Source organism: Bactrocera dorsalis, chromosome 4 (assembly GCF_023373825.1).
Source record: "Bactrocera dorsalis isolate Fly_Bdor chromosome 4, ASM2337382v1, whole genome shotgun sequence".
Taxonomy (NCBI): domain Eukaryota; kingdom Metazoa; phylum Arthropoda; class Insecta; order Diptera; family Tephritidae; genus Bactrocera; species Bactrocera dorsalis.
Window position 1 is genome coordinate 47,640,571 of NC_064306.1, and position 144,179 is coordinate 47,784,749.

The following is a 144,179-nucleotide window of genomic DNA, read 5'->3' on the forward strand; positions in this document are numbered from 1 at the left end:
ATATTTACGCACTCGCCACACAGTGTGCCCAGCAAAGCCTTTCGCGCTCATAGCAAAACCACTGGCAGTTTGCACTATAAAAGTCGCCACGACAGTCTACTGAGGCTGCCACAACGCATAAGGCGCGATCACACTGTCGGCATTTCAAACACCAGCTACTGTTTGCCACACTGGCACTGGCAGGCAGGCAGCAGTTGTGCTGTTTGGTGTCTGCCACATACCAACGACGCGTCAGTTGGCCACCGCAGCTGACCCTAATCTGCATGCCAAAATCGCTCGATGCCGCGTGTGTGGTGCTGTCATTTATTTGCTCCAATGATAATTATACCCTGAACAGAGTATAAAAAGTTTTCTATGAAGCTTGTAAGACTCAGCAGGAAATGTTGGAGGGCCGAGCATCTCCTCGCCCAAAAAAGGGAAGAATGGGCAAATCTAAAGTGAAAACGATGCTCATTGTCTTTTTTGACATCAAAGGCATCGTCCACCATGAATTTGTTCCTCCTAGACAAACCGTCAACGCCAAGTTTTACGTGGAAGTCCTCAAGAGACTCAAATGAAGACTCAATCGGGTCAGACGAAGACCGCAGCCGATTGGAAGTTGCACCACGACAATGCCCCGGCTCACACCGCCTTTCTTCTGAACAACATTTAACCAAGGCCGACATCCCAACGCCGTCCTACAGCCCAGATGTGGCCTCTCGGACTTTTTTGATTTAGCTATGTCTGTTTGTCTGTCTTTATACTTATATGCAAATTAATTCCGTAGTTTTTGAGATATTGATCTGAAAATGTAGAGATCTTCTTTTGTCTCCAAGAAGCTGCTTATCTGTCGGAACAGTCGATTAAAATCAAATTCTTGTATGGAAAACTTTTTTTTATTTAAAAAAATATTTTTTTTTAGAAATTTGGCATAGGTTATTGTGCAAAGGAGAGGTATATTCGCCGAGTAAATTGATAACATCGGACCACTCCGATAAAAACTGGCCGATCAATTTAAAATAAAAAGCTATTTTTCCCATGCGGAGGGAATAATAGCTTCGGTGCCGCCGAAGTTAATATGTTTTCTCGTTGTTATTTTTGTTGCCGGCATTTTCTCTCGCTTCTTTTCCCATTCAGCCATAGCTTGCTTTATTGTGTCGAAATTCGTTGCGGTTTTCATTTGTTATCATATTTTCATTTATTTTTCCTTCTCCACAAGCTTCTTGCTGAAAAATGCTCTGCTTTCAAAGCAGCAACAATATTAGAAAGCAAAACAAAGCGATCACTAACAGCATTCTGTTGGTGGCATGTGTAAGCTTCTGTATACTTTTTGCGGCAACTGTGCGTGTCGCTATTTTAGAACAACTCCCTGTCTTTCTGCTCCACTATAGACGACTTGTTGTTATGCATTTTGTAATTTGTACGCTTGAATAAGTGTGCTGTTTAGTGATTTATTGTTGTGTTGAAATGTAAAGCACACACTCCCTCCTAACTTTGTACTCTTAAAGCAACACTTGCTGCTAGTTAAATCACTTTGCGTAATCCGCGGCATTAAAGCGCCGAAGACACAGCGGCTACCCATGGCATAAGAGACATTTTTTTGTTCTTTAAGTGGCGCAAAACAAGGAGGAATCAAAAAAAAAGCAAAACAATACAAAAAAACAACAAAAACACCACGCTGGCGGCATCCAGCTTTGCTTCCGCAAAGGCCCCCTCACACTTAATAAATATTTATAGTGTGCCTCCCGTTGCGTAACTTTTTAGTCAACTCCCTAGTTGAAAGCCGCGCACAAAAACAATATAAAACACTTATGCCAAGAGCATATTTCAACGCAGCGCTGCATTTCTATTATTTTAAAACATTCTTCCGCCCCACTTTTAGGCACTTTATTGTCTATAAGTCGTTTGTTGGACAAATGATTATTAACACACTCATTTGTAGTGCCGATTTAGGGCATGTGTATGTGTGTGTATGCCTGATCTGAGTGTTCTAATTAAGACACGACACGAGTCAAGCGTTGGAGACAATTATATACATATTGTATTAAGCGAAATAGTTCATTACATGTCTCTAAATCAATGTCAATATTCCGCTTGTAAACTCATAGGGATCAATGAAATTTTCATTCATTTGATACTGTGTTAATTAAGATCATGGAATTAAGTGTCGAAGTCTGTACATAAGTGACGCTAAGAACTATAACAATTATATTAATTTTTTTTTTAATCTCTTGCAACATGTTGTTACAGAGTATAATAGTTTTGTTCACCTAACGGCTGTTTGTATCACCTAAAACTAATGGAGTTAGATATAGGGGTACATATGTATATATTGGGTAGTCGAAAAAGTGTTTTCGTATTTTGTCAATAGATGCAGTTGCAGTCTTATTTCTCCAGTGCTACCAATCACATTGTGTCATACCATATATGTAATTGTTGGTTTCATAAAAGAACTCTCATAGAAATAATATTTTTTAAAGCAAAGGAATTTCAAAGTTTTACTGTAGCCAAATTTCGTGCCACATTTATGCATGTAGAAACTTTTATGAACTTAATATTTTTCTAAGACATTCACAACTAGAACCGTAGAAATAGAAAAGGCATAAATAAATTTAAAACTTGAGTTTTAGAGAGTCTTAAAGCCTTAATTCTAATAATTGTGTAACCTTGAATTTTTTCTTTCAAAGAAGTATGTATGAATGTTTATCCAGTTTACGTAAAGGATTAGTAAAAAAATGGCAGGATACCTGCTTTTCTTTGTACCTTCATACAATAGAAGGGATTTACCCAGTACAGGTAAAAGTCGGAAAAAAAATTGCGCGATACCTGCTTTCCGTACCTTTCTCCCCTAGGCAAGGGTATAAAAGGTTAGAATTTGACTCATGTTCAACAGTTCAACACAGAAAGTCGTTTGAATAACATCTATCTTCACCTTTAACTGCAATCTATAATTTACTAAAAACTTAACTAAAATGAGTGGTTTACAACTTGAAGAAGTTAGCAACGATGCGTCGACCCCTGGACATAACGACACAATGGATAGCCAAATGAATAGATTATTGTTACGCCACAATAAATCCATAATGAAAATGGCTCGCAATCGTGCTTGGCGTATGGCCATAATGCACCAAACACCGTTTGAAAAAGAGCTACCCAAGGCTTTGAAGGAAGTAATATCAAAACTGACCCTCGAGTTTCGGAAACGAAAACAGAATAGAGAAAATAGCACTCAAATAAAATTGCAAGAATCAGAAAATATCGACACAAGTTGCAATATTGGAGAAGTTGAGAAAAATGCGGACCACCAAGCTGAATTTTCTCCAGAAATCAAACTCATATTGCGTTTGCGACCAGATATAGCTATAGAGCAAGCACTCATAAAACAACGTCTTTTGAATGAGCTTAAAGAAAGCAGTACGAAAGGAGATACAGGAAATAAGTAGAGTAACGAATGTCCAAACACACAGACTGTAAATATTAAGTCCGAACCCTGATTACCTTTGGAACAAGCACGCATCAAAGAGAAACTCATACCTAAAATTATGGAGCGTTATACGAAAATGAAATTTAGACCAGAGATCCCATGAAAAAGGATTGTTGGTATATGCAATATTACCATTTTTATATCATAAGCATTGTAGTTCCTATAAACCTATAAATCCTGTTAAAATAAAATAAATGCCGGTTTGATAATTAATCTAGAATAATTTTTAGTTTTTATTTTGTCGATAAGAAAAATGTTAGGGAAGTGCTTGAAAAGAGTTAAATGCGGTACAGAACCAATTTCGGCCAAATTTGGTATGTGAACCCTCTCATTTCTAAAATCCGTGGTGAAAATCTGAAGATTCTTAATAAGTGAAAGTGATAAAACTGCAATAACTCCATGTTTTGGCGTACATAGAGATCAATCTGATATGAATGGATGATTTCATACAATTCTATTATTATTTTCCAAATTCTCAAAATAGCTCAAAAGCTGTTGAAACATTTATCGAAAAGTACAAAGATTATTCCAAAATTATCAGTTCTATAATAAATTAGTGAGACAAATGTATCTAATTTGCAGATATGCATATAATACAATACATATTTATGTACAATGTAATGTGTAACTTTAAATCACCTTCCAAGTGCATCTGCTGTGGCATGTGCAAATATTTTCGAATATTTTGTTTCAAAGTAAAATATTTGCACATTTAGCCACTCAGCTGTGCTACTTCCAGTCGAGAGTTGACCGCACAGCTGATGGCTATACCTTCGACCACTAACAGCGTTTCGAGTTGCTGAGTGTGTGTTTGACCGGCAAACAGCTGCCATCTCCAGCAAGGCACTAAGTCAATATGTACCAAAAGATAAAATCACTTCATTTACAGAGTAGTGAATTCAAATTGTACGTCATACAGATCCACACAAACTTATAGTGAGTTGAGTGTGTTTACTAACGAAGAAGCTGCGAGCGTTCACAATGCGTGAATTAGGCATAGCAAATGCCACAAACGTTTTTGAAGTGAGCGAACAGCTGTGATCAGCCGCAAAATAAAATAAAAATACTAATTTGGTATTCGCTCGAAATGTTTGCCTAATGCTTGCAACAAATATGAGCTCAGGATGATGGATATACAGGTGCGAAGCGCAGATTTTCGGTGTCAAGTATTTCAACTTTGTGAATGTCTGTATGTATACAGCAATAATATTTGCGAGCTGTCGGTGAAGCGCGAAAAGTTTAGCACTTTTTTGCTGACATTTTGTTAATTTGCTTCATTAAATGTTGCGTAACATTTAATGGAGTTTGGTGCCACGTGCCAACTTCAATATCAATATTTTGAAAATTTTTAGTAAAATGATACAACATTTTGAAAGCTTCTACGGTAGTTGCAATTTCTGAAGAAGCTTTTAAACACTAAGTATTTGCCGCTTGGAATGTGACGATGATTAGAGTCAGAGGAGGACGACTATATGGTTTTCTGTCTCTACGACTAAATAGCTTAGCACAGCACGGACTTACTTATGGAGCACTTTCCAGTTTATTATAGTACAGCCTGTGAATTAGCTTTAGATAAATGTTTACCCAAGGTAATCTCGTCAAACTTCACCACATATCTTCGTTGTTTCACACCATCAGGTATAATGGAGATTTTCAAGTAACTTCCCCATGAATTTGAAGTACGTGTCGAGTTCCAGACCTGCTCATTCCTTAAAACAGCAAAGTTTGTATACCACACTCCCCATAATACCACAGTTAATACACATCTTGTGTGAAGAAAACGAAAAAAATTAAGCGAGAATGTGTAAAGCGCACCGCAGTCCTGAAACTAACGACTCATTAGACGTCTTTGTTTGCTTCACTGTAGACTCACACTTTATGAAGTATTTTATTAAAAAAAACTCCAATTCCTTAGATTAAATTCTTCTGTTTTGCGGATATTGCCAAAATTTTAAGAACTTTAACTTTGTGCTTATGTGCTTCTGCCCATATGGTCACGAATACACATTTTGGGATCAAAGACACTCAAAAGAGAGTATGATCAAAGAAAGAAAGGATCTTACAACAATCTTGAAAAGGGGCGCAAAATCTGTTGCTGTTTCGAATCAAAAACAAAGAAAAGTCTGTAGTTGTCACAGACCAGTTCTATACCTGTGGCAATAGACGAAGGTTTAGGTTATCAACTGAGCTCAAAATATAATTAGATGAGAATGGATAAGACTTCATAAAGAGTTAGACTGAAATAGAAAGAGACTGTTAGTTGCTGAAAACCTAAAGGAAAGGCTGCGTGTGAAGGACTTAAGATGTTAACAGGAAGAGTTTATGGAGTTTATTTTCGATTGGCTATGAAAACTTTCAAAAGCTATGAAGGCTAAGTAAACTCAGAATGAGAAGAGAAAACCAAGAAACCGACGTTCAGATTTTAATTGATTAGGAGGTCTTCTTCAATCTGTCAATTTAATATCCAACCTATAAGGGAAAAAGTAAAAATAAGGTTCTATCAATTATATTGTTACTAAGCCGAAGTGTGGACCGTGTCAATCAGATCATAGTACTTTGGGTTCATAAAAAAAAGTTACAAAGTTGATATGAAAAACCAAAACTAATGATCAAGAAAAAAAAGGTAAATGCCGCAAGATTAGAGATATATTCATCAAATAATTAACTGAGTTTTACCAGAAAGATGAACTGAATTGGTACGTTAAGTCGTCTGTACAGTATATGTTTTGTCTTCGTAAGGACCTGATGTTTTTATTGGTTTCTGTATAAAATGAATCTAAAGTGGGGTGGTTATAGACCTATTCTTCTTCTTCTTTATTGGCGTAGACACCACTTACGCGGTCTTAGCCGAGTTTAAAAGACCTTATAATGGCAGTTATTTACATATACGTAACTGTAGTAATGAGAATTCTTTTTTATTTGCGTCCACATTTTTTATTCACAATGTTATTTGTTATTGTTGCTGGTGAAGTCAATCAACCCAGAAATTGCAACCTACACGCGAAAAAATTAATTTCAGCAAATTTTTATGAAACACATACACACAAATACAAATTGTATTACAGTTTGAAATAAAAACCTGCATAAACAAGAACACGCACATACATAAACAAATGTAAATATGTATGGTGGTCAATTTCGTGTAATTACTGCACTGTTGCTTGTGGCGCGAAACTAGTTAGTCGACTTGTCGAGTGAACTACTTTGGAACTGTAAAATGATGAGCGTGGGTTGAGACAGAAATATTTCCATCTACAGCAACAAAACATTTAACTACAGTTATAAAATATTTCACTGAGATCAGTGGCTTATTGTGGATACAGCTGTGTTCGGAGAGTTAAGTAGGAATATTGCAAGGCTTGATAATAATTTAAGAGAATTATTTATTTTTTTAAGCAAGCTTACATAATTCTAGAAATATTTTAATAGAAATTGGTATAAATATAGTTTAGTGTAGAGAAAATTGTGAAATGAAATAATTTTGCATTTTCGTATATGTATAATACATGGTGACAGCCAAGTGAAATAATTTATTGAAAAAAAAAAAAATAATGAAAGAAAAAAAATTTTTTTAGTAAATTAATTAAAAAAAAAATAAAATGGAATTTTAAGTAATAAATTTAATTTAAAAAATCGAATTTTAAGTGAACTATTTAATTATTATAATTTTATTAATTAATTAATTATTTTATAATTAAGTTGCCAAAAAATATTCCAAAAACAATTTTTAAAATATTCAAACATAAATTACCCACATTTTTAAATGTAGAACACAAAATAACAAAAACATAAAAATTTGTTTCACCTGCGTGCGTGCTGGTAAGCAAAGATCGCGTGAATTGAAACCGAAAATAAAAATTGACAGCAAAAAAGTTACAAATTTATCGGACCTCGTTCCTAACAAAAAGCTATAAATCGCCATAAAATCAGGCGAGCCGCGACTTTTGGCACATAACAAAGTGCAATTTGGCATTATTCATAACCAAAACCCACAAAAAAAAGTAACAAAAAATACGAAAAAAACAAAAAAGTTGAAACCAAATATTCCGCCGACTGCGATAATTTGTTGCAACCGCTAATTACAACCAATACAAACTAGCACTTACGACAAGTTTTAAGTCGAAAAAATTTGCGTAGCGCATAAAATCCACATATTCGAAAAATAAATTAAAAAAAAATATGAAAAAATTAAAAAATAATAATAAAAATAAAATAAAATCACAGTTACAAAAATCCACAAAAAGTCGATAGAGGCGTTGGCCTAGGCAACCAGTCGCTGACCAATTACTAATCACCTTTTTTGCTACGCTTACAACCGTTATATGTTGAGACACTTTAAGGCGGCAAAAGCCAAAGGCTTTGGCTGCGAGAAAAAAGCGAAATTATGCGCTTAATTGGTCTCAAGCGCAAAGTGGCAAAAATACGAAAAAATTGTCTTAAATACAAATATACTTATGTATGTACATACATATACATATCTATATGAATTACCAGATTTCATTTACAATTATCTAAAGCTTGTTTTTGGTTTACTTCCACAATTGCTACAAAAGCAACAAGTGTCAAACTTGTTCTTTTTTATTATTGTATATTAACATATACTTATGTGGATGTGGGTTTTAGTACATATTTTGACAGTTACACATTTTTACACGCATTTACGGTGTTTAGTGTACGCATAAGAGTTCACCAGAGACAAACAAATATGGTTGGGCAGCCGTAGTTTCCAGAGCGTAGCCTCCTTCAGAGGATTAACTATTCATTCTGATAACAGGTCGGCGACTAAAGCCTTAAATCCCATATCTCGGGCCCCGACCGAACGATGTCGATAAAATTTTGTACGTGGAATTCTTTTCATACTCCTATGATTAATCGGAATAATATCGTTCTATTCCACTTGGTTCCTTCACTTTCCAGTACACAAATCAAGAATCAACTAATATAACGGGTAAAACTTTGCACGAATAATACCTTCAGTGCATGCCACCTTATGACCAAATATTGTTCAAATCAGACAAAAAGCGCTCAGTCCCCTGGATATCGAATATTTGGACCTCACTATCTATGGTGTACTTTTGATCGGAAATATTGGTCAATGTGGCAAATGTATAATTGAAATTCAGAGAGAATCCTTCTCTGACAATGGTATGTCTATATGTCAAAAACGGGTTCAATCGGGTGGGAGGTATTGACCCGATTGAACCCATTTTTGACCTACAGACATACCATAGTCAGAGAAGGATAGCTCCCATATACCTAATATAAAATGTTCCGTTGCGCCCGAATTTAGCCCTGCCTTACTTGTTCATTATCGATTTTCACGGCATATTATTCTGTATTCAAATACTTTTTAGAAAACTGCACTATTCTTCCTATGGATGGAGTTAATTTAGCAACTAAGAGACTATCAGTACAAAAAGGCATTCCCATTTATGAATATTGTTCTTATATATTGTTTCACTTGAAAACTTACCTAAATTTCCTTTGTACTACTTTTTACAAATTATTTTTCACATTAACGTTTTATTTACACTCATTTTCACGTATCGCACACAAATTATTTATCTACTTTTAAACCATTATCACTTTAGTTTCACAAATGTTTATATTTCTGACAACGCTCTTTTTCTATTATTTTATTCTCTCATATTATTTGAACATATTTATTTAACAAGCTTTAAAACTACCTTCTATTGAACTTGAAACTTATGTTTTCGCGTTTAACTATTTTATTTTTCACTTTAATCCACTCTTCGGTAGTTTGCTAATTTCATAACCATTTTCTCATAATTCACCGAATGCACTGATTTTTCACTGCGCTCCAGTAGTTGTTTGCTTTCCATTGACACGAATACCGTCAGCAATTACTGTTTATCAATCATGTTGTTGCATGCGAAACAAGACACAAGGAAATTTCGCATGCTGAGGTGAGCAAGCGAGAATGTTAACAAAAACAAAGGTGAGTGCTTGTGTAGAAAATGCGAGTGTGTATTTTTATTAACAATGCTCTTCTCTTATTTTTCTTATTTAATAGAAAACTTCTCACTCTGCTTGCAGTGATCTCCCACTTGGCTCCAACAGTTTTGTACGCCCAATTGATACGATTAACAACAATTTCAAGCTATGGTACGTAAGGTGCAATTGTTGGTCTTGCATATTAAGGTGACCAAGTAAGAATATTAACTCGAGTATTAATATCAACACATGCTCCCGCAGAATTAATTTTTTTTATTAAGTAAAATTAAATTTCTAACAAGATTTTATGTTGAAAAATGTATTATTAGTAATGTAGAGGCTATCGATTTTTTACCCGATTTTATCATTGGCCGATTTGCAAATGCGGTATACGGTCGCCTAGAAGTGGAAAATGTATTTGATATACTTATGTACATACATACATAAGTATGTATGGGACCTTTTGCCCGCTTAAAACCCAGTTTTGACATTGAGACGTACTATTATCAGGAAAAGATTTTTTCCAAATATCAATTATGTATATAGTATATCTCACACCCTTATCGATAATTTCGTTAAAAAGTCACGTAGTGCCTGATTCACAACACAAATTCGGTACCCAGAGACTTAAACACTTGAACAGTTTCGGTTCGATAGAATATTTTTGGTAATAAGACTTCAAAGACACTATTCGTTAAAATGGAATTTGAAATTATTTTATATATTGTTATTTTATATATTAAACTTGTTGTTATATAATTTTTGTTATATATAGTACATACATTCCAGTGCAACAAAATCCAGGCTAGCCTATATAGATAAGATATGTCTATTTAATGATATCACAAGCTAGATAAGATATTCCACTAACATAGTTTTGCTATGCAGCTATTATCTCGAGCCCACAACAATGTAGGCATCTGAAGTGACTCCTAATGCATAAATAGATATTTACGTGCCTATAACTAGAAGAGTGTGCTTGTCGAGCGTGAGTGTTGAGCTTATAATATAGTATGTACTGAGTCCGGTCACTCAAGTACCATAGCTTCATATTTGCACATTTCAATACAGCAGCGGTCTCAATCGCTCGCTAATCCAGAAAACATGCAACAATAAAAGGAGCAAATCGAATTTGGTATGCTGCTCGATTGGGCGGCTAACTTGTTTTATGTTCTCTGGCTGATCCGAGCAATAACCCAACAAAAATGTTCGAAAGCAAACATGTTCGAGGCACCATCAGATAGGGGGTGCTAAAATATTATTTATTGACTTTATCATTATATTTTAGCCGCTAAATTTTTACGTAATATCTTATCAAGAGAAATATATAGATAGCATTCATACAAATGTATATATTATAAATGATTAAATTTTGCTTTCCCACAAGCAAACGTGACATAACCGTCGACAATATATAACGGGTGATCCAAGTAGACGTACTTTTTTCAATATTATTTTTCTGACAGATCACGCGTGAGAATGGACCACCGAATAGACTTCGTCCAGCCGCAGTAAAGAAAATATAGCAGTCCTAACTGAGAGTGCACACGAAGACCGTGGAGAGTCATTTCGGCGCGGTAATTAATACTGCCGTATGGAACAACTTGGCGCATTTAACGTCGAGATCTTAAATTACATATAAATTACAGCTTTTGCAAGAATTGAAATCGCTCGACCTTCTCAAGCGTCAACGCTTCGCTCTATGGCCTCTTGAAAAGTTCCAAGAAGATCCCACGATATTTCGAGCCGAATCTTGTTCAGTGGCGAGACCCATTTTTGGCTCCATGGGTATGTATGTAAACAAGCAAAATTGCCGCATTTGGGTCGAAGAGCAACATTAAGAGATACAAGAGCTGCCATTTCATTCAGAAAAACAACGTTTTGTCTGGGTTGCGCCCCGGTGGAGTCATCGGTCTATACTTCTTCAAAAATGAGTGAGATCTTAACTGTCAATAGCGACCATTATCGCGCCATGATAACCGACTATTTCATGCCTTAAATTCAAGCTAGTGATCTTGGCGGCATTTGGTTTCAACAAGACGGCGCCACTTCCCACACATCGCATCAATCAAGGGATTTATTGAGAGAACACTGAAGTGAGCAGATAATTTCACGTTTTGGGTCGGTCGATTGGCCACCAATATCATGTGATATCATATCGTTAGACTTTTTTCTATGGGCATATGTAAAGTCTAGAATCTATCGAAAATTTAACTGAAGAGATGGACCATCTGAGACGTAGCCGCGGCCAACATTTGAAAGAGATAATCTTCAAAAGATAACTGCCAAAGAATGTTCTTTCGAATAATATTAAAATTCACCATCAAATTTGAAGTTTCTGCGTTTTTTCTTTAAAAAGTCAAAGAACCTCGACATGGATCACCCTGTATAATTGCAACTGAAAACAGTCCGCCTGCACGTATTTTGAGTTTAAAACTCATTAAATATACACTTAAACGCTTATCAGCGCCGTAAATGCATAGAAAGTTAAATGGACACATTGTTGCTGTAAATGAAATATCGCTTTAATTGTTTGCTTTAAAGTTTCCCAGCCCTGCAAACCCCTACAACTTTGGCACACTACTACAAATATTTGAAAAAATACTCGTGTGTTCGTTTGTATGTGTATAAGTTTATTTGTGCGCACATAAATTTTATTTATGACCTTTCCAAACATTGAAAGCCACACCACCGAAAATAGAATTATTCTTTATTGAAACGGGTAATCTGCTAATGAGTTCGCCTTGCGCCGTTTGCCAGACTGGTTGGGGACTATTTAATTGATATTTGGTTTACTCTATGGTAGCGAGTCTCGTCGCCCGAGCAGTTCGCCTCGGTTTTGATATTGCGATTCAGTTCGGCTTGTCTCATACATATTTCATTTTATTAGCAAATTTACATAATTAACTTGGGACGGTTTGAAGCAAAAAATACAAACAACGCGCGAAATTAATAATTTTGTAGGAAATAGATAACTATTATAGTTATGTGTGTATGTACATATGTACATATCTACTTATACCTAAGCATATATATACGAGTAAAGTCTTCTTCAAAGCTTTGCCGCTGTTTACGTTGTTCGACTTCAAATCAAATAAGGAAGATAGCATAATTATCTTTTGTGCCAAATTATGTGTGATATTTCAAATAATACTAAAAAACACTTCATTAAGTATTGTAAAATATTATAAGTATATAATAAATAATGTCGAATTTTTGCGGCGTCGCGACTAAATATAATCCTAGCTTATACTTATGTATATGCCTTAATATGTACTAATATGTTTTATTTCTTTTATACCAAAGGTTTCCTAAACATTTCTGAAGTAATCCGAGGCCTTAATAGCCATTTCAATATCAAAATTATGCTAGTCAAAATAAGAAGCCTTGCAAAAAATACTTAGATGTATCTGTCAACCAATTTGTTCGGTTGACACTCTTGCGGTAGTGCGTTGGGATTTTTACAATGGATAAAAATATCAAACAAAGAATATCAAAATTTGAATTTCTAACATTTCGTGTGCAGAACAGTTGCGCATGTTGGAAAAGTCTTACGGTGGATTCTGTTTTATTAAAAACACGAGTGGTACAAAGCCTTCAACGACGATCAAGACGTTGAAAACATGCCTAGCTTTGGACAACCTTCGACCTCTTCAACCGATGAAAATATTAAAAAAGTGAAGAATATGGTGTTTGAAAATCATCAGGCAAGTGTTAGAGGGATGGCAACAGAGCTCAACATCCCTCGGGAGTCCGTTTGAATAATCAGCCATCGTATTCCCCACAATTCGGCTCCTTGTTCCCCAAACAGAAATTGTCGCCCCGTGGAATCCGTTTCCAGTCGATCAAAGAAATAAAAAAATTAAAAAAAAAATCACTGAAGGAGCTAAAGACAATCCCAGATAGTTCTTATGAAAAGTGTTTGAAGGGCTGGAAAAATCGTTGGTATCTTGTAGGGATTACTTTGAAGGCTACTCGTAAAAATAAATATTGATGAATAATTAAATATATTGCGTTGCGTTGCGTACAACTTCTGGGTAAACAATGTAAGTCGAAATTTGTGGATTTTTGCGGGGATTTATTTTTCATTACTTTAATCTGAAGAAAACTTTAGACGACTGTCGCCTATATTGTATATTGGTGGTAGTTTATAGTGAACTTGACGTAGCTGAGCAAACGTGCCGAAAGTAGTTCGCATGGTCTAAGCGGTACCTTTGACTTAGAAGACGAAGAGCATCCTAGGCGGCCAAAAAAGCTTTAAGAAGAAGAACTGGAAGCATTACTCAATAGTTGTCAAACACATGAAGAGGTCTTTTAATCTTTAGAAGTCACTTAAACAGCCATTTCAAAACGTTAAAAAGCGGCCCGATATAAACCAATACCACATAAAATGGTTTGGGATGACAGAAATACTACAGAAGGAAGTCGTCTTTTAGTCGGATTACGACTGGCGATAAAAATTGGCCCAATCAGTCCAAACCTATAACGTCAAGCTAATGCTCTTTATTTGTTAGGATTAGAAGAGCATGCTGTACCATATTATGAACTTTTCAAGTCGAATAAAACTATTAATGCTACAACAAAAGCTCATAAAATAGAAGCATTGCCAAAAGACGCTCAGAATTTTCGACAGTTCTTCTTGTTGACTTGAGTTTTCTGGAAAACATTAGGACAATACTTTGAATAATAAAAAAAATGGGAAAACGGCCCCACGTAAATAGAACCAATAAATAATAAGTATATAAAGAACTTACAATTACTTCCAAAGCGGGACTTGCAATGATATAAGATTTAATTGCTTACCTAAAAAGAGAAGAAAAATATTATTAGTCAGTGTTCAGTTGGAAAGCATAAATGACGATTTTATAAATGAATAATTCATATAAATAGTACAGTTACCTAGAACTTTAATTCAAGACCAAAAATTAAATAATAAAAGAGACCAAAGATGTCCTTTGTTAAGAGCAAGTAGTTCAGAGCATCTCTTTTGGTCCAATCGGCAAAAAGGATCCCGCACTGCACCTAACGAGAGGCGCCTGAGCGTAAGAAGAAAACGGAGTACCGATTTGTTTTCAATCTGAAGAAATTGACGTAAGGTAAATTGAACAGGCTTGTAGATTCAATGCGACCAAACGTGCTCACCTTGACTAGCTTTGAGCACAAAGTCAGCGGGCTTAAAGTTAGTACAGCCGCCTTGCTGTCGGAGTGAATACACAACTCTCTGATGGCAACCACCTTCGTTTGACGGGAGCCACCTCTGCTTGAAAAATATCATGGTGATCTAAGCTACCAGACTTGCTAGAGGTGATGGAAAGCTCCCGACAAAAGACTCCAGCTTCTACTCTTCCTTTAAGCGGCTACCTATCCGCAAAAACATTCATTGTTCTTCTTTTCCAGCGGCTTCGTCCAGTTACAAATCAATTAGAGATGTGTTAATAGAGAAGGAAGCACCAGAAGAAGTAGTGGAGAATTTAAGAAGAAAAGTAACATTATTTGATTGATTGATTAAGGGCCACGTCCTGGTGGAGAGCCAGTTGTCTCTACTTAACACGTGCATTTTCTCTAAAGTAGTCTTGGGCGAATTCTTGCAGTAATACAGGAAATTGAAGGACTAAAGATAAATAGAAGCGAATTGGGGTACAGGCAGAGATTGAACAGTTTTTCTGGTTCAGAATTTAGACACATAGTTTTGAAGGACTGATCACAAATTCCTAGTACTAACTATATCGAACCAAAGCCATGAGCTGTCTGCAACTATAAATATGCTTCAGCGTCATCACAAAATTACCTCAAACACGCGGCATACTAAAATTAAAATATGAAATAAAGTATGTTAAATATATAAAGCAAAATTCTAAAAAAATAACACGGCAATATTAGGCTTACGAGGCACGAGTCATTGGCAGACGGAAGTATAATGTTGCGCCGCACGTTGAAAGTCACACAAGTCAAGTTACAGCGCCAAAGACGAGTTAAGTCAAGCGCAATGCAATGTGTCGATTGCTAGCACCAAGCCCAGAAGTGCTACAACAAATCAACAGCAGTCAAAGCAAAGCAAAGCAACAACAGTAGCAACATTAGCTACCACAATGCGAGGTTAAAAGCGGCCAGCAGTATGTGCTTGTTGCTACACCTTTCCACATTTTTTCGTAAATATTATATTTTGTTGTTGTTTTTATTTATTTTTACGTTGAAAGTCAGTAAGCGTGAACAACATAATCGGCTTATGGATCACTTAATAATTTTTAACAGACTTTCTTTGCCAAACTCCGCTGCATGGAAGGTTAATGGGCGCCCCTATGAAACCACACACAAACACAGGCACACATTTGTTAGTATGTTGTACTTTGTTTTAGACATAAATAGTACATTTTCGTTGAAATTTCGCTCTCACGACAGATAAGCTTGGGAAATGAGCTGTAGTCACACAAAAACAAAAACTAAAACAAAGTTGAACAACTATTTCGGGAAGCGCTAAAAACAAAACTCGAGCAACCAAAACATGCTACCGCTGCTACCAGCACGCTGCAGATAAGCGCTGGCATTGCATGCCGGCGCGATCTATTGGCGCGATTAATTGGTGGGTCAAATCGCGTTTAAACTCGAGCAGAACCGCAGCGGCACACCAACGGCCACCGCTGGCACGATCAAACACAAGTGATTAACGGCGAGCGCTCAGCATATTATAAAATTATTGTTGCACACACCAATGCATACATACATACATATGTGTGGATGTGTGTAACAGCTTGGCCACTGCTATGTGGTTTTGGTTTTGGTTATTAGCCGCTTCACTGCGCCTGCGCCGCCCATTTAGTGCGCATTCACTCAAGCGCAACACAGCAGCAGCGGTGCACTAACGCTTCTTAACTAGCTATCAGCTGTGTTGGCGGCGACTAAGTGTTATTCGAGTAAAGTTGTTGAACACGCTTTTTAACTTATCACAAAATTATAAACCATACGGTCCAACACGCCAACGCGCTTGCAGCGTATGACCAGTGGGTATCAAGCAAAAACGCTCGCTGTGCTGTTGTTGTTGGATGCGCGCTGAAGATCTTTAGGAGAGAAAAAGCCTCCAACCGAGCATCGCATCTTTTAAGTATCTTTTTTTGTTTGTATGTATGTATGTTTGTATGTCTATAAGTGGGTAGCGATCGTTATAGTTTGCTTGTGGTTAATATACACATACACACAAATTACTGGCTATAAATGTATGTTTGTATATTAAAAACTTTTTTTGAACATTTTTCATTAAAATTTTTGTGCTTTCTGGAAGCTGACCTTTATTTAAGTTTGCCTTTTAAAAGGTTGTTAACGCTAGTTCTCGCTGTTCTCATGAATATACTATATATCAGCATACACACATACATACATGTGTAAATTAAGCGTTGCGCGTTGTTAAGACTTTCGAAAACAAATGATTACAAGGCCAATCGTAGGATTTAAGTGCTATAACTAGAGTTTCTTAAGAAGCTACAGTTACTTTGCTTTAAGTGGTTCTTTATAGTGAGAGAGTTGCCATGTGGAATGAAAAATGCATAAAAATAAGAAAACAAGTTAACTTCGGTTGGACCGAAGCTATATTATTCTACAACACTTAATTATGAACGAACAATTTGTATGACAGCTATGTATACATATGTTATAATGAATCGATCTGAAGGATTTTCTTCGGAGAACACGCCGTTGCCTTAGATAATAATCCGTGAAAGAAGTTTCGTTAAGATATCTTATTAAATAAGAGTGCTTTCCATATAAGCACTTGATGCCGTTTGTTCAATGTATAAGACAAATATACGCTATAGTGATCCGAAATGATCCGCTTCTTGGTTAGAAAAGGACATGTTCAAACTTTCAGATCGATATTTTAAAAACTGAGGGACTAGTTTACATATATGTATATAGACAGGCGGGCGTAGCCAAATCGACTCAGCTCGTCACATTTTATATTGTCACAGGCATTTCCTTAAAAAAAAATTGGATTCCGTTGCTCCGTAGCCTCCGAAGAAGATGTCTGCCGGTAAGAAAGATATTTCTCTATAAAATTTCTCAACTCGTAAATCCGAAAAACCTACTATTTCAATAGATGATCATAATAATGATGGAAAAACTAATCAAAATCTTAATTTTTGAAAAATATTGCGGCCTCCCCAAAAACGTTTTTTTTTCGAAATCGAAATTATCATAAAACATTCGATTTCGAATATATTGAAGAAGATCAAGTGAAAATTCAGACAAGCCATTTTGAAAAAATTTTCGATACCCACTCTAAAAAACGACGTTTCGATAAAAACGCGTTTAAGGTTTTGGCAGCCGAATGCATGTAAGTTGTATGTAAGTTACAAATTCTTAGAAATTTCATTCAAACTTTCGGAGAATATTTTGAAATATATTACTTTGGACATACCATATAAGAAATAAATAGATTTTTTGATAATGAAGTCTACCCCTTAACTGATAGAACTATGGCTAATTGTTAACCACGTTTTAAAATATTGTATAGTCGAAAAAGTCTTTTCGTATAAATAAATAAATAAGTTGAAGTCTGATTAGAAATGTGAAAAGACTTTTTCGACTAGCCAATATATACGATGATCTTTTAATAAATGTCCACTAAGTGCGATCCAATTAAGTCTGAGCTACTGTCTTGCAACAACGGAACAACCTTTAGCCAAACTGAGATAGAAAATAAATAATTTATCGGATTCAGAGATATTTTCATTAACGAGACATGACAGAACTACTTGAACCAGAACAAAACATGTTTTTTTTTTTGCACCCAGTTTCATCATAAGATACCTCACTAGGCAACATGACATGTTCGAACAAAAAAAACGATTGGATAACAATGCAGTTTGTAAATTACCAATTTCTTGATTTCCAAGCGCTTCATAAAGAAACCCAAAAAAAAACCTTAGAACTTCTAACATTTCGAAAGAAAATCAATTGACTTTGCCCATATCGATCGGAATGTTACACGAAGCAAGAAAGTACACCTTATAATTGCTAACATGAATAAAATGCTGCGCTATGACCAAACTGAACCTCTTCTTTTAACTTGTGACTTAGAAAGTGTGGTATATTGCTACAAATTAGACTAAATTACAAATTTAACAGACGACTGCAGCTAAGCGAAATCAGGCATTCACAAATAATATATGTACAACTACTGTGGGCAAAAAATAGTAAGGATTTATTCATAATTTTAAAATTCTTAATTTATTCTTCAAAATCTATGTCATCATCCTCAAAGTAATTTCCCTTGGCTCAAATATACTTGTGCCAACGTTTTTTCCAATCCTCGAAACAGTTGTTAAAGTCAATTTCCGGAATAGGCTACAATACTCGAAATAGCCTTCAATGTGCGTAGTGATTCAAGTTCAGTATCTACAATTGACTTAAAACGGTTTCCCCGAAGCGGTCATTAGAGTTTGCTGAAAGGTCGGAAGTCATACGAATCTAAATCAGGCGAATACGGTGGTTGCGGCACGATATTGGTTGAAAATTTAGGGAATAGCTCACAAAGAATCAAAGCCGTATGCGACGGTGCATTATCGAGGTGCAAAAACCAAGCGTTGTCGGCCCGTTATTCCGGCCTCTTTTTACAAAAAGCTTCGCGCAAACGACGCTTACTACTCAAATAGTATTCCTTGTTGACAGTTTGGCGGGTCAGAAGGAATTCGTAGTGCACCACACCTCTATAATCGAACAAAACTGTCAACATAACCTTGATTTTTGAGCTGCTTGGACACGTTTTTTCGGCTTAGGCTCACTTTAGCCACAATACTTGGCCGATTGATCGTCGGTTACCGGGTCGCAAACATAGATCCTAGACTCATCATCAGTAATAATATGTTTCATGACATCCTAGTAGTCGAAAAGCATTAACGTTGACATGACGCTGTTTTTCTAAAAAATTTAGTAATTTTGGAAGCAATCGGGCTTTCACTTTTATTAAGCACAAATTATCTTTCTAAATGGTTTTCACTGATCCTTCTGATATTCCATCGATACCATTAAGTTCTCTTAGTGTCATTTGTCGATTCTCAGACACCAATTCCTTTATTTTATTCATGTTTTGATCATCATAGGATGTTGATAGCCATGCGACCCTTTTTGAATATCTTCAGAAAGACAAATAGATACTAAATACTAAAGATTACTTTGATGTGACAGTTAGCACAGATGTCACTGACAGTGTTATCAACCTAAAAAAAAGTTTCGGCGAATGGGTTTTCGCACGAAATTTAAAAGTCTTACTATTTTTTGTCCACAAGTCGGTGAGAATTTTAATGTGGTATCTTCGAAGTTATGTTTTGTGTGTTAGCGCTATAAATCTTATAAAAGTATTTCATTGAAAAAAGGTACGAGCCGAACGAATTCTTTGGAAATTAATAAAATATTGAACAAAATTTAAAGGTATTCTTTATTTTTGTTAGAGACAAGAAAACTAATCCGGCGATTTACGAGCTATTTAATAATGGCTTATCGGTTTAGACGCTTTGTAGCGGGAAGTCCTTGTGTTAAAATATGCACGCTTGAGACCCTTTTCGACGCTCCCTACCTCTTACCAGCTCTATTTGTACGCTTTATCTTTGCGTATTTATTGCTTATTTAAATGAAATACCAAAACAAACAAACTCACATATTTAAATAAGAGTATGAGTATAATTTTTATTATCCTTTATGCCGTTTGTGCGCGCGCAAAGTAATTTATCATCTCGATGAGACAAAGGCGAGTTGCGCGACAAACCAGTTGCGTTGGGAATAGCTTTTGTTTTCAGAAGGATGACAGAGGCGCGGCGTCGGCCACACAGGTAAAACGATAAAATTTGTGATACTGCGCGTACAATCCTGCAGTTTACGGGAATTTCAAGTGGGGTTGCAGGGAATAAAGAATATTAAATAATGCCACACAAGTGGCTCCTTCAGTTTTGGCTTGAGATAGCATTGCTTTTGGGCTCCTCTTTTGTTGTGGCATAAATTCATTCATTTACCTTGCGATATCAAAGACTATTGGTTTACCGTGGTGGAACGGTTGGAAGCGCAGGTAACAGCGCTGTGCGGGTACACACACAAATAGGCGAGCAAGCAATGATGGCATTATCATTGAGTATGCAAGAAATCGAGCATGTAAATGATATAGCCACACACAAAGGTACGATCCCCACAGCTATAATACAGCAAAAAGGGTAGGAGAAAGGAAATGGTGCAATCTTCAGTTGCTGACGCAGTAAAGGTACCGTAGGTAAATAAGACGCGTGCGTTATGGGTCTTCCAGCAATGTGGTTGCTTAAAATGCATATCAATTAGTTTGAAAACAAAGCGAGGAAGTACATTAATCCAATCTGGGTACATACCGACATACATACATGTCTGTGATCACCGATCAGTATTTATGCCAAGGTCTCTAACAAACAGCGCAGGCGCAGCGCTACCCATTTCCATTTGTGCAATATCGTGGTAATCATCGACAATTTTTTTTCCTTCGTTATTTATTCACGACCTAAACAAATAGCGCAAATGTGTGTAGAGAACTTTTCACGCTCTTCCAACGCGCGCAGTTATAATAAGAAATCTTTATTTAATTTTCTATTTCGGTTTGAAGTGTGAAGCGGTTTGTGCTCATATTTTATTCATCACCTCCAAGCGGTTATTTAGTTGTTTTTCTATCTATTTTTGATTTGTGGCAAATAAATATTAATTTTCACACCTTTTCAGGTAAAGGATGTGGCGTTCAAATATATTTAATTTGAAACTACCCTTTGTCAGCGCAGATCGAAAATACTGATAATGTATTATTTATGAATTAATAAATTAGTAAAGAGGAAGTGTGCTTGCATATAAGAAATCTATGTTTTTTTAATTTCATTTTCAATTTTAATACATAGATAGATAACTTGTTATGCTAATTATTACTGAAAGAGTAAACATGTTGTATATCATATTCTCAGAGATTTAATTGGTCTTAATCAGCACCCAGAGTAAATTTCTGGCACCTCACATGCAGATGATTGTACGATATTGACGTCAGGCATTGGAATTGATGGCCAACAGCATCCACTCCAATCTTTCTCTTCAAGGAGCTTAACACTCCCCCAGCAAATCCACCGTGATAAAGGAGTACGCACTGGATCTTGATTGAATTAAAATTATATCTTTTAACAACTCTAAGATTTTATGTGCTACACTCGACTCGACTCTGTACTATTACACTGAAGAAAACACAATAAATGGCCACTTTTAAATCGGCCGAATAGTCATTAATGCTGACCGAGGTGTAATGGAACGTAAACAAAACCTTTATACCTGCCAGAAAACTATACACTATACGATAACAGAAAAAAATAGCGAATCCTGTATCTTCTCCGATTAAGGAACACAAGGCACTCCTTTCCAAGCATTTGATTCTAGGCTGCTTTCGTCGAAATCACTCTTGCAGTCACTTACTTTAAAATTCCCGACTATCTCTGAGCTGTGGTGCGGAGCTACCTTGGCAACACAACAGATAGCGGTCACGTCAGGATCAGCACAAGAATCCCCTTTAACCACAGACTTGTGGAAAATCAGCTAAGACGCCATAATAAAACTCGAAATGCCAGACGTACATTACAGCAAGAGGCACAGAAGGAGCCCGAAGAAAGCTTAATTAGCTCATCATACGGACCCAAGCAATGCTCAACTCATACAATTTCCAACTCGCTACGGAAAAACAGAGCCACTACCACTAACAAATAAGCACACACCCCTCGTATGCAAACTACTACGGATATTCTGAGGTTACAAAAAGCTGTAAACTACCTAGGCGTAAGACTGGACCCCAGACTAACTTTCTGGACACAAATCCAGCAAGCCAGGAAAGGCAGCGTAGATCACTTCCAACTGAGCAGACAAAAGGACAGCATAAGAGGCCCCAGTCAAGAAAAGAGAAAGCTCTTAACATCGACGATAATCAGCGTCCTATTATAGGGAGCTGAGATCATGCTTAAAAAGGAAAATCGGCGTAAGGTATCATTCTAGCATACGCAGCAGATGGACAGCCAGACTAATAAAAGATCTAAACTTATAGACAAGCTGTAAATTTGGAAAAGTCGATTTTATCGTTGTTAACCGATCACGGACACTTACCTCCACATAATGGGAAAAGTCGAAGAACCGTCATGTCTTTACAACGACGTAACAGAAGACGACGTTGAAACACATTATTTGAATGACAATGACAATGAGATCGAACCGACGTTGAAGATCTGGTTGGCCCAATAAGCGTGGACAATTTAATCAGCATCATGCTGGAGAGCGAAGCAAACTTGGTGATATGTGCATATTTTACTTAGTTGTCAAATAGAAGATCTAAAGTAAGGGAATCAATGGTACTATTCTTATGCAGATTACAATAAACCAATTGAAAACTGATTTTTAGACGAAGAAAAAATATTTCCCGTAACACTCAGATATGGGCGATACTGCCAGATCGTGGGAAAGGGTAGTCGTGTCATCGCCACTTTTCAGCATTTAATTTCTCAAACTTATTTGACCGTTCGTTTGAAGGCTCATTTTTATGTCTGATTTATTTTTTTCAATGAAATCTGAGCACATTCAACCCATTTGTTAATCGAATAATAATAGAATTTATTACGTAAATATTTGAACTTCTCTTTTTGTGCAGCCGAAAGGCGATCACAAAAGTCAACTGTCGTTAATTGCGCGCTGTGCACCCCATTGCAACGGATTCGCTTTGTGAACAACCCCACATCGATCTACGATAGTGCTCGAAAGCCAAACAAAAGCGCATTTCCAACTCAGACACATGCAAGAAATTATGGAAAATTCATCAAGCGACGTCATAATAATTTGTTAAATGTCTAAATGAATGACAGCACATGTCACTATTAAGCTAAAGACTCGGCAAGCGCACAACGAACATTCAGGGGGCATACACACTTTTATCTAACTGTAAATGGCCGCATATGAAAACTATATGTATAGTATGTTATGCAAGTACATCGACAAATACAGCGAACGAATAGTGAAAATGCTTTTGCTTCAGATATCAATAACTGTTGGAAAAACGCGAGAGGTGATGACACGATGGCGTTCCAGTCATTTGCCTGCGAGCTAAAATATTTCGTGTGCAAACAGAAGACCGAGAAAACGGTGAACTAGAAGCTGTCGGCGTCACATAAACGCAGCTAGGGCTAGCAGCTGACGCGGGCAGTAACTACAAACAAACACATTTGCGAGTGTATTTGTATGCATTGAAGAGTGACGGCGGCACTGCAGTCGGAAAAGTGCATTCAACTGCTTCTAATGGCATTGCCAGCGCCACGGAAAGCATTGGGCAAAACAAAAGCCAAAAAAATGGAAAAACTAAATGAAAAGTCAATGCCAACTTTAGCCGGCCACACGCCGACAACGGCTGGTTGGCGTTGTTGTTTGTTCCTGTTGTTGCAGTAGCCGGCAAATAGTCAGGCGTGCATTGTCTGGAGAAGGCGCGCCAAAGCTATGGCGGTGTGAAAATGTATGATTGAAAGAGGTCGGTGAGATAAAACTTTAACTGAAAACAAAAACTTTGTGTGTGTTTGCTTAGGAGCTTAGGTGGAGATACGACGAAAGGAATGAGTGCTTACACAAAAGTATTGGTAAATATATATTTCTATATACATAACTATCCATAAATGTATAAGAATTCTAATAGTATTATTTAGCCACCAAACCTTTTCATTTTTTTTTTAAAGCTATCGAATGCCTAGCACAGACAAGGCTAGAGTCTCTTATGTAAGCTTCTGGATTTGTAAACACATCCAAAGATTTCCAAGATATACCTTATTTTTAAACGAGTTTCGAATATTTTATGATTATCTGCTTCGTACCAGGAATGAAGTACTGTCAAACAAGTTATTGTGGGGAATAAGGGGGGAATTTCTACCCCTTTTTGAATATCCTCTGAACATCAAAATCATTTCTCACGCACTATTCGAAAACTTAACTGATATCTTTATGTAAAATCATACTGCATACATAACCGGAGATTCAAGCAGAGATACTTTTTTCAATAGCAATTTTTGGACAGATCACGTGTGAGTCGTGTCATGCTGTCATATTATTTTTGTACAGTATTGTTTGGTCTTTCACCATGGAAAGGCTTACGCCTAAACAACGTTTACAAATCGTTCAACTATATTACGAAAGTTCATGTTCTGTAAAGAATGTGTTTCGCACGCTTCGATTCATTATTAGATAATATTCGTTCACGTACAGCACGCAGTGAAGAAAATATAGCGGACGTAGCTGAAGTGTACACGAAGACTGTAGAGAGTCGATGATGTGCCATGCGCAGCAACTCGGACTGACGCGTACAAAAATACAGCTTGTGCAAGAACTGAAAGCGCTCGACCTTCCCAAGCAATAATTTTCGAAAACGCCTGAAAGATTACTCTTGAAAATGTTAACTTGGAAATGTTACAACTATAAGTTGTAGAAAATAAGCCCAATTTGTATAATTTAACGTCCTCTCTTAACAATTTCATTCCAATTTCCATCAAAATTTCGCAGAGGCTTCAATACATCCAATAAATACTGATTTATGGAAGGACCTCAAAGGAAGTTTCAGTTATTTTTAGGTAAAAGATTGGTATAAAAAACTCCTAAATAGAGAAAGTGGAATTAAATAAAATGTAAAGATATTTTTCTACAGTCTAGAAATGGGTCATATAAATTAAATAAGAGTAATAGTAATCTCGTCTTTCTCTTCGGAAGTATTCGAACTACATATTCATTCCTTATTAACCAAACCTTACCTACCTCTTCCTAAACACCCTATTTCCCTCATTAATGCTACAAAAAATCTCGGACAAGTGTATTAAAATTGTTTCCATTTCGTTTTTTAGTCCAATGCCATTCCGCCTTTCGGTATTTTAATTTGATTGACAACTGCAACAACAAATGCAACAGGTTCGGGAAATATGTGTATGTGTGTATTCCCGTACTAAAACCAGAGGAATGTTGCGCTCAATACAGTTTAAGATAATGACGAAAAGTAGGCGAGAGAACCGATAAGCGCCGATGACACTTTTATAAGCCAATCAAACGTGCTGCTGCTTGTGCAAGCCGGAGATTTAACCAAACAAAATTCAAAGGCGACACTAAGCTGGGATAAGCGTCTTTGGTGCAAACGCACATCAACCAATACGCTTATAAAAAAAAAATATAAAAAAAAATATAAAAAAATAAAAAACAAATAAATAAATAAGAAAATGCGTAAAATAAATTCATTAGAAAAGGTTGAATTGACAAGATTAGTGTGATATGGTTGGTAGAATCAGAAGAATTTAGAACATGAGAACTGACGAATTCCAAGGAAATAAAATTACTGTTTTGTAGATTACGTAGAGGTCTGATTGGCAATAAAAATAATCAAATTACAATATAAAAATATAAAAGCTTTTTCATTGCTTTAAAAAAAACATTGATAAACTCAAGCTGAACTAAGGTCAGTGGGGTAAATTGATTGCGTTTTATGACTCAGAGGAGATTCAAGTATTTTCTTTAAATACCATTTATAATTAAGGCATTAAACGAAAGCAATATAATTGAAGTTTGAAGAAAAAAAATAAAAAAATTTAGCTGCCTATAAGCTAATGAAGTAATTAAATGGTGACGTTGATTTAAATTGTAACACGCACACACCCCACTCCTCCAACACATTTATACAAACCATTTGCTTGTAAAAACATTTAAATCGCGTGAATATTTATTTTATTAGTCAGCAGCAATTGCTACCCTTGATGTTTCAAAATATTTTTGCTTTTGCAAAATTGAATTGGCATGAGATCTGCTGGTGACATTGCAAGAGCAACCCTTAAGGATACTCTACAGGCAAAAGGCTGCAAATGGCTGTAAGCACTTGACAAAGGAAATTATTATTGTTATATTTACGCGGGTAATAAAAATGGATTTGTCGCATATAAAATCGTATATGGATGTATTTATGTATGTCGGTAGGTCTACAACCTCTTTCTCCTCTTTTTCACATTCGAGGAGTCGTATGTAGTTCTCGGCATATCAAATAAATATTTATGACCGCATATGAGTTTGTTCAAGCGCTTATCCGGCTCCAAATACAATATCAACTAACAGCATTATGTAGCAGCTCTGTGCTTTTTGTTTTTGTTACTTTTTGGGGCGACTGTGTGTGCCAATTGGCACGCATGGTAGGAGAGGCGCCCGTCTAGACGCGAAGCACAGCAACAAAATAGCAAATTGTTCGGAAATATTGCTGAGGAATGAACTAAATTTTTTTTTGTACCCAATGGAAATATTTTATTAAGGGTTTATAGAAAATGTTACAAGGGAATTAAAAAAAAAATTAATTATGGAAAAACTTCAAATATTTTTTTAATTCATCTGTTAATTAAGAATTAATTTTAAATATTTTTTTCTTTTGATTTCTTTTCTTACCACTAATTCTCCAGTGCACCGAGAACTGAGAACAACGGATTTTTTTCTCAAAACATAGCATACATTGAGGAGACAACGCAATTTAAACCTAGGATTTATTGAAATTTTCCGAAAACATAGCATACATTTGGGAGACAATGCTATTTGAAGCTAGAATTTATTAAAAGTCGATAAATATGTTGTGAGTAAGTCTTTTCCACCTAAAACTACTTGATATGAAATTGTCTTATGTTTTTTATTTTCAAAAAGATATTCCCAAATTTTGTGCCATATCCGGTACGTTCCATAAAATCATGTTACGAATAGCTTCGTATTAGATACTTATATTTTTCCTGAAAGACTTTTCTCACCACGAAACCAAATTTTATACGAATACGTAGCGCTAAAAGCCTTCTAAGTGGGAGTACTTCATATTCATTATCTGTATTGTTCCGAAAATGTGAAAGTAAATGGACAAAAATAGGTTGTATTATCCAAATATCGAAAAGACCTGCCAAAATCGCTTACATCTTTTGGCAATAACACTGCGGTCTTCCTGTTTGGATTAAATAAAGGGTGATTTTTTAAGAGCTTGATAACTTTTTTAAAAAAAAAAAACGCATAAAATTTGCAAAATCTCATCGGTTCTTTATTTGAAACGTTAGATTGGTTCATGACATTTACTTTTTGAAGATAATTTCATTTAAATGTTGACCGCGGCTGCGTCTTAGGTGGTCCATTCGGAAAGTCCAATTTTGGGCAACTTTTTCGAGCATTTCGGCCGGAATAGCCCGAATTTCTTCGGAAATGTTGTCTTCCAAAGCTGGAATAGTTGCTGGCTTATTTCTGTAGACTTTAGACTTGACGTAGCCCCACAAAAAATAGTCTAAAGGCGTTAAATCGCATGATCTTGGTGGCCAACTTACGGGTCCATTTCTTGAGATGAATTGTTGTCCGAAGTTTTCCCTCAAAATGGCCATAGAATCGCGAGCTGTGTGGCATGTAGCGCCATCTTGTTGAAACCACATGTCAACCAAGTTCAGTTCTTCCATTTTTGGCAACAAAAAGTTTGTTAGCATCGAACGATAGCGATCGCCATTCACCGTAACGTTGCGTCCAACAGCATCTTTGAAAAAATACGGTCCAATGATTCCACCAGCGTACAAACCACACCAAACAGTGCATTTTTCGGGATGCATGGGCAGTTCTTGAACGGCTTCTGGTTGCTCTTCACCCCAAATGCGGCAATTTTGCTTATTTACGTAGCCATTCAACCAGAAATGAGCCTCATCGCTGAACAAAATTTGTCGATAAACACATTTCGAACCGAACACTGATTTTGGTAATAAAATTCAATGATTTGCAAGCGTTGCTCGTTAGTAAGTCTATTCATGATGAAATGTCAAAGCATACTGAGCATCTTTCTCTTTGACACCATGTCTGAAATCCCACGTGATCTGTCAAATACTAATGCATGAAAATCCTAACCTCAAAAAAATCATCCTTTACTTTCTAGGAACCAAAATTGATATTAAAAGATTTCATTCAAAGTTTCAGAATATCGTATCACATCATTTTTGGTTACAACCATACAAAACAGGACACCGAACGGAAATATATTAGTCAAAAAGTGTTTATACTCCCCAGAAATAGCATCTTGCCACTTCATTTTCGGATACGTTGGGTATCTGGTCATAGCGGAATCGCTGAAACCTGCAGAGCCAATGAGCAAGCAAGAAGAGGCAATGAGCTACCCCACTCACAACGGAATGGAAACGAGACGACCCTTTTCTGTGCCACAGCGAATTTCTTCTGGCACGTATAAGATCTACTGAACTACTTGTTCTCTGCAAAGTTATCTTGACGCAATCATAGGAGTTCTTACTGGACATTGTCCAATAGGCTTTCATGTTGTTAATCTAAAAATTCAATCGCATGAAAATTGTCAAAAGGTATGGAAAAGATGACTTGAAAAAATCCAAGTATTTTCACCGCCTTTTTCCAGCTTTTGAAAGATTGAGGCTAAAAAATCTCGACAATCATACCTTCGGCGAACCAGAAGACAGAGTCGTAACTGACATTAGCCGCCTCAGCAAATTTGTGATCGGCTCAAAGTGACGCCAAAACGCACACAAATTTTAATAAATATTAACAAACTCAAAGCAAAATTTTCAGAATATAATATCTACCGATAAGTCCTTAATGAATGAAACACGGTTACCAAGTTATGCGTTGGGTATAAAAACGAGAAACACGCACAGAAATGAAATGGTAAATGTTACAGTGGCAGGACATTTGGCGCGACATGTGCTTAATACTCACAGCAATAACAACAAATGAGTAATGCAATATTATTGCTGGTGTAAACAGTGCCAAAAATTTAAAAATTTTTTGAATGAACCGGAACAATGAGTAAGACACAATCACTTATTTATGTGAGTCATGGACAAATTTTAAAGTTGAAAGTTCTAAGAACTTGCGAATTGCAATTCATAAACAAATTAGATTTCCATAGAAAAAGTGCGAACTTTCGGAGAATTTCATGGCAAAACAAACGAAAAAAGTTGGTCAAAACAATGAGTACGTGTACCAACACACTCTTCACTTTATAGTTATATAATGTAGTAGTGTAATAAATATATATTACTATATACATACATATGTGTATATGTTCAACTCAGATTTCCGTTTGTCCATGTGTTGAGTATAAGTTTGCGCAATGAATCAGTTTGTATTTCTTTGGAGCAGTCAACATTTTCTGTTTACAAGTAACAAAGCTATAAACAAGTGGAGAGTAAAAGAATAAAGCAACAGTAAAATGAACACACTCAGCTGACTGCTGTTAAGCAAACATTGATCTTCAACGCGTAAAATGTTAAATTACACCTTTGTAGAACAGGTTGCTCGGCAGATAGCGGAATGACGAAGATTTTCTGTGGAATGGGCAGAGAGACTACAAATGTTTATTTGCATAACGTTTGCTTGCTGTAAGACTGACATAACTTACAATTTGCGATTTCGAGAAAAACTTTTACATATAAGTTTTAACTACGAAATAATAACGGCATATTAGACATTTCTTAATCAGAAACTATTAGGAATAGTAACATGAAACTTTAGTACAATAAAAAGCTTCAGTTAATGATCTTTCCTGCAAGAATTAACTGAAAAATTGATTTTTTTGAGTTATGATGTTCTTACCATTAGCAAACGGTATATATATATGTATGCACAAATCTTACTTCCATAAAACCAGTTGCTCCTTCACTTTTATTATAAAATCTTAAAAATTATTTTGACCGGTTTTATTGAAAAATAATTTTAAAAAATTAAAAAACAAAACAAATGTGAAACCGCCCACATTTTGCAACAAGTACGCCTGCAAAATGCAAATTATGGAATTATCATGTTTATTTCAGCATTAAAGAAAGTTGATGTTAATCAGAACAAATGAGCAATCGATCGCAATAAATTAACGCTTGAGATTTTTAAAATACTTTTTTCAATATTTTTATTGTTACTTTTTATAAATATCAACCGGTTTTGCAAATTTTTTACCGCAGCGTGTGTTAAGTGAATTTAATTATCTGAAATTAAGTCAGTAATTCTGTCGGTCTCAAATTTGATGATGTCTGCCTGCAATGTTGCTGTTAAAGCACTTCTTCATCTGTTTTCGCTTGAGTGCGATGAGTCAGTAAAAGCGATTTCAAGCGTTGTTAGGTGTTCGTTGAGGCATATTTGGTATTGGTGGCAGGATACTTGAGGGTAATCTAGAATTTAATTTTTGATCTATTTCACGTGACCACTTGAATTAAATGGTTCAGTAATTTCAGCGTATGCAATAGAATATGGTTTTATATAAAAAGTATTGATTCATTAAGAATTTATATTTTCAAGTATTTTTGTTGCGAAATCAATAATGAGTATTTTTGAATTAAAAGAACAAACGGAAATGATTTCAGATTTGAATACGCTGGTACATTTTTTTAATAAAGGGACTAATTATTAAATATTTTATTGTAATATTTAAATTGTAGTGAAAAGTTTATTCATTCCAGGTACTTACTACAGCTAACATCGAATTTTGAGAAGGTTGTGACCCACCATATTGGGTAGTCGAAAGTATGTCTATTCGTATTTTGTCAATAGATCTCGTTGTAGTCGAATATCTCCACTTCTACCAATCACATTGTGATTTTAAGCTTCATTTAACAAAAAAAATAAATAAATTCGGGGAAGTTGAAAAAAGTGAGTGAAAATAATGAAAAAATTTGCTATATTTAGAAATTTTTTTATGAAAAAGGGAAGAATGCCACGCAATGCACCAATGAACGATGGTGATGCTGTCTCAGATCGTGTAGCACAACAATGGTTCGCTCGTTCCGTTATGGAAATTTCGATATGAAAGATGCACCTCGCTCTGGTTGACCTGTCGTTGAAAATTTCGATGAAATTATAGAAAAACTTTACCAAGACTGTCACATAAGCAGCCGTGACATCCCTAAGGAACTTAACATTCATCATCAAATGGTTTTGAATCTTTTAAAAAAGGGTGGTTACACAAAGAAATCGATCTTTGAGTACCACATGAATTGTCTGTGAAAATTTAATGAACCGAATTAACATCTGCGATTCTTTGCTGAACCGACATGAAAAGTAGACCAAAGACGACAATAATGTGTGAAAAAGATCAAGGTCCAAGCATGGTGAAGCTCAGCAAATGGTCGCAAAACCAGGATTGACGCCTCGAAAAGTTGTGCTGAGTGTTTCGTAGGATTCGAAAGGAATCATCCACTATGAGCTGCTCCAGCCTGGTCGAACGATTGATTCTACATTTTACTGTCAACAACTGATGAGATTGAAGCAAGCAATCGAAAAAAACGGCCAGAACTGATCAACAGAAAGGGCTTCGTCTTCCATCAGGACAACGCTAGACCACACACATCTTTGATGATTCGGCAAAAACTGGGAGAGCTCGGCTGGGAAGTTTTGAGGCATCCACCATTGATATTGCGTCAGTAGACTACCATTTGTTTCGGCCAACGAAGAACTCCCTTAATGGAGTAAAGTTGGCTTCAAGAGAAGCCTGTAAAAATCACCTGTCGCAGTTTTTCGTCCAGAAAACAGAAAAGTTGTATACCCATGGAGTAATGTCTCTAGCGAAAAAATGGCAAAAAGTGGTCGACAAAAATAGTATATATTGTATTTGATTCATTAAAGTTTATTATAAATATAAAAAAATGATATGAAGTATGATTAGAAATACGAAAATACTTTTTCGACTACCCAAGTAAAATAATTATTGTAAATTCCACTATTAACACTATAATCAGTGATAGATCAGTGGCTTCTCTAAGGGTACACTGAGACAATCCCTTAACTGTATCATTCCACTCTGAATAGTTTCATTAATATATTTTAAATGGGTAGCCAAACCACTGAAATAGGCTGTAAAAAAAACTGGCAAAATTTTTCGTGCTCACAACAACACATTCTTCGAAATATGTCTACAAAGACGATTACATAAATTAGTCACTTTCAATTTTCTTTAATTTCTTCAGGAACGTGAAGCATAAAGAGATATGAAAAAAGTTTCATATCAAACCGGAAATAAATAGGAATAAACAAATATGTTATATATAGTATATATGAATGCATGTGCTTGTGCTCGCACATGGGCGCCAGCTGTCTGCCAAAAGTTGGGGCGCGTGTCATATCGGATATGAATGTGTGGCCAACGAGAGTGTTTATAAATTTACTTATCGCTTAAAACCGCTCCCCACCACTCACCACGAAAAAGATTACACCACAAGGCAGATGAGTAATGACATTTGACATTTGGTAGGCAGTGGGCACAGAGTAAACGCCGCGTCAGAATTAATTTCATGTGAAACTTTCAATGTTTTCATAAGACACATGGACACATACATGCATTCGTATATTTACATGTACCTATATACATATTTACAAGCATACACTTGTGGTTATATAAATGCTTATGGTAGCCCAATTTGTAGGCGTTGACATGCCGTCCAAGTACTTGATGAGCAATTTTTCATTCACTTTTTCGCCCAAACAGTAGTCGTCTTCTTCGTCGTGCTGAGTTGCTTTGTTAAATAGTTGTAGCACTTACTTTCACTTATCAGTTTATGCACGTTCTCCGGAAGACTGCTACTTTTTCAAATTTTCCTAATTTATTTTCTTGCACGCCTTGCCTTACAATTTTCTTCCGTACAAATGGCCGCCTATTTTTACCACTTAATTGGTATGCTCCGAAATTGCGCCTCATAAAATCATAAAATTACTATCTAGGCACATGCGCGTCTATGTGCATAGCTTATCAGTGGCTTACGGCCGCCCTTTGATCATTCATCTCATCAATTTATGCTTTCAATAAAAATTAAACCCTTTTCGACTCTCCCTTGCCTTTATTGTTGTTTTAATATAACATTAAATGTCTGCTGGTGCTTTTAATGAGCATGCGCCAGAGTTGCCACGAAAGAGTTTCTCAGTAACATATCTAACAATAGATAGTCGGATGTGCGTTCGACTTTGTCTGTCTGTTATTGAATTATTACTTATGTGCTTAATTCTGCGCTTATCAACACTTCTGTTTCCCTTCGATTTATTTACACGATTTCATGTATTCGAGTTTCGAAGAAGTTGTTAGCAACAAGAAATTTTGGTAGCATCTCCGTTTGGATACTTTACAATTTCCATTCCTATATAGCGAATTGGATATAGAATTGGTTACGGTACCGAAATTTCAGCTTTGCAGCACATCGAAGAAACAATTTCAATCATAGAAAGGTTCCCTTAGCTTTCGTTCACGGAGAGCAAAATTAAGTATTCAAGTTTGTTCTGGCATGAGGTTTTTAGTCAAGAAACCTACCAGCCATTGAGTGGAATATTATAGGACTCTAATTAATAGGACATCCGTACAAAACTAATACGGCTGTGTAAACTGAGGTTGACCACTATCAAAAGCTTCGTCAGGATTGGAAAGGACCTCTCCGAACTATTCGAAACCATTCGAGGTTTCAGGCAAGGCAACTCCCTTTCATGGGACTTCTTCAATCTACTCTTGGAGAAAATAATTCGAGCTGCAGAACTAAACAGAAAAGATACCATCTTCTATTAAAGTGACAGCTGTTGGCGTATGCCGATGATATTGATACCATTTACCTCAACAACCTCGCCGTTAGTTCTGCTTTTCCCAGAATGGATAAGGAAGCGAAACAAAATGGTCTGGTAGTGAACGAGAGGAAGACGAAATACCTCCTGTCGTCAAACAAACAGTCGTCGCTTTCACGGCTTGGCTCTCACGGCACTGTTGACAGTCATAACTTCGAAGTCGTAGATAATTTCGTCTATCTTCGAACCAGTATTAACACCAACAAGAATGTCAGCCTCGAAATCCAACGCAGAATAACTCTTGCCAACAGCTGCAACTTCCAACTGAGTAGGCAATTCAGAAGTAAAGTCTTCTCTCGACGAACAAAATCCAAACTCTATTAGTCACTTATTATTCCCGTCCTGCTATATGGTGCAGAGGCATGAACGATGACGAAATCTGATGAGTCGACGTTACGAATTTGCGAGAGTAAGGTTCTGCGGAAGATATATGGTCCATTGCGTCTAATGTTCGATGGAATGATGAGTTATATGACGACATTGCCATAGTTCAGCAAATTAAGAGATAGCGGTTACATTGTCTAGGTCATGTCATTCGAATGGACAAAAAAACGTCAGCTCTGAAAGTATTCGACACAGTACCCGCCAGAGGAAACAAAGGAAGACCTCCATTCCGTTGGAAAGACCAGATGGAGAAGAACCTGGCTTTGCTTAGAATCTCCAATTGGCGCCGAACAGTGAAACGGAAGAGCTACTTTCGAGCTGTCGGCTATAACCGCGTAAGAGATGGCTAAGCCAATAAAAAAGTAAAAGAAGTATAATATTTTGCTACAACATAGTCAAGTAGAGGTCGCAAATGATCCTTGACAACACAGCTGAGGACCCTACATTCATCAAAGCAAACATTACTGGCGACGAGACCTGGTTTTATGAATCTCACGTTCGAACTGTTTAACAATCTAGCGAATGGCACTCCAAAAATTAGCCGAAAACAATGAAAAAAACCAAAAATCACTGAAGGCAGTACGAATCACTTTTGATCCCTGATATTTCACAGTAGACAGCGTGTTATCCGATACCAAGTGTAGGGCACACACTCATAAAACACATCAATTGTTTTTTCTAAATTGCTTGCCACATGCTCGATAGCAATAAATTGCAACCGGGCGCCCTTACTGCGCCACAAAGAAATTCATAATAAATGAAAACTTAATTGAACTCAGCAAAACGGGAAAATCTATCAATTTTTCAAGTTAATTAAAATTATTTGAAAAAGATTTCACTTAAAGGCATAGCTTATCGATTTCATGGTATTAAGTTGATTTTCTACCAAAAAAATAGGAAAACGTGAAAAGCCGAATATTTATAAATTTGGAAAGCCACATTTGTGTATGGATACACTTGCTTCCGCGTTCACTGGTCAGCGCTTACACTCATATGGTACATACACATGTATGTATGTATGTATGTATGTATGTGAGCGCCGCTGATCATGTTAGAAGAACCACATCTCGTCTCGATCGCGTGCGGACTGAAATAGTTTTGTTGTTGTTTTTGTTTATTTTTTGTTGTCGTGTAACCCAAATGTGAAGTAGGCGTTAATTGACAACATAAGTGCCAAGTGCTAGTCAACGAACCCCGCTCGTCACACGACAGCAGCAGCAGCTATGGCAATTGGACGTAGTAGCAGGAACCTTATAGCACTTGTATACATATGTAATTGTAAAGAAAATCATTTACATACTCTTGCTAGTCAATCAAAGAGATTTACTGCTATTACTTAAATAAAAATATAACTTTAAGCCCTCTAACTACATGCTAATGCTTGCTTTTACGACTTTCAAATGGGAATTTCAGTTAATCTGCCTGAGGCTTAACTTAACATAACCCCCTTCGGCGAAACTGACAAACTGACCCACCTCGACAACATTTTCTGTTAAGCCGTTATGAATGAAGAAGTGAATGGGAAAAAGTAAACGAGAATTATGATTTAGGCTCTTTTATACCCCTTAGACCTATAATTATTAACGCACACTCACAACTTATACAAACAAGAGTAGAAAAATAGTATTTATATTTAGATATACATACATATGTTGTGTATAGTATAGTACAGTATACATGTACATTTAAGTGTATTTTTGTATCTCTTCTCCCCAGCAGCGTATTTGCATTTAAATATCTGCTTTCTTAATAGTTTAGAATTATTACAACTTGCCATGTTCTTCAAATTTATGTTCTACGTACAGTGGTTCAATAAAGTATTGGAACTATGAAATAATTTATGAAAATCTTGTTGCCAGTCATTTCTTTCAAAGTTCTTTGATTTAAATAATCTTTTAGTTAAACTAAGGTTACTAAATAAGTAAAAAATATATTTTATGAAATCTTTATCTTAATTTTGATCGTTCAGTTTTTTATGACAATTATATGCTATAATAACCCGATCTGAAAAATCTGTTCGGAGACCATAGCTACGATTATAGATTGTCAAATAAAAATGCTTAGTCTACAAGAACTTAATTTTGAGCGTTCAGTTTGTATGACAGGTATATGTACGATAAGCGACTTCTTAGGGAGAAGAGGATACGTGCAAAGTTTCAGATCTATATCTCAAAAAATGAGCAACTAGTTCTCGTATATACAGACGAACGGATAGATAGAGAGAAGTCGAATATGACTAAATCGACCCAGCTTATGATTTTTATATATACGAATATTTAAAAGGTCTCCGAAGATTTCTTCTAGATGTTACAAACTTAAGCTGACCCTTTTCTGCTTTCATTTGCATTACAGGTATGTGAGTAGGACTATAATACTTTTAAATTTGATTTGAGCTCGCAAAACACTAAACATTTATACGGATAGCTCCAAAATGTAGGACTGAGTTGATGTGGAAATATATATTATTGTCTAGAATAGGCAAAAGGCAGCCTTTTAAGTTACACCACTGCGGTATATTTCAAGCAGATATTAAGAAAACCGCGGATCCAACCCCGAATGCATCAGCAGGCTACTGCAGAGTCGACATCCATGTAGACAGCCAAGAAGCAATCAAGGCAGTAACCTTGCATATTGGCCAGAAGTAAGTTAGGAAGCAGCACAGCAGTGGAGAGTGTCACCAGGAACAAGCGATTTCACTTCTATTAGGTACCAGGTCACAAAGACTTCGATGGCAATGAGATAGTGGACGAGATTGCTAAGGGTGATGTACGGCTGTCATCCAATAAGTGATCGACATAGTCGTTAAATTTCAATTAAATGATTCGATGAAATGATCTATCACGATGCAACGCCGTAAAGATCAAGTACAAAGCAACAGGTCAAAAATCACAAAGTTCCTGATCACTCTTGATAGAGGAGAAACAACGCTCGGTGTGCTCGGTTACCTGATAACGACAGCCTTACCACTCGGCGCTCAAGAGCACAGCGGATCAAATCAACGCGTTGATCAGCGCCCTGAAAATTCCAGGTAATTTCAGTATCAACGTGTGGAATTAACACACAAACTTCCTTGGTCTAAAACCTCTGACGTACTATGGGTCCGGCAACCGGTTTTATTGATAGAGGAGAGACAAGCAGATCCTGATAACTGCGGGAAATTTCAAGAGCAATATACCAAGGAAACAAGGAAGCATCTCTTGTACATTTTTTCTATATAATTTTATAATTACTATATTGACTTTCCCTAACTTTTGTTTACAACAATTACTTTTGACAAAAATATAAAAGTTAAATGACCGTCTACTTTAGAGACCCACTGTCTGCACATAAGTACCCCAGCAGCTAGGTTTTCTTTGACCTTTGAGAGAAGTGCGAAGTGTTTTATGCCTATTTCGTATATACTTCTAGAATGTAGCATAAATACTTCTTTGCATACATATTTATATATATGTACATCTACACATACTTTTATATACCATGTTCTCTCATCTTTATAGTACAGCACAGGTAAGTGCTTGCTTCACACCAACCTGTTGTATAGACTACGTGTAGCTGAGGCAATAATATTCTTGCACTTCCTCTTTCGTTTTCTTTTGTTTTATATTTTACTTTTGTCAAGTTTCACTTGAAACGCATATTATGCACGCACATACACATACATATATACTATATGTATATATATAAGTATTTACAAGTGATTTATGGTTAGGTGTGTGGAAACAAGTGAAGTTCAAGCACAGCATTAGAAAAGGTCAGGTCCTGAGTTCCGTGCAATTTTATACAGGGTGCGTATGATAGCGTTTCGCATTTGTAAAATATTATTTATTAATGAATAATATATATATATATGTATATGAAAATCATTTTTTATATGAAATTCCACTTACCCCCACATTATGTAATTTTGGTCGCTTTAGCAACAATTAGTTCCGCAAATAAATCGTTCATTAAATGGTGTGACAAAATTGTGATTAAGCACCAGCGTGTTATCAATTTTTGATAAATCGGTTATCGAAACTACTAATTTTAACACCTCATATCACACTCAGCCAAATACAAGTACTTTACCAGCAGTTTGGCTACTAAATATTCTGATTATTAGAAAGAATATAATTTTTTTTTATAGATGTCTGTATGTACGGAAAAAACAGAGCTACTACTGCTAAGACAGAAGCGCATACCCCTCGAAATAAGTATGCAAAAAACAGTAAACTAACTAGACGTAAGAGTGGACCCCAGACTAACCTTCTGGATACAAATCCTGCACGCCGCAGGAAAGGCAGCAGGCTTAGCAGAGTAATGGCCAGCAGGCAAAAAGGAGAAAACTCCTAATGTCGATGATTATCAGCGTCCTATTATACGGAACTGAGGTCTGGGGTTCCATAGCGGAGGAGTTTTTAGTGACTTGCAATTGCACAAAGACTAAGAAACGATAACTGCTGTGGACGATAAAGTTTGTCTCTATATTATTTAGCAACTAATTTACGGCTAGTTTTGAAATAAAATAGATTTCAACTAGCTCAAAAGAAAATGTATCTCCCGCTGCAACGAAAAATAAGATCTGGTACCTTATAGCTGACGGAATATAAAAAGGTCGTGATATGTTAGTAAACCGAAAGATCCACAAATCCTGTTAAAGAATAAAAATTTAAACACTGTGGCGAAATCTTTTAAGAGTGCTAAGGGAATCTGTAGACGTCCAGAGCAACTTTATGTATAAAAATTACCATAAAAAATAAGTGATATGACAAATCCGAAAAAAGACTCAAAGAGGATGTAAATTGCAGTCTATTATTTAATACTTCGTATACATGACAAATCAAAATACGTATGCGGGTTGATGAGTAACTCGTTGCAGTCTTAAAAACAATGACTCATTTCCAAAAGATTTTATTCCGAAAACCCCCATAAATCGAAATATTTTAGTCATAAGTATTTTGTCAGCTCCATTCTTTGTCTTTATATATAAAAATTACGTGTCACGTTTTTTGTCCGCGATGGACTCCTTAACTACTGAACCGATTTTAGAAAAATTTAGCACACTATGTTCAGTTTGAAGCAACTTAGAAGATAGGATTGTTAAAAAAAGTTCATAAATAATAACTACAGTGAAAGCTGTATTAAATGGACGCTGTATTATTTGTCAGTTAAGTTCTGATAGACTTAACCAAGGTTTCTTCTTTCGGTAAATAACCTTTTTTTAACTAGAACTGACAGATGTTGTCAACCTAACTGAGAAAACGGCCTTAAATTCGTTATTTTTGCATTGACATTTATTTGTATGAACATATTCAAAATTAAACCTCAAGTACAATCCCCTGGATTCTTAAATCAACAAAACTGTGATGTCGGTTACGAGCTGAGTAAATAGAGGCATGACCGCCTGTCTGTCTTCTGGCAACAAAAATGTCTAATTATTTTGTATTAAGCTTATATTCTTTATTAAATACATTAATAAAACGTTAACAGTACGTATAAACTCCAGCTGTTCCAAACAGTAATTTCAAACAATACTAATTATGGCTAAACCCCACCCATAAACTACTTGCACATTTTATTTCCTGACTACACCCGTTTATCATTAATAATGTCTATTATTGTTTTAGAAATTTTTGTTTTCGTTAATGGAAAACTGTTAACTGTTAAATATTTACATTAGCTTCATTATACGACTTTATTTAAAGAGTCCGTGTCAGATGTCAGCATGAACAAATCGTTTCTGGTTTCAAATGAATAACTCATAATCCACTGTAAGACAGAGTAATTTTTCACAACTATAAAGAATTTCCGCTCCTTACACGCACAATGGAGGCCTGGAATTCGAATGTAGGACAAAATTGAGAAAGTCTCATTAGTGCACGAGTGCCATACTGCAAATGTTAAATGAGTTGTGACACTGAAAAATGTCAAATGAAATGGAAAAGTTAAGGAATGACAAATGTTGCAACACTTTCGAATTGACAGCAAATGACGACGCGACCGGGGCCTGCATGCAGAATGCACAAACAAGAAAAAACGGAGGTATGTATGTGCATGAAAGTGAAATAAAATAAAAAAATGGGGAAAAGAAAAATATGAAAAAAGGCAGCAGCAACGCTCTAATCGACACTTTGGGACTTTTTCGGATTTTAAAATGTGGTATTCGTCGATGTGCCGGCAATATTTGAGCAGACAAAACAAATGAGCGTGGCGCGACGGCAAGAGATGTTAAGTGCTGGCGCATTATTTATGCTACAATACTTTTGGTTCTTTCTTCGATTTTCCTTTCTTATGCACTGTCTCGTAAATTAGAGTTACGTCGAAGCGCCGACGCTCGTGCTGCCGATGACCACTGTGGTCAGTTGCGATAGCGCAGGACGAAGGTAGTACTACAAGTTAACAAAATAAATATTTTGTTACACAGTGTGCTGTACCTGCTGTACCATGTAAGCCTAAGAATGCTCTGGAATGCAGGTACATAATTTGGCAAACACATCACGCCACTTTACCGCTACCCACTAAAAGAACGCCAAACTAAAAATAGGGATTTTAATGAAGCTACTAGCACGCCACTTTACCGCTACCCACTAAAAGAACGCCAAACTAAAAATAGGGATTTTAATGAAGCTACTAGCACGCCACTAACAATATGCGTCGCTGCCGACGTCTCGCTCTGCCGGCGCTTAGAATATTAAGTTGGTGATAGCTTAAGCTTAGATTTAAGTTTCACTTTTAATTCGGCTGTTCACTGCGCTAGTTGGATGTTACTCCAAAAATATAAAAAGTAAAATTAAATACTTAACTTGTACAGTGCGTGACAAAATGTTTACACAAATAAATGAAATTTTAAATAAAAAGAAAAATTAAACTCAAAATAAGTTAACTGGCGCCCAACGGATTGGAGAACCACACAACAGCCTGAAGGAGTTTGCAGAGGAATTTTAATCAATTATCCTCCTAGCCGGATTAATCGTCAACCTCGATCTCTTACCCATGCTTGAGGAAGAGAAGCGTGCGAGGAAGTGGCCATCGGGGGAACCCAAGTAACGACGCAAAGGACTAAAAGGGACTCTTCTTCCAGCCATGCACGTGTAAGATGCTAATTTTAAGTATTTTTAATTCCCATTTTTAATTATATAATTCAATCAATTAAATACATATGTAAGTGAAAAGTGTTAAAAATCATATTATCTTCTATCTAAAATGTAAAATTTGAATAAGTGGTTCAAAAAAGTGTATGGTATTCCTAGTTGAACACAAAAAATTAATATAAATTAGTAAAAATTCAAAGAAAAAAAAAAAAAAAATCGAGAAAAAACCGTTTTCCAAACAAAAAATATTATCTTTTACCAAAAAAAGAAGAATTTGAATCAGATATTCATTTCACAAAAGTGTATTTTTAGTTGAACACAAAAAATTAATATAATGAATTGAAAAATGAGGTAAAATAGTTATTACTAAACAAAAAAAAAAAAACAAAAAAAAAAAGTAAAAAAAAAAAAAGTTAAAAAAAAATCTCTTTTTTTGAGACAGCAAAATATATATTATATATGTATGTATATACGAATACTTATTAGTAAAATTAAAATAAATTGTTTTCCTACTACTTATTTAAATTTATTAAGAAATATTAATTTCAATTCAATATAACATAAAAGCAAATTTAGCTAACGAGCTATAATAAAATTATATAAAATAATCCTTATAATAAAATAAAATACAATCATAAATTAAAATTATAATATTTTGTTGAAAATCAATATAAAATAACACCACATTAAAAAGGAACTTTTAATCCTTATAATAATTTTCTATCTTAAAACGTCTCTGCGATTCACCACCTTCGGGGGGACCCTCCAGAGAACAATCATAATATTAACCATTTTCTAACTTAAAACGTCTCTGCGATTCACCACCTTCGGGGGGACCCTCCAGAGAATAATCATAATATTAACAATTTACTAAATTAAAACGTCTCATAGATTCACCACCTTCGGGGGGACCCACCAGAGAACAATCATAATATTAACAATTTTCTAACTTAAAACGTCTCTGCGATTCACCACCTTCGGGGGGACCCTCCAGAGAACAATCATAATATCAACCATTTTCTATCTTAAAACGTCTCTGCGATTCACCACCTTCGGGGGGACCCTCCAGAGAACAATCATAATATCAACCATTTTCTAACTTAAAACGCCTCTGCGATTCACCACCTTCGGGGGGACCCTCCAGAGATCGGATATAATTCGATATTAAAACAATAATAACTATTTTAGAGGCTTATACAGCTATAACTAAAAATACCTAAAAAGACCGCGATTCACCACCTTCGGGGGGACCCTCCGGTTCTTATAATAAATACGAATATAACCTAAAAAAAACTACAAAAAATTAATAGAATAAAAATATATAATCAAACAAATAATCAAAATGACTAACCCAAACAACCTTATTCGTCCACCAATAATAAATATACCATCCGTACCCTCTCCTGCCAATACACCAATTATAGAGCAAGTAAACGCAACACCAGAATTAGAAGCTCTGATTAGAAGAATAGTGAGAAATGTATGCCTCACCGAAGACAGCAGACAAACTAATCATAACGAACTTAACTGTACAGATGAAGTAATTAACAGCGAATATAGGCATAATATTGATGAACTAGATAAGGTTCCTGACGTAGTTCGCTGCCTCAGAGAATTTTCGGGAAATCCAATCGAATACAGCTCTTGGAAGAAGAGCGTTGATAGAATTTTAAAGTTGTACGAACCTATCAGAGGAACAGCTAAATATTTTGGTATTATAAATTCTATAAGAAATAAAATAACTGGAACTGCTGATAATGTTTTGGAGTCGTATAATACTCCACTAAACTGGAACAGCATTTCACGATGTTTAACTCTGCATTATGCAGATAAGCGGGATCTCGGCACACTTGAGTACCAAATGATTACTCTAGTTCAAGGCAACAAAACGGTGGAACAATTCTATCAAGCCGTGTATGAACATTTGTCTCTTATTTTAAATAAAATTTCGTGTATGGAAATCGGAAGTGAATCCATGAACGTCTTAATAGGCACATACCGCGATAAGGCTTTAGATACTTTTATTAGAGGTCTTAAAGGTGACCTACCGCGATTATTGGGAATGAAAGAACCAGTAGACCTACCACAAGCTTTATATCTATGTACAAAATTACAAAACCAAAACTTTAGAGCTCAGTATGCCAGACATACTAATAACATTGGAAAAGGGCTAAGCACAAGCTCACCACCACTTTTTTCCTATAGTTCACACCCTAACACATTTGACCAACATCGCGATTATCCTCAACCATTTCGCTCGCCACAAACACCTCAAAGGGTATTCCAACCAAATAGACCTTACAACCAATACCGTTACGGACATAACGATTATAAATTTCCTCCACCTAGGCCAACTGCCCCAAAACCACCGCAACCTATGGACATAGATCCAAGTCTAAAAACAGCTAATGTTAACTATGTGAACAGATCTTTTGCTCCTAAATACACAGGGAAAAGACCAACAAGTGGATTTTCCAATAATCAAAATCCACCAAAACTACAAAGAAATTTTCATATCAATAATTCAGAAATCGTAAACGAACAAGATAATTATGAACAAAACTTAATTGAATACACGAACAAAACAAAATTTATAAACGAGACATTTCCTAATGAAACTGAAGACTTTACAGACATACATTTTTTTAGATTAAGCAATTCATCACTACCATATTTCGAGTGCAAAACAACTAGCGGTGAATTGCTCAAATTCCTTATCGATACTGGCTCGAACAGAAATTACATACAACCAAAACATGTTCAAAACCCCATTCCTAATAAAAATATATTCTACGTAAATTCAATAGCAGGTAATGTTAAGATAACTCACCATACAATGGTAAATTTATTTAAACAAAATCATTTCAATGTAAAATTCTTTTTATTGCCACCTTTAAAATCCTTCGACGGAATATTAGGGAATGATAGCCTAAAAGAACTATCCGCCATCATTCATACGAAAGAAAATTATATGACTATTTGCAATAACTATAAAATCAAAATAAAACAACAATCTGCAAATTCCTTAAATAACATTGGCATCAGAACAGAACACATGACTGAACAAGAAAAACTTCATATCGAAAATTTAATAAGACAATACTCAAATTTATTTGCTGAACCAAACGAAAAGCTTACATTCACAACCATCGTAAAAGGTGAAATAAAAACTACAACCGAAAGGCCAATATATTCGGCATATTACCCATATCCTATTTCCCTAAAAGATGAAGTTGAAAAACAAATACAGGAACTTCTTGACAATAACATAATTCGACCTTCACGGTCTCCTTATAATTCTCCGGTATGGATAGTACCAAAGAAAAAAGACGCTTCAGGAAAGAAAAAATATCGACTCGTTATTGATTATAGGAAACTCAATACCGTCACCATTCCTGATCGTTATCCCATACCCGACATCAGTAACGTACTCTCAGAACTAGGAAAAAGCAAATTATTTTCAGTCATAGACCTTAAAAGTGGATTTCACCAAATACCTCTAAAAGAGAACGATATAGAAAAAACGGCTTTCTCCGTAAGACACGGAAAATACGAGTTCACAAGACTACCATTCGGTCTCAAAAATGCACCATCAATTTTTCAACGTGCACTCGACGATATTTTACGTGAACACATAGGGAAAATATGCTACGTATACATTGACGACATAATCGTATTTAGTGAAGATACCGAATCACATTTCCAAAATATCGAAACCATATTTCGAACTTTACAAAACGCTAATATGAAGGTGCAAATCGACAAATGTGAATTCTTGAAAACAGAAGTCGAATTCCTTGGTTTTATTGTATCCCAAAATGGTATACGAACCAACCCAAAAAAAGTAGAGGCAATTAAAAACTTTCCCTGTCCAAGAACTATAAAAGACCTCAGGTCATTTCTAGGACTGTCCGGTTTCTATCGTCGTTTTATAAAAGATTACGCCAAATTGACGAAACCCTTGACATCCCTTTTAAGGGGGGAGGAAGGACATATATCCAAAAGACTTTCTAGTAGGAAATACATTAACCTTTCCAAAGAAGCCATCGATGCATTCCAAAAGGTAAAAAATTCTCTATTGTCGGAAGACGTTATGCTATCTTATCCCGACTATAATAAGGAATTTCACCTAACGACGGACGCATCAAAATACGCTATTGGCGCAGTATTAACACAGGAAAATAGACCCATTATATTCATTTCGAGAACCCTAAGTAAAACGGAGGAAGCATATGCCACTAACGAGAGAGAAATGCTAGCTATTATTTGGGCTTTGAAATGCCTTCGAAACTACTTGTACGGGACAGCCAAAGTAAAGATCTTTACAGACCATCAGCCATTAACGTACGCCTTATCTAACAAAAATTCCAATTCTAAAATGAAGCGATGGAAATCAATTTTAGAAGAATACCATTACGAACTACAGTACAAACCCGGATCAAGGAATAAAGTTGCAGATGCTTTATCTCGTCCCCCCTGCAATTCACATATTAACTCTATGACGTTGACCCAGAACAGCGACGAAAGCTCCTCACAGAATTTGATACCATTTGCCAATGTACCCCTTAACGTATTCAAAAACCAAATCATCCTCAATGTAGGAAATAACACTGACTACAAGTTTGAAATTCCATTCCCAACATATCATCGTCACACAGTAACTGATGTAACTTTCAACGAAGAAAAATTAGCCAATATCCTTAAATCATATCTGAACCCATCGGTTACTAATGGCCTCATGACAGACGAACGAACACTAGGTATGATACAAAAAATTTTTGCCGATCTGTTTCAACACATACAAAATACAGTTCACTAGGAAGTTAGTAAGAGATCTAACAAATTCAGCCGATCAAAATGAGGAAATTATTAATGAACACAATCGTGCCCACCGAAATAGCGAAGAAAACAAGTTGCAAATTCTAGAAAAGTTTTATTTTCCACAAATGAGAGCCAAGATTAAAAAAATCGTGAAACAGTGCAGAACATGTAAATTTAATAAATACGACCGTCACCCTCATAAACACGCTATTCAAAGCACACCAATACCCGAGTACCCCGGACATATTGTCCATATCGATATATACCACACAAACAAACAACTCATTCTTACCGCCATAGATAAATTTTCGAAATATGCTCTTATTAAACAAATTAAATCACGAGCGGCAGAGGATCTGAAACAACCTCTTAGAGACATCATAATTTCATTAGGAATACCAAAAGTTATTATATTCGACAATGAAAAATCATTTAATTCCAGCCCAATCACATTCATGCTGACTAATCAATTCAATATAGAAATTCACAAAGCTCCACCCTATAAAAGCTGTTCGAACGGTCAAGTTGAGAGATTTCACCTTACTCTTACCGAAATAATACGTTGCCTCAAATCAGAAAATAAGCATGAATCTTTTGAGGAACTACTTGACTGATCAATTTTTGAATACATCAACTCAATCCATTCAACAACCGGTAAAAAACCTCTCGAGCTCTTCTTTGGCCACAGAACACTAATCGACTCCAAACAAATAGAAATAAATAGGCAAGCAAACGTTAAGAGGCTACGAGAAAAACAAGAGACCGATTTAAATTATCATAATAAAAACAAAACGCCCATGAAGAATTACGACATAGGTGACACAATTTATGTAAATATAAATAAAAGGTTAGGAAATAAATTAACTCCACGATATAAAGAGGAAATAGTCGCTAAAAACTTTAACAGTACTGTCCTCACCAAATCAGGTAAAACCGTTCATAAAAATTTAATTAAAAACTGCTTTAAGTAAAAAGTTAAAATTATAACTTATTGAAAAATTACAAAAATAATATGCATCAGAATTAGAAAAAATACGTTAAAGTAAATAGAATATAACTTTACTATCAAAAATAAAACTAAAAAGTAAAAATAAAAATATTTAAAATTGAAATTGAAATTGTAAAAAGAAAAAATTACTACATATCGTCACCTGAAATGCAAAATAACGTATCATCAAAAAAATTGAAATTGAGTGTCTTATTGATTACGCTTCACTACTTCAAATTATATACATAATATTAAATATGTTCAACATTTTCTGGTTCTGCGGTCATATATAAACCAGTTTTAACCAATATTAATATTTTGTTTCACTCATGTTCCATTTTATTCCGTGTTTCATTCATGCCACTGTAAATTTCTGAAAATGTTGTTACGTTAATTTGCATTTCAGGTAACGATATACTCATGTTATTAACTGAGCCAAGGCCAATGTTATAACTTCATATAAATTAAAAAATTAAGAAACATTTAGAGTAAGAATCACTTGTAGGAATGAAAATGATTTGTAAACTTTTTTCCAACATTTAAATATGAATGTAAAATATGAAAAATGAAAATGATTTGTAAACCTTTTTCCAACATTTAAATATGAATGTAAAATATGAAAAATGAAAATGATTTGTAAACTTTTTTCCAATATTTAAATATGAATGTAAAATATGAAAAATGAAAATGATTTGTAAACTTTTTTCCAATATTTAAATATGAATGTAAAATATGAAAAATGAAAATGATTTGTAAACTTTTTTCCAACATTTAAATATGAATGTAAAATATGAAAAATGAAAATGATTTGTAAACTTTTTTCCAACGTTTAAATATGAATGTGAAATATGAAAAATGAAAATGAATTGTAACCCTTTTTCTAATATTTAAATACTTTAAGCAGTAAATCATGTAAAATATGTATGTACATAGTTAAGAAATACACCACTTAATTGCGCAAAGGCGAATAAACAGCACCTATCACCAGCCTAAGGAATCAAGCTAACCGTCATTGAATACGATACCAGTGCCAAATACACTACATATGTATGTACATACATATGTCGCTCATTGAAACATTTTATAAATAAAAGCTTACAGTACGAAACACGATTCTGCAGCTCAGCCATAGTACTCTTTACATCGAAGTCACTCAGTTGTCCAAATAAAACTTTACACTTGGCTGTCAAACGCGGACGTTCGAAATTAAGAAGGGAGGAGTTAACAAAATAAATATTTTATTACACAGTGTGCTGTACCTGCTGTACCATGTAAGCCTAAGAATGCTCTGGAATGCAGGTACATAATTTGGCAAACACATCACGCCACTTTACCGCTACCCACTAAAAGAACGCCAAACTAAAAATAGGGATTTTAATGAAGCTACTAGCACGCCACTTTACCGCTACCCACTAAAAGAACGCCAAACTAAAAAAAGGGATTTTAATGACGCTACTAGCACGCCACTAACAATATGCGTCGCTGCCGACGTCTCGCTCTGCCGGCGCTTAGAATATTAAGTTGGTGATAGCTTAAGCTTAGATTTAAGTTTCACTTTTAATTCGGCTGTTCACTGCGCTAGTTGGATGTTACTCCAAAAATATAAAAAGTAAAATTAAATACTTAACTTGTACAGTGCGTGACAAAATGTTTACACAGATAAATGAAATTTTAAATAAAAAGAAAAATTAAACTCAAAATAAGTTAACTTACATTCACGTCATTGTCTTGCTGCTGTCTCGTTGGCTTATCGTTAAGGGACAATCTGACAGGTATAATCTTGACATCCTGTCGATAACTTCATCATCGTCAATAGTGCGCTCGAAAAGTGCGATTCGTTTCGAGTAATTTATTACCTGTTGATGGCGCAATTCGTGTGTTACGGCTGAGTTTATGAGTTTAGAAAATTCTTTTCACCGAAAGACGCAGGCAAAGTGGATATTGGAATATGAAAGTAACTATATATGAATGTATAGTATATAGCCACTTGTAAAAAATTCTACAATCACTTGCGGCAATCAGCCAGTCAATCAGTCATTCATTTGAGTCAGCCTGCAGCTGATTCATAGAACACAAACGGTAAAACAATGCGTCCAGTGGAAAAAAGTTGTAAAGGCACGTTTTCAGTGCACGTGTCGGTAGCCGACTTCGTTTTCTTTTATACGAAACGCTTTTCATTCAAAACTGTTTTCGGTATTTTTCTATTTCTTCGTCTTTTTAACAAAAGCTGCCTAAGGAAATGAAATGCACGTGATTTTTGTGCACGTTTTCTATATAATTTTTAATTAAAGACTCTTTTCGGTATTTCAGAAACCGAGCGCCAACATTAAGGTTTAATTTGCTCTACATAAAAGCATGCTCCGCATACTTCACTACGTGTTCTTTCCGATTTAGTTCAATGTGCCTATTGCTGCAATTCAAAGTTGCATGCAACAAACATGTAGATTTGTTGTTGTATTTTCAGTGTGCCCTGTTTCTTTTGTTCTCGCTTGGCGCGATGCAGGTGCCCTCATTTTTATGTCTCGTTAATGTTGTGTATTAACTTTAAGACGCCTGCATTTCGGTAGATATTTATTTTATGTGATTTTTTATTGTTTGTTTGTCTACCTCTTTCTGTGTATTTTTAGTTTATCGTCAATTTTTTTCAAATAAAATTCCCTGCTGACACTTCTCTGGCAGACAGTTCTCATAGTAGCACACAAATTTTCTCACTTTTCCTAGAATAAGTGGTCATAACTTTAGTGTTATTCTCTATGTTGAAAATTTTTTCGATTTTTTTTAAGGGGATTTTGTTAATTTAGTGTAATTTCTGTAACCCTTGATACATATAACACTTTCTTTCTCTCCCAAGAATTAATTCATTAAATTAAGAGACAATAAATACTTTTAAGGCTTCATTTTTGTGTTGATACTTAATTTCCAAATACAAAAACTATTGTAGGATATGTAAAAAAATAGTACACTATATATAAATATATAAAATCTGTCTCTTAATTTCTAATTAGTCCTAAACAGGATTATATAGCTAAAATTCCAATTTTGGGTTTATTTAAAGACCGAAAGAATCAAAATCGCCCTCAAGCTATTATAAATCTATGGCATCGTATTGCAAGGTTTGTCAATCTTGCCATTTGAAATTTTGCGAGACGACACTGAATATTCTTCAACTAAACAGGTATTAAAATATTATACCAACATTTTTTGGACAACAAAAAAAGCCGTTTGGATGCCAAAATCGCTCGTCAGCCAAACTTAAGACAACTCTGAACATTTTACAATACAACCGAGACAATGTTCTGAAGATCAGTTCATCAACGAGCCTTTCTCGGCAGTTTCTTATTAACAAAGTAATATTGTATAGTGTTTTTAAAGTAGACCAATAGAGACAGCAAACGGCACCATATTTTTTCCAGTTCTTTTGACATTTCTCTTCAGCAATATTTGCCATTTCAACATGGAAGAATTGCGATCCAACAACGAGTTGAAATTATTAAAATTTACTACCGAAATTTGGAGTCAATAACCTCAACTTTAAGAACGCCACATACAATTTATAGTCGTCCGAAACGTACTGTCAGATCCACAATTGAGTGTATAGTCGAAAAACTTGAATCCACAGGCACAGTATAAAATGTTCTAGTGCCAGGGAGACAAAGAAGTGCCCGTAGTGTTGAGAATATTGCTGACGCTAGCGCATCATCTGACCAAAGCCAGAAGAAAGACCCAAATCAGTCTCTCACACGTCGTTCTTAACCGTTGGGCATCTCTTTGACTTCGATGTGACGAATTTTGCGAAAAGATCTAGGCCTACATCCTTACAAGGTCAAACTGACGCAAAAACTGATGCCGCTTGACCACCAGAATCGTGAATTAGGCTGAGCAAGAACTTGAAAATTATCCGGATTTTCATTGGAAAAACATCTTCAGCGTTGAGGCTCATTTCTGGCTGTATCACTTCGTCAATAAGCAAAATATGCTATATTGGTCAGACAGCAATTAACACGAACTCCATGAGGCACCATTGCATCCCGAAAAAATTGTGGTTTGGTGCGGTTAATGGACCAGCGGCGTCATTGGCCTGCACTTTTTTCGTAATGATCAAGACCGACACGTTACTGTGAATGGGTATCGCTACCGCTCAATGATTAGCGATTATTTTTGGCCAGAATTGGATGATATGGACTTAGACGATATGTAGTTCCAACAGGACCGCGCGATAAGCCACACAGCCAATGCCACAATCGATTTATTGAAAACCAAGTTTGGTGAACGTGTCATCTCACAAAATAGCCTAGTCAATTGGCCGTCTTGGTGGTGCGACCGTTCGACTATTTCCTGTGGGACTACGTCAAGTCTATGGTCTATGCCAACAAGCCAGCGACGATTGAATTAGCAAAATCCGAGAATAATCGAAAAATTCGATTAAGCAATTTGTGATCCATCATATTCTCATGGAGCGTAATATAGCAATGGATTAAGTTCAATAGCTGATTCTCGACTTAGACATCTAAGCCAATAATACTGTCATTTCTGATGTAATGTGTTGGCAACCTTACAAAAAAAATACAAATTGATAGCTGACCGCTTAGGCTTTGAAAAAATGAAGCGCTCCACGATAGAACTACGAGTCTTCATTATTGAACAATATTTCAAAAATAATGAAAGTTTCATACAAATTTCTTCATTATTGAACAAAATAAGTTTCCAAAAATTTTTATACAAAATATGGTTTAAATTTTCTGTTTTTTTGGGATAATTCGTATATTTAGACTAGAATACCCTCTTAAGACAAAAGTCTTAACTTGTTAAATGATTCAATTGATATTAGCCGAAAGAGTAGAGGAAACTTTACCCAAGAAAACTTGCTAAGAGTTGCTAGATAGGTAAGAAGACCTAGGCATGTTCAAATTAATCATTCATTCCGTAGTTAGTCAGCTAGCAAAGTGAAGAAACAAATAAATGATAACCTAAGTAAATGAAAACCACGTAGAGCACTAAAGTAAAATACGATAAAGAAACCTAATCATCAATAATTCTGAATAACTTCTAAATATTAGAAATATTAAACAAAAAAGCTGGGCAACAATCAATAAATGTAAATGAAGCATGGAAGGTAAGAACGTGTATAATTCTCATAAATATATACAAATAAATTACTAAACAAAAATACAAAAAATTAATAAAATAAAAATTCCGTAGCTAAAAAGCTGACCTTCTGCCTTTTGTTAAAAATAAAAACGAAAAACAAAAATATCAAATAACAACGAAATGCAAAGAGCACAATCCGCGACGAGTCATTTATGAGTCGATCTACTCATAGCTTTATCGAAATGTAGAAACGATTGTGTTCGAACAACCTTTCGGCTGGCACGATCAATTTGAGATGAGATTAATTGCTTAGGGGAACAAATGACAAATACCGCTACAACAATAAAGCTAATAACATTAAGTAAAAACAACAAATCAGCGTGTAATTTATAAAAAAATTGTATTTTTATTGCGTCATTTTTTAGCGATGATTATTTAATTTAATTTTTTATTTTTATGAGTAATGACCGACAGACGCTACGCTCATTGCTAATTTTTCTATTGTTTATTTTTCAAATATTTTGTTTTTTCCAACCCATTTTGCCCATCTATTACTATTATTTTTATATGCGCCAACAACAATGCCAGCGACAACAACTTGTTTGCAACTGACATTATTTACTTATTATGTGGTGTGCAATATTTTATATTGAAAGCAAGCACCAATCACTGCCAATAATAATATTTTATTTGCATACACATGTATGTATATATTTGTATATGTCAATTTTTATCGAATTGTGTAGATGAAATTATAGGAAAATAATAAAATGAACCGGCGCGCAATGAAACAAGCAACGTTTATGGCATTTTGATGAGCCTGCATGAAGTGTGCAATTAATTGACGTTTCGTTGAAGGTGAATTGTTCGTGTTGCTGAGTAACAGCAAAAACAGTACGAACAGTAAAAATTAACAGCAAATCAAATGACCGATACACAACGGTAATAACAGCTGATGAATCAGTTAATGAGGCGTAATTAGCGGCAAAAGATTTAAAAAATTGTGGTGAAGCTAAGGATTTAATTAGTTTTTAAAAAGAAGTACCTGAAAAAATATTTTTTTACTTAATAGAGAGAATACGAAATCCCTCAGTTCTTTTCTCATCAAGAAGCTGCTCATACAATATATCGAAACCATCGATATCCGACCACTATAAGATATATAGTATGTAGCTACCATACAAACGGACCAATAAAAATCAAGCAATGTATGTTTTAATTGATAAATTCTATTCTCAAAATTCGGCATAAATTATTCCCCAAGGTAGCACTACAATATCTGAACTAATTGTTCAAATCGGACCACTGTAGCGCTTGGCTGTTCAATTCTAGTGGAGATAGCAATCTTTTTATATCAATAGCTAAGCCTCAGTTGTGGTGATCACCTCTTCATTTGAAGAAAATTTGTTCCCAGCGAGAGCTCTTTTGTGATCCGAGAGCAGGAAATAGTCTCAAAGTCCAGATCGGGAGTTGCTTCACTCAAAGTGATATAAATTACAAACTAAAGATCCGACAACTGTCAAATTTATACACGTGCATTCTGAAGCTAATGGCTTACCAAAAATCATATGGGCATAATCTTAGTAACGCCTTCTGCGTGTCAGGCCGGGAACTTTTCAATTGACCTGTTATTTGTATTTATGTATTTATATTATATAACTAATCTTATAAAACAATCGTCAGTCATTGATAAAAATAAAGGGCTTTCCCAGAATTTATTTCCCCGTTATCTTTATTATAGCGTTTCGAAGAACCTTCATCGAGCGCTATCAACTAATCAAAATTTTCTCGTAATAAAAATATTCTCGTAATAATACATATGAACATACATAACGTAGATACGAGTGCTGTAGCTACTCGTGTATGATTATTGACTTCATCGATTAGGTGAGCGATAAGTGCCGCAACGTTCTTGATATCTGTCGTTATATAAGCCTTCGTGGAACAAGGTTAACCAAATAACTTAGAGATAATCCTAAATTTTCAGAACCCTCATAAATTTATATTTTGGGCCAAAGTGTTCCAAAATACATACATATATAATTATATAGTTTATAACTAGGAACAAGAACTACAACAATAATTGTAGTCATAAATTTTACAATCCACCAAGTTCATATTGTGCATAAATGAAAATGAAACAACAAGCAATAATCATAAAATACAAACATCCATATAATATACCAGTGTACACTAGGGTGTGTCAAAACTCCAACTTTATGAATTTACAGGTTAAAATTAACCTATATTTAGAGAAATAAAGATACCTGTAAGGCAAGATTTTGAGCTTAATTTTAATTTTTGTTGTTGAGCAAATATCGGCCTGCTGAGCGTACTATTCGCAACACCATCACCCATTTTAGACCCAGCAATCATTATTGGATAATATTCGATCGAATAGACCAAATCCAACACGAAGAAAATATAGCAACCGTTGCTGAGAGTATACACGAATACCGTGGAGAGTCGATTCGGCGCCGTTCGCAGCAATTCGGACTGACGTATGGAACGACTTGGCGCATTTTACTTCGGGATTATACATTGAAAGTATACAAAATATTGCTTGCGCAAGATCTGAAGCCGCTCGACCTTCCTAAGCGATATCGTTTCACTCTATGTGCTCTTGAAAAGATCCAAGAAGATCCGATTTTTTTAAGCCAAATTTTGTTCACCAATGAGGCCCATTTCTGACACAATTGGTATGTAAACACCCAAAATTGCTACATTTGGAACAAAGGACAGCCTGAAGAGATTCAAGTGCTGCCATTTCATCCATAAATTAATATCCATAACAACTGTTTAGTGTGGTGCGGTCCATATTTCTTCAAAAATGATGCCGGTGAGAACGTAACCGAGAGAACACTTCGGTGAGTAGATAATTTCATGTTTTGGGCCGGTTGATTGGCCACGAAGATCGTGTGATATCATACCGTTAGACTTTTTCTGTGGTAATGTGTAAAGACTAAAGTCAATGCGGATAATCCCGCTTCGATTCAGGCCTTGGAGCAAAACCTCAAGCGTCTCAATTGCCAGTTATCAGTCGAAATGCTCGAAGTATTCACCGAAAATTGGACTCAACGGATGGACCATCTGAGACGTAGCCGCAAACAATATTTGAAAGAGATAATATTCAAAAAATAAATACCAAAGAATGTTCTTTCAAATGATAATATATATACCCATTAAATTTGAAGCTTTTTTGCTTTTATATTAAAAAAAGAACCCTCCAATAAATTGGTAGTTGAAAATAAAATTTCATTAACGCAAACACAAATTTCCCTGAAGTAAATTTTTTTTAGAAAATTCTATGCTTTACAAGAATCTGTAAATTAAAAAAGTGTAAAACGGGTCGACAGTTATAGCATTTTTCATTAAAACGGATTTTTTACGAGGGACTTTGAATGCTCAACGACAGCTTTCAAAATAAAGCCAAAAATCCTGCCTTAAAGCGATATTTTTTCCCTGCACATTGACTCACCCTAATATACACATATTAAACAATTAAAAATAACAACCTTTGGTAGTAACGCTGGTTGAATGGCTACGTAAATAAGCAAAATTGCCGCATTTGGGGTGAAGAGCAACCAGAAGCCGTTCAAGAACTGCCCATGCATCCCGAAAAAATGCACTGTTTGGTGTGGTTTGTACGCTGGTGGAATCATTGGACCGTATTTTTTCAAAGATGCTGTTGGACGCAACGTTACGGTGAATGGCGATCGCTATCGTTCGATGCTAACAAACTTTTTGTTGCCAAAAATGGAAGAACTGAACTTGGTTGACATGTGGATTCAACAAGATGGCGCTACATGCCACACAGCTCGCGATTCTATGGCCATTTTGAGGGAAAACTTCGGACAACAATTCATCTCAAGAAATGGACCCGTAAGTTGGCCACCAAGATCATGCGATTTAACGCCTTTAGACTATTTTTTGTGGGGCTACGTCAAGTCTAAAGTCTACAGAAATAAGCCAGCAACTATTCCAGCTTTGGAAGACAACATTTCCGAAGAAATTCGGGCTATTCCGGCCGAAATGCTCGAAAAAGTTGCCCAAAATTGGACTTTCCGAATGGACCACCTAAGACGCAGCCGCGGTCAACATTTAAATGAAATTATCTTCCGATATTTTTTTGCAAATTTTACCCTAATATACACATATTAAACAATTAAAAATAACAACCTTTGGTAGTAGATCTCCATCAGCAGCATAATATAGTAATTAATAAATTAGGAACAAAAGTTTACAATCGTGCAGCGAAATCTGTAAAATACGCACAACAACAACAAGAACAACGAAAACAGCTACATTGTATTAATATATACATAACATATGTATGTCTAATGTATGTTTAAAGTATAAACACTGAAATCCATGCCGCAAATGGCCAAACTAATGACATCATTGCACTGAGCTTCATAGATTACCACGCTACATATTTGCTATAATTGTTTTCAACATTTTCAAGCATTATGGCATATGTTCGAGTAAGTCCGCATGCATACCAAAGCTACATAGCAACAACATATAGACATAAGATAAGAACAAAATTGGCAGACGATTCTGCTACGCCCTAAAAATTACGTACCACGCGGCTCACTCAACAATAATGCGGCGCCTACAACGCCCTACACCAACAACAGCAGCACCCGTACATGTGCCCCATTGGAGCATGGCAAACACGTTTGTACGCTTAGTAGATATACAACTTACATACATACTGACATATGTATAAATATATATTTATATAATTCTTTTTGTTGGTGTTATGTAAATTGTATGGCATAAATTTTAATAAAATTTTCCTTTTTACACATACATAATTTATGCGAGCAACGAAAACACGCAATAAACTGGCTTAAGTTTACGTTGCGCCTAAATTATTAAATTTCACATAAATTATGCTGTTTATTCAAAATATTTGTGTTCGATTCGGCACTTGTCTGCCAACTACTAATCAGTCTACTGAGCGTACTATTCGCAACACCATCACTCATCTTGAGACCTAGCATTCATTATTAGATAATATTTGACCGCACGACCTTTCCCTGCGATATCGCTTTGCTCTATGGGATCTTGAAAAAGTCCAAGAAGATGCGACGTTTTCAACCCAAATTTTGTTTAGCAAGCATTTCAAGCAAAATTGTCGCATTTGGGACAAAGAGCAACCTGAAGAGATTCCAGAACTGCGATTTCATTCAAAAAAATAAATCTTTGGTGCGATTTTTGAGCCGATGGAAGACGATGTTTCCACCACATTTCTTCAAAAATTATGTCATTGAGAACTTAACCATGAAACTGAAATTGAAGCTCATCATCTCTTCACATCAGTCAATGGATTAATTGAGAGAACACTTCGGTGAGCAGATAATTTTCACGTTTTGGCCGGTTCGCCACCAAGATCGTGTAATATCACACCATTATACTTTTTTCTGTGGAGATATGTAAGGTCTAGAGTTTATGCGGACAAACCCGATTCGATTTAGGCCTTGGAGTAAAACATGACGCATGTCGTTCGCCAGTTACCAGTCGAAATGCTCGAACGAGTCATCGAAAATTGGACTCAACAGATGGATCATTTGAGACGTAGCCGCGGCCAACATTTGAAAGAGATAATCTTCAAAAAATAAATGTCAAAGAATGTTCTCTAGAATGATGATAAACATTCCCCACTAAATTTTAAGTTTCTGTGTTTTTTCTTTCAAAAAGGAGGTAACCTCGAAATGGATCAAAAGGTATTAGTCATATATCTTAATACTTAGTATGTGCGACCTACAAACGCACATTTGTATCTATTTTAACGGACAGCTGAAAATCAATCGTAACATTTCAAAATACAATATGTAGACGACATTCTGATACAAAGGAAACTGGCAAATCGAACAAACAATCGAATCGAGGAAGTCAATTTTGAAATCATATAATGCATATTGTGCAAATCTTCTGACCAAAAAGATAAATGTAGATATGTATGTATGTATATCTATTTAAACCAAATTCAACAGGCCTACATAAGTCTATCCCAAATGGTTTCGCCAGAGACGCAACGGTTGTATACTGACGTCAGTTTATACAATATTATTGTGCAAATGTAAAATAGCTAAAAATAGCAGCAAATTGTTATTGCGGAAATTCATTTTGTGGTGTTTTCAGAGTAATTCTGCTCAAATTGCTTGTCAGATATTGCATAAAACCATATGGAAATACATAGCTACAAGTGTAAATATTTAGATTCATATGCATTAGCTGTATTTCGGTGGCCAATGATCGCTGAACGGTTCAATGATGTGATTCTTTTCGGATATGAATCAATGTGTGATATGCTCTTTTGGTTTTGTTTGTATCATATAAGCGACTTTTTTACGAAATGAGCGGAAAACCGAAATTGTTGCATTTTTAATAATGTTGAAATATCGACATTCTGGAAGTGTTGTATATAATTACAAGTACTAAACATAATCGCTATCAAAAACATCTTCGAAGAAGCAAATTTTTGAAGTAATATCTCAGAAAAATTATATGTAAAATATGCATATTTCCTATTTTCTGGTAGCCGCACTTTAAGAAATGGTGAATCGAACAAACAACTGGTATTGCAAGCGGTTATTTCTTCATGTTGTATCCAGTAGAGTATACAATGTGTTCAACAAACAGTTGTTGCAAATTTTCAAGAAAACAAATATTTTGATCTTTGTTACCAAAATAAACTCCACTTTAAGATAAAGATAAAATATTTTTTTGCCGTGTTAATGTAAATATTGTATACTCAGCCGACAAGGTATTTGATAAATTTATTGCTTACCAAGAAGGGTACAAAGTACAGTTTGCTGTTGGCTTGACAAAATATTAATTGTTTACAGGTTAGTCACCAAGATTTTTCATGCGTGATCTTATCTGTCATATATTTGAACAGTTAAAAGAGGGAAACAATGTGATTTCTAAACAAAGTTACTCCAAAATATATGACCTGGAAACTAAAGGGTTGCATGGGTTTTCGGGTTTCAAAGAATCGATTTTTATTGCATTATTGAATTCTACAACACCTCTTGAATATTGTCCTAAATTTTCAAATTTCAGCGATACAACCTTAAGAACTTGTGCACTCGAGGTTAGCTAGGCTAAGTGTGCCGTCTTTAAACGCGTTTTTCTCGAAACTGTCTTTTTGAAGTCATTTGGCAAGATTTCTGGAGAACTACTTAACCGAACTTCATGAAATTTCACACAGGTCTTTGAAATACAAATCTTAAAGACTTGGAAAAGGATTTTTTTCGATTACAATTATTTGAAAAAAAACGTCGCAAATTTGCATTATTTTGTAAAAATTTCTGCCAAAAATCCAATTTTCAGTTTTTTACTAAAAATTCGTAAATAAGAAGGTTCCTAAAAAGACACAGGAAATGGTTTTGAACATGTCAAAATAATTGTTTGCCTTTGAATTTAATTCAATTCGGTTTTATCGTTTATATAATATTTTATGCTTGCTTTTCGAATTTCTGCAGATCACGTTACAGTTTGCTCAGCACTTAAAGTATTGCTAAAATTGAACGCAAATTTGTTTTTTGATTTTATGCCAACAAATTGGTGAGCATGATTTTTAAGCAACTCACTGGTATATATGTAAGTACATATACCTACATATGTATATATATGTATGTATATATGTGGATATTAGTTTACATAATTTATTATCTATATTCTGTTTTCCATTTGCTGTAAATATTGATTTAAATTTTTAGTTTTTTTCGCATGCAACTCGGTGCTTTTCATTCTGAATATACTTTTTAACAAGAAGAGGTGTGCAGTTGCAATTCAATTTATGGAAATGTGTGCGAGTTCCCGGAATTTTTGCGGATAATTGCATTTTTCTTTTATATCGCTTGTTTATTTTGTGATGGCTGCCGGTGTTTCCACGTACAACATTTTATTAATATATATGAATATGTAAATTACACACATCCACCTACATACATATATACATAATTGTTTGAATACCAGTTTTGTAAATGTTAAGCCTTTGGTTTATAGGCGAGATCACTTTATTTATTATAATTATCTTTCGGATATTTTTTCATTGCGCTCATCTTCATTATTTTACTGAAGTGCAACGCGTTGTTGAATCATACAAAATAGTTTCCAATGAAATTGGCGTTTTGCTTAACACATTTGCATAAAAGTATTGAGTTTTAGGATGTGATTTGTGTTGATTTAAGTGGTTCCTTCATTGGGGAAACTGGTTATTACAATTTATTTCTGATATAATTAGTATTTATTAAAGAATATTATTATTTTTTTGCCGCTCTGACAAACAACAGCTCTCTTCAAATATTTTTTGTCAGAAAAAAAATTTAAATAAAACAAGTCAAAATACTCGAACGAGTCATCGAAAATTGGACTCAACGAATGGACTATCTGAGAAGTAGTCTCGGCCAACTTTTGAAAGAGATAATCTTCCAAAGAATGTCTATCGAGTGATAATAAACATTCCCCATTAAATTTGAAGTTTATGAGTTTTTTCTTAAAAAAAAAAAGTAAGAAACCTTGAATGTATTAAATAGACTAGCATTTCGTCACTAAAGACTATGGTAAAGATTTTTGCCTAAGTATAGTATACATTCAGGTATAAATAGGTTCGGGTATAAGTAAATTCTAAGTATATGTATATTCAGGATAATTCGATTAAATTTCAGACGATTATCTGGATTTGCAGAAAATCACTGACATAATACTTATTTATATTTTAAGGTAATTTTAAGCAACTGATTTTGACATATTTAAAAAAAAACACTTTGAGTCTCGAATAAGTTGATCAGAGTTTATTCCCCTGCTTAATACTTAAAGCCAGGTTAAGCGTCTGAATAAAAATCCTACAAGCCCAGTTCTATTAAACTTCCTATTATGAAGCAACCACTCCATGAGAGTACAAAACTCACAAATTATATATACTACATAGTATATATCTAACATTCTCTACAAATTTAATTTTTTAATTCTCACTCACCATTTTGTGTTATTCGGCCAATTGTATTCGCCCACCGTATGTGTTGCTATGGAATAGCCAAAATATGAGTTCGCATGTGGTCCATACTTGACTATTGGCAAACGATTCTCCAGATTGAAGGCGTCGCTGTGTGGAATGTGTGAAAAGATGCAGCAAAGGAGCAGCACTAAACTTGTTAATGAAAAGCGATGAAGTATTGCGGATTTAAATTTTGTTGCTGTTTGTAGATTATTGGCACTTTTATAATGTGGATGTGGCAGCATCAAGCGGCTGGAAGCGAGTGGCGGTTGCTTGATATAATAACCGCTCATATTGAATTATTGTTGTTAAAAATCACAAAGTGACAAACAAACAAATTTCACTATTCACTTTTCGAAGACACTTTCGGCACTTTATTTAATATTTTCTTGTGGTTTCATGCACGTTTTGACACTTTTTCATGCATTTATATTTTGAGGAAAAATATTTCACCGATGCTGTATTGAAATTAGGCACATATTTATACTATATATTTATAATTAGTAATATTTTTATTTTTAAAATTTATTTATTTTAATTTGCTGTAATTATATTGTATTCGAGTTTCTTTGTATGTGTGATGATTTCTAATTCGATTTTTTATTCGTTATGATACCTAAATAAAAAAAGGAAAGGAATGAGAATTTGTGTGCAAATTTTTAATATTTTCGTAAAGTAAATAAAATATAAAATTTAGTTATATAAAATACAGTTATCTATTTTTGTAGTTACAAAACATAACATCAATAACACAAAAAATCAATTTAACACTAAGTCTAACACTCATAATGTCAAAATCAGCTGTTCTGTTCTGTTCAGTTTTCTTTTGAAGATTCAGGAATATCCCAAAAAATATGTTTACTTTGAGTGATAACTGAATACGAATAGTGCAAAAGTAAAAATAAAATAATCAAAATATAAACAAGAAAGTAAAAAAAAAAACAAAATCCATACATGAACTTCATCTCGATCGACCAGTTTGTATGGAAGAATTAAGCTATAGTTATCCGATATGAACAATATATTCAAAGACTGTATTTATGTCGAATTTCGGTAAGATATTTTGTCAAATAAAAAATCTTTTCATAGAAGAACTTGACTTTGAGCCGTTTCGACAAACTAGAAGCCTTTTGAAATGAAAGGATATGTGCAAAATTTCACACCAATATCTCAAAAACTGAGGAACTTGCTCGGATATATACAGACAGACATGACTAAAACGGTTCCAGTTCTCAAGCTGAACATTTATATATAGTATGTATATTATGTAGGATCTCTGACTGTTGTTTTAGAGTGTTACACTCTTCTATGAGAAAAAAATTGTTGAAAAAATGCTGTTTTTAGCCAAGGAAACCCATGTAATCCCTTAATATCCTCTGTTCAAGGCGTAATAATAATTTGAAAGTAACGATTAAAAACTATTTTCGTGAAGTGAAGCACGTTTTCTAGCAAGACAACCTTAACTAATCGAAACGGCTAGGCTTGAAAAAATTTATTTGAAAGTTGCTACCAAAAATGACAGTACACAAAACGAAATATGAACACGTATATCTTAAAAAAAAACACTCCGAATGTATGAGCACACAATTCGCATATTTTTTTTTTTTTTGAATATTAATCTCAAAAGTCATAAGTTCAGAATAACTTTAATTTATTTATAATTATTTTTATTATTTCATACTATATTTCAAATATATTTAGTTAGTTTAGTTATTGTTTTTTTTATTTTTAATTAAAATTTTATATTTTTTCAAATGTTTTTATTCATTAATATTTTATTTCCTTTCTATTTAATTTTTTTTTTTGCAAAATATCAGAAAATGAAATATTACTTCTCTTCTTTACTATGTGTATGGCACATAAAAATGCGGAAAAGACACAAAGCGCGCAATGTCAGAAGAACGCCAAAGCGCAACAGCAAAATAAACAATAAACACCAACACTAGGCCATCAAATTAGTATTAGCCGCGGTTGTGGCAAAAATAAAACATCAACAACATGCTTCTACCAAACAAAAAAAAGCCAACTAGACGCTTTAAAAACCGGTCAGCAGTCACGTTGTGAGCGTTTTTTCGACATCTTTTCCGCTTTTTCGTAGTTTGAAACGAAATGCTTTATTTTTTATTATTTTTAGCTTAGTTTATCTTTCCGCTACTTTCGCGGCTTCAGTACGCTTTGCCGCTTAAAATATTTTTACGCTTTTATTCTTTAATTTTTTTTTTACTTTTTACTTTTTTTATATTTTTACTTATTTTTATTTCGTTATTTTCACATCCTCTTTCGTTACATGTTTCATACAAGTTTCGAGTTGCCTTCTCATGTACGCGGGTTTTTCTGCTGAGCGCGTTCTTATGGCATACCACAAGTGTGAAATTGATTTTACTTGAAGTTGAAATTGGAATTGTGGATAATATGCTGGATCTGATGTGCAAAATGCGCGCATTTAATTTTTTGCACAGATTTGCTAATCGAAGCGTTCAGAAGTGTGAGGTAGAAATCCCGACAGATAAGTGCGCTAATCACAATCGGAACAATTCGCGCCACTTTATAATGCTCGCGTATTTGCATTTATAATCTCTGCTTTATATACTTATGTACATACGTACATATATGTATAGACCAATTGTTGTTGCACCCCACCTGTACGTAAATGTGTGCAAACGTAACGCTGAGTAGCGCATTGGCATCGCTGGCACACTCGTGTGCTGCATAGCTTTGCATGCTTGAAGAGCAAAACACGTTGTAGTGGTGCCACATTGTTGGCTACGCATTGCATTCTAAGCGGTGCTGTGCTAGAGCTGTATTCAAGACGTGCCCAAATACACTGGCAAGCAGGTCTCTCTAGTCAATTCGTTGCACTAGCATGTTGGTGTGACTTTGGATGTGCAGCAATGCTGAACAGTTAACCTTGGCAAGCATGTACATATGTATGTATGGGTGTAGGTACATTTGTTCGACACTATGCATGCGCGTAAGAAACGTATGGCTAAGCAACAGGTAGTGTCGCTGTTTTGCACTTTTCGCTGTATTTTTTGTTGTTATTTATTCAGATTACCTATACTATGCACAATTATTGTTTGTTTAGCTTTGCATTGTTGCTGTCGCTGCTCTGTTTGTGCACATGTTTTGCAAATTAACTTGAGAAAATTTGTTTGTTTGATTTGTTATTAGTAAATTAATTTAAATATGTTGATGATAATATAATAATTATTTATGATATTTTTCAAATTAATAATTGTATGTGATATTTTTTTCAAATTCCCCTAACTTGAAGCGATTTAATAATACTTTATTTATTTTCATCTGATTTCGTGATTTTGGATTCTTACTTTTCCAAATATTTTTTGAAACATTTTATTATTTAATACAATTTGCAATGATATATTATTTGCAATTATATTAAAATGTGTTAATTTATATTTAGTAAATTTTAAGATATTTTTTAATTCATTTAATTTGTAGCAATTTTTTTTCGATTTTTACTATTTTATTAATTTTTTTTATTTTTTTTTTTTTAATTTTAATTATTTAAACATTTTTAAATATTTACTTTTCTATATATGTATGTATTTTTTTTTATATTTATATAATTTGCAATAATTCGTTATTAGCAACATAACCTAAATATATGTAAAAATTATATGAATTTTTTTAATTAAATTTAATTTGAAGCACTTTTATATATTTTTTTGTTTTATTAATTATTTCAGTTTAATATTCTTGTTTTTATTTGTTTAGAATTAGTTTTTGTAATAATTTATTTCATTTTTTATAATTAAAAAATTATAATTTTATATTCGTTTACTAATTTAAATAAAAATTAAATTAAATAAAAATAGTTCTATAAATTAATTTATAACACTTTACATCAATTTTTATGTTAATTTTATTTTTTTTGTTAATAATATAATTTGTATATAATTAATCTGTAATTTATTTTTAGTTTTATTTCATTTCAGTCAAACTTATTTATGTAGTTATTATTTTTAATTTTATTTTAATTAAATTTACTTTAATTATTTTTTTAATTAACATTTATTTATAATAATAATAAATCACATTTTATACTAATTGAAATAAAAAACTAGTTTTGTATATTAATTTATAATAATTGTATATATTAATTTTATTTTTTTATTATAAATTTGCAGTTGTTTTTAGTTTTATTTCTTTTCAGTTAGATTTATTTAATTAATTATTTTTTTATTTTATTTTAATTAAATTTAATTTAATTTTTTGTTTAAATTACTATTATTTTTTTCGTAATATAGTTATAGTTCACTAGTTCACTAGAATTCGCTTGAATTTTTATTTTTTTTAAATAATGCCATTATTATTTTTTAATAAGTTATTTTATGAAAATTAAATTTCTTATATTAATTTTCATAAATTTGTTGAATTTTTTTCATTTCATTTCAGTTTTAATTCATTTCAATTATCTTTTATTAATTAATTATTTCTGAATTTTTAATTAATTTCATTATTTACTTTTTATTTTTTTATTAATTATTTTCATTATACTATTAATTCATTAAAAAAATAATATAATGATATTTATTTTATTTAGTTTCATAATTTATTAACACTCATACTCGTACATTTTCACAATTTACTTTCCATTTAGCCAAATTAATATTTACTGATTGTTTTTTTTCACTTCTGCACATTTATGGCAGTAAGCACAAAAATTCAATTTCATTTACTGTTATTTATTTAAGATATTTACTCCTCGAACATAAACTTAATTGGCGAGCAAAAGTTTCAATCGCGATTCTTATCAGTCTATTAGATTTCACCGGTAAGTCAGCGCTTATCACTTATAAATATAATCATACAGACATGCCTATACATACATATGGTATAAAAAGCAGATAAACTTCGTCACCGCAAAACAAAAAACAAAATTCAGTAGATAGTACTTCATAAATTAACAAACTACACACATATCGTGCACGTAAGTATAATTTTTTTCTAGTACCAATATTTCCACGATTCCATACACAAACGAGCAGTTTACTAATTGTCACACTATTGAATTCTTATCGACGTCGGCATTGATTGTCCACACGTATTTTAACTTCGTGCACATACATACGAAATAAATGAACGAACTTGTAAACAAACAATAACACTTATACAAGAGCATGTATGAACCTGCATACCAATGAAAACAATATACCGCTAAAGCAAACACACTTTTTTACTACTCGCTGTATAATAATAAAAACACATACATTACACACCAACACAATTTTTGCGATTACATACACCTGTGTATTTTTAATTCTTACTTAATTTATAATAATCTATGCCACGCTAGTGCTTTATTTCAAACACTTCGTTGTATACAATGCGTATAAATATTTTCAATAAATGTGTAAATTTATTCGCTTATAGTTTACCGTTGCTCTTATTCGTTTCAATACGCATAATTAAAAGGCACAATTTTCAGCATTGAAAACAGCAAATTATGTATGCATTTAAAACAATTTGAATATCATTCCGTTTCTTATTCGAATTTCGTTATATTTTTAACTCGTTACGTTTAGACGCGTTTGGAAACACTCAATTTTTGTATTATTTTTAATAATTCTAATAAAAACATACTTCGTTTAAATACACAGAAACGACGCGTATGCGCGCACCCATCCAATACCGGCGTTTCACAAAATACAACTGAAGAAAATTTACAATTTTTGTTCGTCCATACCGAATTGTGCGCTGGCCGAGGTTGCATGTTGTATGTGACACGTTTGAAGGAAAAAGTGTAAATGTAACAGAAAATGTTAAGATATGTTTTCTTAACAGAGAATGGTATCATTGTCTGTTACGACTAACTGTGCTTTTTAACAGCATAACGGTATATGTACGTATGTAGAGTATATTAGGGCTCTTAAAATTATTCGAATAGCCCGAACCCTTGAGTAACAATTGAGATACTCGTATATTGATGAAACTTGATATGCGCATTCCGGACTACCGCAACGCCCACAAAACGAAATTAACCAAAAACCAAAAAATATGATGAAATCACATTTCTCGGGACCTCACCAAATCGCTTTAGACTAAATTTAGTACGTGGCATTATTCTCATATTCCTGTATCACATTGTAAAAATGGACGAAATCGGACACGCGTACACCACCTACACGCCTACTTCCCATATAGAACAATTTTAAATTGAATTTGATTCTTTAAATCAAGAAGTAATTGATGTAATTGGATAATCGGTTCAATATCATATTCCTAATATTAAGAACTTTTCAATTGTTAATTTTGCCGACAATAAACTGTAATTTCCAGAACTCCTCTAATATCTTAAATAACGGTTCATAGTTGCTTCTCACGCAGTGTTGGATGTCTTAAATATAGATTCCAAGGAATTATGGACGAGCTCAATAATATACTGAAACAAAATTATCCGAAAAGTAAGCTTTACAAGAAGAAGAATAACAAGAAGCATACCGGGAGCTGTGTATAGAGTTTCCAAGAGACAACAATTTGACGAAAGCGAACAGCCTTAATTCCTTGACGCTATCTGACTTAAAATTAGTTGTGAAAGTTGAGTTAAAACTAAAATTCACTTATATATCATATACACTTCTATTATTTTGAACATAAATGTATGTATATGTATAAGTAGATTAATATACATATTAACATAGTTAAATAATTTACATATTTTATTTTTATGCAGTTATCAGTTTACTTTCTACGAAAATTTTAATTATTTTTGAATAACATTTATTATATTTTACCCCACCGAGACAATATTCAAATTTAAACTATTTACTTTAATTTTACAAATATTTTTTATACAAATGAAAAAAAGTATTCCTAATTGAAGTCAAGCACACAATTTTTTTCTCAGAGTACTCACTTGTTGTTAAGTGTCAAAAAATCCGATTGACATTTTGATAAATTCGAGTCAATTTGAAAATTTCCAAAAACCCTGCAACGAATAATAATTTGCAATTTTCAAACGACTGTAAAAAGTATTTCATAAATAAAAGCATCTAATTTATTGAAACAAATTAACCACTTACCAATGGGTGCAGGAAATTCTACGCCGCAAACGGCGCACATCATCAATCCAGTGCGTGCCAGCGCCATACACGTCACACCGAGCGTTATAAATCGCCTGGAAAGTGCCAAGCAACAAATCGCCGAAGTTGCAGTGCCGGCACCAACAAAAGACGAACCCATACATTGTGCACGCTGTTGCACCTGCGGCTTCTTCAAGGGCAAAGACAAAGAGGCCAGCTTGTTGGCGATGAAATCACATGAATTGCAGGAGGCGCAATATGTGAAAACTTTGGAGAAATTAGAAGCCATGCTGGGCAAACCCGTACGCTTTGCTGAAGTGCACAGCGAGAACCTGAAGAAATTGGAGCACAAACTGTTGAAATGCTATGCCGACAACCCACGCCAGCCGCTGGTGTGCGCCGATGCAGCGAAGGAATATCAGAATTTCGTTTTTAAGCAGCAATTCGATTCTATACTTAATGCCAAACGTATAACAACACAGAAACACTAATAAACTTGCATTTTCACTTAATTATACACCACTTAATAACCGATTTACCGAATTTAATTGTTTCGCGACGGAATAAACGCACTTATACGCGGAAATCACAGTTTTAGGCGCGAGCAACTGACTTTTCTAGCTTATGCGATGACGGATGTGAAAGGTGCAGTGGCAATCAAACTGTGCTGTGCTTTATTTACCAAAGCTGTCAATATGTAAAGTTTGGTCAATTCAATTGTGGTTTATGACATCAATTTTATTGCACAATATTTTTGAAATTAAATATTTGATTTAATTTTTTTTTGTAACGCATACATATATTGTAAAGGAAATGGATGAAGTTAGCGCATAAATTTTAATAATAATAAATCACTAATAGCATAGCAAGCTCGAAGGGATCTAAGTTCTTGGATATAAATTAATTATTTATTTTTTTCCGGTATTAAATACAAAAATGCTTTTTGGAACGAGCTTTCTCAGCATTTGTGAGTATTTCTCTCATCAACGAACGAACTACACACATACTTGTATGCTCGTAGTAATCTCACACGTTTATCAATGAAAATTGCGAACAAATGTTGCTAAAATACATTCACTTTCGAGAATTATTCTCTCAGTAATAATCCAACGCGGGCGTTGAGCACTTGTGAAATCTGCTGTGCGGGGAAAATAGAACTTATTCTAATTGTAAAAATAAGTAGCGTTAAGAAAGTGAAGTCTGATTAAATATTGAGCAAGTGAAAAACCCTCGACGGTAACAAAGCTGGACAGTTTCTTAAAATAGAATGTAAGCATTGATTTCTGAAAAGTCTATAGTTCGCAACAATTGCACATACAATCTATGTATAAATGTTTGAGAGGGTAGTTGAAATGCTTGTGGTGTGATTTCCGATGCTTCGTCGGTGTGCGATGACGCGGAGCTGACAAATGAATATGTGCGTCAGCTGGTGCGTGGCGGCGTCGCTCGTCATCAACTGCGGGGATCAAGTGTTGTTGGCTGTGTGTGTGTGCGTTTGTCACGCGAATATTATGTAAATCAGCTGGTTTAACTGCTGCTCTTGCGTTCCATATAATACTGCCTTATGAAATACTGACTTATTGCATGAAATTGCAGGCGTGTGAATGAACAATTTGTTATTTAGAAATTATATTTGTTTCTCGTTTATATTTTTCCGTTAATGTCATTTCTAAACAAACAGTTTAAATTGCATGGCGAATTGTCATATAATAAAGGTTTTAAAATTGCTTGTGACAGATCAAATTACAATTAAATGTTCTGAAGTCATGATTTACATTGCATATTAAATACAGATACATGTATGTATGTATGTTCATATTCATGTAAATTTTTGCGTATGTACATACTATGTATATGTATATATATATACAGAAACATGCTTGGCTTTAGAGTGTGGAGATAAAGTCTTGTGACAAAACCTTAATCAGCGTTATCATAACACGTAGAGATTATAGTGCAGAGCATTATTGGCACCGCGAAATTGCCAGCTGATGAAATTTGTTTCGGATTGTGTACTTAAATTGCGCGCGCAAAGCGTATTGATACATTTTTTTCTAACGGGTGATCCAAGTAGAGGTATTTTTTGCTTAAAGCATTTTTTGACAAATCATGCCTGAGTTGGGTCAAGCTGTCGTAATATTTTTGTTCAGTATTTTTTGACATTTCATCATGGAAGATCACTTTTTTTCTCTTTAAAAAATGTAGGGAACCTCGGATCTGCTGCTAGAATGACTCAAATTTATTTATGTTCGTGTGAATTTTGTTCTTCATTTGCCAATTAGTGTGTGTTTGGTAGCTATTTGTTTACGTTGCCAAGCGTTTGTATAGCGATTTTTACCATGGATAAAAATTGAACAACCAGTTTGCTTGAAAATGTGTGTGGAATGAAATCATGGTTACAGAATTTTTGAAAATGTTGAAGAAATGTTTTGGGAATTTTGTTTTAACATGAACACAATTATTTAAGTGGCACAGTGCATGCAGTGAAAGTCGTAAAGTCATCGAAAACTGACCTTATCCATCCACCTCTGTTAATGACCATAACCTCGAAAAAGTTAAAGAAACAAAAGAACTGAAACGATATCGAGAACAGGTCACAAAAAAATCCTTGACAAAGTAGCTGAGAACCTTACATTGACGCATGGCACTCCAAAAACTATCAGAAAGCGAAAGAAAAAACAAAAATTCCGCGAAGCCACTGAAAGCCAGCCTAGCCGGAGCTTATAATAAGTTTGTGAAAAATTGCATTAAGCGTTGGCATGCTTGTAAGGTTTTAAAAAGAGCCTATTTTAAATCGGATAAATACTAAAGAACTTGAAAGCTAAACAAATATCCTATAATTGACGGTATTAAGAATAATGGTCTGAAAAGTCTTCGCAAAATAGGAGTACATTATCTTGTAAATATAAATAATGCTTGTTTACGGCAGATAAGGCTATTACATCGAAACTCTTAATTAGAAATTAAATTTATTTTTCTTTTTCATTCCTTTCATTTACGTAATATCTATGTGACACAAGTCATTGTTTATATTGCTTTTATATATATATATATCATGATTTGGTTTAGTTTGAAGATAGAGTTTTGTGACAAAATTTTTATCACAGATATCTTATATATCGATCATATAGCGAATGATTATGCGCAAATCAGTAATAAAACCGCGAAAATATTATCTGGTCAAATTAGACACGAATTGGTCCAGAGGCTCACAAAACGAATCGATAAAATTTTTTTCCTAGATTATTACAACACACGATTATTTTAAAGTTGGAGTGAAGTTTGATCTCCATACGTCAATTAGTTTCGTTTGTGAGCTGTTTTTTTATGACGCCAAATCAAGACGACTAAATCGTTAAAAGTGTTATGGTTGCTACTTTATTATAAAGACTTGTTTTAGAAACATAAAACATTGAGTGAATTGTTATTTGTTATTGTTATTGAAAAATACCGTGCTAGAATCAGAGAGATAACAGAGAATCTCGACATCTTTTATGAATGAACACATCACATTTTGGTTAATGTTTTTGTCATTCCGGGACTAATTTATTCAAATGATATATAATATTGTGCAATATCAAACAAATGAGTCCCAATTGATGCGGAAGCCTTATAAATGCTTCGTATTTGTATACAAAAACATTCCTAACGTAATTGATTAAGTAATAATTAATTAATTGAATAACAATTAAATAACTATTAATTAATTACAAAATAATTAATTAATTGATTACTCACTGATAAAACTTTCAAGAATTTCCAAACCATTTTTTAATATTCCAATTTTAAATTACAAAGAGTCGCTTTCTAAAGTCCAGTATTCATTGATATTTGCTGATTCAAACTATTTCAGACAGCTTTTGTTTACATTACCTATTAACAATTGTACATACTTATATATACTCTTATATACTTCAGTATACATGCATACATATACATACATACATATTTATTTCCATAGTGCCGAGGAGAAATATAGGAACTCACTTAAATATATACAACGAAAAAAGCTTTCAAATGCCAAGTTCAATGTCTCTCAGACATGTGCTTTACTTCTCTCAGTTGTTTTTTAGGCATATATACATGTACAAATGTAGGTATGTTTACATAAATATGTGCATATGCGTAAGTGTTTCTAACCACAAGTGCATTTCCTGAAACAAATAAAATTTTATGTTCACCCGGTGGTCAGTTGAAGAGTGTTGGATTTAATGCATAAGTGTTCAATTTGGGATAGATTATAATAGTATTTAAGGTCTTGATTTATGTATATAATATTTAAATTTGATCCACCTCAAATGCTCTCCAGAAGATATTGTTCGTACAATGACCTGGAATCAAAAGAAAAAAACACCAAAATTAAGAATATGTCGACGTATAAAAAATGGTTGACTTTTTGAAAAATTTACAGAACGTGAAGAAAAAAATTGATACTAACTGCATCATTAATCTCGTAGTAATTACCGAAGGAAATTTGAAAAATTTAGTTTTGGAAAAAAAGCTTAAGTGGTTACCTGGGTTTCCTGGGGTAAAAAAACAGCCTTTCTCATATAAAAGGTGAATTATTTTATTAGAATATTTTATTGTTACAAACATACACTATTAACAAAAAATTCTGAAATTAAAAAAAAAAATATTTTAAGCTCGGCCATTGCGACGCCATTTCCGATGACCCCTCGGAAAAAAGATGCTCCCGCGTTGGCATGATAACTCATTACAGGATCATCTAATGTGAAAAAATACGTGTTTTATTTAAAACCTTAACTTAGAATGATGGAAAAAAATTGAATTTTTGGCAGACATTTTTACAAAATAATTTAAATTTCAGGGAAAATTTCACAAGATTTTTTTTCAAATGGTTATAATCGAAAGAAAAATCCTTTGTTCAAGTCAATAAGAATTATATCTCAAAGACCTGTGTAAAATTTCTTGAAGACCGGTTAAATAATTCTCGAGAAATTTTGCCAAGCGACTTCAAAAACACTGTTTCTAGGAAAGCGCGTTTAAAGACGACGCACTTGGTCTAACTAGCCTCGTGCGCACAAGTTCTCAAGGCTGTATCTCCGAAAGTATTACTCGGATTGAAAATTTAGAACAATATTATAGAAATGTTGTAAAATTTAATGCGATAGTAAAAAAATCGAATTTTTGAAACCTCTAAACCCATGTAACCCCTTAAAGATAAACTGATTAAGCTGATTGAACTAAACGGCTTCATTTTAGAAACCTGTAACTCAAAAAATAGTTGAAATATTCAAGTCAAATTTTAGTACGAATTTTTTAAAGGTATAGACTATCGAAATATGGAAAAAAAATTCCCACGAGGTGATCCCATTGTACTAATATGGATCTAGAACAAATCGATACTTAGCTCGGTTTTATAACATTATACATATACTAATTTAGGTGACTAGTTCTAAATTTCTACGATATATATCAACAAAAAAAGATATGTATTTATAGAAGTGCTTATTTGTACTTTTTTTAAATTTTTTATTAGATAGTTTAGTAATAATAAGCTTGCCCGCATGCATGCCATTCTACACGCGAAAGTGCAATAAAATATGAATGGGATTGTTAACAATAAGCTTTAATAAAAACTAAATTATTTACGATTAGGATAAGTGCATAAGTAAATAAGTACCTAATCGCCAATAAAAAAAACACATTTTTTTAAACGAAAGTTTTTATTTAACAAATAATACGCTTAAAAATTTCTAACGTGCTCTAGCTATAGTATTTATGTTTATTTTTCAGCAAAAGAGCAAATTCGATACACATTTTTAAGTTCGTACACGTATTTTCATATTGAATCACAAGTATTTGCTCATTTGAACTCATATATTCTGAAAGCACATTGCCTACTTTTAGGCGCCGACGCAATTCCGACAAGATCACTATAGTGATAATGGTGTATAAATATATATTTTTTTTTGGATTTCAGTTTTTTATAATTACTCTTAAATATTATATTTTTCTATTAAATTTAATTTTCTATAATTATTTTTTAGCATTTTATTTTATTTTTTCTAGATAAAATAAATTTATAGTAAAAATGGTCGCCACATTTACCCTCAAGTTCCTAAAGTCACAATGGCGCAGTTTTGCGAATGCACATCCATTGGCCAGAGGTGTCATTTCGTATGCAGTAATATGGCCCACAAGCAGTCTCATACAGCAAACAATTGAGGGTAGAGATCTCAGTAAGTAAACGCATAAAAAAATTATAAAAATATATAAAATAAATAATAAATTTTATTTCCATAAAGAAACCTACGATTGGATGCGTTGTCTGCGCTATGGTGTGTTCGGCGCGCTATATGTGGCGCCTACACTATATGGTTGGGTGCGTCTAAGCTCTGCCATGTGGCCGCAAATGAATTTACGAGTTGGTATTACAAAAGTAAGTACCAAATATTGCATTTACTTTAAGATTTACAACCTTTGTATGATTTATATACACTTCATTTAGTATTTGATATACGAGTATACATATGAATGTATGAATTTTTCTTAAAACAGGCTGCCGTCGAACAGATCTCATATGGCCCCTTCGCTGGTACCAGCTTCTTCTTTCTTATGAGCTTAATGGAAGGACGTAGCGTTGAAGAGGCTGTGCAAGAGGTCAAAGATAAATTCCCAAAAGCATTCGAGGTATGTACATACGATATATATTCAAGAGATAACCTCTTATATTAAAGTCTTATTTTTTATTATTTCTTCTTCTTTTTTCCTGCAGGTTGGCATTTGCATCTGGCCTGTCATTCAGACAATAAATTTCTCCATGGTACCTGAACAACATCGTGTCGTTTTCGTTAGCATTTGCAGTTTGGCTTGGACAACATTTCTAGCTTATATGCATACAAAAAATGTTGATGAAGAAGAAAAAGATATACCCAGCAACGAGCCGAAGCTTTCACAGCAACCACCGTTGACACAAACAATGTCAGCAACAACAACCACTAATGAGAGCTTAGTTCTCAAAGTCAAACGTGCACTTGCGCTTTAAATACATTTTAAGTATTTATGCGGTATTTAACTGTAGAAGGAATGGAAAAACCAATATGTGATTAAAAAATAGTTCAATTGATATTATATGATATTATAGTATTGAAACACAAAGACCTTGTTGTTAGCTAGTTTTATGCGTACTATAAGTATTACGATGTCGACACCCATTTAGACGAATTTAAATGCAAATAACTAAATAAATGTGCATTTATTTTGAAGATCATAATATGATTGCCTGTTATTAAACAACTGTAACTAGAAAATACAACAAATAAATTATTTATTTCAGCAAAACAGATTTTCTTTATACAACACCTGTAGTTTTAATTGATAATCTGTGAGTTGAGCCATTGAAGATGAAGCAGAGTTTGCGCTGTCGATTGCCACGGTTTAATGATTTAAATTGCATCATGAAGTGTGCCGCAGCTCCTACGTTGATTAGTCATCCCAAACTAACACAATAATCATCGGCTATAATTCGGTAACAACGAGTGTCAGCAATGAGAGATCGTGAGCGTGAAGAGAGAGCACTTATTGTGTATTGTGCGTTCACGTGCTTTCAGTGAAATGGACAATATCACACAACAGCCGAGTGATCGTGTTTTGTATACAAGATAATGGTTATTTACGATCTTCCTTTTCCTGTTCGAAAAATTGCGCTAAAGCCCATGAAAAATAATTAGCCTTAGAAGTATATATGTACATATGTGTACTCAAATCTCCAGCGGAATTATTTGCATATTTTTAATTCTATTTATTCCGCAGTTTTAGCAGAAATTAATAAATCCCATAAGACATGCTCATGTGTGCGTGTAGCTCTTTTCCTGTTAATCACTGCTGTTTAATAAGTAAACACGCAATTCTGATATGTCTTTCTTAACAGTTCGAAAAAAACTGATAAAATTTAATAGTAGGAATGTTTTAATGGAAGTTTTTTTAAACACATTTAGTTTGGGAAAGTTTTCAGCCAGAAGTTAAAAAGATAGAAGGCATATATTTCGTGGTTAAAAGCGCTGTGGCGAAACAAGAGTCTTTAGATATGATTTTTGTATCACATAGCACTTGTCTTTAAATCTTCTTTTGTCAGCTTTGTGTTGGTTATCATGCTTCAAGCCTAGTTTAATAAATTTTACATCTTTGAAAGATCTTACTAGAGCCCTTTCTATAACATTATTTGCGTTTGAAACTCGAAAATGTTTTCAGAGAAGGAAAACAACTCGTTGTTTCAAGAAAAGAAAGCAATCTGTTGTCATTAGTGGTATTCAATGCCGCTAAGGTAAAGATCTATGAAACACATATTTCCTAAAGCACTTAAAAAAACTCCTTTACAACGAAGACTATTCGAAAAAATTGAAGATCAGGCTCATTCTTACTGTTTCGGTAAAAGAAATGATAATTCTCTGATTCTCTAAAATTGCTGAACCTACCGAATTAAACTTGAACTACCATTTTTCTCTCTCTGAGCTCTCAAAAACATCCATAGGAAGGGAAATGTAACCGAATTAACCTTAAACTACTCGCTAAAACGCCGAACTAATACAAATTGTTTAATGTCCATGGTAAAAGATATATAACATCAAACTTAAATTGGTCTCCAAAATTATATTTTTTATTCGGAAATATTTCTTCTTAAGATTTTTTTTTATTGGTTTCGAAACATACACAAAGTAGGTCGAACAATTTCATGATTAGTATCATTATTTAAAGAGCTATCCATGTACTGATTGCCGAAATTTAGGCCTCTTTTCGATATCCTTATTTATTTTAAGTGTGTATATGGATTTGAAGTTCAGGGTTAAACGACATCGAAGAAGATATGTTTCCAAAACAGTGTATTCATAATTTAGAAATTTATTTCTAATTTCCGATTTGCACATCATAGGAAAATTGCCCTTCTTCATTCATTTTGATATAAAAAAAACATTTTTTGTTCAAAAATCCCGAGCTTTCGTCGAATTAATATCTATTTCGATACACTACATCAAAGCTTGAGTTATTTAAATATAAAAAATTAAGAATTGTATAATTTTCATAATATATTTGCCATATTTGTTCATAAATCCGCCTATACATTCCTCTGGTTTCCTTTTCTTTCGGTTTTTTTTTTGCAGTTGTAACATTTAGGTTAAGAATTGTAGGCGTAATTGTCTTTATTATTATTTTCAGCAGAAAAAATATCATAGATTAAGATTGTTTACAATAAAGTAACAACAAGACCTTTCGACTTTAAAAAATCTTAATATATTATATTATTATATACGCGACTAAATGTTTTTATGTATGGAAAAGTAAGGAAGTTGAAGTTCGGTTGCAACCTTAATTAGCATTTATACGCTCGCAATTTGCCAGGATCTAATTTTTATTATTAAGTCCGGAAGGTATCAGAAAATATATAAAAAAATGTTTTAGGTTTAATAGAAGCAGTTTTGATATATTTTTAACTATCGAAAAAATATTTTCTCTAAAGCTTAATGATATATCTTACAGATTCAACGACATTTTCGATTAAAGATCAGCTATATAGGTACTGGTGAACCACATATTCGGTATTTGTGGTCATTAAAAGTTATGGTCCTACTTCGACAATTTTCAAACGTGAGATATGTGCCTTATTCCGATAACTGTCAAATGAAATTTTAAGTTGCGGATAGTAGACATGGTCTTAGTCCGATATCAATTCCATGTTCTAAAATTTCGTAATAACCGAATATACTAAATTTAGATGAAATCGGTTGAGTAGTTCAATTTATTTCACTGAAAAGTAGGTTAATCTTTACAACAATTCCCATGAAATATTTAAGCCCCTTCGTGGCTGTAGGCAATAAACATATTAGGTTACATATTAAGAATGATTACAGAAATCGATTTTTTTTTTATTTTTATTGTCCTATTAAATTCTACAATACTTCAAGAATATTGTCCTAAAATTTCAATTTGATCCGAGTAAGAGTTTCGGAGATACAGCCTTGAGATCTTGTGCGCACGACGCTAACTAGGCTAAGTGCGCCCTCTTTAAACGCGCTTTTCTCGAGACTGTGTTTCTGAAGTCGGTTAATAAGATTTCTCGAGAACTACTCAACCCATCTTCTTGAAATTTTACCCAGGTCTTTGGGATACTATTGCTACTTGAACGGAGGATTTTTTTCGATTATAATTATTTGAAAAAAAATTCGCGAATTTTTCATTTTTATGTAAAAATGTCTGCCAAAAATTCCATTTTCAGTATTTTTTTCCTTCGTCCAAGTACTAAGTTAAGGTTTTAACTAAAACACGTATTCCTTCACTTGGATCCTGTAAGGAGTTATCCTGACAACGAGAGCGAACTTGTACTAAGTTTCATCACAATGTCTCAATTTTTACTCATTACTGAAGGATAGACAGTTACACGGAATTCAACTCGTCTCGTCATCCCGTTCATTTATGTATATATACATAACTCTATATCTTACTCAATTATTTTCGGTGTCACAAACAAGAACTAGCACTGAAATAGCTAGATGAACAAAACTATTATACTCTGTAGCAACATGTTGCGAGAGTATGCAAATGAATTTGAAATTACTCATATTTTGATTTAAATTATTATTGTATTTCGATTATCTTAATTACCAACTGTCTGGCTATTACTGCTTCCTCTTCTTCTTCGAGCACGCGACTGCTTTCTCATACATCCTGATCCGCGAACTAATGCCAACTCACCGATTGCGTCCCGCTCTCACGCTCGGCAACATCATGCAGCAGGTAAAATGTTGATAAGCGATCTCAAATTTTCCACTAGATGCGATTTCCAGACGGTATAAATACCGTGCGAGAGCCAAAAGTAAGCGAGACACGCGTTTGGCCAATTGAACGGAGTGAATGTAGCAGAAGCGTGCAATGAAAAGAAGTTCTACACAAAACAAAACATTCGCAAGCGCGCGACATTTCTAAAAATCGACTTTTGCAGACATTACGAAATACAAACACAACAACAACACAAAACTTTTGTTGCTACTGGACAATTAGAAAGCTACTTAGTGTTACAACAACTCAAAAAACTAGGTGAGTAAATATGTGCAAGTAAAAATGTTTAATTTCAAAACGAAAACGTAAATGGAAATGGAAATGGAGAGGAATTTGCGAGGGCGGTAGCCACGTCAAAGAAGTGCAAGCGGAAATTTTTCGCTATAAAAAAGAACGTTTTATTCGCAAAAAAACACAAAAAACATCATTGCTTTGCAAAAAAACACAATCAAAAACAAAAAAGTATGACCAATAAATAACAACAAAAACATATGAACAAAAACAAAACAACAAAAAAGTATGACCAAAAAACAACAAAAAGTATGGCCAAAGAAACAAGAAAAAGGTATAATCAAAAAAAACTCAATCGTCATCAAACAAAAAAAGAGCGAGCAAGAAGTGCACGCAGGGGCAGAGAATGGTCTAACTCGTGGCGCTGTCATAAGCCAAACACTCACCAGATACATAAAATAGATATACGCACAAATGTATATGCTGCTATACATTTATAGTATATCTGTCCGTCTGCAAGCATAATTTGGCGAAAAAAAGTGATTGTTGGAGTTATTAGCGTCACGCAAATTGGACCAATGTGGGAAGTTTGATAACAGGAGAACAATCTTATCACAAATACCAATTTTTTGCCAATTTTGGCTACCTAACTAATTGCCTAATTGCCGTAAAGTGGTTACGCGCCCACCAAAAACGCACACACAGGCACGCACAAGAGCAAAGAGATATGAGAGCTTTCTGCTTGTGTTATACCCAACGCGCATGTAGGCTTCCATGAATTTAATATCAGAATACTATATCAAGTGAAAACCGGTTTTTATAATGGACTTAGAAGTCCATATTATAGATATACGGCCTTTAGTTAACGGCTTCAAACTCATATGTCATTTGCTACGTAATTTTCCTAAACACATTTTGAGCATTCGATATACATACATACATATCAAAGATACCTCTCTCGCCGAAAAGAAGCGCATAGAAGAAATTATAGCTGTTAGGCGACAGCGATGACCAAGCAATAAAGTGTTATTTTTAGTTATAGGCAAATGGTGGACAGTGTGGAAGAAGTACTAGTATATGATCTTATAGTTATAGTTTTAGTTAGAAATAGAGATTTATAGGAGGTATGCAGTAAAATTTTAAATTATGCGTCCAGAAAGAGTATTGATATGAATAACATGGGTTTTTGAAGTGTTCCAAGTTAAAAAAACAACAAAGTTCCGTTAAATTCACTAACTCTCAATTATATTCTCTCTCTATTTTATTATATCAGTCGTTATGATTTATGCGAGTTGTTTGTTCGATTCCCCACTTTACAAAGACTTAACAAATAGATGTCAGCAAAAATTTATATTTTAATTGCTGATAACCCAACTTTGAATAGAATATATACATATATATATTATGTGCAAAAATCAATATAAAATCAATCACGAAAGACCCTCTAACTGAAATACTTATGTGTGAAAAATTATTGAACATCTTCCGATAATATTAAAATAACATAATAATTATGCACTAACAACAACAAACAGCAATTAAATTTTTTTTAGCAAGCTATTAAACATATTTTAACAACAACAATCACAAATTAATTTTTTTTAGAAAGCAATTAAACATATTTTTGTATATGGTGCCAAGTAATTTTGTAGATTAGCGCAAATTTATGTAGCAATTTGTTGTTTTCTTTAATAGCATAAAGGACAGTGTGCTCGACTGCTCTGCTTCAAGATGTGAGTGATAGGCACACGCCTTTATCACGCAAAAAAATTTATGAAACTAATTTAAATGGAAAAGTTTTTATCAATAAGGAGCTTACTCAGAAGCCTGATTATCATGCGTATTATAAAAGTTGTCTAGACATTAAAAATATTTAAAATAAACGGAAAATTTAGCTAAAAGGGTGTTAAGTGATAATCAGAAGCGTGGACTCTGTAGAAATAGATATAATTATATACATATGTATATAAGTATATATAATATAGTATAAGTAACTAATTTGGCGTAATTAGGCGCTTAAATACTTCCGAATCCCCTTAATGCGCTTGCTTTTTGGTTTTAACTGTTATCTTTAGAATTATCGAAACGAAGCACACTTTCCTATAATTTCTTTTAATATATACGTATATATTTATATTTGTTTAAATTTTCGGCATGCCCTTTTTTATTTATTTATTTTTTTTTTGTTCTTGTTTTTTTGCTCTTGATCGTTTGAGCAACAAACTATGAAAGCTCTTCAATTTGCTGAAGTTCAATGCTTCTCACGCATTTCATGTCAAACACCACTATTTTCTTGCCATTATACTACTATCAATGCCTCTAGCTATCTCTTGTGCTCTCTTGAGATCAATTGCAGTTTCTGCAAAAGCTTTGCTGAGTACTAGATCGGTTTGGCTAAATTTTTGTTTACATTTTGTAAGAGAGAATGGCGGCGAGTTTTCTGTATCGTTTTCACTTTGTTTATGTTCTTTTTTGCATTTTTATAGCCTGAATAGGGTATATTAAATTTCGCACTAACTTTGTAACATACAGACGTAAATATAAGGGAACCTGTAACGTACATATGTATATATGTATGTATATAAACGATCGGCAAGGCGAGTTGAGTCATGTTAATCTGTCTGTATATAGTTCAACTAGTCCCACAGTTTTTGATATATCGATCTGAAAATTTGCACATATTCTTTTCTCCTTAAGAACCTACTCATTTGTCGAAACCACCGATATCGGACCACTATGGATTACTGCTGCCATACAAACTGTTCAGTCATAGACTAGTTCTTGTATGGAAAACTTTTTTGTTTGACAAAATATCTTCAAGAAATTTTGAATACAATATTCTCCAAGTCCACGCTACAATCTCTGTATATATTATTTGAATCGGACAACTATAGCATATAGCTGTCATACAAACGCAACGATCAAAATCAAGTTCTTATATGGAAAACTTTTTTATTTGACAACATATCTTCATGAATTTTGGCATATATTATTTTTCAAGATAACGCTACAACCTCCAAAAAAATTGTTCAGAATGGACCACTATAACTTATAACTGCCACACAAGCTTACTGATGAAAATCAAAATAATGCTATTTTTACGTCCTTTTGCACTCGTGAAGTATATTAAACTGCAACCGAAATTAAATTTTGTATGCCTTTCTATGTTTCGCCTTGAAAACAACAAAAATACAGGATGCGCGTCGTTTCATTACCTCATAAAGTACACAAACGAGTGACGTGTGTTTAAGAATTTCTCTTGTAAAGATCATCAAATAAAGCAAATAAAAGCTTATACCGATGTATGTTTGCACAAGTGCACCAAAAGCTGCAACCACGTAATTTCTGCAGTTTACATCACAACTAGAAAAAGCCCAAATTTCACCGCCAAAGTGAGATTTTTTCAATTCTACGCGACACTAGTTGCCGCAGAACAATCGCTTAGTGAAGTTGTAATCCATAAATAAATGCTTGAATAATGCAAAAAATCCCCGTGGCATAACAGTATTTCTACAATATATAAACAAGTGTTTTTAAAGTGAATTTTAGCATTTTTTCCAATAATTAAATGGGAAACTATAAAATCTAGTATATAAATGTGCAAATGCAGGCGCTAAAAATAGTTGCTTTTAAAATGCTATGCCTTGATTGCTGGCATTGGAAAAGTGTTCATGCAGAAATAAAATTATTTAACAAATTTTTGTGAGTCATAAATAAAAGCAACAAAAGGAAGGGTACAGTTTACTGTTTTGGCGTATTAAATTGAAAAGTGGATTTATGAAAATATTGTGGGCAGAGAAAACTTTCAGTGCAATAAAAAAATGTTTGGAAAACAATTATAACCAGAAAATTAGGGAAATTATTTAGGAGAGTGCTTTTTTGAATTTTTTTTTTTATTTTTTTTTATTGTTTTTTTTTTTTTTTTTAATTTTTTTGAATTTTTTTTTTGAAATTATTTTTGAAATTTTTTTTTTTTAATTTTGGAAATTTTTTTGGAAAAAATATAACTAGAAAATAAGGAAAATAATTAGAAGAGTGCTTTGAGAAAAAAAATTAATAGAAAAAATTTTGAAAACATATTTTTTTGTGTATTGTTTATTTGATAAATGTAAGAAATGCAATTTCGCATATAAAAATTATTATGTGCACAATTATGTAAGTATGTATTAGCAAAAGAAAAATTAAGAAATATTTTTTTAGTTTTCTGAAAATTTGTATGAATGCATTTAATGAAAACCCGAATTCTCGTTATATGCTGTTTTTTTAAACAAGTAAATGACGCACATACATACACACATACATACATATGTACGCAAGTAAGTACGAGTATGCATTTGTCTATGCACCTCCACTTGTTGGAAGCCACACAAACTCACAGCGATCTCTTTAACAGTGACGCCGTCTAGTCTACGGCACAGCTGTTCGTCATTCAAATTGATACAAACCACCTATGTATATATTACAAGCATATAAATATATGTATGTCTGCAGTAGCAAATAAAAGTTTCGCTCTTTGCCAAATTTTCGAGGTTAACGGCTGTCGTTCGTTTCTGTGTTTTGGTGACCTTAAAATTATTACAAAATATACGAAATAGTGCATTTTGACGTTTCCGCAAACTAATTTCCGTTTCCGTTTTCGTGTTTCAGCAGCTATAAACATGTATGTATGTATATAAATATTTAAATTAGTTATTATTTTAATATTTAGTGCCTAATTTGTATAAATCGAAATGGTTGTACCGATGACAGTTAATTTTTTGAAATCAAAATGGCGGCTCTTCGCTTCTGCTCATCCCCTGGCCAAAGGTGTTATCGCTTATTCGATTGTATGGCCGACGAGTAGTTTCATGCAGCAAACACTCGAAGGCAAACAGCTAAGTAAGTATGGTACCATATTGTATATTTAACTTCTGATCAAATTTGAATCGGACTGACAAAAAGCATACATACTTGATATAAGCCTCGACTCATTTTTATATTGTTGGACAGTTCTATTTTCCAAAACTCACGACACCACACGTATTTAACTTCTGATCAAATTTGAACCGGATTGACAAAAAAAAACTTGATGTAAGCCTCGGTTAATTTTGATATTGTTGGGCAGTTCCGACGTTATTTTCCAAAACTCACGACACCACAAGTATTTAACTTCTGATCAAATTTGAACCGGATTGACCCAAAAAAATTTTGATATAAGCCTCGGTTAATTTTGATATTGTTGGGCAACACGACACCACACGTATTTAACTTCTGATCAAATTTGAACCGGATTGACAAAACTCACGACTCGTCATGTACGGTCATCAGCAATGATGTTAAGCATCGTTTTGTGACCTCTATTCGACAAAAAATTCATGTCTTTTGGTACAATTCTAACATTGACACACTTCATACCCAAAACTTTAACCAAAATATTATCTTTTGTTAACCCTCTAAAGGTTAAATGGAGTAGTCCGAATCAATTTTGATCAGCTTTCAATTTAAGTAATATTTTTATTAAATAATCATGTATTTCCTTTGGCAAAATAGAGGATTATGATTGGATGCGCATACTACGTTTTGGCCTTTTCGGAGGCTGTTATGTGGCGCCCACTTTATATGGATGGTTGCGTGTCGCCTCCGCGATGTGGCCGCAAACGAATTTACGTATTGGAGCACTCAAGGTAAGCAGAGTTGTTACTATATTAATTTTTTTTTAATTGCAATTTCCTTCTAAAAAACAAAACGGAAATAAAATCTCGCTTTATACTTACCTTCAACTGGCGACGTTTTAAGCACACGATCATTAACACGTTCCTATTTTTTTCCACAGGCCATTGTTGAGCAAGCTTCGTACGCACCATTCGCCAGCACTAGCTTCTACTTCGGCATGACTATGCTGGAAGGTAAAGGCATTGAAGCAGCTAAAGCAGAAGTCAAAGATAAATTCCCAAAAACACTTCGGGTATGTTAAGACATCATTTGATATTTCCAAACGAAAACAATAATAACGTACATTTTGTCATTTCTACAGATTGCCATTTTCATCATTCCAGTTTTGCAGACAATTAACTTCGGCTTAATACCCGAACCGAATCGCATTTTATTTGTTAGTTTTTGTAGTCTTTTCTGGATAACATTTTTGGCTCATATGCAGAAGCAGGGTGAAAAAGCGCAGCTGGACGAACACGTGCCAAAACAGCAGCTGAAACAATTCCAACACCATTTACCGGTGCTGAAGAATGAGAGCTTTATACCAAAAGTTAATAATGCATTCGCGCTATGATGACTGAAACGCTTACACACACGTACTTACATGCACTTACGTGCATACTTACATATACATACACATATTTATAGCTAGAATTAATAAATATTTGTGATTATACCTATACGCTTATCGAAACCCTACATGCATATTTTATATAATATTTATACGACTGTACCTACCTCCATACATACATACATACATATATGATATAAGAAAACATATATACATATATAATTTGGGACTTTAAAAATGTAAACGACAAATAAAGTGTTGCTTTAGTGACGAATAACTTGAGTTTTTTTATTTATTGTTATAGTTACTTAGACTATATTCACACTGGGACTCTCTTGTCGCACAGATCGGGTTTTTTTGTAGCTGAGGAGATGGCGAGAAAAAACAAATGCAGGGAATTATCAATAATAAGCGACAAGCTATTTTTTTATTTGGATGAATGAAGCTTAAAATCTCACCTTTCCAACACTATATGGTATGACCATATACGAAATAACTTTTTCGACTACCCAATACAATTCCTTATCCAATGCTCATAACAAGCGACATTCGTGAACACGCCAGGATAAGCGCCACATGGCTTTAGACTCCACGAAACGATGCCAATTTGTTGCTTATTCATGAGCAGCGGTCCACCAGAATCACCATTACACTGTCCCTGCTGCGTGCCGTCCGGTGCCACAGCGCATATATTTGTGCTGTAAAGCTGTGCTTCTGTGCGCTGCCGGCATTCATCGCGTGGGAGTAAATCTAGTTCCACCTTTTGCAAGTGCTGCTGCAAAGTGCCGTGTGTCTGAAAATAACGATATCAAATAAATAAAACATTAAATTATTATAATTTCTGCTTCAAAACCAACCGTATTTAGACCCCAACCGATCAGCAATAACGGCGCCTTTGTTCTAAAAGCTTCGTAGCATTGGTTTCCCTCAGCCAGTGTTACTAGATTGGCGTCATTAGACATGATCGCGCTTTCCAACTTCAACAACGCCAAATCGTGTATTGCTATGGTGTGACTGTATCCCTCATGTCGTATGATTTCACTGACATTCATCAATTTCGATTTAGCGGGTTTCAGTTGATTGGTACCATATTGTATAATCAGTTCTTTGGGCTGCTTGGTGTACATTAAACAGTGAGCTGCTGTCAATATCCACTGCGGATGTATGAGCGTTCCAGCGCAAAAATGTTGTAGGCTGCCACGATGGCGTAATGAGACCTTTAATTATAGTTTTCAAAAAGAAAATCTTGAAAGAGTTTTTCATATTTTGATAGTTTATACCTTAAAAAAAAAATATACTAAAATTTTAAATCGATATCTCAAACAGTTTTTGAATTGTGGTCTTCTAAAGTATTGTCGCTCTGCTGAATCAGCTTCATCAGTTTACCTTTAAACATGTTTTCTCAAAATTATATTTTTGATGTTTACCTGAGTGATTACCCGAAGAGATAAATGATCTGGTTACTATAAAGTTTGCTTGTATGTTTCGTAAAGATGACCAAAACTCGAATTTTGGAAGGCCAAAAATGACGAAAATTTTTGATATATTTTTTTTTTTACACGAGCCTTTTTTGCAAATTTTTTGACCGCAAATAATTGTACGAACGAATCTTCTAGTTGAAATTTTTTTTGGGTTTCGTTCACGGAGAAGGCCAGAACCATTGCAACAGTCAGGGGCGGATCCACGGGGGGAGATCAAATTTGAACTGGACTGACAAACACAATAGTCTCCTTTTGAGTTAGTAAAAGCATGTCAACGATTAATCTAATTTATCATATGCTTCATGTAAGCCTCGGCTGGGATGACCTTCAATGTCTTCAGCGAACTTTGTTTTATCGGGTTTGGCGTATATTTTATATTGTTGGACAGTTCCGACGTTATTCTTCAAAACTCACAACTCGTCATATAGGGTCATTAGCTATGTTTTCAAGCATCTTTTTTGTGACCTTTACTCGACGTAATTTCAGGTCTTTTGGTACAAGACTAGCACTGACACTCTTCATATCCAAAACATTAACCAAAATATGTTGAGTCATAAGAGATTTTGAGATCATTTGTTATCCCACTAATGCCAATAAGATGACTTTCGAGCGCTTAAATTAAACTTTTATACGTTTACCATATAACCGTGACAAACAGAGCTGGATGAAGGACTCGCATTAGGCAAGTTTTCGATGGGGTCCGCTAAGGTTACTTAGACCAAGATATCGTGGAAACGCGGACAGCGTAAGTCGTTTCTGCTGCTTACTGGAAAAATCGCTTTAAGGCGTACAAAATGTAGAATAGTGTGACCAACATCCCCATTCATCTATCTCTCTCCTCCATCTCTTTACAAGAAAAAACAAATTTTGCTAAAAAATTTTGTTATTTATTATGCCTTCTTATGTTTAGCCAATAAGCTGGCCACACCCTTTTTACTACGCACTATAATGAGATTTCCGGTTGTCAATTCTTCCCACGACTCTTCGCTCTCACCCCAATCGCCATCGTCGCGATCATTACCGATCATCTGCTGCAACCAATCCACATAGGCGGAAACCTCCGTAAACACACCGGGATATGGCGCCACAGTGCAAGGCTTGCGACTCCACGAAACAATGCCCACTTGTTGACCATTCACCAGCAACGGTCCGCCCGAATCGCCACTGCACTGCCCACGACCACCTTCCGGCACACCGGCGCAGATGGTTGTTGGGTGCAATTGTGTGCCATGACGTTGACTACACTCTTCATCGCTAAATATTTGTAGATGCACCTTTTGCAGTTGTTTTTGTATGACTCCACCGGTCTGGAAGAAATTATTGAAGCGATATTTAAGTGAAATAATTGTAGAAATTATAAAATTTCTTTTACACTCACCGCATTCAGTCCCCAGCCAAGCAACACTGCCGGCATAGCATCGGGGGTATCCTGTTGCGCTGCTGGCAGGTGCACAGCGCGCACTTTTGCACCAAACTTGAGTGGCGTCTGCAGGCGCAACAACGCAATATCGTTGAGATGCAAATTTCCCGGCTCATAATTTTCATGCACTATTATCTTACTGACATTCGACACTTTGGTGCTGTTCGCAACCAATTCATTGCCGCCATATTGTATGCTCAGTTGCTCGGGTTGCGATTTGACCACACAGTGTGCCGCGGTGAGCACCCAAACGCGATTCAACAGTGAAGCGCCACATTTGTGACGGCCATCGGAGGCGCGGCGCAGCGATACCTTAACCGAACGAGGATAAGAACTGTCAGTTGTGAACTTAAAACTGCCGCGAACTTTTCGACTTCATTTTCTTATATAAAAACTCTCTGCTTTCACATTCTCATTTACTCACCACAAAAGGAAACTCGCCCTCATTAGCCTGTGTGCCATTCACGATTCTCGGATAAAATGCGTTGCACTTGAAAACCAGGCAAAGTAGGCCTAAACTGTAAAACAAAAACAGCCGTACAAATCCATTGCTTTGAGCCATGTTTGTTGGGCGCGTGTGAGTTATGACTGCGCACTGAATGTGTCGAGGTTTGCGCTGAGAACGTGTTTATATTGCAACAAAAAAATTGACGGTCGAGTTGCAGCGAGCGAATTTAGGTTAATTGCGGCAACATGGGGCGGAGTTGCGTATAAGCGACCTTTGCCTGAATTGCATGGAAAAGTGATAAGAAAATCTAGACATATACATATTTATATGCATGTATGTATGTGTGTACCTTTTTATTTTGTGCCTCGCAAATGCACATCGCTGTAGAGTGGAAAACCGACTTCCAGTTAATTTATTGTTACATGTGTATGTGTGTACAGCCATATGCGGTAAGTGGGTGTATTCGGTAGACAAAAACAAAACAAAGTTATGCAAATACTTGTACATACTTACTTATGCATTTAAAAACAAATAAAAAAATTAGAAGAATATGTATGAGCTTTTGTAGTTAGCCGCAGCTAACGTTGGTAGTTTTATATGCCCATATGTAAGACTGCGCTTGCACTTTTTCAAAATCAAGGCCAGCATTTTGAGCACAAAGCAATAGTAGCAGGAAGTAAATGACGTACTTACATATATATGTACGTATGTTGTTGCAGTTTAACAAAATGTTATCAACAGCAAATTCAGTGTGAAAAATTAATTAAATTAAAATATACAGTTATGCAAATAAATTCAAAACAAAGAGTCTCACCCTCATATTTTTATATGCCTATGTGTATCTAATGAACAAATATAAATATTTTTAATTACCCCTTTAATTTAATTTCAATAACTATTCTAGAATCCCACCTCTATAGTGTACTCGTAACCTTCTTGAAAAAGCATCAAAACCAAAAAAAGTATAAAGGCAGCGCCACGCCTTTATAAAAGTTTAGAATTATTCGTTATTTTACCTTTACCCCGTTTGTAGTCCTAAATGTTTACGAAAGGCGCTGTCAAACTTGTAAACATAGCTCTCGCCTCATTTTCTTTATGACGTCACGTCTGTTAAGAGCTTCCGACACAAGCAAAAATGACGTTAAACTTGATGTATCAGTTTGCATTTGCGACCAGTAGTCTGAGTTTATCCCCAGGGAGATTAATTGAATATTTAAACCTGCTGAGATTGTACCCCCCCATTCGCAACTTGACATGTCTCCTATCCGTGCCTACTCCTTCTTTCTTGCGGAGCAACTCCTTTATGATATGAGGACCCACTCCGGTGAAGGTGCACATGAATACGTTCCACTGGGCTATTCAACCGTTCTCCACAATCTTGTACCAGTAGCGATTAGATCTCGTAAAAGGATACTGTTTTTCGTGCGCTTGACTATCGCTAAGTATGGTTACACGCTCATTTCGATAATTGCGTTGGAGGTTTATCTCTGTGCACCCACTTAAGGCAAAGACTTCTGCCTGAAAAATGCTCGAGAAACTTCCCATAAATATGGAAAGCTTGGTGCGTGGTCCTGCGATCACTTCACCGATTCCCTCCGACATTTTCGAGCCATCAGTGTACCACTTGAACGTACTATCATTAAACAGTAGCTCGAGAGTGGAACCATTCTATTCAGCCTTGCCTTCTTGAACTTCTTGGTGAAGTTAACCCTTTTAGTAATGCTGTCCCTTGGTATCGTACCACTAAATTCTTTCATCCGCTGGGACGAGATTACCTTACCTTTGCCATATCTTTTTTCTGCCGACTTTTGTAGAAGTGTGGGCTTGGCAATCTGACCGATCACTAGATGAAGCGGTGTGAGATCAAGAATGACTTCAAGTGCCGTCGGACAAGTGCGCATAAATGCAGATACATGCAACTTCGATGTTTGAAGCCCAATGGAATCCAGCGCGAAACCAAGATATTTGACCATGTTGGTCATCTCTATTTCTCTAACCCCCAGGAGTAAGGTTTCTGAGGCCGGGTAGGGACCTACAACTCGTGAGGGGTTGATGTTCAACTCAACCCCACTATACCACCATCTTGTGAGACGTGATGCCAAAAGCATCACTTCCTCCCCTTGCAGCGAACTCTCTATCTACGAGGTTAACTGGTAAAGAGCAGTATTGGTTGAACTGCCTACTCTTTAAGCATGCTGAGCAGCATTCGGGGGTGCAATTTTCAGAACCTTCGACCTTACTTCACGATCTACGATAGTTTTCCATACCGTATATGCAATGGTGGTCCAATTTGAGTCGTATTTTGTAGCTTTTGCCGAATTTCATCAATATATCTTGTCAAATAAAAAAGTTTATTTAAGCAGGACTTGATTGTGTTCGTTCAGTGTGTATCGCAGCGATATGCGATAGTGGTCCGATCTGAATAGTATTTTCAAAGTTTCTAGCTTTATCTTGAACAACAACCTATGCCAAGTTTTGTGAAGTTATGTATAGTATATTGTAAAATAAAAAAGATTTCAATACAGAAACATGGTTTTAATCAATCAATGTGTTTCTATGGCAGCTATATCACATAGTGGTCCGTTGTCGGCGGTTCCGACAAATACATAACTCCTTGGGAAGAAATGAACGTTTAAAATTTTTAGATTCGATATACAAAAAACTCAGTGACTACTTAGCAATGAGGTTCGTGACTTTGGAGTAAACATAACTCTGTCAACGCCGTCAAAGATTTTAAGGTAATTGTGTAAGAACATCATCACTTTACAGGTAGCATTAGGGAGACTCGCAACCCTTTCTTATGTTCAAGCCAAAACATTTTCGTTGATGCTTTGGGTTATGAATATAGCGTAGCTTCTGGACTCGCGCTTAAAGTTCTCAATTCGTTGCGTTACGAACGACGGATAAATGAAAATCGTGGCTCAAACCAGCTACCGCCATGTAAAATATACCTCAAGTGAGCATCTAACGACTCACTTGAGACTGCTTGCATGAATATAGAGCCTAACAATTATCCAAGTTATAAAAAAGATAAAATGACGAATAAATTCAAAGACATTTCCAAAATAAGCAAATTTCTTAATTTCTGATTTTTCAGCATTATTTATGTATAGATAAATACATAAGACTCATTTCGTAAATTAAAAATAAATATACTTAGATAAATCAACAACTTTTTTTAACAGTTTTATAAAAATTAGAAATACTATATGAATAACTTCAACAAAACAAAAACTTAGCAACTTTAATTAAATAATGTTTCAAGTGAAAGTGAATTATAAACTGAGTATTAAACAATAAATAATCTGTGTTAATAAATATAAAAAACAAAATAAAAATGGCTGCCATTTTACAACATTTTAAGACGATGCTGCAGCGTTATCCCGTTACACGGGGTATGGTGTCATATAGCCTAATTTGGCCGGCAAGTTCACTCATACAACAGACCTTCGAAGGAAGAAGATGGCGTAATTACCTTTTTAGCATGATCTGTTAATAAAATAATATTTTACATTTTTTATTTCGAAAATTTAATTTTTTTTATTTTTTAAGCAATTAACACTTTCGTTTAAAATTTTTATTGAATTTTATAAAATTTTGTTATCAAAAATTAAAACTTTCTTTCAAGAATTAAAATGTTAGTTCAAAAAATTTTAATTTTAACTTATTTTAATTTTCCCACCAGCGGACTACGATTGGTGGCGTGCGTTACGTTTCAGTCTATATGGCGGGTTTTTCGTCGCGCCCACGCTTTACAGTTGGATTAAGGTTTCCAGCGCCATGTGGCCGCGTACATCGCTGCGGACGGCGGTGTTCAAAACAGCCGTCGAACAGATTTCCTACACACCTGCTGCCATGACATGCTTTTATTTCCTAATGAGCCTGCTGGAAATGAAGACCGTGGGCGAAGCAGCCGCGGAGGTGCGCAAGAAATTCATACCCACGTATAAGGTGAGTAAAAATATAACTTTTATTACAAGATTACATTATTTACGTGTGCTCTCAAAGGTGGCTATGTCAATTTGGCCCATTGTGGGCATAATAAATTTCTCCGTCGTACCAGAGAAGAATCGAGTGCCTTTCATCAGTGTTTGTAGTTTGTTATGGACATGTTTTCTGGCTTATATGAAGCATCTGGAGCACCAGCATGTCGACGAAATGGATAATATATTCACGTCAAAAGACGCTAAAGTGAAGGCGTGAATGGCTGGCATGATTTATTTATAAATTTAAGGACATTAGTTAATTATTTGAAATTTGTGGTATGTCTAATAATTTATTAAAAGTAAATAATTTTTAAATAAACACAAGAAAATTTAACATAAAAATTTAGAAGCATTAAACCAGAGCATTAATTTTTTTTATTAAAAAATTGCGAACAAATATTAATTTTTCAATTTTTAATTCTTATTGTTAAAAATAGTTTTTTTAAATTTAAATTAAACTTTTAATTCTGAAAAAAAAAATTATTAAAACTTAATTTAAAATTTTTTAATTAAAATTTAGTTTAAAATTAAAAATTGAATTTTTTTAAATCATCAATTAAAATTGATTTGTTTAATCAAAAAATTTAAAATGAAAGAAATTTTTATTTTTGGATTAAAAAATTTTTTTGTGTTAATTTTTAATTTTTAATGAAATTTTGAAAAAATAAATTTAATTAATTTAAAACTAAATTTTTATTCTGATCTTGAGATTAAAAATTTAATTTTGAAAAAAAAAAATCAATTTAAAATTTAATTTAAAATTGAAAATTTAATTTTTAAATTCAAAAAAAGTAAAAGAAAATTTTAATTATTTTAATTTTTTATTTTTTATACAGAAGTTTGGAAGTAAAAATTAAATTATTCATTCTGATCTTAGGAACATTAAAAATTTTATTATGATATTGCTATTAAAATTTAATTTTAAATAGAAAAATTTAAATTTGAATTAAAAAAAAATTAAAAACTTAATTTTTGATTCAAAATTAAATTGTTAATCGCAATATCAAACCGAAAATTTTAATTTTTATGAGAATTTGGAAAATTATGTTTAATTAATCGGAATAACTATATAAAAAAAAATTCGATTATTTTGATTTATTTTTTTATTTTAAGTTAAATATTAAACTCGTCATTAAACAAATTAATAACTAAATCCTAGATAATTTATTTTCCTTTCAACATCTTGTGTACACTGAAGTGAACAAAGTAGTTTATTAGCTACAATAGTATTAATTTTTTATTAAAGATTCTAGTACAACAAAATTAAAACAATATATTTTCAAATAAATGAGTACAATATACTTTTCTAGTTTAAAAAAAAAATTATATAAATTACAAATGTTTTTTAAGAGCAGCGCAACAGTTTGTTCTTACTACAGCAGCTTTAAAACTGCTTACTTCCAATTGACATTTCATTTGACGTCTATAAATGTCACTATGTCCACACCTTTATCAGGGCGGTGTTTTCTTATTTGTGTTTGTGTGTTGACAATAGTTTTTGTGTAGTTTACGATTGTGCATTTTCTAATTGTTGTTAAACAAAAGAGTGTTTTATCGAAAATAAATAAATTATATACCCAAAGAAATGCGCAACTTTGCAAAGCAGCAGTCGCAAGACACGACAGACACCAGCATTGAAAAAGGCGATTACCCGCGAGCATCAAGTGAGTGCCAACAAGAGCTGCGAGCTTGATTAATTAAAGCAGTCTCAGCCCCCAATACTGATTCACCAATTCATTTGTGAACATTATGAAACAAATTTTCAAATGTAATTCGTTTTAGATGGCGTTGTGCTTGGCGGAGTGGTCACATTTGTGGCCTATTTCTTTCTGATGATGGCGTTCTGTTCGCCGTACTGGATTGAGTCGTATGAGGAAACGCATAGCAGCTTCAAAAATATGGGCTTATGGGAATATTGTTTTAGGAATTTCGTATATCCATATTACCAATTTCCACGTCAATTCAATGGATGTCATAATATTTTCAGTCATGTAAGCAGTTATGCAGTAAATTTTTTTAAGCGCAAAATAATTGACCTCAAATAATATTTTCAGGAATACTATGTTATTAGAGAGTATCTGCTACCTGGTTGGTTAATGGCTGTACAGGCTTGTGTTACTTTGGCTTTTCTTTTAACATTCCAATCATTAGGCGTGTTGGCACTAGTTGTTATACGTCTGCCTTTGAAGGGTGTACTGCAATATGAATGGTTGATGATCAGAATTTCCTATCTTTGTACAGCGGCCGCTTGTAAGTAATTGCCTTTATTGACCATCTATAATTAATTATTTTGGTGTTAAAATCTTTGACAGCATTACTACTATTTCTGGCTGTATGCATTTTTGGGGCTTGTGCCTATCGTCGTGACTGGCTTATGTATCCGAAATTCAATGTGCTTGGTTGGTCTTATGCAGTCGCTGTTGTGTCCTTTATTACACTCGGCTTAGGTGCCATGATTTTGCATCGGGAAGCCCGTTATGCATACGATTTACGCGGTGAACAGAAAAATTTAGTCATGCAAATGGAAATGCAGGAACCCGGCTATCAACCGCCTAGACATCATCACAGTACCTCACGTAGTCTACATGGATACATATAAAAACCAAACGAAACACTTTTTAACAATTTAAATATTCCATTTATGAAGTATTTCATATTGGGGAGAGTATTTTGAAAAATTTATACAGTTTTGTCCATTTTACGATTTCAATTAGTTTTAAGTGTGTATTCACAAATCGAAAACGATTACTTCTCTAGCATTATATAGCATAACTTTATGTGCACTGAACACATCGTGCGCCAGCGTTCGTTCAACCACAATTCGATATATATTCTAATAATATCGTTACCGACATTCTTAAGCAAAGAAGTGCCTTAATTTTATAGTTGAATTGAATTGTATTTAGCTAATGACTTGAAAATTTTTTATACAAACATACTTATCTATATATCTTATATTTGTACCTCGAATATTTACAAAACAGCTATTACATGATCATTAACCATCCGTCCAAATTGATGCAAACATATACATATCTACACGTATAATAGACTATGTCAAGTAAAAAATAACTATATATTTGAAAATAGTGCAATGCGGCAATGAAACGTTATTGTAAGCTCGTATATTAACACCAAATCTTTTTTAATAAAGACACTTTTCGATAAAACCTTTTAATGTAATATTTTAAATTGTTTAATCAACAATAATAACAATATAATCTCTTGTATGCGCGCTCATGAGCTATACATTCATACATCTTTATATAATTTATCGCTTTAAGATATAAATTTATGCTCAACTGATTTCTTCACTTCTACACGCATACATACATACATATATGACGTAATGTCACTAATTGTGAAACTGATAACATTTGAAGCAGTGATTTTTGGCCTTCAGTAATTTATTATACACGTTTGGGCATACTTAGATAAATAGCGCAATATTTAAATGAAATGTTATTAGTGTTGAATTATACAAAGTTTTTGTTGTACGTGAATCAGCAAGCTGACGATATATTCATGAATATTGTTGAATTGTTATCACAACTCTTATCCTGCCCTTGCCTGTTACTGATAATAGAATATTGTTGTTTTGTTCTTCTTTTTTTTTGATAATTTACCGCTATTGGTAAAAATGTGAAAAATGATTGACAATTGTGGCTCATACAGAATTTGGACCTCGCGCGGTTATATTCACAACCACTTGATAATTGGTTTTTCGCATATTCGGAAGTTACTTAGCGATTTTTTAATTTTATAACAATGCAACTTCGTAATTTATTTTTATTTGTGTTGGTGTTTGGTTTTGAAAAATGTAAGCAATCTTTAAATTTTATAAAAAGCTGAAAATGTGTTAAAAATTGTGTTCTGAAGTGAGTTAGTAATTAAAAAGGAAATAGAAAGTTTGTTTGTAGATAATACAAACAGTCAATGGTGCTAACGTACATGCTATATACCAGTTGGGAAAAATTTAAAACAAATACCGTTACACCTATTTAAAAAGAAAAGTAAAAAATATACTCGTATATTCGTATGTATATATATAAATCTATAGAGAAAGTGATATCTTAAGCCTTATAAGTGAACTTAATTCCATTGCTTTCAATTACAGTATATTGTGCAATATTATGATTAATCGAAAATTGATAAAAGAAGAAAAAAATTAACTATTTCTGCACTGGAGCTATAATACCCTTCACAAATAAAAAAGTTTTCCATACAAGTACTGAATATTGAACCATCACTTTGTATGGCAGCTAAATGCTATAGTGGACCAACCTAAAAAAGTGTGCGGTGTGTAGTGTTGCCTTGGACAATAGTCTTTGCCAAATTGTGAATATATCTTGGCAAATAAAAAAGTTTTCTATACAAAGGCTTAAGTGTGAACGGCCAGTTTGTCCGGCAGTTATATGCTACAGTTGTCCGATATCGGATATTTCCACAGATGAGCAGCTTCTTGGGAATAAAAAATCGATATCTCAAAAACTGAGGAACTAGTTCGCATATACATACATATTATACGGTCTCCAACTTTTCTTTCTGTGTGTTATAAACTTCGTAGCCTTATGCCGTGTCCAGGGTATAAAAAGTACTCACGATTGCAATATTATATGACGAATAATCAATAGCTGAAAGCCTTTGAAACACGTTATTGAAAGTGCTATCTTATCAACAGCAGCAAATATCTTGGCAAAAACCTATCAACATTCTTCATACTAAATGAATACGTGCCTACATACATATGTACATTATGTGTATGTACGACGTATGATTCAACACTGTTATTGGATTTTTATCAAACTCAACAACCTGTAGTGGCATCCTGCATGCTTATTGGCAGCAAAATGTGCAAATAGCATTTTAGACCCAGAAAGATTCAAATTAGAATTTGCTGCACGAAACTTAGCTCATGTTTGTTGCATACTTTACTTGACGCACTTGAGTTATGAGAATCACTAGAAATATACCTGCCCATTTATTTGAATTGTTAATAAAAATGACGTCAAAATGATTCAATAATATTTTTCAACATAACAGTATATTTGCTATGAGTAGCGACTGTCATTGAAAATTATCGTGATTCCGAAATTTAAAATTTTTCGATTTCGGAAATGAATACTGATAACGGAAGTGTCGATTAACTGTAAATAAGTATATACATATATATGAATGTTTTTATAACCTAAGAAGATTTGCAATCAAATGACTAGAAATGAACTATATTAGCGGAAAGTGTTCTATTAAAAAAAAAATATAGTGATTTTAAATTGTTTTCAATAAAATGCTAAAGAATGATACTTAAAAAATGTTGGAAGCACAACTAAGCTTCTACAAAGTTTGTTATATAAATGTTAAATTCTGAAAAGTACCAAAACTTAATCATATTTGTTTAGCTTACTCACAGAGTGACTCGAAATTGGATCCACGTATCATAAATGGAGTAGAAGCACCTGTATCGAGAACCAAATTTCAAGTATCTATACGACTGAAAACATATGATCGGATATTTGGAAATGGACACATCTGTGGTGGTTCATTAATCGGGCCAAACAAAGTGGTAACGGCTGCACATTGTTTATATAAGTAAGTAATTTACATCTTAACAAATAAAAATCTAATATAAAACAAGAAAAAACGGAAGTTTCTATCGTTCCCATAACAGTCGGGTCTACGGAACGAACGGTCCCGGATTTTTATCCGACCAAGGACTGTCAACTCGGCAAATTTCTGCTACAATGGATTTAATTGATTTAAGCTAACTGTGCTAACTTTAGAAACTTAAATTTAAACATACATATGTACATACATCAAAAATATGTGCCTTTATATTCGTATGTATGTATATTAAAAACCAATTTTATCTAATTACAGCTCAGATAAAAAGCGTTATCGGAAGGCGAGCGAATTTGTAGTTGTAATGGGCACACAAAATCGTTTTAAACAAGTGAATGGTACAATTGTTTCATATGTCAGTTCGATTGCTTATACGAACTCCTTTAGTTTGGATACAATGCGTGATGATGTTGGTGTGATGTTCTTAAAGACAGGACTGCCGGCGAATAAAACTCATTTGACTATATCACCGATTGTACTGAGTAATTCCTCAATTGCGGCGGGCAGTCAATGTCAGGTGTCTGGTTGGGGTAAAACTTCAACGGTATGTAATAAATATATTAAATAGAATATTCTTCACCTAAACTCTTCTCTTATTACTTCCGCACAGGGTGTGCTATCAACCGAATTGATGATGGCTAATGTCAGTATTATACAACAGAGCGTTTGTAGGGCCTCATATGGAAGCGGTCTTGTTCAAGGCATGTTATGCGCCGGTTACTTATTGGGTGGCACCGACTCATGTCAAGGTGACTCTGGTGGTCCGCTGGTTTGTAACGACGAGCTGGTCGGTATTGTGTCCTGGGGTAATGGCTGTGCACAACCAGGATATCCCGGTGTTTACACAAATGTTAGCTACTATCGTAATTGGATTGAAAGCCGCAATTCTTCAGCACCAGTGGGTTTCAAATTTGGTGTCATATCGTTAAGTTTTACATTGGCTATGGGTTATTTATTTTAATGCTAATAATAAACGACTTTATTTATGTAAATACATAAGTAGGATTTTATATTTTCATAGTAACTATTTATATATGTATATGTATGTAAATATATATTTTTTAAAATCTTTACAAACAAATTTGTTTACATTTAATAGTATACTATACATTTGAGCGAACATTACATTAATTGAGCAGTTAATTTGTATATAACATGTTAGTTTTTAACAACATTGGCATATCTATTTAATTTCACAAATTCACACATTTAAATACACATTTATTAAAATTATTGTACAAAACAGCTTTGAGTTAAAATAGAATGACCTATGACTGGCATTTCATCTTTTAACATTTACAATTTCGACTCCGTTGTTGTTCCTCCGTCAACTCCATATCCCTATAGCCCAAACGCACTGTATTCCCACCACTACTCGGGAGATTTATATTTGGCATGCAACGCGTCTGCGTCATTAATCGTGACAATTCGGAATTGGTAGCTACATTCTCCATACGCAACATAACACGTTCCACCAACATTTCTACGGCTTGTCTTATGTTAAAACCAGTGCAAGCGCTTGTCTCGATGTATGGCAGGCTATAGCGATCCGAAAGTGCACGAACTTGCTCATGACTGACAGCACGTACGGCCTCTAAATCGCATTTATTACCGCATAAGACCACATCCGGATCCTCCGAATACGCATGCATACGTAATTGCTCCAACCAATTACTGATTTCAAGGAAAGATTTCTCGTTAGTCAAATCAAAGATGAGCAGGAAACCCATTGCATCGCGATAGAAGGCAGTAGTCAACGAACGAAAGCGCTCCTGACCGGCTGTATCCCAAAGTTGTAGATGGATACGGTGGTTTCGTCCGCGGTATGTGTATATCTACAGAGGGATTATATAGATGAAAATATAAAAATATATTTAAATGTGTTCATCTTTAAAACAAAGTGTTAAAATTTAAGTAAATGAAATAAAATAAAAAATTAATAAAGATTCGAATTATACTCAAACATACACATACATATATACGCTAAATGTATGCTTATATATATTTATGTATATAGTAATATACATACATACATACATACACTTTAATTAATATTCGAATATTCGCGCTCCTCTTTCATAAACCGAATTATCTGAGTCACCCTGCAAATCCTTTATTTACGTATTTGACAGTTTGAAATTAAATTATATTCTGCTGTTGTTCAACTATTCGGTGTTAAGTGAGTAAAATGTATTTTATTGTGAAAAAATTAAAGTTCTTAGTGTTTTTTATGCAATTAATTAATGAAATTTCAAATAAGTGTAAGTTAAACTACAAATATACAATTAAATCAAACAAAATAAAGCACGCAAATTTCAAGTACTCACCAGTCGTTTCTCCCGGAAATCAATTCCCACCGTTGATATAAATTGTGAATGAAATTGCCCATCAGTATACTGATATAGAAAACTTGTTTTGCCCACTCCAGAATCTCCGAGTGCAAGAAATTTCATCAAAAAATCATAATCAATATTTGCCATCGCCATTCCTTTTTTAATGCTGATTGAATAAAGGAGTACTTTGTCTCGCGCCACAGATACTATTTTTTATTTACAATGGACCAATTAGAGTCACAATTTGCATAGAGCCTCTTCACTATCTACTGGTTTAATATTGAGACCATTGCACACATACTATATACATACTGGAAATGTAATCTCCTTGTTAGTGTTGCTGAAGATGTCCTTCTGAAAGTGAAAAAGTAAACAAGAATAATGAAGACCGCCCGCCTATTTGTGCAGCTGTAACAACAACAAAATCAGGTAAGTGGGTATGTTAGATGAATAATGCATGACGACAAAGTAGTGTCCAATTATTTCTCTCTTGAATGTCAAACCATTTAAACCTACTCCTTTTTGTACAAAAGCAGACTTATACTATGGAATATTACAAATAATAATGCACAGGAAAAAAACTAATAACATGCATGGCAGCATGTTCTTGAAACGGCAGCTCATTCAAAAATATGACTTGAGGTTTAGTAAATACAAACTTTAAACATGATAGGCAATTAATGATAATAAACATAAGTATGTTATACTTTTGTTATATTATAATAGCTTTTGAACAAGATATCAAAAGTCAAGTGGGCTTCAGGTCTTACAAGAAGCAATAATGAAAAAAGAAAAACCGTCTTCGGCTACAATGAAGCTATAATACCCTTCACAGGAGCATTTATTATAGCAGAGGAAAAGTTTGAAAGGGTTTACAAAAATCTGTATCTTGATTTTGATCGGTCAATTTGCATGACAATATATGCGACAAACGGACTAGCTTACTAAATCGCCTTTTCGGTTATACAAATTTCATACTTGTATATTTCAATTTAATTCTCATACATAATTACTGTTAGCTCACTCCTTTAGTCTATTTTCCGTGCCACATCGTATTCACTAATTCATTTATTAATATTTCTACAATGAAGAAAGAGGCATCTTTGTTTGCCTCTATTAAGCAGCACTTGGTGAATTAGCAAGTCAAGTTATAAAAATTCACAGCACGGTATCTATGTACATATATATGTATACACATAGTAAACATACATATGAATGTGAAAGCATATAATGTATGAATTACGGGCATATTTGTTTGACGCTTTTGTTGCTCACATTTTGTGGCATCATTGTTCGCAACCATGAAATTTCTATGGAGAATATTGACTGTCATTTTTGATTTTATCACCCACACAAACACAATTTAATATAAGTAACGTACATAGATACATACGAATGCTTAATGTACATACATATATGTATGTATATACAAATAAGATATATACTTATACATATACATTCATATTAACTCATAGACCTTTCTACCGGTTTCAGCATCCCCGTCACTTCAATTAAATCGATTAATTTTGTGCTACCAAAAAATTCATACAATGTTGGTTATTTTGGGGTGGGAAATTAAACGCCAACATTTCGGATAAAAATAACAATAACATCACATATAAGAAAATAAGAAAAAGCGCAAATTTCGGTTGCAGCGAAGATATAATACCCTTCATCGGTACATTTCTTATAGCATAAAAGGATATAAAAAGAGATTTATTTTGATTTTAAACGGTTAGTTTATACGAGAGCTACATATGTATATGCTATAGTGATTAAGTGGTTTGTTTGGCAGCTATAGTTTTCAATATCGACGATTCTGATAAATGTTTAAATTCCTGCGGAAATTTTTGCAAATTATCAGACTGATATCTCAAAAACTTACGAAGGAAATATACAGGTGGACAGATAAACAGATGAACATGGCTAAATCGACTTAGCTCGGCACGCTGTAGATACATGTACATATGTATATATTCGTAATATATAGTACCTCTTAGGGTCTTCTACGTGTAGGAAACTTCTTGGCAAACTTAATATATCCTTTTTAGGGTATAATAAAGTATTCGTACACAAGTTACTTCAACTAAATTTTTTTGGTCATTTTACTTATGACCGGTTGCGTATACTGATAATTATAATGCACGGTTTTCTAATAATATTTTTGATTGGCGTGTCCTAAAAATATAATATCTCTGAGACGCTAATGACTTTTATGAGAATAAATTCGTTGCACGGCATAAATTTTGTTATTAACACACATTTCAATTTAAGGAAATACATATCTACATTGTTTATGAATTCAGTCAACTGATTTTATGTGCGAGAATTTGATCTCGATGTAACTTTGAATATGTAATCATTCATTTGTGCTCTTACTATGAAGCACGCACGACATATACATATGTATATATGTTTGTATGTATGTATGTGTGTAGCGTGCAATCCTTCACAGGATAATGCCGCTAAAATACAAAAGCTGAAGCAACCTCCATTAGGCATAAGTATATACAAGCCACATTAAGTCTTGTGCAAGTACATAAGCCGGCATGGTGTATAGTATACAATATTAGAGCATAAGTAAACAATTGCCCAGCGAACAAAAACGTTTAAATTGTCTGATAATGCAACATACAACTTAATATTGGACACAAAGAATATTACAATATGTGAGGATGTTGTTATTATAGAAATATCTTCTACCTTTTTCTAATAATAGGCCAAGTTCGCACATTAAATTCATCAATGGGGTCCAAAATTGGCAGAAATAACCATTCCTACCCCTATTAAACCTATTTTTTAATTCGAACAGTTTTCTCGTCCTAAAAAATATTCGAGTGTTAAAGAACCACATGACAACACCTCTTCTTCTTCTCCGAGTTTACAATACGCGCAAGTCGTTGTTCGTTTGGCGCCAATTGGAGGTTTCAAATGTAGCCAGGTCCTTTTCTACCTGGTTTTTCTAACGGAGTGAAGACCTTCCTCTTTCTCTGCTTCCTCCGCTGGATACTGCGAATACTCTCAGAGCTGTGGTGTTTTCTTTCATTCGGACGACATGACCTAGCCAGCGTAGAAGCTGTCTCTTAATTCGCAGAACTACGTCAATGGCGTCGTATAACTCGTACAGCATCATCATCGAATGCGATATTCACCATTGCCAATGTGAAAAGAACTATAAATCTTCTGCAGATCAGATGTTGTCATCGTCTATGCCTCTACACTGTTGTCGACGAGTTACTTATAGAGTTTGGTCTCTGTTCGTCGAGAGAGGACTTTACTTCTCAATTGCCTACTCCGTCCGAAGTAGCACCTGTTGGCAAAAGTTATTCTGCGTTGGAGTTCGAGGCTGACATTGTTGTTGCTGTTACTAGTGGTTTCAAGATTAATGAAAGTATGTATTTACGACTTTGAAGTTATGACTGTCCACAGTGACGTGGGAGCCTAGTCGCGAATGCGACTTTTTTTTGATAATAGGAAATATTTCGTCTGGCCCTCATTCATGACAACACCGATTCCCTAAACACTACTGTAAATTTCCCAGTCAAAAATCGTCGTAGACGAACAGCTGCCATGCGAGTCGGTTCGTAGTTCGAGTCAAATTTGATCAGTTGATTTTAAATCTACCTATACCTAATTCAAATTCAAACTCAATCCACTCCTTACTTTTTTTTATTGTCGTAATATATTTGCTTGACAATTGTTAAAAAATTTAGAATTTTACTGTTTCCTAAGAAGCAAATGTTTATTGTTCATTGGTTTTCATCTACTTTCTTTGGTTGGTTTATGTTATACCAGCATCGTTACATTCTCAAGATTTTTTCTAAATAAGTGTGTTATTTCCCTTTTCTCAGTATAAGAAGTAAAGATGAAAAAAAAAACACTATAAAAAGTTTTTACACAAAAGTTTTTTTTTACTGATTGAAGCTCAACATAAAGTGTTTGAAAAAATCGTGCGCCACACAAGGTAAAACTTGTGAAAGTGAAGAGTTTTACATTAAAAGTTGCCAAACTCACTGTCAGTTATGCGCACATCAATGGCGTGGATTCCAAGTAATACAAAGTATTTTATTTATCTGTGCATTAAGCCGTTTTCACTTAATTTCATTCCGCTTTTTCTAGGTAAAATGCTTTGAATAGTCGTGTGAAACGTATCAAGTCGCATTCTCTTCTTACATATGTAAGTCTGTATTTACCTAGAAGTGCACACCAACCGCTCTCATCGGTACTACTTGTGGTTCACAAAGTCGTAAATACGACTATAAGCAGATTATCAATGACATAAGATTATGTGACCCCCGCTCAGTTTCTTTTTAAGAATTAATGCGAAGAATGCACAAATTTCCATCAAACCAACTTTTCTGCTTAATTCACTATCCTCTTGCCTGCTTATGGCATTGTTAAAGCATTCGTTGCCATTGGTTTAGTGCTCGGTTGTTACTTGAGTGGCTTATGTTTTTTCTAACAATCTAAGTTTACTTAGTCCGATATTAAATTATTTGTGTTCATACAATCGCTAAATATTCTAGCTTGGTCAGAACGACATTGTGACACAAATTTTAATGTTTCAGTTATATGGTAGAAGCCGCAAAAAGTTGAAATGCTTCTATGCTAGTACAAAAATTTGTATGTTGAGCTTCAGTAATGGCTAAAGTTGTTAATAAATTAGCTTACAATGAGCGCGTACTTTGAATGATACATATTTTTTTTACTTTCAAACCAGTTTTTTTTGAATAACTTGATTACAGACAGGCGCACTTTAAAGAAATTATGCATCATTAATATTAATCCAAAGGAAAATAAGCATCGACGTATAACTCATATCGTTCCACCGAATGCAGAGAACCTTTCTCCCGATAACTCGTAAGGCCGAATCATCAGATGTCATCGTCCATACCTTTAACCCTGTGGACTTTCATCATTGTTAGTCGAGGGAGGACTTTTCTTCTTAATTGCCTACTCAGTCCGACGTAGCACCTATTGGCAAAAGTTATTCTGCGTTGGATTTCGAGGCTGACATTGTTGTTTGTATTAATACTGGTTCCAAGATAGACGAAATTATTTACGACTTCGAAGTTATGACTGTCAACAGTGACGTAGGAGACAAATCGCGAGTGTGACGACTGTTTGTTTGATGATAGGAGATATTTCGTCTTACCCTAGTTCATTACCTGTAGAAAACAGAACTAACGGGGCGGTTGTTGCGTCTAATGATATCAATATCATCGGCGTACGCCAGCAGCTGTACACTCTTATAGAAGATGAGACCTTCTCTAGTTAGTTCTGCAGCTCGAATTATTTTCTCCAAGAGTAGATTGAAAAAGTCGCACGATTCGAAGTCGCCTTGTCTAAAACCTTCTTTAGTATCGAACTGCGCGGAGAGGTCCTTCCCGATCCTTATGGAGCTTTTGGTATTGCTTCAGCGTGAGCTTAGACAGCCGTATTAATGTTTTGAGGGGATATCAAATTCAGACATACGGGCATAGAGGCAGCTTCTTTTTTATGCTGTCAAAAGCAGCTCTAAATATGCGAAGAGATGGTGTTCGATGTTCCTTTTCACGGGTCTTTTCCAAGATTTGGCGCATGGTGAATATCTGGTCAATTGTTGATTTTTCTGGCCTGAAGAAGAAGAAGAACTGATCAGTTTGTTGACCATGGGCTTTAATCTTTCACACAATACGTTTGATAGGACCTTATACGCGATGTTGAAAAGGTTTGTCCTACGGTAGTTGGTATAGATGGTGGGGTCTCCCTTTTTGTGGATTGGGCAGAACACAATCTCAATCGTCGGGCATGCTTTCGTCCGACCATATTCTACAAAAAAGCTGCTGCATGCTCATTTTTCGCACCTATCGTTTGTAGATAACTTATCGTGACATTGTTTGTGCCGAAGCACAGGATACTTTTGCCATCTAAATTGACTCAAAGAGTTACAGGGGTTTTATGGTAGGAAAACGGTCTATTTTAATTTTTTCGTACATAAAATACAATTTTTCATTCGAATTTCTTATTAAGTTAATGATATTCATTTAACAAAGAATTTCTGAAATTTTCGTAAAAGTATATATCAAACTCAGCGATTGTGATGTCCCCTTCGGCGAACCTTCGGAAAAGTATTTGTTCGGGTGTACAATAATACTCCTTCCGAGCTTATTCGAAGTAAACAAGGAAAACACTTTTTTACGACAAAATTTAAATTTCTGTCGTTTCGGAAATATACTTACATCTGAAATTTTGCACACGTCCTTTCCCCCAAGAAACTACGTTCAAGTGCTTGTATGGAAGCATTTTTTATTTAACGGAATATCAACCCGAAATTTGGCACGTGTTATTATCTAAGGCAAAAATTATAGCACATAAACTAAACAATCGGATTCAAGTCCTTGTATGGAATATTTTGTATCTGTGAAGGACATCATAGCTTCGGTACAACCGAAATTATCGTTTTTTTTTGTGAAATTTCAATGAGATTGATAGAGTAGTTCTTGAACTTTTTTAGGTATGAAAGTAAAATTTTGCCCCGAGAACGCAACTTCTGAAGGTATTGTCTTGAAATCTACAATTTTACTTGAAATGTTTTAGAATAATATTCTAGGGAATCTTGTAGGTTTTAATATGACAATAAGCCGCGAAAAGCATGTAATTCTTTTAGTCTTAAGTATCTAAATGACGGTTGAACTCTGTACATAAATAATTAACTATGTACTAATATATTTTCATAAACATAAAAACTATTTAATTATGTTTAGGAAAATCCACAAAAAAACTAAGCTATCATGTTTAGATTCAATAGTCGTAAGTTCATCCAGATTCCACTCTACACCCGCTTGGCTTATTCGCTACATTTTATTTTTCGTAACATTATTCTATTTTGTTTCTTAAGAGAAGTAATAAAATCTTTATTACTTCGTTTGAGTTCAAGAACTGAAACCGTTAGTCATTATAACGAATTTTCACAGCAGTGGCATGGCTCCTCCCATGCATAACCTTAGTTTATTTGTTCTCACAATTGCCTTAAACAATTAAATTACAGTGACAACAGGAAGCAAAGCACGCAGATGCCGCTCGAACTTCTGGCATACTTCATGAAACAGCATTTCTAGCACAAGTTTATGTATGTGTATATGTTTTTATGTATATATATTTCTGGTTATTGGTGCGTTTCTTTCGTACATATCGATTGGACACTTGTTAGTGCCACATTGTGCCGGTGCACGGTGTGACATTGTCTACTGTTAACCCTTGAGTGGTAAGACCCGTTCTAGAACCCTCAAAACTATGAACTAGCTTTGAAAATATGTTTTAGGAGTAAAGAATAAGGAATCAAATGTTTTTTATTTAGTGTGAAGTATAATCGATTCAATTAAGTTCTGAATATAATATCATTCACTACTTCTTTTGCAGGAACGAATTCGACGAACCCAATTGTCGAGTTTTTTTATCCACTAAATTAAATCATTTGTATATCATATCATAACAAGTTCAATAATGACTTCTAAAGTTTGAAGAGATTTTGGTTTATTGATAAAGACCATTGACTTGAAATAACCCCACAAGAAGTAGTCTAATGGCGTTTTTCTATAACTTCTTGGAGACCCTTCAAGGTAACAATTTCTTCAAATAATCGAATATCCAAACTTGTCTCGCCATAATTCGGTTGTTGCACGCACTGTGTGGCACGTAGCTCTGCCTTGTTGGAATGAGATGTTGTCAAAATCAACTTCCCCCAATTGCTCTATCCGAATTATAACTCAATCAACATAATCTTAAACTCAATCAACATAACCTTAAATAATCTACGCCATTCATGGGTTAACTGTAATGCTCTGATAGTTTGCTTCATTTACTGCCGCTGCGGCAATTTCCTTTGGTTTAAGTAGTTCAAGCAGTTCTCAATAGCAGCAGCAACAGATGCAATACTTAACCAATTTTTGTTGTACAATGTGTTCCATATTCGGGCTACAATATAGATATTTATTCATATACGCATCTATATGTCAGTAGGTGTTTGTTTTTCTACTTAATACGATATGTTTATTTTACGTTTATTTGCAACTTTATTGTTTGCTCAGCGCCACTTTACTGTTGCCGATAGCTGGAAAAGTACACAATTACTCAAATACTTCTGGTTGTCCATCATTCGAATTGTTTTAATCTACGGCAACAGTCCATATTTGACCAAGTGCGTTTGTATACTATTGCTATTGTGTACATACATACATACATACATATGTGTGAGAAGGCACGCTTTTCCAATTTACTTTTGAGCTTTGTTATTTCTAAACTGGCCCTATTGTTTATTTTAAACCGGAAGAGTGTTTTGAGTTGAGACCTGAAACCATTTCTGAAGGAAGGCTTAGAAATTTAAAATTATTATAAAGTGCCCGCAATTTCTAATAACGTGTGGTCAATATTCGCTATGAAAATATAAAATTATTTGCCGTCAATTTACAATTTCATTATTGAATTTTCTATCGAACTTTCATAACCAAAATTTTGCCAATATTTACCCCATCCAATAATTCGGCTATAATAGATTTTTATGCATGAACAATTTTCTAACTATCTACACGTATTTTGGTTGTTCGCCAACAAGAACATATTGCTACGAAAATTTGTTTTGTGCATTCGAATAATTGAAATTTTCTACCTATGACACATGGGCATACATGGCGTATGAGTAACGGCCCTTGTGTACATGAGTTTGCATTGTGTTGCAATGGAAATATATCTTGAGTGAAAATTATTCGATTTGTACGTAAAACATATACAATTTACTACTCCTTAAAATATATTATCTTCACACGTAAATGTTGATCGATTTACTTCATCATTGAGAATTATTAATTAATTTTCGAATTTTACTAATTTTGTTAAGCATTTCACTTTAGACAAGATTTAATTTTATAAACATTATATGTAGGTGTGTAGATTTTTTAGCGTTCTAGTTTTATTTAAAAAAATTTAGTATGTTTATATTTTTGCAACATGTTACTACAGAGTATAATAGTTTTGTTTACCTAACGGATGTTTGTATCACTTAAAACTAATCGAGTAAGATATAGAGTTATAATATGTAACCTATGAAAAAATGAGGCCAGCCCTCTAAAAGGTTTAACGTACATATCTCCCAAACCATTGAAGTTATAATAACCGAATTAGATGGGCCAATTTTTTTAAGCACCCCTACCAAAATTGATCAAATCGGATGATAACCTCGCCTACTCCCCATATAACGGATCTGTCAAAAACTGCTAAAATTTTTCATGAAAAACACAGGAATTTGATTTACCGAGATTTCAATTTCAAAGAAAAATTCAAATAAACGAGGCTTTAGGCTTTACTGGAATTTAGAGAGTTCTCCGAAATAACTGTCCAAAGATAACCTATGTTCAATGGACTATCCTCCATAGATATTTTACTGAAACCGAAAGCACATATGCAGTTTTAAATACATAATATTTTCCAAGCTTTATAAGCAATTTGTATAGCTGTTAATGTTGTGTAATTAAATTGTTTTTTCATCAATGCTATTAACCTATTTAATAACCATTTCCTTGCGACATAATGATTTAAATTCATTTATAATATTCATGTCAAGGGCTGCAGCTTGGATGCGGTGTTGGGTGGCAAAAACTCAATTTTCTCGTGGCTAAGATGAGCGTAACTATTATGCGCCGTACAATTGTCTTTAAATAACAATATTATTCAATTATTAGCTGTCATGAAATCATTTAGCCTTTGCAGCCATTCGTCAAACATTGTTGTTGTCATCCACGCTTCCTTATTACGTGGATAATCACTGGAAAGCTAAACATTTTTTTAAAGCATCTGGGTTTTGCTGACTTTCCGATTAACAGAGGCTTTGGGTTTTCGGTGCCCTCCATGTTTGCAACAAATATTGAGGTCACTCTTTCCTTACTGTTTTTGCCCCCATGACATTTTTTATTTTTGAGGCAATAGGTTCGATCTGGCAAACACTTGTAGAATAACCCAGTTTCGCCTGCATTGAATATATTCTTTGGTTCGTAATGCTATATCAGAACACTCAGCTTTTCTTTCCATCGGGAACATACGCGTTCATTAACAGACGAACTTTCGTCGCTATTCTTTTAAAATGTGATATTGTGCCGGTGTTTGAAATTATCTAACCAATGACTGTCTGCCATAAAATCAGTTGTGCTCATAACAAAAACCAAACCTTTTCCTTTTAATAACTTCCCCCAATGGGAACATTGCTTTGACGGCATTGTGTAATCCACAAGAGTAGATCCTTTTCTAAATCCGTAAATTCAACATGCTTCTGTGGGGGGGTTACCTCTAGACCGTCAAAAAAGGTAATTTTTCCACTTTTATTATCGGAGAATAAAAACCGATCACATCCGAATTTTTACATATGTAGTAAGAGGTATCATTGAACTATAAAATAAAAATTATTTAATGTCAAAAAAAAAAACAAAATGGCGGAAATATCAACGATCCCGTTGATTGACTCTTTTTGCGGCCGTCAACTTCTTCACTAGGCTTCTTTTTATAAATGAAAAAAAAGTAAATTTTTTTTTAATCAAGAAGCTTTTATCAAATGCATAGTAGAGGGGTTTTGAGACTTTCGAAAAATTGGGGATGTAGTCCTGGATTTTGTAAAAACTGCCATTTTTACCCTTGTTTTTCGACGTCAAAATAGTTAAACCACTATCAAAATGCCATTTTTCTCGGAAAAGCGCCCTATCACGCACTTACAAAATTGTCTATAAAATACGCTTTAGTTCAAGTAAATCGGTTAAATAATTCGCTCGCAATTTTGACGGCCGGATAAAAAAAGTTAGTTTCGAGGAAACGAGCCTCAAAGTTTTGGTACCTATACAGCCGCTGCATGAAGTGCAGTGGTTCTGGAGCCTATTTCTTCGAAAATATTCGGAGTAAACCAATGAAACTTCGGGACTATATTTTTGAATAGTTTTTCAATTGATTAGATAAAAAAAAATTTTAATTTTTTTCCTGAACAGGGTATATTAAGTTTGTCACGAAGTTTGTAACACCCAGAAGGAAGCGTCGGAGACCCTATAAAGTATATATATAAACGGTCAGTATGTTGAGCTAAGTCGATTTAGCCATGTTCGTCTGTCTGTCTGTATATATACGAACTAGTCCCTCAGTTTTTAAGATATCGTTTTGAAATTTTGTAAACGTCATTTTCTCTTCAATAAGCTGCTCTTTCATGGAACTGCCGATATCGGATCACTATAACATATAGTGGCCATACAAACTGAACGATCGGAATCAAGTTTTTGCATGGAAAAGTTTCATATTTGACAAGATATATTCACAAAATTTGGTATAGATTATTTTCAAAGGCAACAATGTAATCTCCGAAGAAATTGTTCCGATCAGTTAACTATAGCATATAGCTGACATACAAACTGAACGATCGGAATCAAATGCTAGTATGGCAAACTTTTGCATTTTACCAGATATATTCACGAAATTCGGTAGAGATTATTATCTAAAGCAACAATGTAATCTCCGAAAAAATTGTTGAGAACGGATTACTATAGCATATAGCTTCCAGATGCACTGGACACATAGTTACTAAAAGAAATGCACCTGTGAAGGGTATATTAGCTTCGGTGTAACCGAAGTTAACATTTTTTCTAATTTTTGTTGCATTATCAATGGCTGAACTAATGCTTTGTTTTTGCGCGCTTGATAACGTCTTATGCGTACGTTTTTGTGCCTTTTCATTGAATGATGTTATGCTTGCAAAAACGCCACAAACCACGCGAAGTGTGAGAAAAACAAAACTCAACATGCACTGCGACCTAACGGTATTTAACAAGAAATTTAAAATTACATTACGAATCATAAGATGTTACGAGACAAATTTTCGATTTATAAGAGGATCAAATATGAATTAAAGAAGGGACCAAAATGGTTAGAATTTTTACGAATTAATAAGATTTTTTCAAGGCGACAGGTTTTTTTACTTTTCTATCAAAAGCGAAGTTTTGTGAGCGTGACATTTGTCTTGTTATTAGACTTCCATTGATATTTTGCTCCTGCTTCATCAATATAATTATGCATTTTTCTACAGAAAGAGAAGAGAATGAGAGTTAGAAAATTTTCTTATGTCTAAAATACAATCGAATACTAGCTAATAATGCCTTCCGGGATCAATCATTGTTAAATGTTAGTTGTCAGTTTCAAGTCTTGAAACTTAAAATCACGTTTTAAAGCACTCGACCATAGTTCAATGAAGAATGTAACAACAGTTCTTAAATTTACTTGTGTTATAGCAGCTTAAAAGTCTTAAAATAAATTTATTTTAATAAAAATGTCTATATACGTAACCATATGGTTCCATTAAGCCAGTTTTTAAACATATTTTCGTAATTAGTTTTGGTAATTAAAAGCTGTCATCTTCTAATCCTACTGCTCACTTAAAAATGTAACTTAATCTTAAGCTTTCATTTCAAACAACAACTAGAACAAAAATTGTAGCTAAACAATGTGTGTCGATGACACGAGCAGATAACTGTTTACTTTGATAATTTTTAATTTATAGTCTAGTCAGAGGCGCGTCAGCATTGTGCAAACATAGATACATACCTATATGCTACACAAGCTTATGTACATATGTATTTGTGAGATGGCAAAAAGCCAGAGTCTGTCAAAGGATAACTGAACAGTTATTATTTTATTTACGTATATGTATGTATATTAGAGTGTTCGTTATTTCCCAAGTTGATTTTTTTCTGAAGTACCCGAAGTTTAAAATTTTGCCCAAAGATGTTATACAACGTAAACAAAACCTTTCTTTTCAATTTAAGTTGTGCCTAAATCAAGTTACTTTCACCATGTACCATAATTTTTTTTTGATATTTTTATATAATATTTTTATCTAAAAAAAAAAAATAAATAAATATACAACTTTGAAAAAAAAAAGGATTTTCTAATACCAAATTATAAGCTGAACAATTAATGCCTAATTAGTTTTTCCCATAAATATTCCTTTAAGAGTTATAGTCAATTATATTGAGCATTCATACAGTACACCATGTCGTATGAGCAACACAGAATTTAGAAGGCACTTGTTTAAATGGATAATTAAAGAGCTAGTTTTTTGGGGCAAAAATTGAAACAGGGAGCATCTGTAAAAACGAAAATCAACTTGTGAAATAAGGTACACCCTAATGTAACTTCATATTCACTATAATGCCTGTAAGCCTATTATGTTTACAGTTCGTCTAATGTGGTTTATATATTCTCTTTTATATGTATATAATCTTTTAATGTGTAAATTTGCGACAAAAGTACAGAAAAGTTATAAATAGCTTTGCAGTACAAACACACACATAATGAAACATGAGACTCAGTCATTAAAGGTGTTGCGGTCTCTAAGGTAAAAGCTTTTGCTGCCACCACCTACTAATAGCACCACAAACTTGCCAACTATTCTATGGTTGAACCGCAAAGTTGTCTGCCTACAAACAAGTTGGTGTGAATATGTGGGCGTGTCAGTTAGGGGTAAATGTCAGGAAACTCAGTGACAACAATACTAATTATAGTGTTTGCACTCCTGGGGAGCAATAAGCTTATATTTCAAATTCTGCCAGGGCAATGACCAGAGCAAAGGACAAAAAGTTTAAATTATATTCAATATATATGTACATACTCTTGTGGAAAATCAGTAGAACCCCTTAAGAATGGTTTTGCATTGGTTGGTTGTTTGAAGCTTTGACCAACGTGTGTTCCTAATGTTTGTACCATTCCTCCTATGTATCATCTAGAATGTTTATTGGCACTAGAAATGACAGAAATATATTAAGGTTAAATAAATTTTGCTCCATATTACTGACAGTATTCCTTTATACTTCTGACAGTGCACCTTCATACTTCCCACCAGCATTGGTCTGCTTAAAAATGGTAAAAAATAATTTTCCTTTTCTCTACTCAATTCTGTCATCAATAATATGTTCCTCTTCCGTTAACATATTTTTCGTCGTTTAGTGACTTATATTTTGTAACAAATTTATGTTATGATTTATGTACACGTCCCAAAGTTGATGGCATATCAAATTCCTGACAGCAACCGTAAAACATTTTTGGTTATAATCAGCGCAAATGACAGTCTAAAGAAAGCATAAATCATCACATAAAAATATACTTACATATGTATGATATTTGCATGTATCAAGAAAGGCAAATGATTTGTTCACTTATGATGAATCGATCAGTAAATATTAAAACTTCAAAAAATAAATTTCGGTGACGGAAATTACTTGTCAGTTAAGCTATAAAGATACAAGTCGGCCATAAGATATATTTATTTCTTTTAGCTTTTAGGATACTGTCGCCTTTATTACGATAGATTCTTTGAGATTTACTCAATTTTGACATTCGAGTGTATCTTCTTCCCCTTATTCTTTATTGGCGTAGACACCGCTTACGCGGTTATTGCCGTGTTAACAACAGCGCGCCAGTCATTTCTTCTTTTCGGAATGCGGCTTCTCTGTTTCCACCGACGCGTACTGCGTCGAATACTTTCAGAGCTGAAGTTTTTGGGTCCATTCGGGCGACATGACTTAGCCGGCGTAGTCGCTGCCTTTTAATTCGTTGAACTATAAAATCTCAATGGCGTCGTACTTCTTATACAGCTCATCGTTCCATCGAATGAGGTATTCGGAATCTTTCTCTCGAAAACCTGTAACGTCGACTCAACAGATGTTGTCATCGTCCAAGTTTATACCATATACCAAGACGGGAATAATGAGTGACTTAAAGAGTTTGGTCTTTGTTCGTCGAAAAAGGATTTTACTTCTCAATTGCCTACTCAGTCCGAGGTAACACCTATTGGCAAGAGCTATTCTACGTTGAATTTCGAGACTGACATTGTTGTTGGTGTTAATACTGATTCTAAGATAGACGAAATTGTCTACGATTTCGAAGTTATGACTGTCAACAGTGAGTTCCCCAGCGGGCAGGGAGTAGAATTTGCCCGCGGTAAGGTATGCCTGTCGTAACAGGCGACTAAAATCCATATGCACTACAAGATTGTCTGGCTTGTCTAGAAATTTCCGCATAGTCTTTGTCAGAAAGAGTGCTACAATACTCAGCTTGAAATCATGTTATAGACTTGAAAGGACACTTGAAGTTCATTTTTTTATTACATACCATCTATGAAAATTCTATAAAGCCCTATTTAAAAAGCCGAATATCTACAGATGTATTAATGATAGCGATTTTGACCTTAGACCTCTTTTGGAGCAAATAAAATTTCCTACAAGTTTGTCATATACATTTTTTCTATGGCTCTTGTCATTTACGAAATATATGTATACAAAAAAATGCGAAATTCGTGGACAATTCGGGTTTAGAGCCCCGTACTACCTTGCCGGTGTAAGTTACGACTTTGTTGCACTGGGCACTTTTGTGGAGTGAATAATTCTGAGAAATATGCGTCTAAAGTCAAACCGATGCCATAAAATACCTCTGGTCTGTAGGAATTTAAAGATGAAAAATCACGAATGTAGGGTATTTCCAAGGAAATTTCGTTACGGGATTGAAAAAAATTAATAGTTAAAAAAAACACCCTAATACATATATATACATATATGTATAACTGTTTATTAACACTTCCTTGAAAATTGTTCCGCTCAATGGTTCTAGAATTTCCTGCCCGGGTTTTTCTATTATGTTAATCTATATACTTATGTGTTGGATCAAATTACTTTACCTAGTTACCTTTTTTCTTTTAATTTATTATATCAAAGTGCAAATGTGTGCCATGGGTGAAACGTTATCGCAAAAAGACTTTAAGCTTGTACATGCAAACAAACATAACCTCATACCCGTAAGTACAAAATAATTTGCATACACAGACTATCATACATACATACATACACATGTGTTTAACTGTCTAATATTTTACGTAGTAAAGTTTTTGAGTATATGACGGCATTTGGAAACGAAATTGCAAAGCTTGAGAATATAAAAGTGGTTAGATAATTTAAGAGCGCTAAAAAGTGCAAATTGGAGAATATGAAGAGTTAAATGTACAAATAGACAAGATATCGCGTTTTATTATTTATTTGAGAAACTTCTTTTCTCAATCGTTCAAACGTATGTATCCAAAGCTGCTCCTAAAAGTAGTTCGAAAGATATTTACCTTTATTCCAACAAACTACGTTTTTTCGGTTGCACCGAAGCTATAATACTCTTCAAGAGTGCATTTCTCAGAGCATTAAAAAGGTTTAAAAATATATTGACTTGCAGCTTTACAGATATTTGCTATAGTGATCCAATTTAAACAAAATGTTCTAAAATTGTAGTGTTACCTTTAACAATAATCCTTCACAAGTTTCGAAAAGATATTTTACAGTGGTCCGATGGCAGATGAGTAGCTTCTTAGGCAGAAAAAGACGTGTACAAAATATCAGGTCGATAGATCTAAAACTGAAAAAACTGTGGGAGCTAGTGTATACACACAGGCAGTTGGACAGGACTAAACCGACTCAGCTAGTCAAGCTGATCATTTACTACAGACTACTTCATGTAGGGTTTCCACGTTTCCATCTGAGTATTACAAGATTCATACCAAACTTGCAACTCCAAACTTCGTATGACAAAGAATCATATAACATGTATGTATATAGTTTTAACTTCTTTAGAATTGCTATACGCTTCGTTGTCTGTTGGCAAAACATACCAAACATACACAATTCACACACACAATAACTAGTTACATTCAGCAGAAAATAGAACAAGTTCTAAGCTCATCCGTATAGCTATCAGGAGTATACTTTCAACTTTTCTCATTTTAATTAATAAAAGCAGTTCTCTTTAGAAAACAAAAAGGAGCAACGAAAGAAATAATTATCAAAGCGCGAGGAAAACGGAAGAGAAATTTGAAACAAAAACAAAGAAGGTTGTATGAAAAACTATGGCTCGTTCGATTAATGATGGAAAAGTTCAACAAAGAAGTTGCTTAGGCCAACAAACAAGATATTCATTAATTTTGACAGTAAACACGAGTTTGAGAGTTAATGTGTGTTTTTTGTGACTTTTTCTTGTTATCCTTGATGCTGTAGCTAGCGTTTCACAAGCTCATTAAACCCTTACCATAGTCTTATTAATGCAGAGGAGGTCTACGTTAACTACTATTAATATCAATTGTCTCTTTAATTAATTTTTGGTGTGTCTAAATTAATTCAGATGACTTATTTGAACAAAAATACATAACATATTTCCATCATATTGCGTATATTCAGGTGTAGGTTAATTTTTTACCCGATTTCTTAGCTCGTATCGATAACCTTTTACGCTTTTGCAGCAAACGTGTATATTAAGACGGAAAAGATAAGGAACTTGTGACTTGTTAGATTTTCTATAGAAAAGTGATTTACTTAGTGGAAAAATGCACTGTCGGGAAAAAAGAGATTTTCTGTGATAGCCTTTGTTACTACTGTTAAGAACTCAATGTGAGTTAAAATGTATAAATTTGAAAATATGCAAAAAGAAGAACTGAGTATTTATTTGATAACATAAGCCACTCCGCCTTCTCCACGTTTACCAGTAGACCGATTTGTTACGCTCCTCTCAGGTTAATTCAGCTTAGGTATATTTAAAAAAATGTTTTAGGTTGAATATTTTGGAACTAGAGGATGTGAAAGAGAATAAATGCCACTATATGGCAAAATCGGCTATTTTTCTCGGTATTGAACTCGATTAGATCAGAATAGTAAGTGAGGATTGCACTGCGACCTAGGGTCTATTGTGCTCTCTTCTAAGTCACAATGTCACAACATCTCAACTAGCCCCAGTATATTGATAAATTCCAATATGCTGCTAAGTGCTATTGAGGCGAAGTACTCCCTTTATGAAAACATGGATCCAAAGGTCTTTATCCTGCGCCTGCAAACTGCTGTGCAGTCGATTAGAAGGTGTTCTGGTGTTTCAGACTGCAAGTCGCTGAACCGACAATTCACACAAAACGCTAGGCCCATGTTAAATAAGTGCTTTTTGAGCTTAAAATGGCCAGTGTAGAAGGCGACAAGTAGCCTGAGTTTTTCCCTTGGAAGGTTGATTACATATTTAAACCTTTTAAGTTTATAACCACCCATTAACAACATGGCATGGCGCCTGCCTAAGAGTTGTTGCCAATGCTTCTCCCTACCCATTGTTTCATCATTACGGAGCAGCTCCTTTATGGTGTGGGGACCAACTACAATTAAGGGTTCCGATCCTACCATGTTGGTGGATGCTGCCGAGCGGGCAAGCTCATCAGCCTGTTCATTCCCGGCTATCATATTGAAGTAAATCAGTTCGATAAATAGGGGGATGAAGTTTCTCCGTTTTTCGAAGTTAGCCGCCTAACATAATAGAGAAATTATGAAAAGAGATTTTATAGAGCAATAAATTTCCTACAAAACTATGAGCTTTCCGATTTAAAATAAATATTTTTTGCGTTGATTTGTAAAATCAGAAGAAACAAAATTTTGACTTAAAATAATCAAACTTCAAGAGTTAACGGTTAAGTTCCGGAAAAGTCGTAAGAGACCTCTTGTAGGATACAAAATCGATGAAACGAGATTATTTTCAAAGAGTTAGAAGTTAGAGTTTTTCTAACCGATAATAAGGAAAGAATAGAAAAATGTTAGGCCGATGACCTTCCCATTACAATGAAACTCATACTTGGAGAACCTTCCTTACGGTGTCTAAGTCTAAGCAAAAAAATATTCAATTTCAATAGTTTATTTAATTTTTTAGTAACAACTTATACTTTGATTTTAAATAATTGTAATTTTTGACATTAAAATCAAATATTTCGACTTTGGAGGCTAACTTAGGAAAGCTGAGAAATTATTTTTTTACTTAAAACACAATCTCTCGAAATAAATGGGTTTGGTTCAATGCACAGCCAAGTGTTATACAATGTTATATAATATTCGAACATACAAATAAAGAAAGCACAGCTACTAATTTAATAATATGACCAAAAATAGTAACCCCAATGCAGCTACCATACCAGTTAACATTCACGCTCGGATGCTCCTCCACAATTTTTTGCGGCAAAAATTTCATTAACTTCGCCCGTCAACAACAAAGTAAAGCAGTGAAAGTAAAGTGGTCCAAAAATGTGCAACAACGCCAAGAATTGCGATAATGACAAATGATTGTGACACTCAAAACCGAACTACCTGACCAGAATTATGAATCTGCAAGCAGTTTTTCTTACTCTTCTTGCACTTATCCGTTACGCGCTAGTAACTGTATGTGTGTACATGTTGTTAGCCGCTGTGTCCACTTCAAACACCTGAGACCAATCAATACTGCAGACATCTATTGTATGCGCCCCTGTGCCGTTGTCGAGGATGATATTCATCCTTCAATAATTTGTAACACACATAAAAGCTTTTAGCAATGCTGCTATTTTTAAACATGCACAATTCTTTAAAAAAATACACAAGGTTTTTATAAATTTTTTTTCTTCACTTTTTTTATATTTCACTACAAATTCACGGAAGTAAAAGTTTGCCGCGCTTTTTGCCGTTTTGTTTTTACTTCTTTCTTCAGTTAATTATTATTAGCCAAACAAACGGAATTTTGCCTCACACAAGTAATATTTTTCCGACAACCTGTTTGAATCCTGCCGCTGTTATCAGTCAACTGATGCGCGTTCTAACTTCTTTCAACCATTGGAGCCCACCAAAGCAACAGTTGTGTTAAGGCCACGAGCTTTTCTGTTACTCTGAAAGCACAAAAGCTTCGCCAGACCTATATACTCGTATATATGTTTACGAGTGTGTACGAGGTTGGTCCGATAATTTTTTACACTACCTCGGAAAACTGAAAATTTTGACGATTGACGAAATAACGTTTTATTTCTCAACATAGTCTTCTCTTCGCTCCCTATACTTGACCCAGCGATGCTCTAGTATCTTTAAACGATACAAAAAATACGGTTTCTGGATTTCTGTAGAGTAGGCTCGAATTTTCGTTCTGGAACTGACAAGTTAAGTACTAAAAAAAGAGTCATACGGGACTAAAACTGAAGAATATGACGGATAAGAAAACAGTTCGTAATCCAATTTGACAGTGGTGACGACGATCGTGTGGGTCGGTACGTCAGTATGGTGAAAGAGCATTTTGTTCTTCATCAATAGAATAGTTTTTTCTGCAATATGCCGTCAGATAAACCTAATAATTTAGTATTTTCTAATCATTGCCTCACCTTCTAGATAGTCCATGTAGTTCACACAGTAAGGACAGCCTTCTTCTTCTTCGGAGTACGTAGTAAATTTGTCTTGCGATAGTGCCGACATCGGACGGTGTGACTAAGTACTTCTCGGACCGCACTCGTATGTTTGCGGCGCAAACGCTGTTCCCTTATCATTGTGGTAGACAGTATGACGCCTGTAAAGTTGTAACATTCTTCCCAATATAAACCAAATAAACCAAAATTTGCTTCGAGTATGAAATAATATTATTTTTACATAATTTTTAATGTTACCTCTCGTATGCCTTCCGATAATTAAATTGATATGACCAAATGTCGCGTACTAAATTTAGTCGAATTCGGTCGGTCGGGTCCCAAAATATGTGATTTCACCAAAAACTGGGCTGCGCCACGCCTGTCGGCCAATTTTTACCCCGGATCCATCGATGCCCTGTCATAAAATTTCGGGAATAAAATTCAATACATTTGACGAATGGTCAGACAGGCAGACAGTCACCCGGATTTCAACTTTCCCGTCATCCTGATCACTGGAAAATTTCTTGTTTAGAAATATGTTAGAAGTGGAAAATCCTCGTTTCATTACAGAAGCCGAGGAATTCCTTTCAAACGTTGGGCAGCATAAATTTTTGAAAATATTTTACGAAATTAAAAAAAAAATTGCCGATTTTTATTTGAGCGTCGGTAAAGGATTTTTTATTCTATCCTACTTTGAAAGCAGTCTCTAAAATTTTGATCATAGAACTCGACGAGTCTTACCTGTTCAGTTTCCAGTATTCATCATGTATATGTAAAATAAAAAAATATATATTTCCATTAAAAAAAATTAAACTTCAAAAATGTTATCAAAGATTGAAGTTTTTAGCTAACTGTGTAGTCAACTGGTAATTCAAGGATTCTCATATGTATGTATGTGTGTATTGTTCGTTGGTATTGGTGTATGTATAGGTTTATTTATATTTTGTAATGGCCTCGTACTTCCAACAAGGTTATGCATAGCTGCAAAACCATGCTGCACAGAAGGATGTATGCACATAAATACACAGGAAATATACGAGTACATAAGTACACCATATAGTAGTGGGAATGGGAATGATGCTCGCTTCATTTTTGCTGCTCTTGCGCTTATCAGCTGCTTGCGGAGATTTGTGGTTTTTGTACATTTACCCCTTGGCCCTGACCACAATACAATGTGGCTGCTACATTTTCCGTTTTTAGAGCCATTTAACATTTTTGCTTTGCTCATTTTGCTTTATACTCGCTGCTATGAAGATGAGAAATAACAGCTTAACTTCAATGTGCAAGATTTTGAGGAGTGTATTTGAAGGGTTTTATTTTGCTACTGAATACAGTTATTTTCGTAAGCTCCCGCAACTTGTTACACAGAGTATAAGAGATTATTTGTAAGACAATAGCTTTATGTACATATGTATGTACTTATATCGCAATAATCAGGCTAACGAGTCGGATTCTACGGATATCTATCAGTCTGTCTGTCAGACTTTTTGTACCTGGACTAAAAATTTAGAGCTCTTGATAAAAAGATGTAAGTCTATCCCTTGGCACTGTGAAGATTGGAGAAAATATAAAGTGCTATAAAAGAATTACAAATTAAGCTATAACTGGAACATAACATCATATTAAGAAAAGTCTAAAATTTGTTAACCACGCCCACCGCGCCTACATCGCTTCGCTCTATGTGCTCTTTAAAAGGCCCAAGAAGATCCGACGTTTTCGAGCCAAATTTTGTTCAGCGATTGAGGCCCATTTCTGGCTCAATGGGTACGTAAAGAAGCAACATTGCCAGATTTGGGACGATGAGCCACCTGAAGAGATTCAAGAGCTGGTATTTTATCCAGGTATTTTATCCAGAAAAAAAATGCAGTGATTCCCCCGGTCCATAATTCTTCAATAATGATGCCGGATGAGAACGTAACCGTCAATGGCGACCGTGTTCGCGCCATGATAAGCCTGAAATTAAAGCTCGTGATCTCAACATTCTTTGCAGTGGCACATAGCATCAATCAATGGATTTATTGGGAGAGCACTTCGGTTATCAGATAGCTTCACGTTATGGGCCGGTTGATAGGCCACCAAGATCATGGAATATTACACCGTTAGACTTTTACCTGTGGAGATATTTAAAGTCTAAAGTATACGCGGACAATACCGTTTCAATTCAGGCCTTGAAGCAAAAGATCACAAGTGTCATTCGCTAGATAACAATCAAACAGCTCGAACGAGTCATCGAAAATTAGACTCAATGGATGTTCCATCTGAGAGTAGCCGCGGCCAACATTTGAAAGAGATAATATTCGAAATATAAATGCCAAATATGATTTTCAAATGATAATAACATTTCCCTTTAAGATATAGACGTCTCTGAGTTATTTCTTCATATTACTATATAATTAATTTAAAAAATTCTCTGAAATAATATTCACTGGCACATTTTATATTTTAAGAGATTTTTAAACCAGAAGTATTAATCAATAATAATACAATTCAATTAATGAGGAATAATGGGAATTTATGCAATTTAAATAATAATATTCTAAATATAATATAATTAACGATATAAAAGAAATGAGTGCAAGTGATATTTTTGCCGGATGCTGGTTACCTGCCGGATTTTGCATACTGTGCTAACCGAAAGAAATGAGTTTTGGTTACCTGGGGGTAACCTGTAAGTTTCAACTTCAGAGCATAAATTTTTTCTTTGCTCATTATACACCCGGTAATTTGTATTTGTAAAAGAATTGAACAAAATCATATTGATCTATTACTATTTGTGTGACAGCTGAATGTTCATCAAGCTTTCTCGTTTTAACATACGTAAATGCCAATACTTTTGCAATTATTGTCACGCTTCTCCTAATTCAACGAATGTACGTATATTGAAACTGTAAATTTAAAACGTCTCGCGCTAAATGCTTCTATTTCGAATCAACATTTGTTTTTATCTATAAATTTGGTGAATCGGTTTATTTAAATATTCTTTAATTGATTTTTCGTCGTATTTCATGGAGTATTTGAGTGAAAACATGCAGGCAATGACAAATAACTTCAATTGGGACGATATTGAAGTAGGAAATCACGCATTAAACCATTCTCAAAAATTCTTCGGTGAGTATTCAATTACTATCGTATAAATTTTAATTGTTTTATGTCAAAAAGAACAGCTATTTTTTAATTGTTTTCACTCTCTTGACAATACTGTAATGTCAGCAATAAAACATATAAAACACGAACGTCTGGACGAATCGGAAGAAGGAATGGATTTACTAAAAGAAATAGGTAATTTCTTTAAATAAAATAAACTTTGTAGATGTATTAATTTAGAAAAATTTATCAATTTTTAGACGCAATCACATTAGATGATACATTTACTTCCAATGCGGACAAAGAAAATGTAAATAATACAAATTCATCTATATTCGACACAAAATCTCCATTAAAAGAAATACAACAAGCAATTCTAAATGACGGAAATGAACTTGATGCGCAGAACACTGTTGGTAAAATGGGTCAGGAACAAAAAGATGTCAAAAGTATTGTCCAAAGTGGATCGCCCAACAATTGTTTAAAAGAAATGAAATCGCAACCCGCAAATACTTTGATTCTTTCTGAGTCTTTAATTGCAAGGAATAAGGCACGAATAAACCCAAGTGCAAATAAAAAGGCACTTGCGGAATCCAATACAAGCGATAATGAACAAACGATAACAAAAACTATAAAGCTCTCAGAATCGTTAATTGTACGAAATAAAGCACGCATTAACCCTGGTGTGAAAAAAGAGAAGGTTACTAATCCCTCGACAGCAGCAGCAGCTAGCACTGTGTCCACGGGCACAATTGCAAAAGCTATCACATCATCTGCACCCACTGCTCCTCACGCCTACCATTGCAACGAACTTTATAAACGCAGAAAAGAGGAGCAATTACAAAGGTATTTAGATGAAGAGCGTAAAAAGAGAGAATTTCATAGTAGACCAGTACCCAACTTCAACGCATGCCACAAATCTCTGCAACAGCGAAAAGTACTCCATGCGGTGACAGTGCCAGTAACACCCCAGGTTTTAAAAAAATCTCGTGAAACTGAAGAGAAAAGAAAACAAAAGGTAACCAATCATTTAAACAAAGAAGTGTGTAAATCATTTAAATAATCATAACACTTCAGTTGGAAGACATAAAGCAAATTCATCCACCGAAATTCGAACCCCGGCCTCCAACGATATTGCATGAGGAACCCTTTGTACCAAAAAAGACGCAAACCGTATTGGTTCCATGCCCATTTAATCTTCATTCCGAACGTCGTCTACAAGAGCGAAAGCAATACGATGCAAACGTTCAGCGAGCTATGGAGCAGAAACAAAAACAGGTAGAAATTGTAAGCAAAACAAACGATACAATCAGAATAAGTGGTACTGTGTGCTTTAAGAATGAATGTGTGAACAGAATGCAATCTAACTATGTGTCGTTTGTGTTGTATTCATTAACCATTACTTTTACATGATCTAAAAATATTTAGTGTTTTGATAACATTTCAATTCGAATGATGTAGTGTGCAAGAATGACCGACAAACTGTGATGAAAAATGTCATGAACGAATCGAATTTTAAAATTTAATACTAAATTTAAATGAATCGTGTCCATCCGTTTCTTTATGACGTCTGCAAGCAATGAATTTTCTGTCAAAGTTCAGAAAAATAGAACGAAATTGTTGATATTTCTGTTTGAATCATTTTTCAACGTGTGGCAACATCGATTTGTTGTCAAAACGTCTTGCCTTTTGCAACTGAGTTCAATTGTCATTTATCAGTGGATGAAATTGCATTTGTATTTTATTCCACTTTCGTTTGTGCTGCTCGCGATTTTTCTTTTTTCTTTGTGTTGTGATTTTTAAGTTATCGTATTGTTATCATTGTGGGTACAATTATTTATTAACTAATAATTACGTAAAAGTTACGAAAAATTATTTATTTAGTGTCCATATTTGCTTAAATTATGTATGTGTGACTAATCATTGAGATAGCCGTGAACAGAGCGTAATCGCCATTTCGAAACCAATTAAAAACAATAACAACAACTGCAAAACGAGAAATTACGATAAAAGCCAATAGTATTTTCTTACACGGTCGGTAATATCAGGAAAAGTGTAGCCAATAAGTTTCGCTAGTCTTTATTAATTTCATTGATAAATTTAGTTTAGAGGATAAAGATTAAGCTCAGTTTTAATTAAAAAATAAATACATTTTTTTTTGTCTATTAAGTAAAACTAATCACTTTACATACGGACTTTTGAATAACTTTATTATAGTTTTATTTCGAAATCTGGTAGGACTGTTGCGAAAATAGGCAAAGCAGAATGACAACAAATTCCAATTTCCAACTGTAAAATGCATAAGTGATGATTAGGAAGCAAAGAAGTGACTGAAATAATTTGACTTTTGTTCCTATTTGAGCATATTTAATTTTGTATCAGGTACGGTGACTATTGTGAAAACGACAAGTATTTTAAAGCTTTGTACGCGATATTACTACCATAAAAATATTTTATTTTCGTAATTTTTACGTAATTAACATTACTAGAAACAATTTATTATGCCTAAAAGTAAAATTAGCACACATTTTGCTAAAGTAAATATTTGTCATAAGTTAAGAGACTGTTGAAGCTGTTTCGGTGATAGCGGATCTGTATTTCAATTCCAACAAGTGCATCGCCTACATAACTACCCGTCTGCAAAATATACAATATTGTTGATCTGCCTTTGTAATCTCTACTAGCCACACCTCAACTTTCAAAAAGTATAATTTTAAATTGAACAACATGGTGGATCGTCTAGTAAATTCTGAAGCTAATTCAAGGCGAATTGCTATGGTCGAAAGCTGCTTTGGCAGCTCTGGTGTACCTTTAGCAATTCCAGGACGCGTGCTTGTTGGCGAAGGTGTCTTAACTAAGATGTGTCGCAAGCGGCCAAAGTCTCGACAGTTTTTCCTTTTCAACGATATATTGGTATATGGTAATATTGTAATTGGAAAAAAAAAATATAATAAACAGCACATTATGCCATTGGAAGAGGTATCATTGGAATCTCTCGAGGATAATGGACAATATCGTAATGGTTGGTTGATACGTACCACAACAAAATCGTTTGTTGTTTACGCCGCTACAAGTACTGAAAAACAAGAATGGATGGCACATATCAACAAGTGTGTGGAAGATTTACTACGAAAGAGCGGAAAAAAACCTGTGGAAAATCATGCTGCTGTTTGGGTACCAGACGCCGAAGCCACCCACTGTATGAATTGCAAGAAGACACAATTTACGATGATAGTTCGACGTCATCATTGTCGCAACTGCGGAGCAGTTGTATGCGGACCGTGCTCATCTAAGAAATTTTTACTGCCTCAACAAAGCTCCAAACCTGTACGTGTTTGTACCGCTTGTTATGAACGTCTTTCTAAAGCGGTTAAAGCGGAATCGTCCAAAACGAACCTTACAAATGCTGGTGCAAATTTAACAACACCATCTTCCGCGAATATTGATGGCAATGGTAATGGCACAGGAAAATTGGTTGACAGTTCGGGTGATGATGATTCGGAGGAAGAAGGCACTGCAGCAGCCAACGAATTGCACGATGAACCACGTTTCTACGGTGATACAACATTGTCGGCTGATGAATCTACGTCATCTGCGGCGCTTAATTCGAGTCACACACCTAGTGTTAATAACTGATGTGCGCAGTCTACATTTTTAGAGGGCGGGTTATTGGACGCAGGTGGTGACGAACGCGGGAATATATACAGTCGAACTGTTACAAGAAGGAAAGGGTGTGACGATATGCAGCGAAATAAAAATAAACAAAATTATAAAATTAAACAACGACAGCAAGAAGAAAAAAGTGAAGTAAATCAACCAGAACATCAACCAGACGAACGTGGAAAGAAGGTGTGGCATTGCGTCTGGAAAAGAAAAGGATTAACAAAGTTTTTTGATCTTCAAAAGGGTAAGAGATTACATATTTATATTGCTTCCATTTTTAAATTGAGTAAATAGGCATTGAGGTGCACTGTAACTTATTTGTTTCCGACCTTAAATTTAGTATGCATATTTTGTGTTTCTCTCTGTGCATTCGTTTTATTTTTTACTTTTTTTTATTAATTTACATAATTCATTTGCGCATCAGCGTCAACGATATAAATATGTTCGTTGGATTCATCATCCGTTCTGTTGGAGACTTGCACTCACACAGTACCGTTTAATTCGTATAAAAGAATTGTATTAATCTTATCTGTGCAAGTTTATTAGCATTCAAGTCGCTTTATTTGCTTTATTCGCTTTTCACATTAAAATTTATGTAAATGCGACTACATTCAACTTCAATTTGGCGCTTGATTCATAAGTCATTTCCTCCAGTAAATAGTTAAGTAGATATGTATATAGGTTTATAAATCATATCTACACGGTAAATCCATATGTGCAATCTCGTAAAATAAATAAAAGGCGAAAGTTTTCAAACTTTTCCTCTTTTAACACGCTAAAACAAATTTTTAATGTACAGCAGATGTTGATAGGCACACCTAATGTGACCACCTAAAAAGGTGATCTTTAGTTTACAGAAAAACATAAACGTAAAAAAAAAACATTATCTATTAGAGAACATGATTTTTATTGTTCAGTTTGTATAACAACTATATGCTTTAGTGGTGTTACAAACTTTGTGGTAAACTTAATATGTCCTGTTCACAGTATAAATTTTTTCTTCTTGTGGATTTTTAAACTATTCTGTTTTCTCTTTTAAGACTGTGTAGATTAATTTATAGACCATATAACTACAAAATTTCTCATTGCTATAGAATGTTATCAGTGTTGGGTTGAGTAATTTGTAATTTTCTGCACAATTTGCGTCAATGCAGTGACATATACATACATATGATATTTATATATAAGAGTATATATTTACATACGTGCATATATACTTACTCTCTCAGCTTCCTTCTCGTATTCTTATCTGTTAGCTGAGTCGTTTGGCATAATAATTTGTATACATATGATAAGGAATGGGTATTAACTTTCGCCAAACTAGGGAAAACATATTGCTTATAATTTTGCTTCCAACCGATGCTGAAATATTTATTTTGCATCCATTGTGTTAGTTTTTAATGATAAGAAAGCTTTTGCAAAGCGCATAGATGCTCAGATCGGTGATTGACGCCCGACATTTACAAGCTTATGATGACTCACAATTGCCGGCTGTAAAGTTCGAACTATCAATGCTCTCAACTGCATTGCTATTATTACAGTTGTTTGAACGCAAAAAGTACAAAGTTCTAAAAAATACAATGAGTAAGACGTTTAAAGACTGTAGATATGTACCTTAACTCTAGACATATTAACAAAGCCTATAATATTGACTCATCACTTGTATAAAACTTATCGAAATTTTTAATGGAAAGCACCTTTCTTAATGAGTTATATTTTTGTTATCACTAATACAATATTATTGTTTCCTACTTAATATCGACTTGGATGCTAAAGTTTTTGGATATGCAAAATCTAACTATGAATGTGTCCTTTCTTACTTGTAAATGTATAGGAGAGTTTTTGTATTATAAAGGAATCATCGGGACCTTCAGTCACTCTCAGTTTTTGAAATGTCGGACTGAAATTTTGTACACCCACTGTACCCCTCAATAATCATTTGTTGGATCACTTAGCATTGTACCTGCCAAAAAAACTAACCCATCAAAATCTAGTTCTTGTTTGGAACACTTTTTTATTTCACTATATCTGCGATATCTGTTTTTTGGAATACTCCAGTGAAGGGTATTATAGCTTTGATGTATTCGAAGTTAGCGCTTTTTTTTTGTTCACATTTCTCTTATCAACGTAATCCTAATAAATATAATTTATTATCGGACGTGAGTTATTTCAGTAATTACGGAAAATGAGCATTCATTAAACTGTCGAAAGCATTAGATTAGGAATTTTTTTTTTGGAAAATAGTGAATTGGTTTTTAGACGTCTTCTTGTACGAGCTATATAATATTGAATATTATTCTAATCATAAATCTGACACACCAGAATCGTGCCAATGCATTTTCTATTTTTACATTTTTTTTCAGGTCGCTTATGGGAATATAGAATATTAAATACATATATTCATATTATTTTATTTTTAAGTATTCAGGCTAGGCAGCCGTTAGTTGAACTGTTTTCGTTTGCCAGCTTTCTGTAGCCACGGCACATTACGATATGTAAAAAAATTTGTTATTGCTGTGCTTTCATTGCTTCACTCTTCTTTCTCAAATACTTCGTATGCGATTGACGTGATACCTGCCTGACTTGAGTAGTAGCCATAATGACTCTATGCCTGACTGCAAGCATATAAAAATGTTTTCCACCATGCATACATACATATGTACGTTGTAGTGCCAGTATGCTGTCTCTCACCGCTATGCTAGGTTTTTGGTCTGACGGCTGTTTATGTGGGTTTGATTTGTGTGCAGCCACTGTTGGCAAAATCTTATTCATATTACAAATATACGTATGTATGCACACAAATATAAAAGTATTACAGTTCACGTGCCTTGCTTCAAAATCAAAAATAGCATTACAGTTCATTCATATAAGCTGACACGCTATGGTCACTGCTTTGTTTAAGTTTTTCAAAATTTCCTGTAGTTATTCCCTTCCCCACCTATTGTTATATACATTTACATATAGACTCTGCTGTAATTTCACTTTTTTCTGTTTTATCGTCTTCAAGCTTCGTTGATTCTATTTGTTGTTTTCTACTTTTTAGCCTTCTGTTACCTGGCCGAGAGTTGTTTGTCGCAGTCTGTCGTCGCTATTTGTTTTTCACTCGTTCATTTCTTGTGCCACCAATTCGCCTGACTTTCTAAATATGTACAAATGTTTGCATGCATACATCTATACTTTGCTGGGAATAAACAAAAACTCTGCCGTAGGAATTCTGCTCCTCTGCGCTAGCTCTCAATGTCTTGTGTATATGTAAGTGCTGTGCCGTTGCAGTAGAATAAAAAAATAGCTATTTACCCACGATAGGCTGGCTGGCATAGTTCTCCTATTTTGAAATTTAATCATTTCATGCTACATAATCTGTTGGGTTCATTTTTCTTAAGCAAATATTCTAAGCTATTTTCCACCATTTCGTAAAAAGTTTACTGGGAATGTGCACTAGAGGCCACCATTATGTAGAAAATATAAACACCTCTCTCAGTTGCCTTCCCGTAAATAATGTCGCGCGAGTTTCTATCCGTCGTTGTTGTAATTGAGGTGATTAATGCAATAAAGGGGTCTCTTTGCTTGCGGGGGGATGCATTTGCATAGGCCCGTGAATGTAATGCTACTTGTATTTAGTTGTTTTTGTTGCTGTAGCGGCAAAAATCTTATTTAACAATAGTGACGAATGTTTCCAACAAAGTAATAAAACCTTCAATTTATTGCAAAAATACTAAACTTTTTGAACTAGACCTGTTATGTCTGTACAGTCTACTGTATGGTTTTTACAAATTAGCTTTAATTTCGTACCCGAGTGAATTATTTAAATAAGTAGTTGCTATTTTCTCGAATGAGTATATATTTACCTAAATAACTATTATGTTTAGAATCGTTCGGCATTTTTATAACAGATTTAAGCGTTAATTGAAATACCACGTAGCTTTTTATTATACTTTGTGTAATCAGTTAACACAAGTTTTGTGAGTTTTGTTGACAATTCAACTAAACAAATTGTGTGTGTGTGTGTACTGGGCAATTCCCAAGTAATCTCAAACGGATAATTTGATTCCGAGATAGTTAAAATTTGTATATATATTGGGATAAAAAAGCTCCCGGAAATAGTAATCAAATTCCCCGGGTATAAGATATTTCAAAAAAGTGTATTTTTTTAATTGGTAGGACTGTTCCTAATTACTATGCCAAATATTAGCGCGATCTGTCAACCAATTTGTTTACATCAGCTGTTTAAGCCGATACATCTCAGTAGTGCGTTGCGATTATTGCAATGAATAAAAAATCTTGAATAAAGCAAATTTTGTATTCATAACCAAATTTCGTGTGCGGAATCGTTGCGAATATTGGAAAAGGCTTTCGTTAATTCAAAAACAAAAGTTTGAGAGTGGTACAAATCTTTTATAGACCATTCCTCTTCTGAACGATCTCTTCAAGGTATGAAAATAATAAGAAAGTGCAGTATGTGGTGCTTGGAAATTGTCAGCAAGTGTTGGAGAGATGGCAAGAGAGCTCGACATCTGTCGCTAGTCCGTTCGATTGATTTTGCTGGATATTTTGGCTATGAAACGCGTTCTTACTCGATTCGGCCCGATAAAGCTGAATTTTTCTCAAAAAGAGTACAATTTGATCGATTTTTAAGCCAAAAACGCATTGAACCACAACCGTGTTCATCGGATTTGACTCCGTATGAATTTTTCTTGTTCCCCGAACTGAAATTGCCGCTCCGTGGAACCTCTTTTTAATAGATCAAAGAGATAAAACAAAACTCTATGAAGGAGCTGAAGGCCATCCCAAAAAGTGCATATTAAAACTGTTTCGAAGGCCGGAAAAGTCGTTGGTATAAGCGTATTACAGCTGGTGGGGATTACTTTGAAGACGACAACATAAAAATGATTAATAATTAAAATTTTGCGTTTTATTTACAGTTTTCAGGTACTTTCTTGTCACATTTTGTCGCAATGTACATATATGGCATTTTCTCACTATAACCTGAGCAAAGACGTCTTGGAAAATCATTTATATATATTTATTACCATTAAAGTCATAATATTTGAAAAAGATTATTGGCAATTTACAATACAAATACTCTTCATGTCAAGTTGATCGAACTAATAGAATAAGTGTGAAAATGGAATATGGTATTGAATCTTATTTATTGGTGTGGCTGAATAATTTGTTCATTAAAATATTATTTTGACTAGTATTTATTACACTCCTCCTAAAAATGAACTTAATTTCCATTTCTTATATTTCAGGAGGAGGAAGAACGTAAGCGGCGTGAAGAACAACGCATCAAGGAGTTGCGAAAGCTCACAACGTTCAAAGCACGACCAAATCCTTTTAAATAGACTCTTCTAAAACACCAATAATGCATAGTAACAAATATGATTTAAACACGCCACACAATAGTACATAGCAACATAAAATCAATTTAAACAGCAATAAAATGAGAACGATGCATACTTAATTAACACTTTCAACAAAATAATAAGAACTATAAATAATATAAAATAACGGAGAATATGTATGAGAACACCATTTTTATATATGAAAATGAAATAACGTAACGTTTTATTATCATTATTAATTACTACAATTATTATATTAGCCTTTTTTCTTACTTGTAATAATTTTTGGGAATACACATATTATATACACACACATACATATTCATATGCATATTAATAGCGACATACGATAATTAACAAAATGTTATATTATAAATAAGAAATATTTAAATAATTAAACACCTACATTTTACCACAATAATAAAGCAAATGTTAAAATAAGACACACAACCCAACATTTATGAAACATATGATGTACATACATACATGAAAAAGCATAGAAATGCTATAAAAAAAGCAGTTTTCTGTTGTTAAACGTGCAGAAGTGAAGATGCGTGTACAATAGCTACATTTTCAACTAATATGTATGTATATTGTGCCTATGCAGTACCCACATGCCGACAGTAAAAAAGTAGATTTCAATTTTCCACTCAATTTATGCAAATCATCAATTTGAGTGTAAAAAATATCAAATTGTTAAATTTTGATATTAAATTCTTAACTATAAGTAAATTTTATTATTTCAATTTATGTATTTTTCTTTACAATTATCTTTTACTGACGTATTATATACTTATGTAATATCAATGCTGTGTATATTGCAAAAATTTCGTCCGTTTAACTACTAAAAATATCTACCCTTACTTATATATTTAATTTAAAACATTTCTCGGAAAGCAAATAGCAATACTTTTGGTTCGAATTACCCAAAACCATTTTTATTTCTTTATAGACTAGAGAATAAAACTGTATTTAAAATTCATTATTAAATTACTAATTGAATATAATAAATATATAAATAAATTCGTAAAATAAACAAATATTTTTACACAAAACATGCGTTTTTATTGAAAATTTAAAGAAATCTCCAAGAAATTTGACGCCAACGTGTTTTCTAAGCAATCTGTGCAAAAATGACATCTGGTCACTCTAATCGAGGCGACGTGCAATTTTACTAAATTCACAAACCGCCCCAATGCACCAGGCGCGCAGAACTGCACAGTAGGTGGCCCGGCCGAAAAATTTTTTTGCACAGGCAAGAAATGTTGCATACTTTAAGGCGTAAATTAACATAGGTACTGTACGAACACAAATTAATGCAGGATTGCGCGCAAATGCAAAAATTGGCACAGAACCCAAATGGAACGTTAAAAATCGAATACAAAAACAAAAGCAACAAGTAAAAACAAGTTTTTTGTTTGAACCAATAAAAATGTACTTTATTTGGTCAAAATAGGCTATCGCCCAACTTATAAACGTTTATATAAGCATTTTAAAATGATTATCAAGCGTTTAGAAGTTGCCATCACCGCCCCATGAGGTCTTGACAGCATCTTCGTTCCAGTCCTCGGCGCCGGCAACGCCGGTTTCAGCAGCAACCTCATCGGCCCAGTTGGTGGCCTCTTCGACGGGGTGTTCAACAACCTCTTCAACTTTAGGTGCTGGCAACAGTTCCTTGGCAGCTGCTTCCTCCTTCTCAGCCTCCTCGGGATCACGGTAGAAGAACAAATCAACAACCACGGGCCATTCGCTGACACGTGAGATTGTGCCGCGCAGACGGAGCACTTCACGAGACAACAACCACCACATCAAACCAATGGAATGTGGAGCCTTGTTATTGCATGGAATGGCAATATCGATGTAACGCAAAGGCGAATCAGTATTGCAGAAAGCAATAACTGGGATGTTAACGTACGAAGCTTCCATAATGGGTTGATGATCGGTGTTTGGGTCGGTCACAACCAACAGACGTGGTTCACGGAAAGCTGGCTGAATTTGATTGGTGAATGCACCAGGGGTGAAACGACCAGCAATTGGTGTGGTGTCGGTGTACTTGGCGAACTTGAGTACGGCACGTTGACCAATTGGACGAGAAGAGATGACGAAGACCTGTAAATTAAAACAAATTACTTAATTAATGTTGTATATAATAAAAATACAGATTTAAAATATAAAAAATTTGTATAGTATGCAGTCAGCAGTTAGGTTGGCTTCATTGAATTTCAGACCCGAAAGATTAGATAAAAATCATCATGTGTGCATACTGTACGTAATATTTAAAGAAAAAATAATAATTTGCTTTACTTACATCTTGTGGGTACTCGATGGCAGCAATGGCACGGGCAGCCAACATCAGTTTCTCCCAAGTCTTGCCGAGATTGATGATGTTAACACCATCGCTACGGCGCTTGTAGACATACTGTTCCATTTGGAAGTTGACATTTTCCGAACCCAGATGGGTGGTGGCCACCAACATCTTGGTGATGTCGTCCTCTTTGAGGGACAAAATTTCTAATCCTCCCGACATTTTAACGTATTAAGAGTAACGTAACCTGTGTAAATACAATAAGTTACAAATTAGTAATGTGTATGAGTAGCGTACATAACCTAAAAATTTACAGGATACACGTGGCTTTTCCACATGAAATGAAAGTATTTAAAATTATCGAAATTTGTTTTATATTTTGATATAAAACTATTTAGTTGTATTTTACACTAACTTTTTGCTTAAGTTTTCACATTTTGCTTTAATAATCGGCTTTTTCTTCAGAGACGAATTAACTTACGTTGTGGATGCCACTGGGAGCGTTGACAAAATGGCAGATTGTCACTTTTCTTTCGAAGTGCTGAGCCGGATTCGGACATTATTGTAATAGATTTCCGTGGAGTCATTGGAATGACAGAATGTGCTGCCATATTTGCCACTGGCACTACTTGAGTGATTTTGGTGCTAGAAAATTATGCTAATAGATTTTTGTGGATGTGGAAAATAATTAAATATTTAAAATATTTTAATGTTTGCTTAAAAATAAATATTAATTGTAATCGAGGCAAAAATAACAATATATTTGCATTTTAGAAAGTTACAGGGTGATTATATGTTATATGTAAGAGAAAAATTCCGCAGTTTAGTTTATTAGTGGTTATTTTATATTTTATCATAATATTATTTAAAATGATAGTAATAGTTTTTTGTTAGCAAAAATATTAAATTTCATTTTAGTTTAATTAAATTATTATTTTAATTTCAAATATTTATTCAATTTAACTAAAACAACTTACCTTATTCTCCAATTAATTTATGTCTCCAAACTCAAGCAGTTTATTTTTCTGTATACATTTATTGCATAGTTACTGACTCTCCAGTGTCTACCACAACAATTTAAATTTGATTTTTTTAATATACTTTTCCACATCTTTAAATATATATTTTTTTACTTTTATTTTAAAATGCTTTTTTTTTGTTAATGTATTCAATTTTTAAGCGTATTCGCTTGCAGTTTAATTTTACATTAGTCATTTATTAAGTTTTCTGCAACAATTCTCATGATTCCTTAATTAAATATGCATTTTTATTTAGCAAAATGTTTTGGGTGAGTGCTTTGAATGTTTGTTTGTAAGTTTTGGCCAACGCTGTACTCTAACAATGTTTTTTTACGCCCTCTATCGCCCGTTGCTGCTTTGTATTGGCAAAAAGCGCAACTACCTTTGCATTAGGTGTGTCCTAATACTACGAAAAGAACACCAATTTAAGTTGGAAAACTTGTGTGTGTCAAATAATTTACATATGTATGTATGTAATTAATGTTTCCGTTACACTTTTTTAAAATGAAGTTTAATTTTCGCTGGTGCCTTGCTCACCCTAACAATGCGGTTTTAAATTTAAGTTTTTTTCCATTTCATTTCATTTATTTTAGATGTGGTATTCAATGTTTTTCTTGGCATTCTTAGTGTCTAACTTAGTTGCTAGTGTTTTTACTTCATTTTCGTTTTGGGATTTTTGTTTTTGTTGGTTTTGTTTACTTTAAATTACTAACTACTTATACAATGTAATGTTAACTTGTTTTGCTTTCTTTAATTTGTCCATAATGTTCATTGCGAACTTGAATTTGAATATTCATTTAAAATGCTTTAACACTTCCCAAAATATACATACATATACATGCTGACTTTTAATAACTAACACGCGATAACTTGACAATGTTATGTAATATACATATATATATGTAAAAATTTCAAAAATTAACTTATTCAATTTCAAAAAAATTTCTACTTTTATGCAAAAACTATTTGCAAACTAAATATAATATTCGCTCGTTTCGTTAACCTCTCACTGGCCTACTGTCCCATATATTCTATTTTCCCCGTTCTTACGTTTTAAACTTAAAGCGGTGCATCACAAATTACTTTTGGTTATTTAATTATTATAATATAATAATGGTTTTTTTGGTTTGCTTTTACTCTTTTGTGTTTCGACAAAATTTCTGAGTTATCGTTGGTTTGAATTTTGTTTACTTTTGCCTACTTTACAGTAAATCATGTGTGTTCGATTTTAGAGAGATAGTGTAATTTAACAGAGAGGGTAGCGTTTTGGTTAGTTTTTAGGGTAGAAATGTATTTCTTTTTAGTTTATGATGAATTTTTCACACAATAGGCTAAATTTAGAGCAATAATAAATTATTTAATAATAAATATTATTTAAAAATGAAAAAGATGAAATTATTTTAAACTGTGAACGATTACTGAAATAAAAATATTTTTTTTTGGAATATATGACAAAATAGTTTAATAAATTTAATACATTTTAATTAATTTTTAATAAAATTTGGTGAATAATCTGTGAAAAAATTTGTATTTTTTAATAAAAGTTTGTGAAATCTGCCTTATTACATTTTTTAAATTCAAAACAATAATCAAAACACATAAAAATTATTATTATAAAAAAAAAAATAATAAAAGAATAAACAAAAAATGTTTTTATTCTGAAAAACTATAAAAAAACTCAATATCTTCAAAATATAATTTATTAAGTTTTAAACACAATCTTTTTTTTGCTAATAATCAAGTTTAGAGTATTTCATTGTTTCCTTTATTAGCTATATATTTACATCTTTAAAATTTCTAACTGCTGTGTCAAGTATTTAGTACTTTGGGGGCTGTTAAATTGAAGTCTATTATAAAAAAATCATGGTTGATATTTACATTTTGATTTAATTTTTTTTTGTGTATTATATGAAAATAGCTGTTCTAATTTCATTTTGTCTTTTAGAATAACAATTTTTTTGTTTAAAGAATTCAAAAAAATGCAGATTTATTTTTAATTTTCAAGTTTAAAAAATTAAATTTAATTAATTAAAAAAAAAACATTATTTAAATAAAAAAAAACAATAATTTAAATTTTTTTTTGTTTTAGGAATTAAAAAAATCAGATTTAACTTTTTGTCAAAATTAAAAAAAATAAGTTTTAAACTTATTTTTATTTCCGGCATTAAAAAAAAATGATTTAAGAAATTTTAATTTAATAATAATAATTGATATTTAGTTTGAAAAATCATTTAGTTTTTCGACAAAAAAAATTATATTTTTTTTTAATTTTGTTCGAGAGAAATATTTCTAAAAATATTTATTCTGACAATTGGAATGAGTTATGATTTCAATTTTGAGTTTAAAAACAATAAATTTTTTAGAGACATTACTTTGTTTTAATTCCTCTGTGTAAAAATAATATTAAAACAAAGAACTTAATAATGAAATGAATGCTTAAATGTTTTAAAAACTTTAATTTTTAATAAATTAGGTACTAAAAATTTACGAAAAACCGATTTTAATCCAATTTAATTTATTTAATTTTATATTTACTTATGTATAATATTTATCAGTCAAAGTAAAAATAAGCTTAAGAAATATTTTCTAAATTTTTATCTGAAAATTTTAGTAAGGTTCACCACTTTCCAGATAGGAAAAAAAGCAGGGTTGCAAATTTAGATTTAAAATGTTTATTTCCAATTGCGGGATTAAAAAATAAATTTCCAATGTGGGATTAAATGAAATTAAAAATTTTTTTCTGGAATTAAATCTTTTTTAAGCCGGTTTTAAATTTTTAATTCCTTTTTTGCGATTAAAAATTATTTTTACTTCAAAAAATGAGACAAAAAGTATATAAATATTTGCATTAAACTTTTTTTAAATCCCGTAAGTATTTCGGATCGAGAATTTTTTTCAATTTGGTATTTGGGATTAAAAATGGATTGTACTCAAAATTTTTTGGATAAAAAAAATAATAATTATTTAAATTCACTTTTTTCCAATTCTATTTTTTGTCTGCAGCCGGTATTTGGGATTAAAAATAAAAGCAGAAGTTTCTAAACAAACTATTTTTTTTTTTATTATTTTTATTATTTTTTGTTTTGGCACCAACAGTTCATTTGTAAGGGCTCTAAGTTGAAAACAGGGAAACAGTAAAAATAATAGTTTTTCACTTTTATAATCTATAGTCTAATTGGAGAGAAAATATTAAAAAAAAATTGAGGCAAGTTATGATTATAAATACATATGTACTATATTCTATAAGTTTTAAATTTGCAGCTCTAATATTTAAGAAAATATATTTAATGTATAATCGGAGGTTTGGCTAAGAATTTTTATGCTGTGAAGATTGATGTTTAAGCAAATTAATTTTAAAATAAGGTTTTCATTATATTTAATTGTTAATTTAAGGGGTCAATGCTTAAAAAGTTTCAGCATCATTTTGAAATTATTTTGACTGTCAAAATCAAAACAATACGACGAAACCGTAAGAATCAAAAAGCAAACCAATCATGTTTCTACTCTTCGTTTTGCATATGTTTGCATGTTTGCATGTATGTTTGTATGTGTGTATATAATTTATATATCTGTATGTAAATAGTTTCTCCTCCAAAATTTTTATATAATTCAATTTAACTACATATGCATATATACTTTATTTGTATATATTTGCTACCACACCTCTTGGTCTCCTGTTGAGCTTTTGTTATTTTATTTTTCAACTAATTTATTACATGTAAATGTTAAAGTTTTTTGTTAACAAAACAAATTTTATTTCAGTTGCAATTATTTTCCACAAATATGGCCCATATTCTTAAAAATCGAACGCCGGTGTTTTTTTACATAATTTTTTTTTTTTGTATTTCACACAAAAATTTGTAGAAAAAAATTGTAATATTTTGAGTATAACTATTTTCTTTAATACACAGTTTGTATGTGTGTATCCATCTCACTTTATAGTTTGTCTTATATGAATGTAAATATGTCTATGCAACTAAGTGCATTTGCAACTACAATAAAATGTTATATTTCTTTTTTTGCTAAATTAAGACAAATTATTTTTACTCAAGCAGTAGTGACGGTCATTCTGTTTTAACTAGCCATAAATTTAAATAAAAAAAGTGACTCAGTGGGTGGTATTATTGAGAATACTTGGGATACATTAGGAAAAAAATATGGTGTAAAACCAGTTATTATTAAGACTTAATAATCTTTGATTTACAAAAACATAACTTAAGGAAAATATTTCAAGAAGCAACTGAATATAGTGTATAATCCAAAGTGCTTTTTATTATTATTTAATTGCAGTTGAAAATTATTTAAGTAAACCCCCATAAACTAAATTTATTTTCAGTATTAGCAATCAATCATTACTTGAGTCACTTTAATGCCTATTCTTGTAATATTTCATATCAATCTGACTCATTGCCATGCACAATTCATTCATTTTGCGAAGTAAAGATGATATTTGAGCTAGAGATATTATATAATGTATAGAGATAGTGAAAAATGAAAAATATTTGAAGCTGGGCAGAACATTGAAAAGAAAGCAGTTTTCCTTAAACTATCATTAAGAAGCATTTGTAGTGATCTAATACTTATATACATAAGTCAAGTATCTTAACAATAATTTGGTTTAATTTTGACATAGAAAGCAGTAATTACTGTTTATTATCGTTCGTTTCTAGAAAATTTCAATAATTAGTCGCATATAGACTTTGCACCAACCGTTTTGAAAGCATTATACTTTAGTTGAAACGTTAAAAATCAAATTTTAGGTGACTCAGAAAACAAATTACTAACATTCGTTATTATTTTCATTTTTTACAGTTTTGTATCGGAGTTCATTTAGTGTTTTTCTTTCCATTTAATACATTTAGTTATAGGTTTTCAACCTTACATTTAATATTTTTATTATTATTATTAGTGCACTTACTTAGAATATTGCTTTAAAGAGGCAGAAGAACCGATTTGTAATAATTTTGTAAAAAAATGAAATAAAGAGGAAAATTGGCAACAATGTAATTATTCAAATTTAATATCGTTTCAGCGAATTTTTTTTGAAGTTACACGCAAGTTTGAGAAGTCGCTTTTTATCCTAAAAATTAAAATAAAGTGCATTCCAAACTTTAAACGCATTTTTCTCAAAATGGTGTTTTCAAAGTCATTGACCAAATATAGTAATTAATCGAAGATTTTTTCTCACCGATAAATATATTTTTTATAAACAATTTATGGCCGAAATTTTGGTCAAAAATCGATTTTTTTTGTCAAAAAAAATTTATTTTGCTTATTCCTTCGATTATTTATTAGATTTAACATTACTTTGATGAAATATGTTTGGTTTTACAATTTCGGAGAATTCGGTTCAAAGATATAGCGGACACTGCAAAAATGTCTTTTTTGAGAGAGCTCCCGGAGATCAGCTTTAACTCCTTTCCAAATAAATATTTTTAATAATAGTAAGTCTTAAAAAACAGTTAAAAAATACCAATATACTATATGTACACATTTTTAGATAAAATTTAAAAGTTTTCTCAAAAAAGTTCAGGAAAAATCACTTTTTTCGGCCTTCTAACTTAATTTTGTTCGTTTTTGGAATTCGATAAGTCATTGTATGGAGAACTCTGGAACACGCAGGTTACTTCAGAAGCATTTATTTATTCTGAGCTCATATTTCATTTAACGTCATTTATTAGACAAAAAAATTTTCTTAAAAAATTTTACAACTTTTTCGTAGAGCTTATGTTTTCTTAAAAACAATTTTTTTCTTAATACTAAAATTTTTAAAAGAATTTGTGGGCAATTATTTTTAAAACACCGATATCACTAATTAAAAAGGGGTCTTCAAACCAAAAAAGCCAATAAAATCAATACTCTAGCATAAGTGCACGTATTTTTTTTTTTAATTTTCATAATTTTGAAGTTATCAACAAATTTAGTTAGCAACATTGTTTAGTTTAAGTAGCATATTTAGCGTAAAATAAGCAACTACAAGACCACTACTTAGACATACATACTAATTTAGATGCAAGTGTGTGGAATAATTTAGTTGGAGCAACTATAAATGATGGGATTAGGGTGAAAAGAGATCGTACATATATTAGGTTGTCAAATATCTCCCTGCCGCTTTTTTGATATTCAAATTATTATTCAAAGCTTTATAAAAAGTGTTACAGTGATCGGATTTAGTTCAAATATGCGCCGTTTCGTTCGATAATCTGTTTCCATCTAGACGGCAACTTCATAATACCCCCCTCTAGGGGATTTGCCTTCAACGAAGGAAAACTTTAAAATAGCGCGAATTTCGGCGTTAGTGAAGTTCATGTTTACACGTCTATAACTGTTGAACGCAATATCCAAACTAATCTTGCATAGCGTCGTTTTGTAGGTTATGTCAAGACAAAAGGCGTATGGAGATGCGAGCTCTGTAGCGCTTTATAAATAGCCACGTAATTAAAAAGACAAAAAGGCGGAAGGGAGATATTTTACATACATATGTATGTATACGAATATGTATCAGAGTGTCCGTTATTTTTAAAGTTAATTTTTTTCTTGCAAACGCCCGTGACGTTTTTTTGCCTTAAAAAAGTATCAAATGAAAGCAATTACTTTATTTTCAATTTAAACTGTGCCTAAATCATTTTTCTAATACTAAATACTTTACTTTCCAAAATTTATATGTGATTTTTTGATCTTTTGCAATACATTTTTTTAATCTTCAAAGAAAATAAATCTACAACTTTAACAAAATTTACGGCTCCACAAAAGTTTTAATTTTTTTTTTGATAAAAAAAAAAATCTTTAAAATTTAAACGCACTTAATAGTAAATGTATGAAATATTCATACAATTTCCGTGTTGCTCATACGACAGATATGCGAATGATAAGTTTGAATATACGAAGTACATATAAATTCTGTGTTGCTCATACGACATGGTGAACTATATGAATGATCAGTCGCTGAATTAGCATTTGTTATTTATTGATTTTAACTGCGTATAACTTTTAAAGGAGTGGTTTTAAGAAAAAAAAAATATTCACAACTTTTTCGTAGAGCAGAAAAATTTGTATTCGAATTTCATTTGTTCTAAGTTGTAGATAAATTTTCTTTGGAGATAACAAAAAATTATGACAAAAGATCCAAAACAAAAAAAAAAACAAAAAAAAAAACAAAAAAATATTTGCCAAAAGTAAAATTATTTATGCACGGTTTAAGTCGGAAACAAAGTGATTACAAGTAAAGATGAATTTTTCATGGCAAAAATTGAAACTTCAACCGGCTTTTGAAAAAAAAGTGATAAAGAACTTGGAAAATTAAAAACACCCTAATATACATACATGTTAAATCGTAAAAAAATTACTATCGCATAAACTTTATGCCTCAACGACAAAAAAAAAATTGCAGTATCTCCATTTCTTAAATTTCAAACATTTCTTACACAAACTTTACCGTTCGACTTGCATATATAACAATTATATTCTCTATATTTCTTTTATA

The 144,179-nt window shown here is 33.7% G+C and overlaps 12 protein-coding genes across 24 annotated transcripts; 7 read left to right on the plus strand and 5 right to left on the minus strand.

Annotated features, from left to right (window-relative positions):
- Positions 1-14,067: 14,067 nt before the first annotated feature.
- On the minus strand, positions 14,068-61,902 carry LOC115066668 (integrin alpha-PS1-like). Its single transcript, XM_049455172.1, has 2 exons — positions 61,395-61,902; positions 14,068-14,221 (listed from the first exon to the last, which is right to left on the minus strand). The coding sequence occupies exons 1-2, from the start codon at positions 61,703-61,705 to the stop codon at positions 14,218-14,220; spliced, it is 315 nt and encodes a 104-aa protein (XP_049311129.1). The 5' UTR covers positions 61,706-61,902; the 3' UTR covers positions 14,068-14,217.
- Positions 61,903-68,289: 6,387 nt separating this feature from the next.
- Positions 68,290-69,238, plus strand: LOC105233110 (uncharacterized). The gene has a single exon (XM_011215069.4). It carries the CDS (start codon positions 68,461-68,463, stop codon positions 68,947-68,949), a length of 489 nt encoding a protein of 162 aa, XP_011213371.2. The 5' UTR covers positions 68,290-68,460; the 3' UTR covers positions 68,950-69,238.
- A 309-nt stretch (positions 69,239-69,547) lies between these two features.
- LOC105233109 (PXMP2/4 family protein 4) lies at positions 69,548-75,695 on the plus strand. 2 transcript variants are annotated; one of them, XM_029553338.2, is made up of 5 exons: positions 69,548-69,727; positions 74,509-74,661; positions 74,728-74,861; positions 74,981-75,112; positions 75,198-75,695. In XM_029553338.2, exons 2-5 carry the CDS (start codon positions 74,514-74,516, stop codon positions 75,465-75,467), a joined length of 684 nt encoding a protein of 227 aa, XP_029409198.2. In that variant the 5' UTR covers positions 69,548-69,727; positions 74,509-74,513; the 3' UTR covers positions 75,468-75,695. The 2 variants fall into 2 exon arrangements, with proteins under 2 accessions (XP_029409198.2, XP_011213370.2); XM_011215068.4 differs by having other exon boundaries at positions 69,549-69,727; positions 74,492-74,661.
- Positions 75,696-79,283: 3,588 nt separating this feature from the next.
- LOC105233107 (uncharacterized) lies at positions 79,284-86,022 on the plus strand. 2 transcript variants are annotated; one of them, XM_011215066.3, is made up of 5 exons: positions 79,284-79,510; positions 84,173-84,361; positions 85,013-85,146; positions 85,296-85,427; positions 85,497-86,022. In XM_011215066.3, exons 2-5 carry the CDS (start codon positions 84,214-84,216, stop codon positions 85,746-85,748), a joined length of 666 nt encoding a protein of 221 aa, XP_011213368.2. In that variant the 5' UTR covers positions 79,284-79,510; positions 84,173-84,213; the 3' UTR covers positions 85,749-86,022. The 2 variants fall into 2 exon arrangements, with proteins under 2 accessions (XP_011213368.2, XP_011213367.2); XM_011215065.4 differs by having other exon boundaries at positions 79,285-79,510; positions 84,192-84,361.
- LOC105233108 (PXMP2/4 family protein 4) lies at positions 82,886-93,409 on the plus strand. Of its 2 annotated transcripts, none has more exons than XM_019992781.2 (4): positions 82,886-83,021; positions 92,360-92,561; positions 92,780-93,045; positions 93,103-93,409. In XM_019992781.2, the coding sequence occupies exons 2-4, from the start codon at positions 92,432-92,434 to the stop codon at positions 93,295-93,297; spliced, it is 591 nt and encodes a 196-aa protein (XP_019848340.2). In that variant the 5' UTR covers positions 82,886-83,021; positions 92,360-92,431; the 3' UTR covers positions 93,298-93,409. The 2 variants fall into 2 exon arrangements, with proteins under 2 accessions (XP_019848340.2, XP_049311128.1); XM_049455171.1 differs by having other exon boundaries at positions 82,887-83,021; positions 92,192-92,561.
- On the minus strand, positions 86,038-86,872 carry LOC125778406 (trypsin alpha-3-like). The gene is made up of 2 exons (XM_049455762.1): positions 86,603-86,872; positions 86,038-86,538 (listed from the first exon to the last, which is right to left on the minus strand). The coding sequence occupies exons 1-2, from the start codon at positions 86,870-86,872 to the stop codon at positions 86,251-86,253; spliced, it is 558 nt and encodes a 185-aa protein (XP_049311719.1). The 3' UTR covers positions 86,038-86,250.
- Positions 88,105-89,208, minus strand: LOC105233111 (trypsin-1). The gene is made up of 3 exons (XM_011215070.4): positions 89,071-89,208; positions 88,605-88,958; positions 88,105-88,533 (listed from the first exon to the last, which is right to left on the minus strand). The coding sequence occupies exons 1-3, from the start codon at positions 89,206-89,208 to the stop codon at positions 88,117-88,119; spliced, it is 909 nt and encodes a 302-aa protein (XP_011213372.2). The 3' UTR covers positions 88,105-88,116.
- A 1,123-nt stretch (positions 93,410-94,532) lies between the features above and the next one.
- Positions 94,533-96,258, plus strand: LOC105233106 (uncharacterized). The gene is made up of 4 exons (XM_011215064.3): positions 94,533-94,744; positions 94,863-95,071; positions 95,135-95,330; positions 95,393-96,258. The coding sequence occupies exons 1-4, from the start codon at positions 94,666-94,668 to the stop codon at positions 95,677-95,679; spliced, it is 771 nt and encodes a 256-aa protein (XP_011213366.1). The 5' UTR covers positions 94,533-94,665; the 3' UTR covers positions 95,680-96,258.
- A 134-nt stretch (positions 96,259-96,392) lies between these two features.
- Positions 96,393-99,780, plus strand: LOC105233105 (trypsin alpha-3). Its single transcript, XM_011215063.4, has 4 exons — positions 96,393-96,900; positions 98,480-98,669; positions 98,958-99,243; positions 99,310-99,780. The coding sequence occupies exons 1-4, from the start codon at positions 96,849-96,851 to the stop codon at positions 99,658-99,660; spliced, it is 879 nt and encodes a 292-aa protein (XP_011213365.3). The 5' UTR covers positions 96,393-96,848; the 3' UTR covers positions 99,661-99,780.
- Positions 99,781-99,902: 122 nt separating this feature from the next.
- Positions 99,903-120,764, minus strand: LOC105233102 (ras-related protein Rab-27A). Its single transcript, XM_011215058.4, has 3 exons — positions 120,264-120,764; positions 101,027-101,386; positions 99,903-100,534 (listed from the first exon to the last, which is right to left on the minus strand). Exons 2-3 carry the CDS (start codon positions 101,183-101,185, stop codon positions 99,989-99,991), a joined length of 705 nt encoding a protein of 234 aa, XP_011213360.1. The 5' UTR covers positions 101,186-101,386; positions 120,264-120,764; the 3' UTR covers positions 99,903-99,988.
- Positions 120,765-124,138: 3,374 nt separating this feature from the next.
- Positions 124,139-133,845, plus strand: LOC105233104 (targeting protein for Xklp2). Of its 10 annotated transcripts, none has more exons than XM_019992778.3 (5): positions 124,139-124,388; positions 124,491-124,559; positions 124,625-125,382; positions 125,442-125,651; positions 133,280-133,845. In XM_019992778.3, the coding sequence occupies exons 1-5, from the start codon at positions 124,286-124,288 to the stop codon at positions 133,370-133,372; spliced, it is 1,233 nt and encodes a 410-aa protein (XP_019848337.2). In that variant the 5' UTR covers positions 124,139-124,285; the 3' UTR covers positions 133,373-133,845. The 10 variants fall into 10 exon arrangements, 3 of the variants coding, with proteins under 3 accessions (XP_019848337.2, XP_011213363.2, XP_019848339.2); XM_011215061.4 differs by having other exon boundaries at positions 124,140-124,388; positions 125,442-125,642; XM_019992780.3 differs by having other exon boundaries at positions 124,251-124,388; positions 124,445-124,559.
- Positions 133,846-134,782: 937 nt separating this feature from the next.
- On the minus strand, positions 134,783-136,300 carry LOC105233101 (40S ribosomal protein SA). The gene is made up of 3 exons (XM_011215057.4): positions 136,159-136,300; positions 135,681-135,924; positions 134,783-135,481 (listed from the first exon to the last, which is right to left on the minus strand). The coding sequence occupies exons 2-3, from the start codon at positions 135,897-135,899 to the stop codon at positions 134,885-134,887; spliced, it is 816 nt and encodes a 271-aa protein (XP_011213359.1). The 5' UTR covers positions 135,900-135,924; positions 136,159-136,300; the 3' UTR covers positions 134,783-134,884.
- Positions 136,301-144,179: the final 7,879 nt, after the last annotated feature.

Bases quoted from the DNA above. Each gene is read 5' to 3' on its own strand.
- LOC115066668 (XM_049455172.1), bottom strand. From the start codon at position 61,705: ATGAGCGGTTATTATATCAAGCAACCGCCACTCGCTTCCAGCCGCTTG.
- LOC105233110 (XM_011215069.4), top strand. From the start codon at position 68,461: ATGGGTGCAGGAAATTCTACGCCGCAAACGGCGCACATCATCAATCCA.
- LOC105233109 (XM_029553338.2), top strand. From the start codon at position 74,514: ATGGTCGCCACATTTACCCTCAAGTTCCTAAAGTCACAATGGCGCAGT. The intron at 74,862-74,980 runs GTAAGTACCAAA...TTCTTAAAACAG, and splicing joins TACGAGTTGGTATTACAAAA to GCTGCCGTCGAACAGATCTC. The intron at 75,113-75,197 runs GTATGTACATAC...TTTTTCCTGCAG, and splicing joins AATTCCCAAAAGCATTCGAG to GTTGGCATTTGCATCTGGCC.
- LOC105233107 (XM_011215066.3), top strand. From the start codon at position 84,214: ATGGTTGTACCGATGACAGTTAATTTTTTGAAATCAAAATGGCGGCTC. The intron at 84,362-85,012 runs GTAAGTATGGTA...TTGGCAAAATAG, and splicing joins ACTCGAAGGCAAACAGCTAA to AGGATTATGATTGGATGCGC. The intron at 85,428-85,496 runs GTATGTTAAGAC...TCATTTCTACAG, and splicing joins AATTCCCAAAAACACTTCGG to ATTGCCATTTTCATCATTCC.
- LOC125778406 (XM_049455762.1), bottom strand. From the start codon at position 86,872: ATGTACACCAAGCAGCCCAAAGAACTGATTATACAATATGGTACCAAT. The intron at 86,539-86,602 runs GTTGGTTTTGAA...CGTTATTTTCAG, and splicing joins TCGGTTGGGGTCTAAATACG to ACACACGGCACTTTGCAGCA.
- LOC105233111 (XM_011215070.4), bottom strand. From the start codon at position 89,208: ATGGCTCAAAGCAATGGATTTGTACGGCTGTTTTTGTTTTACAGTTTA. The intron at 88,959-89,070 runs GTGAGTAAATGA...CGTTCGGTTAAG, and splicing joins AGGGCGAGTTTCCTTTTGTG to GTATCGCTGCGCCGCGCCTC. The intron at 88,534-88,604 runs GTGAGTGTAAAA...AATTTCTTCCAG, and splicing joins TTGGCTGGGGACTGAATGCG to ACCGGTGGAGTCATACAAAA.
- LOC105233108 (XM_019992781.2), top strand. From the start codon at position 92,432: ATGGCTGCCATTTTACAACATTTTAAGACGATGCTGCAGCGTTATCCC. The intron at 92,562-92,779 runs GTAATTACCTTT...TTTTCCCACCAG, and splicing joins CTTCGAAGGAAGAAGATGGC to CGGACTACGATTGGTGGCGT. The intron at 93,046-93,102 runs GTGAGTAAAAAT...GTGCTCTCAAAG, and splicing joins AATTCATACCCACGTATAAG to GTGGCTATGTCAATTTGGCC.
- LOC105233106 (XM_011215064.3), top strand. From the start codon at position 94,666: ATGCGCAACTTTGCAAAGCAGCAGTCGCAAGACACGACAGACACCAGC. The intron at 95,072-95,134 runs GTAAGCAGTTAT...TAATATTTTCAG, and splicing joins GTCATAATATTTTCAGTCAT to GAATACTATGTTATTAGAGA. The intron at 95,331-95,392 runs GTAAGTAATTGC...AATCTTTGACAG, and splicing joins TCTTTGTACAGCGGCCGCTT to CATTACTACTATTTCTGGCT.
- LOC105233105 (XM_011215063.4), top strand. From the start codon at position 96,849: ATGCAACTTCGTAATTTATTTTTATTTGTGTTGGTGTTTGGTTTTGAA. The intron at 96,901-98,479 runs GTAAGCAATCTT...ATATTTGTTTAG, and splicing joins GGTGTTTGGTTTTGAAAAAT to CTTACTCACAGAGTGACTCG. The intron at 98,670-98,957 runs GTAAGTAATTTA...ATCTAATTACAG, and splicing joins GCTGCACATTGTTTATATAA to CTCAGATAAAAAGCGTTATC.
- LOC105233102 (XM_011215058.4), bottom strand. From the start codon at position 101,185: ATGGCGATGGCAAATATTGATTATGATTTTTTGATGAAATTTCTTGCA. The intron at 100,535-101,026 runs GTGAGTACTTGA...ATCCCTCTGTAG, and splicing joins ATTTCCGGGAGAAACGACTG to ATATACACATACCGCGGACG.
- LOC105233104 (XM_019992778.3), top strand. From the start codon at position 124,286: ATGGAGTATTTGAGTGAAAACATGCAGGCAATGACAAATAACTTCAAT. The intron at 125,383-125,441 runs GTAACCAATCAT...ATAACACTTCAG, and splicing joins AAGAGAAAAGAAAACAAAAG to TTGGAAGACATAAAGCAAAT. The intron at 125,652-133,279 runs GTAAGCAAAACA...CTTATATTTCAG, and splicing joins AACAAAAACAGGTAGAAATT to GAGGAGGAAGAACGTAAGCG.
- LOC105233101 (XM_011215057.4), bottom strand. From the start codon at position 135,899: ATGTCGGGAGGATTAGAAATTTTGTCCCTCAAAGAGGACGACATCACC. The intron at 135,482-135,680 runs GTAAGTAAAGCA...TTTAATTTACAG, and splicing joins CCATCGAGTACCCACAAGAT to GTCTTCGTCATCTCTTCTCG.